We start from the raw sequence: 144179 nt of genomic DNA on the forward strand, positions 1-144179 counted from the left end.
GCAAACATCTAATCAGACATGTAATGCATGTTCAAATTTTTCTTTATAAAATCAAATCTTTCAACAGTTAAAGGCTTAGTAAATATATCAGCCCATTGATTTTCAGTATCAATGAATTGTATATCTAAAATTCCTTTTTGAACATAATCTCTGATAAAATGGTGTTTGATTTCAATGTGCTTCGCTCTTGAATGCAAAATTGGATTTTTAGACAAACAAATAGCAGCAGTATTATCACAATAAATGGGAATACTGTTAGCAGTTATCTGATAATCTTCCAACTGATGTTTCATCCAGAGTAGTTGTGTACAACAACTTGCAGCTGAAATGTATTCTGCTTCTGCTGTAGACATAGCAATAGTTGTTTGTCTTTTGCTAGCCCAGGATATAAGATTATCACCCAGAAATTGACAATTGCCACTGGTTGACTTTCTTTCAATCCTATCACCAGCATAATCAGCATCACAGAATCCAATTAGCTTATAATCTAAGGATTTCCTATAAAGGAGTCCAAGATTAGTTGTTCCTTTCAAATACCTGAAGATTCTCTTGACAGCAGTCATATGAGATTCTTTAGGATCTGATTGGAATCTTGCACACAAGCATACACTGAATAAAATATCTGGCCTAGATGCAGTGAGGTATAACAAAGAACCAATCATACCTCTATACAGCTTCTGATCTACTTTAGTTCCTTCATCTTCTTTGCTCAGGTTGCACGTAGGATGCATTGGAGTGTTCATCACTTTACAATCTTCAAGTTTGAACTTCTTCAGAAGCTCCTTTGTGTACTTTGATTGATGAACATAGACTCCATCTTTGCATTGATTGATTTGAATGCCAAGGAAGAACTTCAGCTCTCCCATCATGCTCATTTCAAATTCATCCTGCATTAACTCAGAAAATTCCTTGCAAAGAGATGCATTAGTAGAACCAAATATTATATCATCAACATATATTTGCACAACAAGAATATCTTTCCCAAGGGTCCTTCTGAAGAGTGTAGTGTCAACCTGTCCTCTCTTAAAATCATTTTTGATTAAGAAATTACTTAGTCTATCATACCAAGCTCTGGGAGCTTGTTTCAAGCCATATAGTGATTTCTTCAATTTAAAAACATGGTCAGGATATTTAATATCCTCAAATCCAGGAGGTTGCTTAACATACACTTCTTCTTCTATGACACCATTGAGAAATGCACTCTTGACATCCATCTGATATAATATTATGCCATGATTAACTGCATAGGAAAGAAGTAACCTGATTGCTTCCAATCTTGCAACTGGAGCAAACGTTTCAGTGTAATCAATGCCTTCTTGTTGACTATACCCTTGTGCAACAAGTCTGGCTTTGTTTCTTGTTACTTCACCTTGCTCATTCAGCTTGTTTCTGAATACCCATTTTGTTCCAATAATGTTCTTGTGCTGAGGTTTGGGTACCAGATCCCACACATCATTTCTTTGAAATTGATTCAACTCTTCTTGCATAGCTAGGATCCATCCATCATCTGAAAGTGCTTCATCAACTGTTGTAGGTTCAATCATTGAGATTAGTCCAATCATTGACTCTTCTTGTCTGAAATGTGATCTTGTTCTTCTTGGACTATCTTTGTTTCCAATGATTAGCTCTTCAGGATGTGAAGACTTGTGTTTGAATGTGTTTCTGGGAGGATCTTCTTGATGTGAGTCATCTTGTGCTTCATCAGAAGCAGCTTCATCTTGTGCTTCTGATGTGGGTTCAGCTTCTGGACTATCTTCAGACTCAGCTATCTGATCAGGTTCTGGAGTAGCTTCAGGAACCTGTATCTCTGCAAAACTTTCACCTTGCTTTGAAGTTTTATCTTCAAGCTCTTTGTCATCAAATTTAACGTGCATAGATTCTTCAACACAGAGTGTTTCTGAATTATACACCCTGTATGCCTTTGACCTTTCAGAGTAACCTAAAAAGATTCCTCTTTGGGCCTTGGCATCAAATTTCTTTAGGTAGAGCTTGTTGTTCAGAATGTAACATGTACATCCAAATTGATGAAAGTAAGAGATATTGGGTTTTCTTCCTTTAAAGAGTTCATATGCTGTTTTCTCCAAAATAGGTCTAATATAGATCCTGTTTTGAACATAGCATGCTGTATTCACTGCTTCTGCCCAAAAATGTTTTGGTAAATTGTTTTCATGAATCATGGTTCTGGCCATTTCTTGTAAAGTTCTATTCTTTCTCTCTACAACCCCATTTTGTTGTGGTGTTCTAGGAGAAGAGAATTCATGGAAAATTCCATGTTTTTCACAAAAAGCTTCAAATGGCTCATTTTCAAATTCTCCACCATGATCACTTCTGACTTTCAAAATTTTTGATTCTTTTTCAGATTGAATTTGAGTGCAGAAGCTACTGAATACATCACACGCAACATCTTTACTCTTTATGAATTTCACCCAAGTCCATCTGCTGTAATCATCAACAATGACTAATCCATATCTACTTCCATATAAGGATGCAGTACTTACTGGTCCAAATAAATCAATATGGAGTAATTCTAAAGGTCTTGAGGTTGAAACAATATCTTTTGTTTTAAAAGATGATTTCACAATTTTCCCTCTCTGACATGCACCACAGAGTGCATCTGAATAATAGTCAATGTCTGGTAGCCCTTTCACAAGTTGTAACTTACTAAGCTTAGAGATTAACCTCCAGTTAGCATGTCCCAACCTTCTGTGCCACATCCATTTCTTATCATTCACTGATAGTAGGCACATCACCTTCTGATCAGCCAGTTCAGAAAAATTGATTTTATAGACATTGTCAACTCTCTTTCCTTTGAACACAATGGATTTGTCTTCCTTGTTGATTACTGTACAGTTGGGTTTTTCAAAAAGCACATCATAACCATTATCACAAAATTGACTAATGCTCAAAAGGTTATGTTCAAGACCATCTACCAACCATACATTATTAATTGAGGTAGAGGAGTTACCAATAGTTCCTGTACCTATGATCTTGCCTGACTGGTTGCCTCCAAATTTCACATTTCCTCCCTCTTTCATTGTTAGGCTGAGGAACATGGACTTGTCTCCTGTCATGTGTCTTGAGCAACCACTGTCTAGGTACCATGATCTTTGCTTTGGCACTGCTCTTAGACATACCTGCATCATTGACATTTTTAGATTTAGGTACCCATTGTTCTATGGGTCCTGGAAGGTTAGTACTTAAGGCTTTACTCTTCACTTCTTGTACCTTGTGCTGTGAGTTGGGTTGCTTCTGATTAACCATCACCTTAGGTTTTGGTACTTCAGAAGCAGTAACTGTCTTCTTCTGAAACTTAGACTTCAGAACCCCAGATTTTGGTTTCACCAGACTCTGAGGAATAGGTTCTGATCTTTTCAGGATCCTAACCTTTGAAGTTTTGGAATCAGATTTGATCATAGCCTTTGACTTAGAGTTCTTTGGCTTTGAAGTAATCTTAGCCTTAGAACTAGAAGCTTCAGGTTCTGATTGAACAACAGTTTCCAACTCAGCCCCTTCTGGTACAAAGAATGTTTTCAGACCTTCCTTGATGCATTCACAACAAGACTTTAGATTGGTTTTCTCCAGTTTCACTTCTGGAAAACCAATTCCTCTGCCATTGTTCTTGTAAATGCTATAAATCATAGAAGCCACTCTGCTTCTGTCAATGCCAGATATAATAAAATCTTCAAGAGCAATTTCATGGTTACTTAAAGGTTTTTCATTACACTTTTCTTGTAGCTTCTGACATAAGAACCTGAGCTGATCTTCATATGTTTTACACATGAAGTCAAAGCCCCTAAGTCCTTGTTCAGAAGCTTTCAGATCCAATAAAGTTGATTTTTGCTGTTGTACCAAATCAGCATATTTTTCTTTTAAATCCTTCAACTCATTGGTTCTTACTTCAAAATGTGTAAGAAGTTCTTTAAGTGACTCAACAAGTTCATCTCTGGGAATTTTGGAATATCCCTCGTTTTCATCTTCTGAGTCTGAATCTGACCCAGCTTCTGAAGTTGCTGTTGCTACCAACCCAACAGCTACCTTTGCATCTTCATCAGCTTCCTCTTTATCAGATCCAGATTCACTACCCAAATCATCCCAGGTTGCCATTAAACTCTGCTTAATCTGCTTCTTGAATTTGCTTGGTTTGAATGTAGACCTCTTTGACTTGTCCTTTGACTTTTCTCTTTGAAGATCAGGGCATTCAGCAATGAAGTGACCTGGCTTCTTACAGTTGAAGCATCCCTTCTGATCTTCTTTCCTTGAGCTTCTGGAGTTACCCCTTCTGGAGAGAAACTTTCTGTTCTTCTTGGCCAGATATTGAAGTCTGTTTGAGAGCATGGCCATTTCTGCAGCATCTGGTTCAGAGTCTGAACTTGACTGTTCTTCCTCTTCAGATTCAACCACTTTGAGAGCTTTTGATGACTTGCCTTTGGATGGAAGAGCTATTAATTTACTCTTCTTAGTAGACTCATGTTCATTAAGACTTAACTCATGAACTTTGAGAGAACTAACAAGATCTTCGACACTTAAAGTGTTTAAATCTTTAGCTTCCTCAATGGCAATCACTTTTGGTCTCCATCTGGCAGGTAAGCTTCTGAGTATCTTGCTTACATGATCAGAAGCAACATAGCTCTTCTTTAGAATCTGTAGACCAGAAACTAAGGTTTGAAACCTTGAGTACATCTCCTCAATAGTTTCATCATCCTTCATCTTGAATAGCTCATACTGATGTACAAGCAGGAGAGCCTTTGCTTCTTTGACCTTCTTGCTCCCTTCATAATTTGAACAGAGAGAAGCAAACATAGCTTTAGCAGTGGATTTGTCACTCATCTTCATGTATTCTGCTTTGGGTATGGCAGTGACAAGAGCTCCTCTGATAATATGATGCTTCTTGTAGAGTTTCCTCAGTTCTGGAGTATGTTTCTTTCTATCCACAGCAGCTCCTTCTTCATCAAGGACTAAATCACCAACACCATCTTCCAGAATATCCCATAATTCTTCATCCAGGCTCATGATGTAACTGTAAAAGTTGGTCTTCCACTAAGAGAACTCTTCAGCATCTCCATTGAACTTTGGAACTTTTCCAACACTGGTTTTCTTACTATCACTATAATCATGTGAGACATGTTTATAGCTAGTATCACTAGAACCAGTAGGAGGAGGAGTAGACATGTTTTTCTCAGATCTTTGACTGTTGCACGGTTAAGTGTTACACAACAGACCAAGGCTCTAGATACCAATTGAAGGTGAGAAAAACACAAGAAGGGGGGGTTGAATTGTGTTTTAGAAAAATTCTTCGTTTCTCCTAAAAACTGAACACACTGATCAGAAGCTAAGCGAGACAGCTTCTGAAGTGATAATCAGAATCTAAATGCAGCGGAATAAAACAGAGAGAGAGAGAAGAAGAACGACACAAAGCAATTATACTGGTTCCTTCCACAATCCGGAAGTAGTCCAGTCCCCCTTGCACTTCCAAGGAGATTTCACTATGAGTAATATCTGATTACAAATGCTCAAGCACACAAGCAAGAGACTTCCAATGCTCAAGCACACAAGCAAGAGACTTCCTTTGCTCAAGAACACAATCAAGAGACTTCCTGCTCAAGCACAACTGCAAGAGACTTCCTAACTAAACAAAATTACACAGAAAATTGTTTAAGGTTGAACACTTGATATACAATCAGAGGTGCTCACAATACAAATCAGATACAGACTCAATGGACTTAAGAATTTCTAAGATATGACTTTGAGACACAGAAATTCTAAGTGAATGCAGAACAATTTCAGCAGAGGTTTGGTACTTGTGAAAATCTTGTGAGTCTTTCGTTTAGCGTTCTTGCATTACCAATTCTCTAGGTCTTCACTCCTTTATATAGAGGTGTGAGAGAGACGTTGTGAAATTGCCAGCACACCAAAGAGTCGTTGTTGAAGCTTGATCTTTCACCAATAATCTTTTGCCTGATTTGGCTGTTGTCCTATGAAGAACAAATTTGAAATCCATTCCTTATCCAAAGGAACATCTATGCAGGCGAAACCGTATTCTGGAGCTGTTTTCTTGTCCTGTAGCGCGGACACAAAACAGAGTAGTGGAGAACGTGGTTGTACAATTCGTACAAAGTACAATGTCAACGCTTTCGTCCAAATTGCAAACACACGCCTTCAAACACCTTTGAAATGACCGTTGCAAACTCCACTAATCCTTTGTTTGTGTTTTCGAATCCAATAGACAGCTTTTGCATTGATAATTATTCAATTCTTGATTCTTTGCAAATCCAGTTGATATTCAGCTTCTGGTGAAAAGGCTTCTGATGAGGCAGCTTCTGATGATGCAGCTTCTGATGATATGACTTCTGCAGCTTCTGATGACGCAGCTTCTGATGATGTGGCTTCTGGACCTCTTGTCTTCAGAAGCACTATTCTTCAGGAGCAGCTTACTTCAGGAGCGCTATTTCTTCAGGAGCAGCTTGACTTCAGGAGCGCTTTTTCTCTTCAGTAGCAAGTTGCCTTCAGGAGCGTCCAAGCTTCAAATTTTTTGTTGTTTCCATAGCTCTTTATTTGCTCATTCAGAACCAATGATGATGTAACTTTATAATTATGGTCCTGTACACTTGAACAAATATTAGCTAGTCCAATTTACAATTTTTAATACCTTGTTATCATCAAAACCCTTTAAGGTTCATTGTTAAACACATTTTGTTCCAACAATGTGTTTTTTTGTTTGAATGTGCTTATATACTACTGTTTATCTTACACGCGCGCCTCCTTACTGTCTACCATGTTCCTTCATTTTATGGCCATCAGATCTGGACTGTTCCAAGATCTGTTGGCTCCTGTACGTTTATTTTTTAATATTATGCTTACTGTTTATTGTATGGCCATGTGACCTCAAGACTAGTCCGTTGGATCCTAGATCCAACGCCCGAGGATGCTCTTGGGAGGATTCGCTCTTTGATCTTGATCAAATTTGATCAAGTGGCTGCTGTGTTTTCAGTTTTTTTCTTTTTTCTTTTTCTCTGTTTTATTTTTAACCTTTAGATTGATCTAGTGGCTGTGATGAGCCCTTTAGTGATTAAATTTGGACCCCTTGATGCATCATGTGGTCCAGATTTAATCATGCTGAGCCAATTTTAATTTTATTATTTTCTTCTCCATTTTTATTACTTTCTACACCACTTTTGGTATTTAAATGCCTCTTTTTATTCCTAAAAATATATCTTCATCCTTTTAAACTTTCTAACCTTAAAATTTGTTTTAATTGCTTGTTTTCATTACTTTCTCCTAATGTTTGCTTGTTTATTTTTAATTGTGGTGCTCAATTTAATTCGTGCTTACTTATGTTTTAATTGTGTTTAGAATTTTTGCATGCATATTTTATTTTCGTCATTCATTTTATTTTTGCTTTTGGTTTGTTTTATTATTGTTATTGATTTAGTGTGTATTTTAGGTATCGATGTAATTTATTTTTTCGCATTTTATTTCTTGCCTTAGAATGCATCTAGGAGGGTATGTAATAATGTAGTAATTGCACACACTGACACAAGCACCGACACTATACCACTTTATTTATCGCTTTACGCTCGCTTTATTCTTCGCCTCGTTACACTAGTTTACCGTTAGTTTAGAAAAATCTTTTTATCTCAAAAATCAAATAAGTAAAAGTCAAATATTTCCTTAATAAACCTTGGATCCAAATCCAAGTTATTTTTTTTTCCTTTTATTTTCTTAATCAAATTTCTAATGAATCTTAATCGCACTTAGACTAAATTTCTTAATTAAAATTGACCAACTTCACACCATTTTATTATTCTATACCTTGAGGTCTCGCAACCCTTCTTAAAACCATTTTCAAAAGTAATCTAAAATCAACCTAACCCACCAAAAATATTTTTTTAAGAATGAACTACATTGGGTTTTGATCCCTTTTCTTTAAGGGTATGTAGGCAAAGGGTTTATTTCCTTCCAAATCAAATAAGAACAACAAAATCATACTTCTTCTCCCTCCATTCTTTCACTTAGATTTTAAGCAATAAGTTTTCAAATAAGTAAAAAATGATTTAGCATAAAGATAAAGTTAGGAAAGAGGTTCCCACGGAGTACCGTGGTCTTTAGAGGTGCTTAACACCTTCCTCTATCGAAACCAACCCTCGGATCCAAAGTCTTTGAAAAAGGGTTTTAATTCATCTTTTCCCTTCCCGCGAATAAAGATCGAAAAGTCCAACGATTGAAGGTTCAAAACCAATTAATGGATTGACACCCAAAAATCATGGTCTACAATAACATTTACCATAAAACTTCCACATAAAACCTGAACTTCGTCTGCTACGAAGGACCTAACTTGTTTCTCTGTCGACTCAATCAACATCCAACGTTAGAACCTTGTCCACTTTGGACATCCAAATCCTTGGCTTCCTTCACATGCTATCGAAACATTTCATCTTACACTTAACATCGTCTTATATTCCCGGAGGAATTAAACTTCATCTGCTTAGCTCACCGGCCACATTCTGGCACGTTTAACTTCTTATCATTACTTATTCCGCGTTTACACTTCTCAGTTCATCTTCATCACATACTTCGTTCCTCCTGGGTCCTATTCAGCTCCCAGGCATCCGTTCTAATCATCGAATGCTAAATTGAGTTGATCAGGCTCAATTAACAACAACAATTAAAACATTTACCCGGAACCCAATGGTCCCACTACCTTAGTTGTAATTTAATGACCCATGTTACGATCTGAATCGACCTGCTCTGATACCAAATGTAACACCCATACTAAACGTACCTAGGAAGTTTAGTATGCACGTTATCTTTAGTACTAGATACATTAAAAATTTACAACATAAAATACATACGAATGAATATTTATACAACAATTTGCGTTCGTTCAATCAAAAATACAATACATCTCGTCCATACATAAAGAATACATCCTTGATATCCATGACATCCTGCGATGATACGAATGCGCACTTATTGAGATATCCATCCAGCTTCGATCTTGCATACCATCCTGCTTATCTGAAGCAAATAACGATTGAGATGAGACATAATGTCTCAGTGAGTTCTACCTAATCCTAGGCTATAGGTAACATCAGGGGAAAACCTACGGTCACCACGTGTCTACAATACAACCTGGCGGTTGATTATACGTGTGTGGGGACTTGCATACTTAGACGGTCGTGCATACTAGGGCCGTCATAGTCTCATCTTACTTGTCATAGGCCTTAGTGTCATCATACGTGTCATTATACGATATACACATCAAGACTTGACATAACATATTCATGACACGGTCCTAAACCGGACGATTAGGGAAACCTAAGATCGTCATCGGTATACATTCATAACTCATTCTATTCATATCTTGTTCTTGGCTAACAACATAACATAATCATAATCGTATCATACATCATCATATCGTACATAGTCATATCATTCATTCATTCATTATGTTAGCGTTGAACAAACAATCATTATCTTGATTCATTTTACGGAGAGCTCCGGGTGGAGTAACCCCGAGTGCAATCCCATACATACCGATGAAAACCTAGCTAGGGCTCATCGGACTCCCTCAGTGAAGTGCAGGCCCCCCTTGCGGAGCTTATCCCATTCTCACAACACCTACAACTCAATGACATGCGGGCCCCCTTTTTGGAGCTTATCTCGTTCTCATACCACCTACAACATCATTAAGTCATAGTCTTAAACATTCATGAAAGGTTTCTAACATATACATGCTTACTCATTTACCTCGGATCCGGGGTCGATCCGATTAACGGTAAACTACCTTCATATTCATTCATGTTCATGCTTATTCATAGTGGAGAGATTAACTTATCAATCCACGTCTTATCTTACATGCTTAATCCTTCTTAATCATATGCGAAGGAAATATACTTCGCATCTTATCCTACTTAGGATTCTTGCTTACATACTAGTTCTCGACAAGCTATGTCAAGGCTCTACATTCATACCCTTTCTTAGTTCATCATCTACCCGAGTAAATCATCTTAAACACTTTTGTGCCATCATTGCCATACATGCTAAGATTGCCATGATTTTGATTTCAAGAATCATTTGATGTTATGTGCATTGCCCAGATGTTGTTTTGGGGTTATAAAGTTGTAAAACATCGAATGAAAGGCTTCGGAATGCACCACTGACCCTAGAATGGGCCAACAGGCCAAAAGCATATTGGCCCATCCAGAGACTTTCGCTAATGGCGTGATTTTCTGGGCAGCTGTCTGAAGAATTTTGCTATTAGTGAAATATTTCGCTAATAGCGACTTTCTTCGGGTCTGTGGTGTAAAATTTGCAATTTTGACCCAAAACTCGTCCAAATCGATCCTGCAATGCACTATGAACATCCAGCAACTTACATATCATTATAAAACATCTTTCATGGCAATTTTAACATGAATAAAGCAAGATCAAAGGCAAGGGTATAAAATCATATTTTCTTAAACTTAACATAATTCGTGTTTTTCTTGCAAAATTAGCACATATACCCAAGGGAGGGTTCTATCTAAGAACTCACCTAGTATGCTTCTTGTGTTTGCTTCAAGTTCCAGCTTCCCAAGTTCAAACCCTAACTCCAAATTCCTCAAAGCATGCTAAAACCTCTTCCTCTTGATGTTTTCTTGTCCAAGAAGCTTATACAATCCATATTTGATCACCAATTTCATGTTTTGTGAAGCTTTGATGCCTTAAAGAAGGAAGGATGGGGGCGGCCTTAGAGAGAAGGAGGAGAGAAATTCTCTTCTCAAAAACCTAGAGAGAGAAAGAGAAGTGAAAATGAAGGTTTTTGGCCCCAATATCACTTATATACCCCTTTGCGTGAAAGTACCAGAATGTCCTTCGTCTTAAACGTGTTTAACCTAACACTGATACTTAAAACCTTGCTTGAACGATATTTCATAATAATATCTCCCTTCGTACTTAACATTCTTCATCATTCTCGCTTTCCATGAACATTTGTCCTCTGATACATTTGACTGATAAAATTTCCATTAACTGACGAGCGGGATGTTACATGAAAGCTCTCATATTTCTCCACATTCATCCATGCAAACACTGGAAAATCAGAAAACCCTACCTAAACTATAGCCCGAAACAAGATCTGTCAAAAAAATTAACCAAAATAGGAACATGGTAATAGAAACACAACAACAACAACAACAACAACAACAACAACAACAACAACAAAACAATAATAACGTAAATGTAAACATAAAACAAAAACGAAACAACGGAAGAAAAAAAACAGAGAGAAACAAAGAGAAATAGAAACTTCAATGTAGATGAAGCTCAATTTGATGTTAAAACGACAATATTGAGTGAACATATATGATTCTATATATTATTTATTTATTCAACAATAAACCCATCAATTTAGATGCACTAAAGCAAACAATTCATATTTTTTCTTCATAAATCAATATTTGATATTACATGTGGAACAGATATCACAAATTGATATTTTCATCAATGATTGAAACATGATAGTTAACTCTCTAAAGTGGAGTCCACTTCATAGAAGATAAATCCGAAATGGTGAAATCCATTGTTGAGAATGATAGTAAAAAAAGTGTTATTATTCAGCGCTCAACTTATAAAATAACACATCATGTTGAAAGTGTACTTTTTATACTGTTTACATGTATAAATTATTGTTTTTTTTAGAAGTGTACTTCTGAACGACACAATTATTGTTTTTTTAATGTTTACATATACAAATTCCTATTGAGTGGTGGAAAAAGTCTTTCCCATTAAAATATAGTATATAGGAAGCACAAATATGGTTTACCATAAAAAAATTAAGAGCTATTATTTCAACAAACTTATGGTTTTTATCTGCTGTTTATTTTTCAATCAGAGTTTGAAATACTCACTCTCTAAAGTGAGGTCACTTTAGAGGAGCCAAATGCGATTCAACCACCATGAACATACACCACTCACACAAAATCGTATACCATGTTAAAAACAAATAACCATAAAAAGTGAAAATATCTTTGAAAAATGGTAAAAAAAAATACTTTAAATAAAAGATAAAAGAAGTAAGTTTTCCACAAAGTAAAAGCTCTCATATTTCTCCACATTTCTTCATGCAAACATTGGAAAATCAAAAAACCCTACCTAAACCATAGCCTTAAACAATATTTGTCAAAAAAATAACCAAAATAGTAATATGGTAGTAGAAATACAGCAACAACAACAACAATAAGCAAACAATAATAACATAAATGCATACATAAAACAAAAATGAAACAACGAAAAAAAAGAAGAGAGAGAAACAAGGAGAACTATAAATTTTAATGTAGATGAAGCTCAATTTGATGTTAAAAAGACAATATTCAGTGAACATAAATGATTCTATACATAATTTGTTTATTCAAACATAAATCCATCAATTTAGATGCACTCAAGCAAACAATCATTTTTTTTTTCATAAATCAATATTTGATATTACATGTGGAACAAATATCACAAATTGATATTTTCATGAATGATTGAAACATGATAGTTAACTCTTGAAAGTGAGAGTCCACTTCATAGAAGAAAAATCCGAAATAGTGAAATCCGTTGTTGAGAATGATACCAAAAAGGGTGTTATTTTTCACCGCTCAACATATAAAATAACACATTTTTGAAAGTGTACTTTTTATACTGTTTACATATACATTTTTTTTAGAAGTGTACTTTTGAACGACATAATTATTGTTTTTTTTAATGTTTACATATACAAATTCCTACTGAGTGGTAGACAAAGTCTTTCCCATTCAAATATAGTATATAGGAAGCACAAATATGGTTTGCCATAAAAATTTAAAAGTTATTATTTCAACAAACTTATTGTTTTTATCTGCTGTTTATTTTCCAATCAGTGTTTGAAATACTCACTTTACTCGCTAAAGAGACTTCCTCACTTTAGAGTAGCCAGATTCGAATCAACCACCATGAACACACACCACTCACACAAAATCGTATACCATGTTAAAAACAGATAACCATAAAAAGTGAAAATATCTTTAAAAAATGATAAAAAAAAATTCTTCAAAAATTATATAAAAGAAGTAAGTTTTCCACAAAGTGAAAGCTCTCATATTTCTCCACATTCATTCATGCAAACATTGGAAAATCAGAAAACCTTACCTAAACTATAGCCCTAAACAAGATCTGTCAAAAAAATAACCAAAATTGGAACATGGTAATAGAAACACAACAACAACAACAACAACAACAACAATAATAATAAGAAAACAATGATAATGTAAATGTAAACATAAAACGAAAACAAAACAACGAAGAAAAAAAACAGAGAGAGAAACAAAGAGAAATAGAAATTTTAATGTAGACAAAGCTCAATTTGATGTTAAAAAGACAATATTGAGTGAACATATATGATTCTATATATTATTTGTTTATTCAACAATAAATCAATCAATTTAGATGCACTAAAGCAAACAATTCTTTTTTTTCTTCATAAATCAATATTTGATATTACATGTGGAACAAATATCACAAATTGATATTTTCATCAATGATTGAAACATGATAGTTAACTCTCTAAAGTGAGAGTCCACTTCATAGAAAATAAATCCGAAATGGTGAAATCCATTGTTGAGAATGGTAGACAAATACAAAAAGGGTGTTATTTTTCACCGCTCAACTTATAAAATAACACATCCTGTTGTTTTTTTAATGTTTACAAATACAAATTTCTACTGAGTGGTAGACAAAGTCTTTGTAATATCCCGCTTATTAATGATACGATGTTTTACCTGATAACGTTAAAATACTCGCGTTTAAGGCTAAGGGGTAATTTTGTAATTGTACGTCAAGGGGGTATTTAAGGACTTTAAGTCCAAAAATCTTCATTTTTTCCCATTCCTTCTCTCTCTAGGGTTTGGAACAAAGATTGTCTCCTCCTTCTCTCTAGAAAAATCGGTTCTCTACCTCCCTCTCCACACTCAATCTTCACTTAATCCTTCTTCTAGCTAGAATCAAGCAAGAGATGAGTAGAACTAAGAGTGTTTGGCTAGGAAATTCTTGAAGCAAGCTTCTCCAACTTGGTTCCTCTCATCTAGAGTTTTTCTTTCTAGGGTTTTGCTGTTAAGTCTTAGAGGTCTTGAGCTTCACCTCAGCTTAATCAAGGTGAGTTCTTAGATAGAATCCACCCTTGGGAATATGTGATTATGTTTCAAAGAAATACATGACTTTTTAGGGTTTATGCATAGAGATTAATTACCCCATCTCATGCCATGCTTGCTAAACTTGTGAATACTTGTCATGTGAATGTTTTTCAGGTTTTCCATGAACAAGAGAGTCATAATATACGTGGGGATACTTGGTTTTGAGGTTTTTGAGCTAAAAATATCATTTTTACAGGTTCTGGGCTGTCACGACTCGCCGGGGCGAGCTAGTACTCGCCATGGCGAGTAAAAACCACAAAACCTAGGTTTTACTCGCCTCCAACTCGCCTAGGCAAGTAAAGAGTGTAAAAACTCACTGTTTGCTCGTTTAAGGCAGTTTTGGCATTTTTCGAGTCGGTTTTTTCTGTATTGTCTTTTTACGAAAGTAAACCCCTCAAATCAAGGCCCTATTGGATAATCTTTTAAATGTATTTCTTGAAGGTGCAGCAAGTATTTAACTTATTTAGTAATGTATGGGATGCGAGAGAAATGGTAGGTTTTTGATAGGGTAGCGAAATATACTTTAAGTAAGGGAATGAAACTAAAGCCTCGATTTAGTTTATCGAGAACTAGAACGTTAATCATGAATTCTAAGTATTGTTAAGACGTGAGACGATAGTTTAATCTTTTCACTAAGAATGAATATGTAAGATGTAGGTGTCGTGTCTCTTGCAATCCACGCTAGGTTGGGATCTCAAGGGGTTTCCCGTCAGGGGAAACGGGACAAGCTTTGCAAGAGGGGCCAGCACGTTGCTGAGGGAGTCTGATGTTCCTTAGATAGGTTTTCATCAATTATGTATGGGATTGTTCTCGGGATTACTCCACCCGGGGCTCTCCGTAAAATGAACTTAGATAATAATGTTGTTCAACGCTAACTCCTAATGTAATAAATGTATATTATTATGTAAGACATGATATGATACGTAGTTAGACATGAATAGATTATGCATATAGCAAGGTATGGAATTATACCGGAGACGATCATAGGTTCCCTTAATCGTCTGGTTTAGGATCGTGTCATGAATATGTTATGTTTAGGCCTCGATGTGCTTAGCATATCTCGGCAAAACGGATTTAGCTTTCCCTCTTCCGCCATGACATGTAAGATGTAAACGAAACCTATGACAAGTTGAGACGAACCGACGACGGCTTTAGTATGCACTTCCGTCTAGGTAAGCATGACCACACGTATAATCAACCGTCAGGTTGTATTGTAGACATGTGGTGACCGTAGATTTCCCCGAGGTTACCAATAGCCTAGGGTTAGGTAGAACTCACTGAGACATTATGTCTCATCCCTTTTCTTCTTTGTTCAGGTTCACAGGTTTCCTATGGCAAAGGTAAGGAGAAAGCTACGGATTGACCATGCTATTTTGGATTCCAGCACTTACGTCTCATAGATCTATGTTGTATTATGTTATAAACTTGAGTGTAATGAACCTTTGTTGTACGAGTTTCAGTAGACGGTTTATGTATAAATAATGTAACATAGTCTCAAGTTAGCTTCTGTAACCGAATTCTCGACTCATGTCGTTTCTGTATTGTATAATTAATGGATCCAATATCAGATTTAACGCTCTTGTTGAAAATTAGACACTTTTAATTTGGGCGTTACAATCTTTCCCATTCAAATCTAGTATATAGGAAGCACAAATATGGTTTACCATAAAAAAAATTAAGAGTTATTATTTCAACAAGCATATGGTTTTTATCTGCTGTTTATTTTTCAATCAGTGTTTGAAATACTCACTTTACTCTCTAAAGTGACTTCCTCACTTTAGAGCAGCCAAATTTGATTCAACCATCACTCACACACACCACTAACACAAAATCTTATACCATGTTAAAAACACATAACCATAAAAAGTGAAAATATCTTTAAAAAACGGTAAAAAATATTTAAAAAATTAGATAAAAGAAGTAAGTTTTCCACAAAGTGAAAGCTCTCATATTTCTACACATTCGTTCATGCAAACATTGGAAAATCATAAAACCATACTTAAACCATAGCCTTAAACAAGATCTCTCAAAAAAATAACCAAAATAGTAACATGGTAACAACAACAATAAGAAAACAATAATAACGTATATGCATACATAAAACAAAAACGAAACAACAAAAAAAAAAAGAAGAGAGAGAAACAAGGAGAGATAGAAATTTTAATGTAGACGAAGCTCAATTTGATTTTAAAAATACAATACTGAGTGAACATATATGATTCTATATATTATTTGTTTATTCAACAATAAATCCATCAATTTAGATGCACTAAAGCAAACAATTCTTTTTTTTTCCTTCATAAATCAATATTTGATATTACATGTGGAACAAATATCACAAATTGATATTTTCATCAATGATTGAAACATGATAGTTAACTCTCTAAAGTGAGAGTCCACTTCATTGAAAATAAATCCAAAATGGTGAAATCCATTGTTGAGAATGGTAGACAAATACAAAAAGGGTGTTATTTTTCACCGCTCAACTTATAAAATAACACATCCTGTTGTTTTTTTAATGTTTACAAATACAAATTTCTACTGAGTGGTAGACAAAGTCTTTGTAATATTCTGCTTATTAATGATACGATGTTTTACCTGATAACGTTAAAATGCGCGCGTTTAAGGCTAAGGGGTAATTTTGTAATTGTACGTCAAGGGGGTATTTAAGGACTTTAAGTCCAAAAATCTTCATTTTTTCCCATTCCTTCTCTCTCTAGGGTTTGGAACAAAGATTTCCTCCATCTCTCTAGAAAAATCGGTTCTCTACCTCCCTCTCCACACTCAATCTTCACTTAATCCTTCTTCTAGCTAGAATCAAGCAAGAGATGAGTAGAACTAAGAGTGTTTGGCTAGGAAATTCTTGAAGCAAGCTTCTCCAACTTGGTTCCTCTCATCTAGAGTTTTTCTTTCTAGGGTTTTGCTGTTAAGTCTTAGAGGTCTTGAGCTTCACCTCAGCTTAATCAAGGTGAGTTCTTAGATAGAATCCACCCTTGGGAATATGTGATTATGTTTCAAAGAAATACATGACTTTTTAGGGTTTATGCATAGAGATTAATTACCCCATCTCATGCCATGCTTGCTAAACTTGTGAATACTTGTCATGTGAATGTTTTTCAGGTTTTCCATGAACAAGAGAGTCATAATATACGTGGGGATACTTGGTTTTGAGGTTTTTGAGCTAAAAATATCATTTTTACAGGTTCTGGGCTGTCACGACTCGCCGGGGCGAGCTAGTACTCGCCATGGCGAGTAAAAACCACAGAACCTAGGTTTTACTCGCCTCCAACTCGCCTAGGCGAGTAAATAGTGTAAAAACTCACTGTTTTCTCATTTAAGGCAGTTTTGGCATTTTTCGAGTCGGTTTTTTTTGTATTGTCTTTTTACGAAAGTAAACCCCTCAAATCAAGGCCCTATTGGATAATCTTTTAAATGTATTTCTTGAAGGTGCAGCAAGTATTTAACTTATTTAGTAATGTATGGGATGCGAGAGAAATGGTAGGTTTTTGATCGGGTAGCGAAATATACTTTAAGTAAGGGAATGAAACTAAAGCCTCGATTTAGTTTATCGAGAACTAGAACGTTAATCATGAATTCTAAGTATTGTTAAGACGTGAGACGATAGTTTAATCTTTTCACTAAGAATGAATATGTAAGACGTAGGTGTCGTGTCTCTTGCGATCCACGCTAGGTTGGGATCTCAAGGGGTTTCCCGTCAGGGGAAACGGGACAAGCTTTGCAAGAGGGGCCCGCACGTTGCTGAGGGAGTCTGATGTTCCTTAGATAGGTTTTCATCAATTATGTATGGGATTGTTCTCGGGATTACTCCACCCGGGGCTCTCCGTAAAATGAACTTAGATAATAATGTTGTTCAACGCTAACTCCTAATGTAATAAATGTATATTATTATGTAAGACATGATATGATACGTAGTTAGACATGAATAGATTATGCATATAGCCAGGTATGGAATTATACCGGAGACAATCATAGGTTCCCTTAATCGTCTGGTTTAGGATCGTGTCATGAATATGTTATGTTTAGGCCTCGATGTGCTTAGCATATCTCGGCAAAACGGATTTAGCTTTCCCTCTTCCGCCATGACATGTAAGATGTAAACGAAACCTATGACAAGTTGAGACGAACCGACGACGGCTTTAGTATGCACTTCCGTCTAGGTAAGCATGACCACACGTATAATCAACCGTCAGGTTGTATTGTAGACATGTGGTGACCGTAGATTTCCCCGAGGTTACCAATAGCCTAGGGTTAGGTAGAACTCACTGAGACATTATGTCTCATCCCTTTTCTTCTTTGTTCAGGTTCACAGGTTTCCCGTGGCAAAGGTAAGGAGAAAGCTACGGATTGACCATGCTATTTTGGATTCCAGCACTTACGTCTCATAGATCTATGTTGTATTATGTTATAAACTTGAGTGTAATGAACCTTTGTTGTACGAGTTTCAGTAGACGGTTTATGTATAAATAATGTAACATAGTCTCAAGTTAGCTTCTGTAACCGAATTCTCGACTCATGTCGTTTCTGTATTGTATAATTAATGGATCCAATATCAGATTTAACGCTCTTGTTGAAAATTAGACACTTTTAATTTGGGCGTTACAATCTTTCCCATTCAAATCTAGTATATAGGAAGCACAAATATGGTTTACCATAAAAAAAATTAAGAGTTATTATTTCAACAAGCATATGGTTTTTATCTGCTGTTTATTTTTCAATCAGTGTTTGAAATACTCACTTTACTCTCTAAAGTGACTTCCTCACTTTAGAGCAGCCAAATTTGATTCAACCATCACTCACACACACCACTAACACAAAATCTTATACCATGTTAAAAACACATAACCATAAAAAGTGAAAATATCTTTAAAAAACGGTAAAAAATATTTAAAAAATTAGATAAAAGAAGTAAGTTTTCCACAAAGTGAAAGCTCTCATATTTCTACACATTCGTTCATGCAAACATTGGAAAATCATAAAACCATACTTAAACCATAGCCTTAAACAAGATCTCTCAAAAAAATAACCAAAATAGTAACATGGTAACAACAACAATAAGAAAACAATAATAATGTATATGCATACATAAAACAAAAACGAAACAACGAAAAAAAAGAAGAGAGAGAAACAAGGAGAGATAGAAATTTTAACGTAGACAAAGCTCAATTTGATTTTAAAAGTACAATACTGAGTGAACATATATGATTCTATATATTATTTGTTTATTCAACAATAAATCCATCAATTTAGATGCACTAAAGCAAACAATTCTTTTTTTTCTTCATAAATCAATATTTGATATTACATGTGGAACAAATATCACAAATTGATATTTTCATCAATGATTGAAACATGATAGTTAACTCTCTAAAGTGAGAGTCCACTTCATTGAAAATAAATCCAAAATGGTGAAATCCATTGTTGAGAATGGTAGACAAATACAAAAAGGGTGTTATTTTTCACCGCTCAACTTATAAAATAACACATCCTGTTGTTTTTTTAATGTTTACAAATACAAATTTCTACTGAGTGGTAGACAAAGTCTTTGTAATATTCTGCTTATTAATGATACGATGTTTTACCTGATAACGTTAAAATGCGCGCGTTTAAGGCTAAGGGGTAATTCTGTAATTGTACGTCAAGGGGGTATTTAAGGACTTTAAGTCCAAAAATCTTCATTTTTCCCATTCCTTCTCTCTCTAGGGTTTGGAACAAAGATTTCCTCCTTCTCTCTAGAAAAATCAGTTCTCTACCTCCCTCTCCACACTCAATCTTCACTTAATCCTTCTTCTAGCTAGAATCAAGCAAGAGATGAGTAGAACTAAGAGTGTTTGGCTAGGAAATTCTTGAAGCAAGCTTCTCCAACTTGGTTCCTCTCATCTAGAGTTTTTCTTTCTAGGGTTTTGCTGTTAAGTCTTAGAGGTCTTGAGCTTCACCTCAGCTTAATCAAGGTGAGTTCTTAGATAGAATCCACCCTTGGGAATATGTGATTATGTTTCAAAGAAATACATGACTTTTTAGGGTTTATGCATAGAGATTAATTACCCCATCTCATGCCATGCTTGCTAAACTTGTGAATACTTGTCATGTGAATGTTTTTCAGGTTTTCCATGAACAAGAGAGTCATAATATACGTGGGGATACTTGGTTTTGAGGTTTTTGAGCTAAAAATATCATTTTTACAGGTTCTGGGCTGTCACGACTCGCCGGGGCGAGCTAGTACTCGCCATGGCGAGTAAAAACCACAGAACCTAGGTTTTACTCGCCTCCAACTCGCCTAGGCGAGTAAATAGTGTAAAAACTCACTGTTTTCTCATTTAAGGCAGTTTTGGCATTTTTCGAGTCGGTTTTTTTTGTATTGTCTTTTTACGAAAGTAAACCCCTCAAATCAAGGCCCTATTGGATAATCTTTTAAATGTATTTCTTGAAGGTGCAGCAAGTATTTAACTTATTTAGTAATGTATGGGATGCGAGAGAAATGGTAGGTTTTTGATCGGGTAGCGAAATATACTTTAAGTAAGGGAATGAAACTAAAGCCTCGATTTAGTTTATCGAGAACTAGAACGTTAATCATGAATTCTAAGTATTGTTAAGACGTGAGACGATAGTTTAATCTTTTCACTAAGAATGAATATGTAAGACGTAGGTGTCGTGTCTCTTGCGATCCACGCTAGGTTGGGATCTCAAGGGGTTTCCCGTCAGGGGAAACGGGACAAGCTTTGCAAGAGGGGCCCGCACGTTGCTGAGGGAGTCTGATGTTCCTTAGATAGGTTTTCATCAATTATGTATGGGATTGTTCTCGGGATTACTCCACCCGGGGCTCTCCGTAAAATGAACTTAGATAATAATGTTGTTCAACGCTAACTCCTAATGTAATAAATGTATATTATTATGTAAGACATGATATGATACGTAGTTAGACATGAATAGATTATGCATATAGCCAGGTATGGAATTATACCGGAGACAATCATAGGTTCCCTTAATCGTCTGGTTTAGGATCGTGTCATGAATATGTTATGTTTAGGCCTCGATGTGCTTAGCATATCTCGGCAAAACGGATTTAGCTTTCCCTCTTCCGCCATGACATGTAAGATGTAAACGAAACCTATGACAAGTTGAGACGAACCGACGACGGCTTTAGTATGCACTTCCGTCTAGGTAAGCATGACCACACGTATAATCAACCGTCAGGTTGTATTGTAGACATGTGGTGACCGTAGATTTCCCCGAGGTTACCAATAGCCTAGGGTTAGGTAGAACTCACTGAGACATTATGTCTCATCCCTTTTCTTCTTTGTTCAGGTTCACAGGTTTCCCGTGGCAAAGGTAAGGAGAAAGCTACGGATTGACCATGCTATTTTGGATTCCAGCTCTTACGTCTCATAGATCTATGTTGTATTATATTATAAACTTGAGTGTAATGAACCTTTGTTGTACGAGTTTCAGTAGACGATTTATGTATAAATAATGTAACATAGTCTCAAGTTAGCTTCTGTAACCGAATTCTCGAGTCATGTCGTTTCTGTATTGTATAATTAATGGATCCAATATCAGATTTAACGCTCTTGTTGAAAATTAGACACTTTTAATTTGGGCGTTACAGTCTTTCCCATTCAAATCTAGTATATAGGAAGCACAAAAATGGTTTACCATAAAAAAAATTAAGAGTTGTTATTTCAACAAACATATGGTTTTCATCTGCTGTTTATTTTTCAATCAGTGTTTGAAATACTCACTTTACTCTCTAAAGTGACTTCCTCACTTTAGAGAAGCCAAATTTGATTCAACCATCACTCACACACGACACTAACACAAAATCTTATACCATGTTAAAAACACATAACCATAAAAAGTGAAAATATCTTTAAAAAACGGTAAAAAATATTTAAAAAATTAGATAAAAGAAGTAAGTTTTCCACAAAGTGAAAGCTCTCATATTTCTACACATTCGTTCATGCAAACATTGGAAAATCATAAAACCATACTTAAACCATAGCCTTAAACAAGATCTCTCAAAAAAATAACCAAAATAGTAACATGGTAACAACAACAATAAGAAAACAATAATAATGTATATGCATACATAAAACAAAAACGAAACAACGAAAAAAAAGAAGAGAGAGAAACAAGGAGAGATAGAAATTTTAACGTAGACAAAGCTCAATTTGATTTTAAAAATACAATACTGAGTGAACATATATGATTCTATATATTATTTGTTTATTCAACAATAAATCCATCAATTTAGATGCACTAAAGCAAACAATTCTTTTTTTTCTTCATAAATCAATATTTGATATTACATGTGGAACAAATATCACAAATTGATATTTTCATCAATGATTGAAACATGATAGTTAACTCTCTAAAGTGAGAGTCCACTTCATTGAAAATAAATCCAAAATGGTGAAATCCATTGTTCAGAATGGTAGACAAATACAAAAAGGGTGTTATTTTTCACCGCTCAACTTATAAAATAACACATCCTGTTGTTTTTTTAATGTTTACAAATACAAATTTCTACTGAGTGGTAGACAAAGTCTTTGTAATATTCTGCTTATTAATGATACGATGTTTTACCTGATAACGTTAAAATGCGCGCGTTTAAGGCTAAGGGGTAATTTTGTAATTGTACGTCAAGGGGGTATTTAAGGACTTTAAGTCCAAAAATCTTCATTTTTTCCCATTCCTTCTCTCTCTAGGGTTTGGAACAAAGATTTCCTCCTTCTCTCTAGAAAAATCGGTTCTCTACCTCCCTCTCCACACTCAATCTTCACTTAATCCTTCTTCTAGCTAGAATCAAGCAAGAGATGAGTAGAACTAAGAGTGTTTGGCTAGGAAATTCTTGAAGCAAGCTTCTCCAACTTGGTTCCTCTCATCTAGAGTTTTTCTTTCTAGGGTTTTGCTGTTAAGTCTTAGAGGTCTTGAGCTTCACCTCAGCTTAATCAAGGTGAGTTCTTAGATAGAATCCACCCTTGGGAATATGTGATTATGTTTCAAAGAAATACATGACTTTTTAGGGTTTATGCATAGAGATTAATTACCCCATCTCATGCCATGCTTGCTAAACTTGTGAATACTTGTCATGTGAATGTTTTTCAGGTTTTCCATGAACAAGAGAGCCATAATATACGTGGCGATACTTGGTTTTGAGGTTTTTGAGCTAAAAATATCATTTTTACAGGTTCTGGGCTGTCACGACTCGCCGGGGCGAGCTAGTACTCGCCATGGCGAGTAAATACCACAGAACCTAGGTTTTACTCGCCTCCAACTCGCCTAGGTGAGTAAATAGTGTAAAAACTCACTGTTTTCTCATTTAAGGCAGTTTTGGCATTTTTCGAGTCGGTTTTTTTTGTATTGTCTTTTTACGAAAGTAAACCCCTCAAATCAAGGCCCTATTGGATAATCTTTTAAATGTATTTCTTGAAGGTGCAGCAAGTATTTAACTTATTTAGTAATGTATGGGATGCGAGAGAAATGGTAGGTTTTTGATCGGGTAGCGAAATATACTTTAAGTAAGGGAATGAAACTAAAGCCTCGATTTAGTTTATCGAGAACTAGAACGTTAATCATGAATTCTAAGTATTGTTAAGACGTGAGACAATAGTTTAATCTTTTCACTAAGAATGAATATGTAAGACGTAGGTGTCGTGTCTCTTGCGATCCACGCTAGGTTGGGATCTCAAGGGGTTTCCCGTCAGGGGAAACGGGACAAGCTTTGCAAGAGGGGCCCGCACGTTGCTGAGGGAGTCTGATGTTCCTTAGATAGGTTTTCATCAATTATGTATGGGATTGTTCTCGGGATTACTCCACCCGGGGCTCTCCGTAAAATGAACTTAGATAATAATGTTGTTCAACGCTAACTCCTAATGTAATAAATGTATATTATTATGTAAGACATGATATGATACGTAGTTAGACATGAATAGATTATGCATATAGCCAGGTATGGAATTATACCGGAGACAATCATAGGTTCCCTTAATCGTCTGGTTTAGGATCGTGTCACGAATATGTTATGTTTAGGCCTCGATGTGCTTAGCATATCTCGGCAAAACGGATTTAGCTTTCCCTCTTCCGCCATGACATGTAAGATGTAAACGAAACCTATGACAAGTTGAGACGAACCGACGACGGCTTTAGTATGCACTTCCGTCTAGGTAAGCATGACCACACGTATAATCAACCGTCAGGTTGTATTGTAGACATGTGGTGACCGTAGATTTCCCCGAGGTTACCAATAGCCTAGGGTTAGGTAGAACTCACTGAGACATTATGTCTCATCCCTTTTCTTCTTTGTTCAGGTTCACAGGTTTCCCGTGGCAAAGGTAAGGAGAAAGCTACGGATTGACCATGCTATTTTGGATTCCAGCACTTACGTCTCATAGATCTATGTTGTATTATGTTATAAACTTGAGTGTAATGAACCTTTGTTGTACGAGTTTCAGTAGACGGTTTATGTATAAATAATGTAACATAGTCTCAAGTTAGCTTCTGTAACCGAATTCTCGACTCATGTCGTTTCTGTATTGTATAATTAATGGATCCAATATCAGATTTAACGCTCTTGTTGAAAATTAGACACTTTTAATTTGGGCGTTACAATCTTTCCCATTCAAATCTAGTATATAGGAAGCACAAATATGGTTTACCATAAAAAAAATTAAGAGTTATTATTTCAACAAACATATGGTTTTTATCTGCTGTTTATTTTTCAATCAGTGTTTGAAATACTCACTTTACTCTCTAAAGTGACTTCCTCACTTTAGAGCAGCCAAATTTGATTCAACCATCACTCACACACACCACTAACACAAAATCTTATACCATGTTAAAAACACATAACCATAAAAAGTGAAAATATCTTTAAAAAACGGTAAAAAATATTTAAAAAATTAGATAAAAGAAGTAAGTTTTCCACAAAGTGAAAGCTCTCATATTTCTACACATTCGTTCATGCAAACATTGGAAAATCATAAAACCATACTTAAACCATAGCCTTAAACAAGATCACTCAAAAAAATAACCAAAATAGTAACATGGTAACAACAACAATTAGAAAACAATAATAACGTATATGCATACATAAAACAAAAACGAAACAACGAAAAAAAAAGAAGAGAGAGAAACAAGGAGAGATAGAAATTTTAACGTAGACGAAGCTCAATTTGATTTTAAAAATACAATACTGAGTGAACATATATGATTCTATATATTATTTATTTATTCAACAATAAACCCATCAATTTAGATGCACTAAAGCAAACAATTCATATTTTTTCTTCATAAATCAATATTTGATATTACATGTGGAACAAATATCACAAATTGATATTTTCATCAATGATTGAAACATGATAGTTAACTCTCTAAAAAGAGAGTCCACTTCATTGAAAATAAATCCAAAATGGTGAAATCCATTGTTGAGAATGGTAGACAAATACAAAAAGGGTGTTATTTTTCACCGCTCAACTTATAAAATAACACATCCTGTTGTTTTTTTAATGTTTACAAATACAAATTTCTACTGAGTGGTAGACAAAGTCTTTGTAATATCCCGCTTATTAATGATACGATGTTTTACCTGATAACGTTAAAATACGCGCGTTTAAGGCTAAGGGGTAATTTTGTAATTGTACGTCAAGGGGGTATTTAAGGACTTTAAGTCCAAAAATCTTCATTTTTTCCCATTCCTTCTCTCTCTAGGGTTTGGAACAAAGATTTCCTCCTTCTCTCTAGAAAAATCGGTTCTCTACCTCCCTCTCCACACTCAATCTTCACTTAATCCTTCTTCTAGCTAGAATCAAGCAAGAGATGAGTAGAACTAAGAGTGTTTGGCTAGGAAATTCTTGAAGCAAGCTTCTCCAACTTGGTTCCTCTCATCTAGAGTTTTTCTTTCTAGGGTTTTGCTGTTAAGTCTTAGAGGTCTTGAGCTTCACCTCAGCTTAATCAAGGTGAGTTCTTAGATAGAATCCACCCTTGGGAATATGTGATTATGTTTCAAAGAAATACATGACTTTTTAGGGTTTATGCATAGAGATTAATTACCCCATCTCATGCCATGCTTGCTAAACTTGTGAATACTTGTCATGTGAATGTTTTTCAGGTTTTCCATGAACAAGAGAGTCATAATATACGTGGGGATACTTGGTTTTGAGGTTTTTGAGCTAAAAATATCATTTTACAGGTTCTGGGCTGTCACGACTCGCCGGGGCGAGCTAGTACTTGCCATGACGAGTAAAAACCACTGAACCTAGGTTTTACTCGCCTCCAACTCGCCTAGGCGATTAAACAGTGTAAAAACTCACTGTTTGCTCGTTTAAGGCAATTTTGGCATTTTTCGAGTCGATTTTTTCTGTTTTGTCTTTTTACGAAAGTAAACCCATCAAATAAAGGCCCTATTGGATAATATTTTAAATGTATTTCTTGAAGGTGAAGCAAGTATTTAACTTATTTAGTAATGTATGGGATGCGAGAGAAATGGCAGGTTTTTGATCGGGTAGCGAACTATACTTTAAGTAAGGGAATGAAACTAGAGCCTCGATTTAGTTTATCGAGAACTAGAACGTTAATCTTGAATTCTAAGTATTGTTAAGACTGAGACGATAGTTTAAAATTTTCACTAAGAATGAATATGTAAGACGTAGGTGTCTTGTCTCTTGCGATCCACGCTAGGTTGGGATCTCAAGGGGTTTCCCGTCAGGGGAAACGGGACAAGCTTTGCAAGAGGGGCCCGCACGTTGCTGAGGGAGTCTGATGTTCCTTAGATAGGTTATCATTAATTATGTATGGGATTGTTCTCGGGATTACTCCACCCGGGGCTCTCCATAAAATGAACTTAGATAATAATGTTGTTCAACGCTAACTCCTAACGTAATAAATGTATATTATTATGTAAGACATGATATGATACGTAGTTAGACATGAATAGATTATGCATAGAGCAAGGTATGGATTTATACCGGATATGATCATAGGTTCCCTTAATCGTCTGGTTTAGGATCGTGTCATGAATATGTTATGTTTAGGCCTCGATGTGCTTAGCATATCTCGGCAAAACGGATTTAGCTTTCCCTCTTCCGCCATGACATGTAAGATGTAAACGAAACCTATGACAAGTTGAGACGAACCGACGAAGGCTTTAGTATGCACTTCCGTCTAGGTAAGCTTGACCACACGTATAATCAACCGTCAGGTTGTATTATAGACACGTGGTGACCGTAGTTTTCCCCGTGGTTACAAATAGCCTAGGGTTAGGTAGAACTCACTGAGACATTATGTCTCATCCCTTTTCTTCTTTGTTCAGGTTCACAGGTTTCCCGTGGCAAAGGTAAGGAGAAAGCTACGGGTTGACCATGCTATTTTGGATTCCAGCACTTATGTCTCATAGATCTATGTTGTATTATATTATAAACTTGAGTGTAATGAACCTTTGTTGTACGAGTTTCAGTAGACGGTTTATGTATAAATAATGTAACATAGTCTCAAGTTAGCTTCTGTAACCGAATTCTCGACTCATGTCGTTTCTGTATTGTATAATTAATGGATCCAATATCAGATTTAACGTTCTTGTTGAAAATTAGACACTTTTAATTTGGGCGTTACAGTCTTTCCCATTCAAATCTAGTATATAGGAAGCACAAATATGGTTTACCATAAAAAAAATTAAGAGTTATTATTTCAACAAATATATGGTTTTTATCTGCTGTTTATTTTTCAATCAGTGTTTGAAATACTCACTTTACTCTCTAAAGTGACTTCCTCACTTTAGAGCAGCCAAATTTGATTCAACCATCACTCACACACACCACTAACAAAAAATCTTATACCATGTTAAAAACACATAACCATAAAAAGTGAAAATATCTTTAAAAAACGGTAAAAAATATTTAAAAAATTAGATAAAAGAAGTAAGTTTTCCACAAAGTGAAAGCTCTCATATTTCTACAGATTCGTTCATGCAAACATTGGAAAATCATAAAACCATACTTAAACCATAGCCTTAAACAAGATCTCTCAAAAAAATAACCAAAATAGTAACATGGTAACAACAACAATAAGAAAACAATAATAACGTATATGCATACATAAAACAAAAACGAAACAACAAAAAAAAAAGAAGAGAGAGAAACAAGGAGAGATAGAAATTTTTATGTAGACGAAGCTCAATTTGATTTTAAAAATACAATACTGAGTGAACATATATGATTCTATATATTATTTGTTTATTCAACAATAAATCCATCAATTTAGATGCACTAAAGCAAACAATTCTTTTTTTTTCCTTCATAAATCAATATTTGATATTACATGTGGAACAAATATCACAAATTGATATTTTCATCAATGATTGAAACATGATAGTTAACTCTCTAAAGTGAGAGTCCACTTCATTGAAAATAAATCCAAAATGGTGAAATCCATTGTTGAGAATGGTAGACAAATACAAAAAGGGTGTTATTTTTCACCGCTCAACTTATAAAATAACACATCCTGTTGTTTTTTTAATGTTTACAAATACAAATTTCTACTGAGTGGTAGACAAAGTCTTTGTAATATCCCGCTTATTAATGATACGATGTTTTACCTGATAACGTTAAAATACGCGCGTTTAAGGCTAAGGGGTAATTTTGTAATTGTACGTCAAGGGGGTATTTAAGGACTTTAAGTCCAAAAATCTACATTTTTTCCCATTCCTTCTCTCTCTAGGGTTTGGAACAAAGATTGTCTCCTCCTTCTCTCTAGAAAAATCGGTTCTCTACCTCCCTCTCCACACTCAATCTTCACTTAATCCTTCTTCTAGCTAGAATCAAGCAAGAGATGAGTAGAACTAAGAGTGTTTGGCTAGGAAATTCTTGAAGCAAGCTTCTCCAACTTGGTTCCTCTCATCTAGAGTTTTTCTTTCTAGGGTTTTGCTGTTAAGTCTTAGAGGTCTTGAGCTTCACCTCAGCTTAATCAAGGTGAGTTCTTAGATAGAATCCACCCTTGGGAATATGTGATTATGTTTCAAAGAAATACATGACTTTTTAGGGTTTATGCATAGAGATTAATTACCCCATCTCATGCCATGCTTGCTAAACTTGTGAATACTTGTCATGTGAATGTTTTTCAGGTTTTCCATGAACAAGAGAGTCATAATATACGTGGGGATACTTGGTTTTGAGGTTTTTGAGCTAAAAATATCATTTTACAGGTTCTGGGCTGTCACGACCCGCCGGGGCGAGCTAGTACTTGCCATGACGAGTAAAAACCACTGAACCTAGGTTTTACTCGCCTCCAACTCGCCTAGGCGATTAAACAGTGTAAAAACTCACAGTTTGCTCGTTTAAGGCAATTTTGGCATTTTTCGAGTTTATTTTTTCTGTTTTGTCTTTTTACGAAAGTAAACCCATCAAATAAAGGCCCTATTGGATAATATTTTAAATGTATTTCTTGAAGGTGAAGCAAGTATTTAACTTATTTAGTAATGGATGGGATGCGAGAGAAATAGCAGGTTTTTGATCGGGTAGCGAACTATACTTTAAGTAAGGGAATGAAACTAGAGCCTCGATTTAGTTTATCGAGAACTAGAACGTTAATCTTGAATTCTAAGTATTGTTAAGACTGAGACGATAATTTAATCTTTTCACTAAGAATGAATATGTAAGACGTAGGTGTCTTGTCTCTTGCGATCCACGCTAGGTTGGGATCCCAAGGGGTTTCCCGTCAGGGGAAACGGGACAAGCTTTGCAAGAGGGGCCCGCATGTTGCTGAGGGAGTCTGATGTTCCTTAGATAGGTTTTCATCAATTATGTATGCGATTGTTCTCGGGATTACTCCACCCGGGGCTCTCCATAAAATGAACTTAGATAATAATGTTGTTCAACGCTAACTCCTAACGTAATAAATGTATATTATTATGTAAGACATGATATGATACGTAGTTAGACATGAATAGATTATGCATAGAGCAAGGTATGGAATTATACCGGATATGATCATAGGTTCCCTTAATCGTCTGGTTTAGGATCGTGTCATGAATATGTTATGTTTAGGCCTCGATGTGCTTAGCATATCTCGGCAAAACGGATTTAGCTTTCCCTCTTCCGCCATGACATGTCAGATGTAAACGAAACCTATGACAAGTTGAGACGAACCTACGACGGCTTTAGTATGCACTTCCGTCTAGGTAAGCATGACCACACGTATAATCAACCGTCAGGTTGTATTATAGACACGTGGTGACCGTAGATTTCCCCGAGGTTACCAATAGCCTTGGGTTAGGTAGAACTCACAGAGACATTATGTCTCATCCCTTTTCTTCTTTGTTCAGGTTCACAGGTTTCCCGTGGCAAAGGTAAGGAGAAAGCTACGGATTGACCATGCTATTTTGGATTCCAGCTCTTACGTCTCATAGATCTATGTTGTATTATATTATAAACTTGAGTGTAATGAACCTTTGTTGTACGAGTTTCAGTAGACGATTTATGTATAAATAATGTAACATAGTCTCAAGTTAGCTTCTGTAACCGAATTCTCGAGTCATGTCGTTTCTGTATAGTATAATTAATGGATCCAATATCAGATTTAACGCTCTTGTTGAAAATTAGACACTTTTAATTTGGGCGTTACAGTCTTTCCCATTCAAATCTAGTATATAGGAAGCACAAAAATGGTTTACCATAAAAAAAATTAAGAGTTGTTATTTCAACAAACATATGGTTTTCATCTGCTGTTTATTTTTCAATCAGTGTTTGAAATACTCACTTTACTCTCTAAAGTGACTTCCTCACTTTAGAGAAGCCAAATTTGATTCAACCATCACTCACACACGACACTAACACAAAATCTTATACCATGTTAAAAACACATAACCATAAAAAGTGAAAATATCTTTAAAAAACGGTAAAAAAATACTTAAAAAATTAGATAAAAGAAGTAAGTTTTCCACAATGTGAAAGCTCTCATATTTCTATACATTCGTTCATGCAAACATTGGAAAATCATAAAACCTACTTAAACCATAGCTTTAAACAAGATCTCTCAAGAAAATAACCAAAATAGTAACATGGTAACAACAACAATAAGAAAACAATAATAACGTATATGCATATATGATTGGGATCCACGCTAGGTTGGGATCTCAAGGGGTTTCCCGTCAGGGGAAACGGGACAAGCTTTGCAAGAGGGGCCCGCACGTTGCTGAGGGAGTCTGATGTTCCTTAGATAGGTTTTCATCAATTATGTATGGGATTGTTCTCGGGATTACTCCACCCGGGGCTCTCCATAAAATGAACTTAGATAATAATGTTGTTCAACGCTAACTCCTAACGTAATAAATGTATATTATTATGTAAGACATGATATGATACGTAGTTAGACATGAATAGATTATGCATAGAGCAAGGTATGGAATTATACCGGAGACGATCATAGGTTCCCTTAATCGTCTGGTTTAGGATCATGTCATGAATATGTTATGTTTAGGCCTCGATGTGCTTAGCATATCTCTGCAAAACGGATTTAGCTTTCCCTCTTCCGCCATGACATGTAAGATGTAAACGAAACCTATGACAAGTTGAGACGAACCTACGACGGCTTTAGTATGCACTTCCGTCTAGGTAAGCATGACCACACGTATAATCAACCGTCAGGTTGTATTGTAGACACGTGGTGACCATAGATTTCCCCGAGGTTACCAATAGCCTAGGGTTAGGTAGAACTCACTGAGACATTATGTCTCATCCCTTTTCTTCTTTGTTCAGGTTCACAGGTTTCCCGTGGAAAAGGTAAGGAGAAAGCTACGGATTGACCATGCTATTTTGGATTCCAGCTCTTACGTCTCATAGATCTATGTTGTATTATATTATAAACTTGAGTGTAATGAACCTTTGTTGTACGAGTTTCAGTAGACGGTTTATGTATAAATAATGTAACATAGTCTCAAGTTAGCTTCTGTAACCGAAATCTCGACTCATGTCGTTTCTGTATTGTATAATTAATGGATCCAATATCAGATTTAACGCTCTTGTTGAAAATTAGACACTTTTCATTTGGGCGTTACAGTCTTTCCCATTCAAATCTAGTATATAGGAAGCACAAATATGGTTTACCATAAAAAAAATTAAGAGTTGTTATTTCAACAAACATATGGTTTTTATCTGCTGTTTATTTTTCAATCAGTGTTTGAAATACTCACTTTACTCTCTAAAGTGACTTCCTCACTTTAGAGCAGCCAAATTTGATTCAACCATCACTCACACACACCACTAACACAAAATCTTATACCATGTTAAAAACACATAACCATAAAAAGTGAAAATATCTTTAAAAAAAGGTAAAAAAATACTTAAAAAATTAGATAAAAGAAGTAAGTTTTCCACAAAGTGAAAGCTCTCATATTTCTACACATTCATTCATGCAAACATTGGAAAATCATAAAACCATACTTAAACCATAGCCTTAAACAAGATCTCTCAAAAAAAATAACCAAAATAGTAACATGGTAACAACAACAATAAGAAAACAATAATAACGTAAATGCATACATAAAACAAAAACGAAACAACGAAAAAAAAAAAGAAGAGAGGGAAACAAGGAGAGATAGAAATTTTAATGTAGACGAAGCTCAATTTGATTTTAAAAATACAATACTGAGTGAACATATATGATTCTATATATTATTTGTTTATTCAACAATAAATCCATCAATTTAGATGCACTAAAGCAAACAATTCTTTTTTTTTCTTCATAAATCAATATTTGATATTACATGTGGAACAAATATCACAAATTGATATTTTCATCAATGCTTGAAACATGATAGTTAACTCTCTAAAGTGAGAGTCCACTTCATAGAAAATAAATCCGAAATGGTGAAATCCATTGTTGAGAATGGTAGACAAATACAAAAAGGGTGTTATTTTTCACCGCTCAACTTATAAAATAACACATCCTGTTGTTTTTTTAATGTTTACAAATACAAATTTCTACTGAGTGGTAGACAAAGTCTTTGTAATATCCCGCTTATTAATGATACGATATTTTACCTGATAACGTTAAAATGCACGCGTTTAAGGCTAAGGGGTAATTTTGTAATTGTACATCAAGGGGGTATTTAAGGACTTTAAGTCCAAAAATCTTCATTTTTTCCCATTCCTTCTCTCTCTAGGGTTTGGAACAAAGATTGTCTCCTCCTTCTCTCTAGAAAAATCGGTTCTCTACCTCCCTCTCCACACTCAATCTTCACTTAATCCTTCTTCTATCTAGAATCAAGCAAGAGATGAGTAGAACTAAGAGTGTTTTGCTAGGAAATTCTTGAAGCAAGCTTCTCCAACATGGTTCCTCTCATCTAGAGTTTTTCTTTCTAGGGTTTTGTTGTTAAGTCTTAGAGGTCTTGAGCTTCACCTCAGCTTAATCAAGGTGAGTTCTTAGATAGAATCCACCCTTGGGAATATGTGATTATGTTTCAAAGAAATACATGACTTTTTAGGGTTTATGCATAGAGATTAATTACCCCATCTCATGCCATGCTTGCTAAACTTGTGAATACTTGTCATGTGAACGTTTTTCAGGTTTTCCATGAACAAGAGTGTCATAATATACGTGGGGATACTTGGTTTTGAGGTTTTTGAGCTAAAAATATCATTTTTACAGGTTCTGGGCTGTCACGACTCGCCGGGGCGAGCTAGTACTCGCCATGGCGAATAAAAACCACAGAACCTAGGCGGGTAAACAGTGTAAGTATGGATAATATTTATTACGCAGTAAACAGTGTAAAAACTCTCTGTTTGCTCGTTTAAGGCAGTTTTGGCATTTTTCGAGTCGGTTTTCTCTGTGCTGTCTTTTTACGAAAGTAAACCTGTAATGTCCCGCCTGTCAGTATCAGAATATTACCAGTCGATCGTGCCAGAGGATTAAATTTAAGGAAAGTAAGTATGGATAATATTTATTACGCTATGTCGGCAAAATACGGATAAAGTATCAGTGTTGCTTAAAACACGTTTATGGCGAGGGCAATTTGGTAATTGTGCGTCTATTGGATATTTAATTGTGTTTGGACCCAAAATATCTCATTCTTCAATTCTCTTTCTCTCTCTAAGCTTGGCAAAAAGCTTTTCTCCTTCTTCTCTCTTCTTCCTCACGCCCCCATCTTTCTTTCTCACCACCAAATCTTCCAAATCTTCTTCCTTCCATGGCAAGTGAATTCATCTTGCTTCCTCTTGATTCTTAAACTTCTAAAAGCTTGGATTTTTGTTAGATTCCTTTATTTCTCTTCTCATGGATGGATCCAACAAGTTAGGGTTTATGGTTGGTGAAGTGGAAGCTTGAGTCTTGCTATGTTATGGTCTCAACATGATCAAAGAAGCAATATGAAGTTTGGGTTAAAGTGTTTTCACTACCTTTCCTCCTTGAAAGAAATTTATGAAGAATTAGGGTTATGTGGAAAGAAGCTTTTCTTTGGATTAGAGATGAGCTAGCAAGGAAGATGATGTTTTGGATTGCAAGGAAACATCAAGAGTGTGTTCGTTTGAACAAGAAAGCAAAAAGGGGCAAGAAGCTAGGGTTTGGCTATGTAAAGTGAAGGTGATGCTTGAAGCTTGTGAATCATGATAGGTGAGTTCCTTAGTTAGTTCCCCACCCTTGGGTTTATGTGATTTATGCTTGCAAGAAAACAAATAGTTATTTAAAGTTATACATAGAAAATATTACCCCAATTGTATGCCATGCTTGTTTGACTTGTGAACACTTGCTGAATTCATGTTCTAAAGGTTTCTAATGATTCTAAGGGTCATATAACATTTATAGATGCTTGGGTTGAGGTTTTTGGGTCAAAAATGCCATTTTTAGGGGTGCTGGACTGTCCTAACTCGCCACGGCAAGTAAATAGCTCGTTAGGCGAGCTAGAAGGCCGAACAGGGGGTTCTGCTCGCCTCCTACTCGCCATGGCAAGTAGTAGCTCGCCTCCCCAGTAAATTCACTCGCCTAGGCGAGTAAGTAGTGCCATCTGGTGCTGCTTGCTCGTTTTAGGCAGATTCGGTGATTTTCGTTCCGGATCTTTTGTGCAGTCTTTTAATAAGATAAACCCCTCAATCCAAGATCCTAAATGTTAATCTTTGAAAGAAAACTCCCTTATAAATGAAGCAAGTGTTTGACAAGTGTATTCAAGCATGGCACACGAGAGATGATACGATAAGAATCGGGTAGCAAGATATTCCTTAAGCAAGGGAAAAACTAGAGCTTCGACATAGTAGTTGAGAACTAGCATGTTAGCAAGAATCACTAGGGTGATTAGGAGCGAAGTATGTTAACTTCGCACATGACCAAGATAGATGTAGCAAGCTTTAAGTAGTGGATAGGATAGATATTCCTCCACCATGTTTATGAATGAACAAGTATGAACACTTACCGTAAATCGGATCGATCAAGGTTCCGAGGTAAGCTTTAAGCATGATTAGGTATAACCCAAATAAATGACAAGTATAAGTAGGTGGCATGTCTCTTGCTATCCACATCAGGGGGATGCAAGGGGTTCTCTTTATGAGAACGATTCAAGCTATAAGGGACCTGCATGTCACCGAAACCGCAAGACTATGTAATAACCGCATGGCGGTGTTCGTGTCTCTTGTTATCCACGCCAGGGGGATACGGGAGGTTCTCGACCTAAGGGGAACGGTTCAAGCCGCAAGGGACCCGCACGACACCGAGGGAGTCCGATGTACGTACATCGGTCATGATGGGATTGTACTCGGGGTTACTCCACCCGGGACTTTCCGTAAAATGAATCAAGATAATAATGTTTGTTCAATGCTAACATAATAAATGAACTTATGTACGACATGTATGTTATGAGTAGGTTTCTATGCACGATCATGTTTATGCTCATGAAGAGCCCATGTATAATTATGTTTAAGAACAAGAACAAGAGCATGAGATGCTATTAGGCAAGAGTAAATATGTATAGAGCAAGTAGAGAAAGCTATGTCCGTGACGACCTTAGGTTTCCCCTAATCGTCCGGTTTAGAATCATGTCATGAATATGCTGTGTCATTTTATGTTTAGGCCTTGATACTTAAAGCGTATACTTGGCAATGCGGTCCTAGATTCCCCCTTGGCCGCCATGACATGTGTAGATGTGAAGCCCATAACAAGTAAGATAAAACTATGACGGTCTTAGTATGCACCACCGTCTAAGCATGCAAGTCCCCACACACGTATAATCAACCGTCAGGTTGTAAAATAGACATGTGGTGACCGTAGGTTTTTCCCCATGGTTGCCTATAGCCTAGGATTAGGTGGAACTCACTGAGACATTATGTCTCATCCCAATCCTATTTTTGTTTCAGATAAACAGGTTGGGCGTCAAGCTAGTTGCCGAATGGATGATTCAGCAAGTGTTCGTTCGTACCGGCGAAAGATGAGATGGACGTTCAAGGATGTACTTTTTATGTTTTGGACAAGTTGAGTTGTATTTTTTTTTATGTACGAACGAATTTAGTTGTATAATGTATTCATTCGAAGTATTAATGTTGTAAATTGTAATGTATCCAGTACTAAATTAATGCACTTGCTAGACTTTCTAGATACGTCTAGTAAGGGTGTTACATTTGGTATCAGAGCAAGGCGATTCAGACCGTGCCTTGGGTCATTAAATTACAACTAAGGTAGTGGGACCATTGGGTTCCAGGTAGATGTTCTATTTGTTGTTGTTAGTTGAGCCTGATCAACTCAATTTAGCATTCAACGATTAGAATGGATGCCTGAGAGTTGAATAGGATCCAGGAGGAATGAAGTATGTGATGAAGATGGACTGGAAAGTGGGAACTCAGGAGTAAGAACTCGGAATGAGTATTAGCAAGAGGTTGATCGTGCCAGTAAGTGGCCGGTGAACTAAGCAAGTAGAAGTATGAATCCTCCGGGAGTGTAAAGTGATGTTAAGACAGGATGTTCCGACAACGTTGGGTAAGATGCTAGTAATATTTCGTATGCCCGTAAGTACAGAGTTTGGAATATCTAGCTACGACCGGAAGCTTTGGTAAGAGTCGTTGTTGGAACGGGATTATTGTATGCAAAGGAAATATATTTCAAAACGTAAGTACAAAACTAAAAGTTAAGGAAAAGTCGACATATGTTGACGGAGTTAATAAGCTCTCAGGGATTGAGTTATGAGAATGAAGTTAAAGATCTACATGTTCAATGTGAATAAGGTTCTAACAATAAATGAGTCGGCAGAGAAATAAGTTAAGTGTTCTTATCGGACGAAGTTAAGGTTTTATGTGGAAGTTTTATGTTAAGTGACATGATGAACAAGATATTAGTTTCTGATGTGCCGTGGAATATTGATTGGAGTTAATGCTTGCCATGCAACAGTTGTGAAATTGTTTTTAAGATGATTTGAAGGAATGATATGTATTGGATTACTTGAGAAATAAGATTTTTATGCAAAGTATGATTTTTGGAAAACAGAGTTGAAGAAAATACACCAATAGCGAAAATTTTGCTAATAGCGAAATTACTCCAGAGGATTTCGCTAATAGCGAGCCTGGAGCGAAATTTTCAATTTTTAGAACACTGTCATTTCGTTTCTAGGGCCTTAGTAGCTATTGGGGAATTGTTTTCACAATCTTTTATGTAACAAACCCTCTCTATAACATCAAGTATCGAATCCACATCACACCCTATGATTTCTAAGGAAGAAAATGCATGGACAACTATTAACAGAATCAATCCGATTTAAGGTAACATTAGAAGTTAAGATGGCAAGAGCTTGAGTTAAGAGTTTTAAGGTTTTGGCTTATGGAACGGACAAATTGGATGCAAAGTCATGAGATGGAAAGTAAATTGATAAGGAGTTACGTGAAGTCATAAGATTTCCAGGTTTAATGAAGTTATAAGTATTTCCCCGGACCTATGTTTCGCTTAATTGAATTGCTAAGGCTCGTTATGATGATGAATTCTAAAGTTTGCCAAAAAGTTTGAAAATGAATACATGCATATGGGTGATTGGAGATGGCATTTATAGATTTAAAAGAAATTTTGCAGGTACCGGTTGTTACGACTCACGTAGAGTTGGCTAAACTCACCGGAACTAAGGTTGGATGACACAGTTGTGTTGTCAACTTATTCCGTGATTTTAGAGTAACGACTGGGGCCAAACTTATTACGTTTTTATATAAAAAGAAATCGTCAACACCAATAACCCGTGTGCAAATTTGTGAAGTTTAATTGAGAAAGAAATTAACGAGCGAGCATCAGTTTGATTACGCAAAACATAGTACGCGAGAATACAAGAATACAATGAAGTATGATCAAGCAAAGTATGTATGAATTTATGATGAGTCTACTATGGGAATTCGAGATTGCTCGGAGACAAGTTTAAGTACGATAAGTATATGTCATAGGGTAAACTCAACCAGTGAGAATATAAGATCTATCCCCAAGTAAAGTATTATGGTAATGTGACAAGTCTACCGTGAGATTTAATCTTACAAAAAAAAGGGGTGCAAGATTTTGGCATTGGTTACCACATGAAAGGTCTTGACAAGAGTTCAAGAAGATGATGCTCATATGTAAAGTTTCAGTTGTCCTAATGGAATAGAGTAATGGTTGAAGCCAACCGGTGTGAATCAGAGTGGCGCAACGAAAGTTAATGGATGAAGTTTTCGACGGTAAGCATGGAGCTTGATAGTGAGAGTCTTCTTAAGAAGCATTATGGAACAAGCAAGGAGTTCTCGAAATATGGAATAAGTAATGAGACCGATACGGTCAGTGATGGATATGATTTCATCTAAGTATGATAAGAAAGGCTAGAGACACAACAAATGAAAAATAATACAGAAGTTACTTTTGAAGTTCAAGAATTTCATTATAGATGGAGATATAAATCATGAGTTATGCACGAGGAAGTGCATACTCTCCTATGTCAAACTTGTTAAATGATCACAATATTTGATATGAAGATTTCGAATTTTGATCTATAACTTTAAAAGTAAAAATATGATTATTTTAAAACTATGATTTCGTAATGTTTTCTTTTGAGTTATACAATTATTCGTTCCAAGGACCCAAATACCAAAGTTTAGAAAATTTCTTTAATCAAGATGTTGGAACAAGTATCGTTATTTTCTAACAAGATGCGACACTTGAGAGTATGTAGGGCACCATGTAAGGTAAGATTTGATGAAGTAAACAACAGTTTTTCGAAAGGTCTTATGAGACGCACAAGTATATGATAAGAGTATTCAAATGCAAGAGGTCCAAGTCGGAAGTTTTAAGAGCATGTAAGTTACAAGATGGGTTCATGAATTATATGTTTACCCAATAAGATTATGTATGCATGAAATGATGTTTAAAAGTTAGAAGTAAGCACTGCAGGGCAAACCTGGTTCCTGGTAGGATTTCAGTTAAAAGGCAAATCCTGAGTGTTCATGTTTATGACAAGATACCTTTATGAATGGTTATGTTAAATGGGTAAGTTCCAAGTCATGATATATTAAGAAAACTCTAAGTTTGAGTGATATTAAGATCAAGAATGCTATGTTCAGTTACATGCGAGTTAAGAAACAAGATGAGGACATGATGTGATGCACCCTTTGGATATGTATGAATGGAAAAATGTTTGACCCAGACCATAGAGGATAAGTTTTTGTCATGATGATTGGTAGGCGATCTTTAAATTTCGAGGACGAATTTTTTTTTAAGGGGGTAGAATGTAATATCCCGCCTGTCAGTATCAGAATATTACCAGTCGATCGTGCCAGAGGATTAAATTTAAGGAAAGTAAGTATGGATAATATTTATTACGCTATGTCGGTAAAATACGGATCTTCTGTCGTGCGACCCAGCGGCTTATGTGCGACCTGTGGCCCACGCCTCCTATTTGTTCGGGGCGGGCAGCGTGAACTCTGACTCGATCCGGGTATTCAATCCCGCCGCTGAGATGCTCAGTTGACTCCTTAACCTTGATAGGAAGATGGCTTATTCAATAATTCGTGCATAAGGGTAAGGAACTTTGGATGAACTAATGTGAATGCAAAATACGGATAAAGTATCAGTGTTGCTTAAAACACGTTTATGGCGAGGGCAATTTGGTAATTGCGCATCTATTGGATATTTAATTGTGTTTGGACCCAAAATATCTCATTCTTCAATTCTCTTTCTCTCTCTAAGCTTGGCAAAAAGCTTTTCTCCTTCTTCTCTCTTCTTCCTCACGCCCCCATCTTTCTTTCTCACCACCAAATCTTCCAAATCTTCTTCCTTCCATGGCAAGTGAATTCATCTTGCTTCCTCTTGATTCTTAAACTTCTAAAAGCTTGGATTTTTGTTAGATTCCTTTATTTCTCTTCTCATGGATGGATCCAACAAGTTAGGGTTTATGGTTGGTGAAGTGGAAGCTTGAGTCTTGCTATGTTATGGTCTCAACATGATCAAAGAAGCAATATGAAGTTTGGGTTAAAGTGTTTTCACTACCTTTCCTCCTTGAAAGAAATTTATGAAGAATTAGGGTTATGTGGAAAGAAGCTTTTCTTTGGATTAGAGATGAGCTAGCAAGGAAGATGATGTTTTGGATTGCAAGGAAACATCAAGAGTGAGTTGGTTTGAACAAGAAAGCAAAATGGGGCAAGAAGCTAGGGTTTGGCTATCTAAAGTGAAGATGATGCTTGAAGCTTATGAATCATGATAGGTGAGTTCCTTAGTTAGTTCCCCACCCTTGGGTTTATGTGATTTATGCTTGCAAGAAAACATATAGTTATTTAAAGTTATACATAGAAAATATTACCCCAATTGTATGCCATGCTTGTTTGACTTATGAACACTTGCTGAATTCATGTTCTAAAGGTTTCTAATGATTCCAAGGGTCATATAACATTTATAGATGCTTGGGTTGAGGTTTTTGGGTCAAAAATGCCATTTTTAGGGGTGTTAGACTGTCCTAACTCGCCACGGCGAGTAAATAGCTCGCTAGGCGAGCTAGAAGGCCGAACAGGGGGTTCTGCTCGCCTCCTACTCGCCTTGGTGAGCAGTAGCTCGCCTCCCCAGTAAATTCATTCGCCTAGGCGAGTAAGTAGTGCCATCTGGTGCTGCTTGCTTGTTTTAGGCAGATTCGGTGATTTTCGTTCCGGATCTTTTGTGCAGTCTTTTAATAAGATAAACCCCTCAATCCAAGATCCTAAATATTAATCTTTGAAAGAAAACTCCCTTATAAATGAAGCAAGTGTTTGACAAGTGTATTCAAGCATGGCACACGAGAGATGATACGATAAGAATCGGGTAGCAAGATATTCCTTAAGCAAGGGAAAAACTAGAGCCTCGACATAGTAGTTGAGAACTAGCATGTTAGCATGAATCACTATTAGGAGCGAAGTATGTTAACTTAGGAGCGAAGTATGTTAACTTCGCACATGACCAAGATAGATGTAGCAAGCTTTAAGTAGTGGATAGGATAGATATTCCTCCACCATGTTTATGAATGAACAAGTATGAACACTTACCGTAAATCGGATCGATCAAGGTTCCGAGGTAAGCTTTAAGCATGATTAGGTATAACCCAAATAAATGACAAGTATAAGTAGGTGGCATGTCTCTAGCTATCCACATCAGGGGGATGCAAGGGGTTCTCTTTATGAGAACGATTCAAGCCGTAAGGGACCCGCATGTCACCGAAACCGCAAGACTATGTAATAACCGCATGGCGGGGTTCGTGTCTCTTGTTATCCATGCCAGGGGGATACGGGATGTTCTCGACCTAAGGGGAACGGTTCAAGCCGCAAGGGACCCGCACGACACCGAGGGAGTCCGATGTACGTACATCAGTCATGATGGGATTGTACTCGGGGTTACTCCACCCGGGACTTTCCGTAAAATGAATCAAGATAATAATGTTTGTTCAATGCTAACATAATAAATGAACTTATGTACGAGATGTATGTTATGAGTAGGTTTCTATGCACGATCATGTTTATGCTCATGAAGAGCCCATGTATAATTATGTTTAAGAACAAGAACAAGAGCATGAGATGCTATTAGGCAAGAGTAAATATGCATAGAGCAAGTAGAGAAAGCTATGTTCGTGACGACTTTAGGTTTCCCCTAATCGTCCGGTTTAGAATCATGTCATGAATATGCTATGTCATTTTATGTTTAGGCCTTGATACTTAAAGCGTCTACTTGGCAATGCGGTCCTAGATTCCCCCTTGGCCGCCATGACATGTGTAGATGAGAAGCCCATAACAAGTAAGATAAGACTATGACGGTCTTAGTATGCACCACCGTCTAAGCATGTAAGTCCCCACACACGTATAATCAACCGTCAGGTTGTAAAATAGACACGTGGTGACCGTAGGTTTTTCCCCGTGGTTGCCTATAGCCTAGGATTAGGTGGAACTCATTGAGACATTATGTCTCATCCCAATCCTATTTTTGTTTCAGATAAACAGGTTGGACTTCAAGCTAGTTGTCGAATGGATGATTCAGCAAGTGTTCGTTCGTACCGGCGAAAGATGAGATGGACGTCCAAGGATGTACTTTTTATGTTTTGGACAAGTTGAGTTGTATTTTTTTTTATGTACGAACGAATTTAGTTGTATAATGTATTCATTCGAAGTATTAATGTTGTAAATTGTAATGTATCCAGTACTAAATTAATGCACTTGCTAGACTTTCTAGACACGTCTAGTAAGGGTGTTACAAAACCCCTCAAACCAAGGCCCTATTGGATAATCTTTTAAATGTATTTCTTGAAGGTGAAGCAAGTATTTAACTTATTTAGTAATGTATGGGATTCGAGAGAAATGGTAGGTTTTTGATCGGGTAGCGAACTATACTTTAAGTAAGGGAATGAAACTAGAGCCTCGATTTAGTTTATCGAGAACTAGAACGTTAATCATGAATTCTAAGTATTGTTAAGACGTGAGACGATAGTTTAATCTTTTCACTAAGAATGAATATGTAAGACGTAGGTGTCGTGTCTCTTGCGATCCACGCTAGGTTGGGATCTCAAGGGGTTTCCCGTCAGGGGAAACGGGACAAGCTTTGCAAGAGGGGCCCGCACGTTGCTGAGGGAGTCTGATGTTCCTTAGATAGGTTTTCATCAATTATGTATGGGATTGTTCTCGGGATTACTCCACCCGGGGCTCTCCATAAAATGAACTTAGATAATAATGTTGTTCAACGCTAACTCCTAACGTAATAAATGTATATGATTAAGTAAGACATGATATGATACGTAGTTAGACATGAATAGATTATGCATAGAGCAAGGTATGGAATTATACCAGAGACGATCATAGGTTCCCTTAATCGTCTGGTTTAGGATCGTGTCATGAATATGTTATGTTTAGGCCTCGATGTGCTTAGCATATCTCGGCAAAACGGATTTAGCTTTCCCTCTTCCGCCATGACATGTAAGATGTAAACGAAACCTATGACAAGTTGAGACGAACCTACGACGGCTTTAGTATGCACTTCCATCTAGGTAAGCATGACCACACGTATAATCAGCCGTCAGGTTGTATTGTAGACACGTGGTGACCGTAGATTTCCCCGAGGTTACCAATAGCCTAGGGTTAGGTAGAACTCACTGAGACATTATGTCTCATCCCTTTTCTTTTTTGTTCAGGTCACAGGTTTCCCGTGGCAAAGGTAAGGAGAAAGCTACGGATTGACCATGCTATTTTGGATTCCAGCTCTTACGTCTCATAGATCTATGTTGTATTATATTATAAACTTGAGTGTAATGAACCTTTGTTGTACGAGTTTCAGTAGACGGTTTATGTATAAATAATGTAACATAGTCTCAAGTTAGCTTCTGTAACCGAATTCTCGACTCATGTCGTTTATGTATTGTATAATTAATGAATCCAATATCAGATTTAACGCTCTTGTTGAAAATTAGACACTTTTAATTTGGGCGTTACAGTCTTTCCCATTCAAATCTAGTATATAGGAAGCACAAATATGGTTTACCATAAAAAAAATTAAGAGTTATTATTTCAACAAACATATGGTTTTTATCTGCTGTTTATTTTTCAATCAGTGTTTGAAATACTCACTTTACTCTCTAAAGTGACTTCCTCACTTTAGAGCAGCCAAATTTGATTCAACCATCACTCACACACACCACTAACACAAAATCTTATACCATGTTAAAAACACATAACCATAAAAAGTGAAAATATCTTTAAAAAATGGTAAAAAATACTTAAAAAATTAGATAAAAGAAGTAAGTTTTCCACAAAGTGAAAGCTCTCATATTTCTACACATTCGTTCATGCAAACATTGGAAAATCATAAAACCATACTTAAACCATAGCCTTAAACAAGATCTCTCAAAAAAATAACCAAAATAGTAACATGGTAACAACAACAATAAGAAAACAATAATAACGTAAATGCATACATAAAACAAAAAACGAAACAACGAAAAAAAAAGAGAGAGAAACAAGGAGAGATAGAAATTTTAATGTAGACGAAGCTCAATTTGATTTTAAAAATACAATATTGAGTGAACATATATGATTCTATATATTATTTGTTTATTCAACCATAAATCCATCAATTTAGATGCACTAAAGCAAACAATTTTTTTTTTCTTTTTCATAAATCAATATTTGATATTACATGCAGAACAAATATCACAAATTGATATTTTCATCAATGATTGAAACATGATAGTTAACTCTCTAAAGTTAAGAGTCCACTTCATAGAAGATAAATCCGAAATGGTGAAATCCATTGTTGAGAATGATACTAAAAAGAGTGTTATATTTCACCGCTCAACTTATAAAATAACACATCTTGTTGAAAGTGTACTTTTTATACTGTTTACATATACAAATTTTTTTTTTAGAAATGTATTTTTGAACGACACAATTTTTTTTTTTTTTAATGTTTACATATACAAATTCCTACAAAGTGGTGGACAAAGTCTTTCCCATTCAATCCCATTCAAATATAGTATATTGGTAGCACAAATATGGTTTACCGTAAAAAAATTAAGAGTTATTATTTCAACAAACTTATGGTTTTTATCTGCTATTTATTTTTCAATCATTGTTTGAAATACTTACTTTACTCTCTAAACTAAGGTCACTTTAGAGGAGCCAAATGCGATTCAACCACCATGAATATACACCACTCACACAAAATCGTATACCATGTTAAAAACAAACAACCATAAAAAGTGAAAATAACTTTAAAAAATGGTAAAAAAATACTTAAAAAATTAGATAAAAGAAGTAAGTTTTCCACAAAGTGAAAGCTCTCATATTTCTCCACATTCGTTCATGCAAACATTGGAAATTCAGAAAATCCTACCTAAACCATAGCCTTAAACAAGATCTGTCAAAAAAATAACTAAAATAGTAACATGGTAGTAGAAAAACAGCAACAACAACAACAATAAGCAAACAATAATAACGTAAATGCATACATAAAACAAAAACGAAACAACGAAAAAAAGAAGAAGAGAGAGAAACAAGGAGAAGTAGAAATTTTAATGTAGATGAAGATCAATTTGATGTTTTAAAAAGACAATATTGAGTGAACATAAATGATTCTATATATTATTTGTTTATTCAACCATAAATCCATCAATTTAGATGCACTAAAGCAAACAATTCATTTTTTCCATAAATCAATATTTGATATTACTTGTGGAACAAATATCACAAATTGATATTTTCATCAATGATTGAAACATGATAGTTAACTCTTTAAAGTGAGAGTCCACTTCATAGAAGATAAATCCGAAATAGTGAAATCCATTGTTGAGAATGAACTAAAAAGGGTGTTATTTTTCACCGCTCAACTTATAAAATAACACATCTTGTTGAAAGTGTACTTTTTATACAGCTTACATATACAATTTTTTTTAAGAAGTGAACTTTTGAATGACACAATTATTGTTTTTTTTAAAGTTTACATATACAAATTCCTACTGAGTGGTGGACAAAGTCTTTCCCATTCAAATATAGTATATAGGAATCACAAATATAGTTTACTATAAAAAAAATTAAGAGTTATTATTTCGACAAACTAATGGTTTTTATCTGATGTTTATTTTTCAATTAGTGTTTGAAATACTCACTTTACTCTCTAAAGTGACTTTTTCACTTTAGAGGATCCCAATTCGATTCAACTACCATGAACACCAACCACTCACACAAAATTAAATACCATGGTAAAAACACATAATCTTAAAAAGTGAAAATATCTTAAAAAAATTGTAAAATTACTTTAAAAATTAGATAAAAGAAGTAAGTTTTCCACAAACCGAAATCTCTCATATTTCTTCACATTCGTTCATGCAAACAATGGAAAATCTGAAAACCCTACCTAAACCATAATCTTAAATAACATTTGTTAATAATAAAAAAACCAAAATAGGAACATGGTAATAGAAACAGAATAACAACAACAACAACAACAACAATAATAAAACAATAATAACGTAAATGCAAACAGAAAAAAAGAACGAAACAACAAAAAAAAAAAAAGAGAAACAAAGAGTAGGTTTTATATACCAACGCAAGAACACAGTGTAACATCCTATTTCTATTAAGCGGTAAAACGCGCGAATACATCAGAAATATTCTAGAAATAGATGCTACGTCTCCAATAAACCACAAATCATACATGCATAAAGATCATGTTACACAACATAGCAGCGGAACAACATATAATTCATAACCATATCTGGATCTCCAAACTAAATACAAATGTATCCTCCAAATCTCAAATAACAGAATATCTCCACAACTCCAAAATACAAAGTCAAATAAACAACATGCAAAGACTATCCTAGATCAGAGCCCTAATCTAGACACTTGCATGAAAAAGAGGAACTCCACTCCTCGGCATCAACAAGCAACAACTAAGCATCCTGCACTCCATCTACCCGTCCATACAGAAAGGTAGGTGGTAAACCACTGAGGGTTAGCATTACATCATCATAATCCACGAAAAACATTTATTATGAATATTGGAAATGAAAGGATATATTCAAGAATAACAATTCATACATATTATTCATAAGTAATCTCAACATATACATACTATCATTCCAAGTTCATCTCCACAAGTGTATCATACACATATATCCGACTCACATTGTCAATCAACAATTAACAATCAATAATCCAATCCACAATTACAGTTAGCAAAACAATCATCACACACATTGCAAATGCAATTCAATCCACCAACAATTTATGCAATGATTCTAGACTCATCTAGATGCACGTGGTACCAAATCACCTCAAGGTCGTCACCTTCGATGCAACAAAAACATCGTACTCACCTCAATTGGATATAAAATCCGCCACCATCAGTCTTGGATATAAAATCCACCACCATCAGTCTTGGATATAAAATCCACCACCATCAGTCATGAATGCATGAACATATGACTCAACTACAAATGCATATGTTCACACAAACAATAATCACCTCACCATCACCAATACATGTATATATGCAATCATCAACAATTCTTCACCAATTAACACATACACAATCACCAACAACATCAAATACCACACAACATAAAGTTGTCACATAATTGCACCACCAATCATCTTCACATAACATATAACAATTCCCCATAAAGGATTCACAATCAATTGATTCTCAAAAGTCCTCTTTAGTCAAGTTCGTCTCTCCAAGTCATAACTTAAAATTAATTGAACAATTAATTCAAAACCAAGTAAACAAGCTCAATAGCCTATGCCTTGTATTCTCACAGTCCACATGTGTGTGCAGTAGAGGTTACGTAAGCATTTCATCGGCCAAATACGACGAATTCATAAAAATCACAAAGTTCGTCTCCATTATCATTTTTCAAAGAATTTCCCAATTTCTAACTAAAAATAAGTAGGTTCACTATATCACAGCCTAACCACCTCTGTTGCACTCTTAAAAATCAAGTTTTCAAGGATTAAAAACATTCCACAAGGATTGGGTCGACTTGGAACTAGTTATGCAGGATTTTTCAATAAAACGTTTCAAGAGTAATTTCCCCATAACTTGCAAACCAAAAATCATATTTAAGTCAAACCAACGCCCTTGGAAAGATAAAAAATATTCTCTACAATTTTCATGTTTGCACCAAAAACCATTTCAAAACAAAAACGAGTGAAAAGACACGAAAACGCAAAAACAGGGAACACTGTCCTGTGACAACTCGCCACTGCGAGTTATGACAGTTCAGTTCTCGGGAAAAAGAGCCATTTTCACCCCAAAACCCCAATTTTGACTTCCCAATGCCCAAATTTGATCCCAAAGTTTGTCTAAACATTTCTAAACATGAAAAGACACTCAATTCCATATAAAATTTGCCCCAAAACATTCTCTTAACAAAAATCATCATTTGACCCATTTTTCATCAAATATTCAAAAACAACACAAGTTCATATCAAACTTTCCAATTATGATTACCCAATGTTTTAATCATCAACAACAACATCTATCAACAACAACAGCAGCTAAACATCATGAATTCACCAACAATTCATCACAACAACATCTCATATCTCCATTTTTGGACAAAAATGCAAAGTATATATATAACCACCACTTAAGCATGTAATTTCATCTCTAACAACTCAATTAACATTCAAATTACATACTCAAACATTGCATCAAAACATGAACACGAATTTGAAAGCAATTAGGTTCAATTCAACAATTTCACAAAAAAGGGTAAAGAGAAAAAGATGTGAATTATGGTTGAAATCTAACCCTCTTACCTCTAACACCAAGATTCTCTAACCCAAGCTTCAATTTTGCTCCTAGATGTTGAATCCCCTCTTTGCCTTCTAACCCTTGTTGTTGTTGTCTCTAGTCTCTATCTCTTCTCTTCTCAAATGAAATGAAATGAAATGAAATGAATAATGTTTGTAAAACCTAGTGTTACCAACAACTAAAGTTTATATACTAGCTCTACTCAATTGGGCTTATCTCTTAAACCTTAATGGGCCTAACTCATTTCTATTCTAACGCCCAAAATGTCACTACTCACTTAATGATAATTTATAACACTAACGGTCACTTAATGGTAATTAAAATAATTACTACCCCCTCTCTAGTAACTTGGTAAAATAATACTCTTACTAAGCACTAAAATAATCCTCATCCAAAATTACAAAATTACCCCTGCTCTCAAAATGACCAAAATGCCCCTAAGTCCAAAATGACTAAAATACCCTTCTACACCGAATTCTACGATTCCCAACCAAAAATACACACAGAGGCACATAATCACATAAGAGCACATATATCACACATAAATAAATAATAAAATAAAAACTAGCGAAAATCGGGCTGTTACACACAACATTGTTGTTCTTGAAAGGTTTAGGTCTTCGGCCCATGATTCATGTGACAATATGTCACAGTTAAAATAAATAAACTTTTGTTATATCCTGTCAGTTATTTGAATTTTCATTATTAGAATTAATAGCTGGAAAATTGGGAATTAATTTCATTTGTCCTTATCCAAGTAGCAGTAGTAGGTGGCAATTGCATATGGTAGTAATCAAATAAACATCATCAATTATCACTATCTTTTTTCTTTAAATTTCTCTTTTTATCAATTTGATTCCTATTATCCATCTAGTGGTATTCAAGGCCTAGGACAGAACAAACTGGAAGGTTCGGGTGAATTCGATCTCAAACACCCAATCCATCCTAACCCACGTGTGCTACATAGAAATCCAATCTCGATCGTTCATATTAAGGTTTTCTCGAGTTGCAGGTTTTCGGGTTCACTGGGTTTTAATTTTCGGATATTTCGGTTTATGATCAAATTCAAGCACAGAAGAAAATTAAGAGAAATAATTTTTTTAATGTAGATGAAGCACAATTTGATGTTAAAAAGAAAATACTAGTGAACATATATGATTCTATATATAATTTGTTTATTCAACCATAAATCCATCAATTTAGATGCACTAAAGCAAACAATTCTTTTTTTTTTCTTCTCATAAATCAATATTTGATAGAAATAGTAAATCCGGCCCTTGTCGCTTGTCGACGAACCCAACCAAGTAGATCTCACCATCTTTCATTTGTTGTAAAAAATGACTCGATGTTTACTTCAATAGCACGGACACCGGTAGGTACCAGTTTAGGCTTTTCTTCAAAGTTACCGGTAGGTACCGATTTAGGTTTTACTTGGTTGTGACCAATGTGAGCTTGAAAGGGAATTTTCACTTTAAACTTCACATCTTTTGTTGGTTTGACATCGCCGGATGCTATGCCGGAACCTACGCTTACGTCGGAAGCTTCCATTTTGGCCGGTTTTAGTTCAACGCCATCATCCGCCACATTCTCAACCATATCACTCTGTGTCTATTGAATAAAAAAATAACAAGAAAAAAATAAATAAATAACTTGTGCAGCAAGCAAATTCTGGGCATCATAGTAGCGTGACTTAAGTCACGCAGCCCATACAACTAGCGTGAGTTAACTCACGCTAAGCCGTACCATCTACTGCAAAAAATGACGAACCTTGCAGAAAAACATGCAAAAACGAATGAGTTTTCACGATAAATTACCTGTTCTTTGATGCTTGATGAGCGTAGAAACTTGCTTCTTGACGATTTGCAATGATTTGTAATGAATATTTTGACCCAAAAATTCGCAATTTTTGGGTTTTTGGAGGTGGATGGAAAGAAAAATGGAGCTGTGTGGTTGCCTGCTAGATTTTTTTCGAAAATAGTATTCAATGTGAGTTAACTCAGGCAGCATGACTTAACCCATGTAGCATTAGTTAACTCACGCAGGGGTAAAATGGACATTTCAGTTGGGAATGAGCAATTTCTATTGGGAAAGAGCAGAATTCCCTTTCAATAGGGTTTTACATTTTGTATTCTTTCGACTGTGTCGACGAACTGTGAGACACAACGAAGGAGTTGAGTTGCTACCTTTCCAAATGGCCACCTTCAAGGTAATCCAATCAATGTCTCTTCCACCATAATCTCATCTTTTATTTTCATTCACTAATCAACACCATTTTTTCCTTCATAATTTGTTAGTTCAATTGGTGATTTTTTTTTTCTGAAAAATTATATTTTTCTGATTGGTTGGAGAGTTTGTAATGATGGGTATTTCGTTTTTTCGATTGTTGTTTTGGTGATGAATCAGTATCACCAGTACCAGGTTGTGGAAGAGCTCTTCCTACTGAGAAGGATGAACATCCTAAGATCTATAGGATGAAGTTGTGGGCCACCAATGAAGTGCGTGCCAAATCCAAGTTCTGGTAAGTCAATGATGTTTTGTGCTTTTTTTTTTTTTTTTTTTTTTTTTTATAGTTTTTGCATTGTTCTTGTTTAATGGCATAGAAATGTTTGTTCTGTGGATCTGGATCCTCTGCTGCCTTATTGTCTCCTGCCATCTCTCCTGCACAAATCCAACGGCTGAGAGAAAAGGAAAATAAAAACAGTGACGTCACATGAAAGAGAAACAGATGGGTAAATCAATTTTTTTATTTTTCAATTTTGTTTTTAATTTCTTCATCCTCTTGTTGTTGTTGCAGTGGGATTTCTTCATCATCTCATAATCTCTTTGTCAAAATCATTGTTAGAAATCATAATCTATCACAATTTCACCTATCGTGGAGGAATTAACAATGGGTTTTAGCAGAATTGATTTTTTCTTTTAAAATATTAATTTTAAATAGAAAAGCATAACATCCAAAATAACAATTCACCATTTTTGCATGTGAAAAGCAATTGAAAGAGGGGGATCATGATTTCACCTATGTCCAGCTTGTTTCTCATCTCTTGTTCTTTTCCTTTACTATTTTTGCTGACAGAAAAAATGGCTGAGATGTTATTTTGAGGTTTTGTTTGAAAATGGTAAAGATTGATTCAATTAATTTGTATTTTGGGTTACTGAAATCAACAACACTCTTACTGTAAAAAAATCCCAAGAGAACAACTACATCAGGGAAGAAGAAAACCAGGAAAATGAAGAAACTTGAAATGTGATATTTTTCTGTCTCCTCTAATTATGACATTTTTTATCTTTTAATCACAAAATCGTTGGATTAATCCTACGGCTCAAGATTGTGCAGGAGGGACTGCAGGATGTAAAAGGCAGGAGAGGATCCATTTCCTTGTTCTGTTGATTAGTTCTGGTATACAACAATCTTAATTCTCTCAAAAAAAAAAAAAAAATCTTAATGTTCTGTTTCTCTTTAAATCTAAGCCAATGATGTTTTGTGTTTTTGCATTGCTCTTTTTGGATGGGATAAACATGTTGGTTCTGTCAATTAATTAATTATCTGCAATTTGTTTTGTTCATGAAAAGAGTTACCGGTGATCGCATTTTGTTTTTTGTTTTGAAATTTTGTAGGTATTTTTTGAGAAAGCTGAAGAAGGTTAAGAAGAGCAATGGGCAGGTGCTTGCCATCAATGAGGTATGTATTTCGATTGTTAGTTGTACTATTTTCTAGATGAGAATAAGTTTGATTCGCACTTAGACCATGAAGCCTTTGTTTTATTTTTGTATTTCTTTTGCAAATGTTGCTCGTAATGGTAAGATAGGATTATGAATGAATGCATTGAGATAACATCTGCGATGAATAAGATGGCAAAATTTTAACTGGTGGTTGTTAAATAGCTGCTACAACGCTATTGCATAGAGGATTTGAAAAAAAAATAGTGGTGTTTTTAAATAATAATATAAAATATTGTAAAATTGCAGCACAATAGGATTGCTATGTAGTGGAATTTGGACAAACCGCTATTTTCTGCAATTGAAACATGAATTTTAACTAAGGTGGTTTGGATATGTGGAGAAGACTTGTAGAAGGGCAGAAGGCCTAGTAAGAAGAGTAAATTATAGCTAAGGTAGTCTAATTGTTAGATGTAGTGAAGACTCTATTAAAACATTTAGAAGGGTTTAGAGTTGTTAAATGATGCCTTTAAACCAATGTAGTCAGGAATGAGTTCCTACGTAGGTTCGATTGGCCGGTGTAGGAACGTAAACACGAGGGACGTAACACGGTTCGTAACGGTTCGTAAGAACCCACTTAAGGGTAAAATTGTAATTTCACATACACACACAATCATATAAATATATATAATACAACAAAATAACTTATAAATCATAAGCACAAAATAAGTCATAATTAATAAGTCATATTCATCAAAGTACTTAAAATAAGTCATAAGTCATAAGTACTCAAAATACAAGTTCATAATAAGTTTCCCAAAAGACAATCCATAGAAACAACATGCCATTACAAAGGTAAAAGTTTATGTTAAAAAGTAGTATTGATGGGTATGAAGAGAACGAAACAGAGTAATGGGTATGGAGAAAACGAAACAGAGTTATGGGTATGGAGAGAAAACGAAAACAAAGTATTTGGTTGAAAACAGGCCGGAAAAAGGAAGTGAGCTAAAGGAAAATGATTGAAAACACGTTTAGGTGAGGGTAGAGAGAGAACGACGGCGAGAAATTCGCCGGAAAAGATTCATGGCCACCGTTCGTGTGCTAGGTTTAGGTGAGGAAGAATGAGAAAAATGAAATTTTCTGGGTTATATTATTTATAGAAAACCGGGTTATCTTTTGACCCTACCCGGTTCGGGTAGCCCAAACCAATTTTGACAGGCCCAACTTGTTTTTTTTAACGTTCGTGCATCAGGAACTCGTTCCTGCCAACAAACATGGAAAAAACGATTCAGAACAAGGTCGAGGCACGATTGGGTGTGGGAAGCACGTAGGAACGGACGATCCTATGTGCTGGGACTCGTGCCTGACTACCTTGCTTTAAACACAAACTTACAATAGGGCATTATGGTGTTTGATTCACGTAACATGCCGTACTTAGTTAAATGACTGATTCTCTGTTGTTAAACATTGGAAATAACAATGCCATGCATTTTTCTCAATTCTTGTCAGGAATTCGACTCAGGGAAAGTTATTTACGATTAATCATGTTAAACTATACACATTTTACGGTTTGTTTTTCTCTTGCATATTCAAGAATATGGAACATGATAGAGTACTTGGCCTTCTGTATTCTTTGGTACTGAGGTATCAGGCACTTTCAATATTTCATCATTTTTCCCCTTAATACCAGCATGTTAGGACTAGACGGCTGGTAAAATTGAGTAAGAGTTAAAGAAACTGTAGAACTTGTTAGGGAGGAAGATTTAAGCACAAAGGTTATAAAATATTTTGGTAGTAAAACAAACACTAAATCAATTTTTTATATGTCCTCTGGATCGCAGATGTTTAAGCTATACATATATTGTTAGGGGTCATTGAGGTAAATTATATCGAAGTTTGGACATAGGGTGGTTCTCATACTTTCTGTGTTACTAATCTCATGAATCATGCATCAAAAATTTAGGAGTAAGTCACTGTTGGGAAGATTATTTGAGAACGACTAGTGCCTCAAATCAAAGAAAATATCAGTTTGTTTAAATCTGTTATGCTAAAGTGTAACAGTGCTGATGTTGCCGTTAAATAGAGTACTGCATAACAAAAGTAATTTGTTGAAATTCCACTACCGCTATACCCACTATTAGACAAACTAGAACGATTTTTTTCGATGTTCTCAGCCTCAAAGTTTTAGGTTTTAATTGCATAGAATGAGACAGACTTCTTTTTGCTCATTGCAGATTTTTGAGAAAAATCCAACCAAGATTAAGAACTACGGAATTTGGCTTCGATACCAGAGCCGAACCGGATATCACAACATGTACAAGGAATACCGCGACACTACACTAAATGGTGCTGTTGAATATATGTACAATGAAATGGCTTCACGTCATAGAGTCAGGCATCCATGCATCCAGATCATCAAGACTGCCACAATCCCAGCTAATCTTTGCAAAAGGGAAAGCACCAAGCAGTTCCATAACTCTAAAATCAAGTTCCCATTGGTGTTTAAGAAGATTAGGCCCCCAACCAGGAAGCTCAAGACAACATACAAGGCAACAAAACCCAACATGTTTATGTAATTCTCAGTTAATTACGTATTCTGCTTGTTGCATTGAAGCTGCTTGATTCGTTATAAGCATAGGAAGAACTTAGAGAAGGTGAATCACATTGTAACAAACGGCTTTATCTGCTTACTCCATTTTTGTTTTGATTGTTATTTTAATTTGCTCATCTTGGATTCGTTCGGAGTTGGTTTTGAACCAATAAATTTTCTTTATATTATGATTGCTGTTTTGAACCAAGAGTTTTTATTTTTATTTTTTTATTATGATTTATGTTTTTCATTTTGTTTTATATTTGATTTTTGTGTTTGGTGACTTGAGTACATGAATATGACAAGTGAAAAATTCAAAGTCAAATGATGACTTAAACCTCCACTAGAATTGAATTAGTGTTTACAAGTTTGAATGATAACTGAGGTCATAGTCTCATACCTTATTGTTGAAAATCTCTGTGTTTTAGGATTAGGACTGTAATTTATGTGTAACCAACCATTGATTCTCTTTTATATAGTAGTTTGGGTAACACTAATATCATTCTTTTATTGTGTTTTCTCTCTACATTTTTGCTTATGAAATTCCATTTACTTTTCTGAGCTTAATCTGTTTTTTGTTTGACAGATAAATTGCTTTCTCTTTTCAATTTTAAGAAACTTTTTAGAAACAGAACTAAGTCCTTTATGTCATTTTTTTAAATCTTTTTAATGGAATAAACTACTAATAGTCTTATACTCTTTTTTTGAGAAGCAATATAGTCCTAAACTATCTTTCTCTATTCAATTTAGTCCATCAACTATACAATTAGTCCATCAACTATGTAAATGCAATCACCAAAAAAAACTATTGATATTTACTATTAAATCGTTCAATTTAATTTCTAAAATAACTGAAAATCTGTTATTTTAGTCTATGACATTTTAATAGTAAAGGTTAAATTGACAAATTTCATATAATTTACAACAGGTAACCAAAAAAAAAATTGACAAATTTCATATAATTTAAGGACTGTTTATTAAACTTACATAGTTTATCGATTAAGTTAGAGTCATTAAACTGATTATTTATTATTCAATGGGTTGCTTAGATGTCTCTTTCCTCTTATTTTCCACATGTGAGGAGATACGTCTAATTCACCACATTTGCTATAGTTACACATATGGATTGATAAATCGAAACCAAACCCATTTGGAGCACTCTTGATTTGAGCATGTAGTCTCTCAAAGCTCAAAGTCTGTGTTAGGAATATTTCTCCATCAAGTGAAATGACTTGCTTGAAGTATTGTAAAATTCAAAACTCGACAAGTGAGTTTCATCCATCTTTGCTAAATCGACTATGACACTAAGCATGCACATAAGTAAATTATCGCAATGGACTTTTAAACAATCACACAAATGCAATTGAAGACCCTATTGTTTAGTCAAAATCTCAAATCATTAGTATTCTCAATATTATTTTCCCATCAAATATACTCCTTTCCGTTTTATTTATAAGAGAAATTTCAGTCAACAAAAGTTGATGAAATTTAGTCCAGATGTATCAATTTTTTTATAGACCAATCTTTCTCTTATAAATATGACCAAAGTGAGTAATCGTTTTAGTCACAATTCACAACATACCAACACACCTTCCCCTAAAAGCATTAAGTTTATAGTTAGGGATATTGTTAGCTCCCACAACACAACACAATAAGGGGTAGGTGATTTATTATTTAAGATGTGGTAGGTGGGAATAGTGTTTCTTTTTTGGTTACATGTGGGAATAGTGTTTCGTGCAAAGGTAGGTGACATTCCCATTTTTGTCATAAAAGTATAATTATTATAATTTTTTGGAAAATGTTAACGAGTGCCTCCGGGACATTGGTTAAGGAAGCTAAAAGAATAAAATGAAAGTAAAAAAAGACACTTTTTAATCTTTTAATGCATTGATTACACATCTTTCAAAGTAAATATTATTATATTTGCTTCCTTAACCAGTGCCCCGGAGCACTGGTTAACAAGACCCCAATTTTTTATTTTTCAAAGAACTTAATCACTTGTATAGAACTTAATAAATGCACAACAAAAAATTTATAAACATCTAAATATTTTTCATACCATTGAGATTTTTGTACAAATATTTTAAAAATTAATATTATAAGACAATATTACAATAAAATACCATTAAAGATTGTAAAATTTTATATTATGTTATTTAAAGAAAAAAATAGAAATGTGTTATTTATATGTTTTGTAAAATTTCAGTCAAGTTTTTTGTTGTTGTTATAATACGATTTTTTTTCCTAATGTCAGTAAATGTTTCCTATAGTTTTTTTTTGCTATGGTAAATGGATTTTCAAAAAAAAAAAAAAACTAATTGGACATATACTAATAAACTTTTTTTATTAAACAAACCAATTAATTTTGATAGGCGAAACTTGAACTCTAATCTTTAATTCATTAACTTTTCAACGTTTAACTAATATTGATACTATAACAAAGCAACAAAATAAATAAAAAAAACCTCAATTAAACACATATCTAGAGGAAAATATGGTGATTCAAGTTCGAATTTAAAGGGAAAAATTTGGTTACTCTGTTTGAATCCAAAATTACAAATAAAATATCCTCAAAATCAAACTACTAGCTCTACCAATAAACTTTTTTTTTTTTTTTTTTTTTTTTATGTTTTTGTATTTAGAGAAAACTGTTTTTAATTAAAGTTTGTATTTATTTTTTAAATGGAATAATATGTTGCAAAAAAATGTTGTAGTATTGTTCAACGCTCGTTGACTATATGTCTTCATCTACCATATTGTGTGGACTTTCAAAGGAAACACCTACCATTTTCTGGTTACTTAAAAATCCACTTACTTTCATCCTATTTCCTCCACCACATTGCTCCATTCTCTTCACACTCTTTAAGGTTAAACTCAACTTACTTATTTTAATTTTAATTTTTAATACTAATCTCTGTGTTTATCATCATAATTCAGATGCTAATTTATAGTTTATTGTTTTGATTGCATAGCAGTTTTACATCAAATGGCATCTGCTGCTTCCATTCCAAATGAACAGGCAAGTGATCATTTTCTGTATGATATAGCATTTTCCCTTATTGTCTTTGTAATTGCAATCATTGATAGATGAATTTCATATATTATTATTGTATTTTGTAATTGCAATCATTGATAGATGAATTTCTTAGTGCATGTTTGGAGTGTCATTTGATGAAGCAAAATCACATCTGTACACTATTCGATGTAAATCTTTCGTGATTTTAAGAAGCTGAGAATTGGAGCTTATGCGTTAAAGTGGTTTTTTTGCCGCGATTTCAAGCAAAACGTGATTTGCAACCGCCCATCCAAACAGACACATATTATTATTCAAACTATATTAGCTTGGTAAATTAATAATGGCCATTTTGAATTTTGATTTTGTAGGAAGTTCTTGGAGAAGAGATAGACCATGTAAGGGTGATCACTTTGAACAGACCAAAGCAGTTGAATGCTATCTCACCTGACCTGGTAAAGTCCAACCTACTCAACCTTGAAAATATTTTTTTTATCCTAAGTGATTAGTGTGTCTTAATCTACAATTAATATTTTATTTATTTATCAATTTTTTTAATCTTTGAATCCAATCAGGTATATCTGCTAGCAGAATATTTGGAAAAATGGGAGAAAGATGACAAAGCAGATCTAATTATCTTGAAGGTTGTACTTTACTTTATTACCCTTTGAAATTGTTGAAAATTGAAATGACCCTATTAGTTATTATATATTTTACTGTTATTTTTTTGTTCATAGAAACTTATGTTATTATAACTAATACTAATTGATAGTTGTACAATTGTTATTTTTAGGGAGCTGGTAGGGCTTTCTGTGCTGGAGGGGATTTGAGAGTATTCTATGGTGGCAAGACAACAAGTAAAGCAATCATTCTCTATAGGATTTTTAGGAATCATCAGTGCAAACAAGTTCATAAAATTTATTATTTTTTTAATTAGCCTATAAGATAATGTTGGAAATAGACTCCCGGCAAAGCTTATGAAGCACGACACAGACACAAACACCACATCGGACATGATTCTGACACCGATGTGTAGACACCAGTAGTATTATAAGAAAAAAGAAGTTATTGATCAATGCCTGTGTTGGTGTTGTGTTAGTGTTAGACACTAATACGTGTAGGACACCGGACGCACTTTTAATCTAAAGAATCGCTGCTACATTGTCATTGAGGTTTCTAGCAGTCACGATTTCGACCGAGGATGAAGATAGATGACTTGAATTTCAAGTTGTATTTTAAATCTAATTTGATGAAGTTAAAATACAAGTCATTCGATCTTCATCCAATGGCCGACATCCACCACTACAGTGACAATACTGTTTGCGACTGTAGGGAGGCCAGTTCCAATAAACCTAATGAGAGAAATAAAGTATAGGATCTCTTTTTTGATGTTCAACCTCTTTTGAATAGTAATATATTTCTTCTTGACAGGGGATTCATGCCTTGAAGTGGTGTACAGATTTTACTGGCTTTGCCATCACATTAGTACCTATAAGAAAACTCAGGTTCTGTTTATTTAACTTAATTAATTCCACTGTCATTGAACATTTAGAACAATATTTTCTGCATGTGAAAATTTCGTAAAGTCTCATGTTTTCTAAATGGGGTGCTGTTATGTTACATCAGGTTGCTCTTGTCCATGGAATTTCAATGGGTGGAGGTGCAGCATTGATGATCCCATTGAAATTCTCAGTTGTAACAGAAAAAACAGTGAGCATTTCTATTTACTAGAGATTATTCATCTAAATCCTTTTTGGTTTTGCGGTGTATTTAACAATTAAGAATGTATTAGCATCCTAAATTTCAAAAAATGCTTTGACAGGTCTTTTCTACTCCTGAAGCAAGTTTTGGATTTCATACTGATTGTGGATTTTCATACTATCATTCTCGTTTGCCAGGGTATTTAGGTAACCATAGTCTCACAAAGAATTCTTTTTAAGATTCCATGACAGCATAGTGTAAATGAAATATTTCATAAATTAGGATAAAATATTTTGAAAATGAAGAGAAAGAAACTCGTTACTCCCTCAGTTCTAAAACAATAGATTGATCGATGACATTTTATCTCCGTGATCGTTTGTATTCTGGAAATAAAGGTGTTTTAGTCCATGTGTATTAATTAAATATTTCTTAATCAGTGTGCGCTAATCTTACTCATCAATAGCTATGGAACTTTAAGGTGTACTGTTCTACATAGAAAACTTGAGAGATCATGTCATTCATGTAGGTGAATACTTGGCGCTTACTGGAGCGCGGTTGAATGGAAAGGAATTAGTTGCAGCTGGACTGGCAACTCATTTTGTTACTTCTGAGGTTTGGTTATGTTCTACTCTATCTGGTTTCCCTCACTTTTGGCTCACAATGTTCGTTAGATTCATAATGGATTGTTGACAGGGTAAATTCAAGTATTTCGATCAATTTTTTCCTTTATGAAACTCCATTTCGTTGAACGGTGTCCACACAGGCTAACTCAGGAAAAATACGATATATCTTTGAGGAATTTGGAATATTTTTTATTCACATACTCTTTCCCAAACTTAATCTTGTAATTGGGCTCCCTAACTGTGTTTAAACCATACGATAAACAATTACAAACACTTCAAACACTTTAGACTTATTTTTCTTGAGAAATATTGATGTGACTCGAGTAGCAACAAAAACAGTACAAACAAGTTTGCAGAGCCTTATGTCTGATATTGCCCTATCCATTCTAATGCTACAAATAGTATATAACCCATCCTGCTCCATAGAATATAGTAGTGAAATCCTTATATCTGATACTACCCTGTTCTTGCTCATTCTGCAAATAGCACAACTCTATACTTCTCCCTAAACTGATCTATATCTGCAGCATCCTTCTTCTTAGCCCATCCAATCGTCATCCTCGAAGCAAAATCCTAAAAAACACAGTGGGAGTAAGCACATTTTAATTTGTGGGTTAGTCTACAAATAGACACGAGATTATTGGAAAACATGGGAACAAGGAGAACATCTTTTAAGAGAATAGATGGTTAGAGTTGAATGCTTCCACATCCGATAAGAAGGGTATGAGATACATTAGATACAATGATATGGTGTAACTTCTAAATATGAAAGTTAAGTGTCATATGATCATCATCACCCGAGTGTATACTCCAATGTATCTTAAGGGCCTGTTCGAATTGACTTATTTGAGCTTATCTATTGTTCGGGGGAATTTACGAACACAACTTATCACATGTTCATAAGCTGTTCGCATCTTATTTTCATTTGCATTCCAAGATTGCTTACGGAAATGGTTTAGAGTTTATATGAAAACAGTTTAACTTTATTTTATCTTTTGTTATAGAAATAGCTTATGCTATAAACTGCAAATTAACCGGCCTAAACACTAGAAGCATTCAAAGGATAGGATTTATGAAGCATGGACACTCCTCGGATAAAGCGTGTCCCGGTGTCAGACACGCGTTGATGTCCGACACCGACACATATAATTACATTGAAATATGTAAAAAAAAAGGGCAACCCGGTGCACTGAAGCTCCCGCATACGCAGGGTCCGGGAAGGGGTCCCACCATTTGGTGTATTGTACGCAGCCTTACCTTGTTTTTACACAAGGGGCTGTTTCCAGGACTTCAACCCGTGACCTTACAGTCACATGACAACAACTTTACCAGTTGCGCCAAGGTTACCCCTCAATTACATTGAAATATGTGATTTTCTAAAATTATTATCGGTGTCGGCGTGTCAGTGGCGTGTCAGTGTCTGTGTCCGGTGTCCGTGTCCGTGCTTCATAACCAGAATTCTTACAGGAATTAGGATAGAAAACAGCCTGTAGACGTTCCAACTCTTCTTTACTAAGTGGTTTCGAAAATTCCCCTTCACCTTGTGGCAAAACCATGCCATCTTTCACAACCTCCGAGTCCTTTACCATTCGATCGGTACGCCTCTTTGATGATACACCTTTGAATCCTCCATTGTGCCGCCCAAGTACCTTCTCTTTTCCATGAACTTTAAAGCAAGAATCAATATTGTGATTCGACTTCCTACATTGACCACACCAACGATCTTCACGGCTAGGCTTTGCAGTGCTCAATACACGACTTTCTTCACAGCTAGACTTTGCAGAGCCCAAGACACGAGCTAGACTTTCTTCACCACGAACAATGTTAAAAGCCTCCAAAAGAGAAGGTAGTTTATCCTTTGATAAAATCTCAACTCGAATTCGATCAAATTCAAAATTCAAACCCGAAAGAAACTTAAAAATCCTTGATCTCTCTACAAACTTTGACAATGTAGCAGAATCCTCATTACATCCAATCTTAAAATTCTGATAATCATAATATTGATCCAACTCAGCCCACAAGCCTTTCAAACTGATATAATAAGCAGTATCGGATAGTGCCCCTTGCTTTGTATTCAATATTCTATTCTCCAACTCATAAGAGGTTAGAATATTCTGTTCTATAAAATAGTTTTGTTGCAAATACTCCCAAATCTCTTTAGCAGTGGAAAAGTAAAAACAATTGTGACCACTCTCCGGAGTCATGGAATTCCACAGCCATGTAATGATAATAGAGTCTTCAATATCCCAAACTTTGAAATAAGGATCATCTTTTTTTGGTGGGCTTTCTTCAATGCGGTTGAGTCTATCACATCCTTTGAGAATGATTCTAATAAACTGGGCCCAATGTAGATAGTTAGTTCCATTGAAGTGTTTTGAAGGATCCAACTCTAGTAGGTCATTGTGATTCGGTGTTTGAACATAGACTGGTTTGTTGTCTGACATTATATGGAGGCAGCGGGGGACGGGAGAGAGTTGTGTGGTGCAAGTGCTGTTGGATAGGTCTGATCAGTGGAGGGAGATTCAAATTTAAATGGGTTGGTGGGAAAATATTACTGCCGAGAAATACGGCAGGATAGCCTGCAAACAGGAACTAAAAGATGGTGATGGGCTTTGTTGGCAAGGCTGTTTATAATCGCGGCAGTGAAGGTGGCTAAGGTTTTCTGATGCAGAAGAAGAGGCTAATATATTAATATATTAAATAAAAACTGTTAAATTTTATTTTGAATAAATATTATTAATTAACAAATTAAATAAATTAAATCTAACATAATTAAAGGAGTTTGGATGATAATAAAATCTGAACAAATCGTATCTAATCAAATCTGTGCTAATTATAGACTAGTCAAAAATCTTAATTATTGTGATCCCATATCAAAAATTAAAAAAATAAAATAATAATTAGTGGCCTTTTTGTTTCAATAATAATTAACACAGATTTGATAAGATATGGAGTCACAAGCTTTTTGATATGGGATCACTATAATTGGTTCTGGTTTCTCTGGTTTAAGAGCATCTAAACAAGGGTTTTATCTTCGAGTTGCAACAGTTCCTTAATTTTTGTTTCCATTGGAGTACATCTACGTGACAATCCAAGTTTCATAAAAAATCGCAGAGTAGGTTATTTAAGCTACCTTTCCATGCGAATATAGAATTAATTATCCTTGCAATCAATCAGCAAAAGAATTAATTAAGTTGTTGCAATCAATCGCATAAAAGTATTGTGGGTTGTATGATTTTGCGCAACGAAGGCCACTAAATGAGAGATAAGTTAATCAAAGTGAGTTAATTAGATTATGGCCATTGGAAATGCTCTAAGGGTGTTGAAGATTATTAAATTTCCTGAAAAGAAAATTAAAAAACATAAGAAGTAAAATTTATTTTGTAGGACATTTTAATATGGATTAATTGTTTGGTAGCAAGAAATAAAATTTAAAGAGGATGTTGCCACATGTTTGCTAGAGATAGTGTATTTGAATTGATTTCATCAAATTTTATGTGTACCAGAAAATTGTTGAGGTAGAGAAGCGCTTGATTAGCTTAAATTCTGGTGACGAGAATGTTGTGAGATCAGTTATTGAAGAATTTTCATCAGAAGTTAAACTTGATGAAGAGAGTATCCTAAACAAGTAATTACAATGATCTCTAGTTTATTATTTAGTTTTATTCTTGCAATGAGCATCAAATTGCACTGTACTATGACAGTAACCTTTGGAGATTTTCAGGAAGTCAATAATTGATGAGTGTTTCTCAAAGGATTCTGTTGAAGAAATTATAAAATCATTGGTAAGTTTCTTACTATTTTCATATGAATGTTATTATTTAATTGCAAAGTTGTGTTCTTTATGGGCGATTATATGATACTATTCGCTTCTCATGTGAAGGAAGCTGAATCATGCAAAGAAGGAAATGGATGGTTAGGTCCAGCTTTAAAGGGACTGAAAAGATCATCACCTACTGCATTGAAAATAGCATTAAGATCGGTAAGGATTTCATAACATGTATTTTGCATGATCCTAGAACTGTATTGAGTTCATTAAATCATGCTTGGAAGATGAATCTCAAGTTTGAAGACTTGCAAGCAACTAACGATATATGAAATCATATGTTTATCACAATTTGATTATTTTCCTGAAGTTTGAAATGATAATCCTCTTCTAAAACTACTTTCTTTAATATCCTAAAAGAGACCAAATCAACGCAAACTGTGGCTCATTTGGTTAAGTAGCATTGAACTTGTGGGGATGGACTGCAGTTTGATAGCTGCCGAATACACTGTTTGGGAGGGGGGCAAAAGATGTAAATTGCAAGCTAAGCACCCGAGCAGTGATTAGTCTCATAGCCGATCTAAAGAACCGAAACATGTGGTCATGTGGATATACTCTATGGAGTTACTGAAATACCAAAGACCAATTACAGTGATTTTCTACTAAAATAAATAAATAAAATAAACTAAATCAGGACAAAGAACATAAATGGTTATGCATAACTTGTGTACTTTTGATCTGTCTGGGTAAATGGCATGCTATTTTAGAATTTCATTTTTCTGTATACTCTTGGATACCACCGAGGTCTAGCGCAAGTGGTTGATGCGCAGTGTGTGTGTGTGAGTGTTGTAAATCCGATAGTACCGAATTCGGTTCCTACCGATAAGTAAAAATACTGTCTTGGATATGTGCAGATTCGTGAAGGAAGGAATCAATCACTATCTGAATGTCTAAAGAAGGAATTCAGATTAACAATGAATATACTCCGAACTACGATATCTGAAGATATGTACGAGGTAAATGTCAGGATGTCATTGCTATAATAAATTTTGACAGAAGGAACTTCAATGTTGTTAAAAATGTTTCAATTGTGTTCCCTACTAAAATCTGAAGCAAACTTTCATTGTCATTTTATTTTAAGGGTATTAGAGCTCTCACCATTGACAAGGACAATGCTCCAAAGGTAGTCTCTTGCTCATTTTATGTGAATCTCTCCTCTTTTTTTGGTTACACGAATCTCTCCTCTTTTGAATATGCATGCCTATGATGCGTGTGCGTGTGTGTTAGGCAAAAATTGTTAGGCGAAAATCACATGTTTTGTTTTATATTTTCTAACAAATTATTCTTGTTGTTTATATTATATAGTTTATAATAATACTAAATAATTTACTTGTTCAGTGGGATCCTCCATCACTTGACAAAGTAGATGATGAGAAGTTGGACTTAATTTTTAAGCCTTTTGACAAAGAATTAGAGCTTCAGATTCCAGAAAGTGTGGAATGCAGGTTGGTTGTTGTTTAAGTTTTGAATGAATAACCATTTTTTTTTCAACTTATTATGTTATTATTACCAAAATTCATTTTAATTTCAAACAGGTGGGATGGTAAATACGAGAATTCAGCTTATGCTGTTCCAAATAGAGAAACACAAATATCAGCTTAGACGTTACTTCTTTGAAATTCCTCCAAATATCTTTCATGGATTTCTCTACTTGTCAGTGTCCATTTATATATGAGGTTCCTGAACAATTTTAATTTATATTATTAAAAGAGGTTAGCTGGAAGAAAAAAATTTATGCAACTTCAGCTAGTATTATGATGAAGAAATAAAATGTTTCCTCTAGTTTCCAAAGGGGAAACATCACTCAAGAGCAGCATTAAAGGCCTCTTTGGATTAGTTTATTTGAGTTTATCTATATATAAGTATATGTGAGACTATTTGAAAGGGATTATAAAAACAGTTTATCTATATGAGTTTATCTATATATGTTTTTAGATTATAAAAACATCATTTTGGATTTCAAGCCTCCATACCTTGTGTTTTGAGCTTAGGGTCACTGATCCGTGCGTTATGAGCTAGTGAAGTAAGATCCAACTTTAGGCGGTTTAAGCGCAACAAGTTTCAAGGCAAATCGGGACTTGTTTAGGAAGTTGTACGTTGACGATTCACATGTATGTAGACAACTAACTTGCGGGGGCGGTCTTTCTTTAGATGCTATGTCTCTTTAAAAGAACGACCCTTCTTTTGTAAACCGCGTGGCTGCGACACTTATTTTGAAGGTTAGAGTCGATTGATGGTGACATTTGGGTTGTGCCCGTTGCATCCGGATGCGACATTCCACATATCCGGATGCAAGTAAGATTATGATAGCCTCTAATCTTGCAACTAGTAATATTTATCTTTACGATCACAATTCCCCTTTTTCATTTTTACACCATTTGGTGGTATAAATATATTTACGAATTAATCTTGACAACTTATTCTATTATTTTTTCTTTCTTTTTCAATTTGTTTCTTTTCTTTTTCTATTCATTTTTATTTTTGTTGTTAAGATAGTATTTTAGAAATCACCATGTTACTAGACTCTGAAGTAAACCTTCCTTTTTCTCCCAAACTTTTAACAAAACCACATGACTCAATTGAATGCTCACTTATCCTAACAAGGGACATTATTTAAGTAAAAAAAATTAAGGTTCAAGGTTTTATCCTTTAAGAAAAATCAGAATTTTCTTATGGATTAATTTTGAAGTGAATTTGGAAAAACAGGGCACGTTCGCTAGGCGAGTTAGGCTTGCCTAGTGAATCTGGCAGTTCAGCTCAGATGGGTTGTCAAATACTCGCTAACTCACAATGTAGGCTATATTTGGTCAAGTAGTTGTACTCAATTTCAAAAAATTTGCATTGATCCTCTATATGCTTTCATACATTTCAAATAAGTCGCTTGATTAAACATAAAACGATCGAGTTAAACAAGTAATTGCCGGTCTCAAGTGCATGTAGTAAAAGTGGAAATCTTCTTTACGTTTAGGCTAGTTCTAAGTGATTCAAATTCAAATATGCTTTTGTAGAACAATGCATGAATTGGTTTTGTACAAAGTACAAATTTCAAATTTATGCTAACATTCAAGAAAAGTAGTAAACACCTTCGCTTTGCAAATTCATGCAGAGTTGTTATTATCATCATGATTTCATTGATGATTCACTTAAAGCCTCAGACTTTGAAGCTTTCGCTTTAACTCATTCAACCATAAGATTAAGATATAATATATAGCACATTACATAATTAAACATAAGGTTACCAAGTTATCCAAGTCATCACTTTTAAACTTAAAACAACACCAAAGACAGTAAGTTCTCAAACACCATAAAATAAGAACATAAGCAGCACAAGTTTTGATAATACAAGCAAGTTATTAGAAAAAACATGATTATTAAAGATATTAAAGATTAAAATTGAAGGAGAGTAAAGTACTGAAAGTTTTTAAAATGTCACTCACTTATGGTGAACTTCCAGTTCAATTCAATCCATCAAATATTCTAAATCAGAGCTTTTAGGGCTGTCATGCACCGGCACATTTCTTAGTTGCTAGTCTGATTGTAACCTTACTTCATCCGCTTCATCTCCAATTCCGTTACTGTGCTCATTGCCTTCTTCAGCTGCTGTATCAACATTCATTCCCTCTGGATAAAAAGGCCTCTCCACAAGCCACTGAATATGTCCCCGACATGCTTCCGCGTTCATGATTGGATAGTCCCTGGAGGCAGGATTCTTCAACTGCATCTATAACCTGTACATGACATCGTTAAAACAAGAATAAGCATGTTGTTACGCGTCTGATACGTTCCAGCTATGGCTAAAGGAGGCTCTGAGACGTGGACCCCGGTTTGCAAAATTAGTACTAGCAGTGGTGGTGGATGATTCTCCTGGTCCAGATGGAGGAGCTCGTGATTGTTGAATTTTTATGTAGGGTTTATCGGTGAAATGTTTGCTGACATGCTTATCATCAATTACTCCCGTTATTGACTCACTTAGCTGAGCCGGTAAAATCATCCTAGTAGCTTAATCTTGAGTCTTGACAGTGTCTGAGAATAAAAGGCTTAATCTTGAAGAAAGGTCAATCCGCTAAGCGAATTTTGGCTTGCTTAGCAAACTTTCACTTTCTAGACTTTATAAAAAGGGGCAAATATCTCATTTTTCGGGGCTATAACACACCAAACACCTAATATTTGGTGGAAAGGAAAGAAAGTGAGAAACATAAAAAGAAATAGTGAACTAGAGGAGAAGGCTACGACGAAGGAGATCGAGGAATTGGCTTTGATGTCAAATCTCTTTTCTTATTGTTTTACATTGTAAGGCCATGTTTAACTAATCCTTTCTAGTGTTGGGATTAAGTGTAGTTGCTATGAATCTTATGTAAATAATTGATTTGGGTGGTTATATTTAAATTCTATTTCATTTCATTATGTTAAAGTTTCAATTCCCACTCTTTTTTTACGACGTGCAATTTAAAAAATTATATTTTGACTTGGGATGTCCTACATATATTCTTTCTATGTAAGAGATATGGATAGAAGAATTTGTGGATGTTAGTTGTTAGACATCAGACTATGTTTACAATTGCACACTCTGTTTGGTCTAATGCCATAGTATATTAACTTAGCTAGACATAAGAAGTTAATAAGAATAATGGTTCTCGTGTCGTTTATTAGGCATGGAAAAGAACGATGAGGGACAAGTGAATGTATAATTGAAATACAAGGAGTATATAATCTTGACAATATTATCTCTTTGTTTTTGTTTCATTATTTAAATGCCAAGACCAATACATGTAATCTAATTTTTTGTACTCAAAACAATAGTAGTTGTTGAAAGACTTGTTTGGTATCATACGAGTCCCCGTGGATAAAATAACTCTGAATACTTGATTATGGATATGATTGTTTGAACTTGGCTGATTGTGGATAATATAAGACATTGCAAGGCCAAACAATCTATTGGTTATAATTATTTGAGACCTATAACATCAACTAGGAAATGAAAGTTGATTTGATGTCAATATAAGAATTGGGTAATCATGAAAGTATGGTTTATAATCTTAGGCATCAATCTTTGTTGAAAGACAAATGTAGATATTGGATCTATAAGATTGGACAAAGGTCTTGACACATGAGAGTAGTGTAAAGAAACCATGAGATAATATGAGTTAATGAGTCTTGGCAAAATAGAAATCATGAGAATAGGCTGCTATGTTGGTAAGGCATGCCTTTGTACCTTTAAAGAGGACATATATTACTTTAGAGTTACTTTACCCTTAAGCTTGACTTGTATTTGAATTGTTCATTGTTGTGATGAATTCCAATAATTTGAAGACATGTTTTTATAAATTGCATATTTCCAAAACAATCAATCAACAATCTTCTCAAAGTAGCTAAATAGTTAGGAAAAGTACCATTGATATTCACAAGTCTTGTGAATTGATATTTTTAGTACGACGATAAAATCATATGCACTTGCGGGCTTATCACTTGTGTGAGTTTATAATGGCTTTACCATTTACTCTATCTACCAAAAAAAACACACACGTACAAAATTATTCGATTTAATTACCATTTGTAATTATCATCATTTGTAATTATCATCATTTTCATTTTCTACTCATTTTCTATTATTTTCTCTTTATTTTCTTTCTTCTATCTTATCTTCATCAACCAAACAAAAGATAAAAAACATATGTACTAAATTATTCGATTTAATTTTATTAGAGGTTAAATTGAGTTTTACGGCTTGACAAAAAAAAAATTAAACGAATTTTACAGTTTTTTCCAATGATTAAAAATGAAAATGAATATTTTCCCCTTTATTCGTTCCCGGTAAAATTAATAGGAAAATTTTAAATTTACTTTATGAATATTCATTGCAAAAGATATTGTATTCAAATTTATTATTGCTCTTGTAAAACATTGAAGATGGATCCCATAAGCATAACTCTATTGGTAGGACGTTGCAACATGAAGAAGTTGGGTATGGACCCTCAAATTTCCCTCATTTTTAGCACTTTAAAAAAAAACATTAAAAGAACATTGAAAATGGTCAATTACTAATAAATCTTATTTCTTTTACTCATTCATTTTATTCTTAAAACAGGAAAGGAAAGTTTTCAATTTATTTTAGGGATAATTTCACCGACCTCCCCTGAGGTCTCTTTAAATAACACAAACACCCCCTCTAATTTTATAGTAGACAAAAACCTCCCTTAAGTTCTTTTAAAATAGATAGACACCTCCCTTAAGGACTTAACAACAACTTAACACTGTTAGTTTTGAATTTTTACTCATGATACTGATGATTTTATAAGAGTAATGATATTTTGACATTCATTTGATGACAACTTTGTTGACAACCTTGTTTTTCTCACTTCTTATTGGTCAAAAACAATGGAGAGAGAAAAAGGAAGAGAGAGGATATCAACATCATGTGAGTATGAGAGAGAAAGTTGTACAAAAGTTGTCAAAAAGTGGTTGTCAAAATATCATTTCTCATTTTATAAACACAACCAAATCGCCTATACCAACAATAAAAAAAATAAGTGTTGTAAACACAGCCCTATCGACGAACCCAAATACTCGAACCTTCGGCAAATGGATTCTGTAAAACATAATTGTTGTCATGAAATTCTTTGTATAAAGAAATTAGGTGTAAATTCATATGAAAATACACGCTATCATAAAAGTGGGTGCCTTAGCACCCAAAGAAATTGTGTTCTTAGATTTTACCCAAATCCTATGATTTTGGTGATGTTGATTATGTGGACAGCACCATTCTCTTTCACAAACGAAGCACACAGAGAATAGAACAAATTCAGTTGATGAAATCTTTATGGCGGAAGATAGTGCAAAACATGTATAAAAGTTTGAGTTTTTCTTTTTATTTTCTAACGTCAGTTTAACACTGTTACAGCAAAGGGAGGTTAGTGTTATTTGTGAAAATAGAGGGGATGTAAGTGACATATTAACATACCTCGAGGGAGGTTAATGTAATTTGCCCTTTATTTTATGAAGATAATATTGTGAAGGATATCGTACTTTGCGTTTCTTACGCTTGTAAAAGCATTAAAAATGGTAAATTAGTAGTAACTTTATATGAAAGAGAATCCCTAGAATGATTCAACACATAATTACAATAAAAGGTTCCTTTTCTAGGAATTTTGAATATAGTTGTATGAAAAGATTTCGTTCTTTTCTTTTTCTTTTTATTTTTCTTTTTTGGTACAAAAGAGGTCAATAGGTTTGACCATGTATACTAAACATTGATACATATTTCTCTAGGTGTAAAAAGAAAAATAAAATCAAACGTTATTGATGAGGTTACCACATAAAATGCTAACAGTCCTGCCTATAAATTAAGGATGCTTTTGGTGCATAACCATCTCCAAACAAATATCAAACCTAAGAATCACAATATGTCAGGAAAAATGTCAAAATATGTTTTTGTGCCTGTAATGGTTTTATGCATGCTAATGGCAACATTACATGCAATCCAAATCGATGATATCTCATGCTCTGAAGCTATTTCATCATTGTTGCCATGTGTACCATTTTTGGAGGGTTCTCTCCCAGCAACACCATCTAGTGATTGTTGTGCCGGTGCAACGAATTTGTTCAATAAGGCCAACACCACCCCGGCTCGGAAGAGCGTCTGTCAATGTCTCCAAAATGCTTCGCCAAAATTGTGGATTCATTCAGAGAGAGCTAAACAACTTCCAAAACTTTGTCACATTAATTTGTTCTTTCCTATTGATAAGTGCAACTCGTAAGTTTGTTTTGCTCTTTTTATTTACTAACTCCACATATGTACACAAATATTTCCTATTTTTTTATTTAATAAAAAAATATATTCTAACTTTATTTTATTATGTACTATATGATTCCATGATTCTACAGATAGGGTCTGATCGTGAAGAAAGCTTGAAGAACTACATGGAAGAAATTTTGTTTTTGATGGTACCACATTTAAGATTGTAACAGTAAAGAAGGCGAACGATTGTCGCAACTTTTTAAAGTTGATTTATGTATTTTGATATTCATTAATGGAAAATAGAATCATATATCTTCCTTACCCATTCCAAGTGTTTCAAAATTTATACTAGTGTTTTTTGTCAAAAAAAAATTTATACTAGTGTTTATTCAAAAAATAAATAAATATTATATTAGTGTTTATCAAAAAAAATATATATTATACTGGTGTTTAATACTATGAAACACGATACTCTTCAAATTAGACGTGTCTTGATGTGACACGTGTCGTTTTCAATATATATCAACACGACACGACACTAACACATATAATTATACTAAATTAAATGATTTTTTCAAATTAATAATTGTGTCAGTTTGTTAATGTTCGTGTCGTATCTAGTGTCTATGTCCGTTTCCGTGCTTCATAGGTTTAATATTATTTTGCTAACTAGAAAATAGTGTGTTTATTGAAGGAGAAGAAAATAGTGTTATTTCCTGAAAAAATAATAATAAAAAGAACTAATAAATAAAATGTGATGGCATCATATGTAAATTGGGGAAAAAAGTTAATTATATTGCTGGTGGTGAAAACCACACATTGCGGAAAAGTGAAGAATTGTAAGTTCAACTTCAATAAACTAAGTATAAAAAAAAATTCTAATAAATTGAATGGTTCGTCATATAACATCTGTCAAATTAAATAAAAATCAAGCATGTGGCATGTGGAATCTCTACTGATTTCCAGCTTGATTTTCTTTATGTACCAATTTATTTCTTTTCCTTTTTATATAAATATATAAAGATTTTTATGCCAATTTCAGGTGTGATTATCTAGTTTCATATCCATGATTTTAAGTTGAACAACCAACGATTGATATGGATCAACCCTTGCTATATTGTGCAAAAATCTAAAGCATGAGTGTTTCTAATGGAAGTCTAGAATGGTCATTGATATGGTGTATACCGGATAATAATGAATTCGGTCGTTGCTACTATATAAGAGAATCACTGGTGTGGCGGTGCTATGCTAGCTCACAACGGAGGTAGTTCTTTGGTGAGAATACAACGATATTATAAAAGAGAACCTAGAGAGAACTCTTTAGAAGTGTCGGTGAAAGTGGTGAAAAAAGAGTTTTCTCTATAAGGGTTCTTCGGTGTCGTCCTTTGGAATGGTACACAATATGCTTCAACGGAAGACACACGAGATCCAACTCAAAATCAATATTACCAAAGTTAACGGGACACTTAGCACACACCAAGGAAGTAGTCACTGAGCCATTGGTCGGGGTATCGATGACCATTCCTCGTGACAACGGAGTTACAACCAAATTCAAACGTTCAACACAACTAACCGAGACGAAAGAATGAGTAGCACCATTATCAATAATTGCAATCAAAGGAATATTATTGATAAAACACATACCTCAGATAAGATTATCCGGCTGCTCCACTTCCTCCGCATTCAAAGCGAACACCTTACCCGCCGCCTTCTTTGGCTTGGTACACATAGTACTGATATGGCCTGCCTCTCCAGTTGAAACAAGTAATATCCTTCCTGCACTCAAATGCCTTTCCGCCATCATCAAACATGCGACACTTATGCACCAAAGTATCGAAATCTCTGATCTCCTAAACACACATATACTAGTAAATCTCTGGCTTCAGGCCACTCTCAAACTTTACATACTTCTAAACCATAGCATCCTCGACATTGATGTAAGGGCAAAATCTCGAAAGTTCCTCGAACTTAGCTGAAACCACAACCATAACCAACTGAGCTTCTCCATTCCAAAGATACCTCTACTTGACCTGTTCTACAACACCTGGAGTATGCAGCTTCTCCCCCACTTAGCTCAGACCCTCCTAAAAGAACGGAACACCGGAACAAGTACCGACAGTGCTTCCGTACATGTCGCATACAACAGGAAAAACAACCAACATGTAAGAACAACAACAACAGAACAAGTATCGAAGGTAACTCAATACCATTCACATATAAACAAGAAGTTCACCCGGTTCTGGTCCAGACAAGACCGACATGGCTCTGATACCAACTTGTAACGCCCTACTTCTATTAAAATTCAAGAAATAGACGTCACGTCTTCAATAGTTCTCAAAGCATGCATACTGAAATTTCTCAAAACACGCCGCAGCAGATAAATGGCATACAACCTCAAATTGCCATGTCATAAGCATCATATATACATCATCATAAAAAATCTCAACAACAGAGTTGACATCAAAGGAAGAAAAAAAAAAAAAAGACACCCTAAACCAGAGCCCTAAACTAAAACTCCAAAACAGATAAACGAGGTAGCATCCAAAGCTAGCCTCCAGCAACTCACCAAGCAAAGATAAGTTAATCCTTCATGCCGTGTACACCATACTTAAATATGGTGAGACGATCAACCAATCTGGGGGGTTAGTCCACATTTCATAAGCTAATTCACAAAATTTCTACACACTTAACAGATAAAAATAACGAATAGTTACCGGCCCTTAATTAATTACCCCATCTTACTATTAACTTAGTAAAAAGATAATTTCTGCCACTAAAACTTTACAAATAATCCTAACAGTGAAATCACTAATTTACCCTTTCTCACAAAATGACCAAAATACCCCTAAGTCCAAAATGACTAAAATACCCTTCTAACACCAAATTCCACTAATCCCAACCAAAATACACACAGAGGCAAATAATCACATACAAGTACATATAAACACATATAAAAATTAATTAAAATAAATCTAACGAAAATTGGGCTGTTACATTGAGATGGGAGATTTATCTGGCGATGTAGTTTTTATGCTTATGACATGGCTATTTGGAGATGTATGCTAATTATCCACTGCGACGTATTTGAGAAAATTTTAGTATGCATGTTTTTGAGAACTATTGAAGACGTGACGTCTATTTCTTGAATATTTGTATTATTCACGTGTTTTATCGGTTTAATAGAAGTAGGGTGTTACAGTGATACTTTAATAAAAAATTAAATATTTAAATGCACAATATATAAATTTAAGTAATATTGATAATAACGAAAATGACAATTAGTCAATTACATATTTTCGAAAAGAAGAACATTGTTACTTAATCAATTACATATATCTGAGAACATCATTACAATTACACTATATCCACAAAAGAACATCTTTATCTGATGTATATATTATAATGTTTTATTATTTTTCCTATTTTTTTTAATGAAATTAGGAAAATCATGTCTTTTTTTAAGGAATAACAAAAAAAACAAAACAATAGATACATGTATCAGACAATTTAAATCATGTTTAAAAAATCATTTTTTTTTCTACCTCCGTATTCATCGTGTAGAATGATAAATCATGTTTAAAAAATCATGTTTTTTTTTTTCCTACCTCCGTATTCCTCGTGTAGAATGAAACATCTAAATGTATCAGACAATTTAAAAAATAAAATAAAATTTAATCATATGATACACTCCCAGCAAATATCGAGTGTTACAGACAGGGCCGTTCCTATGAAATAGGAGGCTCGATTCTATTTTAAAATAGGTCCCAGTAAAATCAAAACGCAATTCTTTTTGTGTAACTAAACTTCATTAAAAAATCAGAATCAGAAGAACTTTTAAACACGAAACAAAACAAAATAAAATTAAATGAAAGAGATGTGAAATTTACCTAACGGTGTCATTTGGAATGTCACTCCTACGTCGTTGGAAAGGGGAAAACGAATGGTTTATGAAATAATTGTTGTGATTCTTTCAATAGGGGTGGATACACTACTAAAAAAACAAAAATTAGTGAGGGAAATTTAGTGAGGGAAAACATGAAATCCCTCTCAAGTTCCGTCACTAAATTTTGCGACCAAGAAATTTATGAGGGATTTTATTTTTTCCGTCACTAATTTCCCTCTCTAATTTTGCTTTTTCTAGTAGTGGTATTAGAATTTTTTTTGAAGCCCATAGTTTTTAGAGGCTCGGTGCAGTAGCGCTTCTTGCACTCCCCAAGGTTCGGCCCTGGTTACGGCCACGTATATGTGAAGGATACATGTGTGTCAGATACCAATACTTCATCAATTTTGAAGTATATGAAGCTTCAAATATTTTCAACTAAGGATAACCAAGTTGATGATATTTGAAAAGTAAGAAGGACGAACAAATCAGAGTCATTAAAGACATTATTAAGGAGGTGTGAATGAACAATTGACAAAATTTTCTAAGTAACTAGCCGCATGCGATTAATAAGGAACATAAAAGTTGAGTCAACAACCACGCAACGACTTGTATACTTCCTCGGCTGCCGAGAAATTTCTTCAATTGACAAAATTCCAAAATCTCTATCTATATACACAAATTTCTTCAATTGACGAAATTACAATATCACTATCTATATATACATAAATTTATTCAATTAATTATATCTCCTAAATCAACACAAAATGACCCTTCTTCCTACCATACTTGTTATTACAAAGTTACTGTTATTGTTCTCAAAAATTTCCACTGCAACCGATACCATTACACAATCACAATCACTTTTTGATGGCAACACCTTGGTTTCTAAGGATGGAACCTTTGAGTTAGGTTTCTTCAATCCTGGTAACTCCAACAACCGCTATGTTGGAATTTGGTACAAAAATATCCCTGTTAGAAGAGTTGTTTGGGTTGCCAATCGCGACAACCCAATCAAAGACACTTCTAGCAAGTTGATCATAAGTCAAGATGGAAACCTTGTACTTCTCAATCGAAATCAATCTCTTCTATGGTCAACAAACAATAAAACAGCAACAACGGTTTCTTTTTCGAGTCCAATTGTGCAACTCTTGGACAATGGAAATTTAGTACTTAAAAGCAACGGTGAAGAAAATTTTCTGTGGCAAAGCTTTGATTATCCTTGTGATACAATATTACCGGGAATGAAGACTGGATGGAACAAAAAAACGGGGCTTGAGAGGCGTTTCACTGCGTGGAAAAATTGGGATGATCCATCTTTAGGTGAGCTTACTTCAGCTATGGTACTAACTCCAAACCCTGAAAGCTTGATTTGGAAAGGCTCAACAAAACTTTACAGAACAGGACCATGGACCGGTCCTCTATCTAGTGGAGTAATTGGATTCAAAGAAAATCCACTTTTTAATTTTGAATTTGTCAACAATGAAGATGAGGTATATTATATGTTCACACTCAAGAATAGTTCTGTGGTTTCAATAACTGTTTTTAACGAAACAGTTTCTCTTCGTCAACGCCTCATTTGGATTCCAGAATCCAAAACATGGAATATTTACCAAAACTTACCACAAGATAGTTGTGATGTATACAATGTCTGTGGGGGAAATGGACAGTGTGTGCTTGATGCATCACCTATGTGTCAATGTTTAGACGGGTTTAAGGCGAAATCGCCACAACAGTGGAATGCAATGGACTGGACAGAAGGATGTGTGCGTAATGGTAATTGGAGTTGCGGGGATAAAAACAAAGATGGGTTTAAAAGAATTGTTGGGATGAAAATGCCAGATACTACACATTCTTGGGTTGATGAGAAAATGACACTTGAAGATTGCAAGGCTAGATGTTTGCAAAATTGTTCATGCACTGCTTACTCAAGTTTAGACTCAACTGGAACAGATAATGGTTGCTCTATCTGGTTTGGTGATCTTCTTGATCTGAGAGTTTCACCAAGTGGAAAAGATTTATATGTTCGAATGGACACTTCATACACCGGTAAAGGATTTAATATTTATTTTTTTAACAATGATATGTGTACACGTGATTGTAGATAACATTCACATAATAACACTCGTTTTTCAACACTTTTTTCAATACTTACTATCTTATTATATGAAATTCATGTCAGTATTACCACTTTATACGAGACTCATTTTAAATGTGTAAGTCATACGAGAATTTCATCTTTTTTTTTTTTTGGTAGTGTATACAAGAATTTCATCTAATAAAAGAGTGAGTGTTAGAGTATCTAAAGGAGAGTATTGTCATTATTTCTAAGTGTTTTGAAAAAACACTTCTCTAAGTTGTATACACTTCATGCGATGTACACCAAACATTTTTTTTTTCTTTTGTTAATGCTAATACATTAGTCATGCAGAGGATCATTGATTTTGTTTGGAAATCACATCACATATGTTTCGTTTCTCTCTTGACCCGTATTTGCAGGTGATAAAAATGAGCATACCAAAACAGTAGTATTGGCGGTTTCAATTACAATTTCAGTAGTCCTTATGATGTCGGCAATCACCTACATTTATGTAACAAAGGCAAAGTATAAAGGTGAGTTTCTTAGCCATTCGACCTTTTTATGTTTCTCACGATTATGAAATTAATGAATTAGACACATCCAATATATATCTGACAAGGTATATAATTGAAAAGAGTGCGAAAACACACGAGTATTCTTTTATCGAGTGAATCAATGACACGCTCTCATGAATTTATGTAAAATCTATTTTTAAGTGTAGTCTTGATATTAATTTCACACATTAAGACAGGTTTAAAATAGTGTGTTTATAGCACTCAATATTAAATATTCCATACAATTTTATTATCTTTGTTGGAGATTAGTCACCGCTTAAACAACATGTAATCTTCATGTGATAACTTTTCAATCAAGTTACATTTTGTTTTAAATGATATTGATTAATTGAGAAAATAGAGAAGACCAGAAGGTCAGAAGAGAATGATGAAGAAACGCATGAAGATTTTGAACTTCCCATCTTTGATCAAGCTACAATACGCAAGGCAACAAATAACTTCTCTTATGACAACAAGCTTGGAGAAGGAGGTTTTGGAGAAGTATACAAGGTAAATTTATGTCATATTATCATTATGTGAATACCTTACGAAATTTCCAGTAACATGGATAAAATGGAAATAGTGATACTCATTATTTATCAAAAAAATTCAACTATAAATAACATATAGGGCACATTGCTTGATGGACAAGAAATTGCTGTCAAAAGGCTTTCAAGGAGTTCTGGACAAGGATTAAAAGAGTTTAAAAATGAAGTTATATTATGTGCTAAACTTCAACACCGAAATCTTGTTAAAGTTGTTGGTTGTTGTATTGAAGGAGATGAGAAAATGTTGATCTACGAATACATGCTCAATAAAAGTCTCGATTCATTTCTTTTTGGTGAGTAATTGTTTTGTGAAGTGTAATATTTTCTCTAACATAAACTTAGTAAACTTTTTTTTTTTTTGCAAAGAAACAGTTATGAACTTATTGAACACTTTTTTTCAGGTACATTTTCAAGTAAATTGTTAGATTGGTCTGCGCGCTTTAACATTCTATTTGGAATTGCTCGAGGCCTTCTTTATCTTCATCAAGATTCAAGATTAAGGATCATACACAGAGATCTAAAAGTCAGTAATATTCTATTAGATAGTGATATGAACCCAAAAATTTCGGATTTTGGCTTAGCTAGAATGTGTGGAGGGGATCAAATCGAGGGAAGAACAAACAGAATAGTTGGCACATAGTAAGAATCTTTAATGATAACAAATTATTTGTATGATTAATTGAACATCAAAAAATTTATTGGTTATTTCCTTGCAGCGGTTATATGGCACCAGAATATGCCAGTGATGGATTATTCTCTATAAAATCAGATGTATTTAGTTTTGGCGTATTATTGTTAGAAATTATCAGTGGAAAGAAAAACAGGGCACGTAGCTATCACGAGAACGATCATAATCTTATTGGATATGTAAGTACCACTAAATTCAATTATTTTCTTACATCATGGTAATATATGATAGATATTAATCTTTTGCAGGCATGGAGATTGTGGAAAGAGGGAATTCCACTCGAATTGATCGACGATTACTTAAGGGACTCGTGCATTGAATCTGAAGCATTGCGTTGCATTCAAATTGGTCTATTATGTCTACAACAACATCCTGACGATAGACCAAACATGACATCTGTAATTGTGATGTTAAGTAGTGAAGACCCTTTACCTAAACCAAAAGAACCTGGTTTCTTAATCAAAAATTTCTCCGGTGGAGAGCCTTCTATTGAAAGACAAACATCTTCTACAAATGAAATAACTATATCACTAATAGGCCCTAGATAAAGAAATATTTCCGTTTATAATATTATATGTGTTATGAAATTAATCAAAAGTATTATCATAAGTTGCATTGTATAATTATATGTGTTATGAAATTAATCAAAAGTATTATCATAAGTTGCATTGTATAGAAAAGTAGAGAGAAATAGATAAAGAGAGTATATTGCATTACTTCACAAGTGTCCTATTTATAGGGTACAAATAGTAAGTGAATGATCAAATGTAATTAAACATCACTAACAATTCATTCACTAATGGGAGTTATAAGAATGTGGAAGATCAATGATATGGACATCCACTAATATTCATAACACTCTCCTTTGGATATGCCTCATTAAAACCTTACTAGAGAAAAACCCGATGAAAAAAAATTCTAGTGAAGGAAAAAGAGTACAACATCCTTTTGTGTTATAATCTGCCTCGTTAAAAACCTTACCAGGAAAACCCAACGGGATAAAACCATGGTTAAGGGAAAAATAGTGTAAAACACATTTGAGTCTCCCCCTCATAAACACAATTATATGTGAGATGAAGAAGGTCAAATAATCTTTTACGCTGGTTACCAAAATCTTTACTTGACGGTGACTATATAGAAAGATATGATATATCTCCGTGCGCTTCTCCAAATTAGCAGTTCTTGAGCTATTGTCTTCATATGGAGTTGTAGAAAGAGTATCCTTATAAAATTAGAAAATCACAAGTTTCTTGTACGTGTGAAATCATAATCCTTAACAAATAGCATTCTTCACTTGCTAACATTTTCAAATGATCGGATGATACTAGCGTTTCTTTAAGATACAAATTGTATGCTTGACTTTACTGCAATATCTGTATTTACTAACATTGACAAAAATAAAATACCAAGATATATATAATAAGCAAAATATATTAGTGTCCTTACCTGACCAATTCAAATTGCTCATAATTTTCTTGAGGACGGGATCTTTACTCACATCAAGTGACATCACTATTATTCTATTACATAATCAACTAGATTTGTGTATATCGACCTTTATATAACAAATTTTAGAACCTGATAAGGAGTTCTAATAATATTTATACGATTGTAATAAAATTGATTATAAGAAATTCATTTCCATATCCTTAAAATGGACAAATGATGTCATCTTTTCAATAACTTTGATAGTATGTCTTACGCAAATGAAATCTTTCAAGGAGTTTAATGTAATCATCACTATCAAGTGAGCCAAATAAATTGTAACACACCTTTCATATAATTTGAGTCTTTCATGTGCTACCAAAATTAATCAAGTATGAAAAAGTTCTTGAATTCACTTCAGGTGAGTATTTCTTTAAACAATATATGTCTCTTAAAAATAAATGGTAGATATTTACCAATTCACTTCAGGTGAACATATCAAACTCTCTCTCTCTATATATATATATATATATATATATATATATATATATATATATATATATATATATATATATATATCCATTTAACTTCACACTTTCAAGTGTGCGGACTACAAGTCCAAACAAAGTCTGCTTTATGAAGCGAGTTTGATTGCACTAGAATTGTCTCTTATCATTTGAAAATATTTTCATTATCTATAACTTTAATAGACTTTAAACTATGATCCTCATTATTACTTACCACATATAGCGCTATATTATATGCAAAAATATGTCAACGTTGGCTTCATTTCGGTTCCATCTCATTCCATTGAGATCTTTCATTCATGACATAATTTATTAATATTTCATAAGTTTTAGGTACTTGATTAGTTCTTCTAGAACTGAAAAATCAATTATGTCAGAAAACTCTTTTAGAGTTTCTATATCCTCGTTTGGTTTATCATTCCTTTAAGCTCCTTTTCTTATTCGAGGCTTTTTATATTTGGAACCAATTGATCTACAATGCTTGCAGTATTAGATTATCCGACACAAACATCTATTTTGTTTGGAGCATTAGCAGCTGATATTTGATTTGTTTACCTTTACAAATGAGTTATATCTTGAGGATCAAGACGAGACAATAATATTTCCTTTCAAATAATTTATTTGAACTTTAAGTTCACATTGTCAGCTGCTCATTATCTCATCCTAATATTGGGAAAACTAATCCATCAATTGGTAATCAACCTACTGGGCTGTAAAAAATGTGGCTCAGTTAAATTAATGATAGATGTAGATTCATATCAAGTATATTTTCCCATTATTTTTTCATGATTTATCTTAGTGCATTATATTGGAGCAATTGTGATATACACAATGTAACACCCCAATTTTCTATTTTTAATTAATTCAATGATGTTTAATAGGTGGAGTTTTGATTAATATTATTGTTGATGCTGCTTGTGCTTGAGTATTATTTTATTGTTGAGAAAATAGAAATAATGACGTGGAGTGGTAGGTGGTATGAGAAAATTAAAAGGAACGAGGAGGAGTGTCCTAACAAAATAAATAAAGAGTCGTGGGTGTAGAAAGCAAGATTATAATAAGTGGGGGAGGGGAGAAGTAAAAAGTAGTGCGCATGAAATAAGACAATTATAGCGAATAGTGAGCCCAAATATAAATAGGAATATTAGGGATTAGAAATCAGTTTTGCTGATCAGAGAAAAGGGAGAAGAAAAACAAAGGGAGAGAAACGGAAACCTAGTGCAGCAACATCGAGCTAAACCGAAGGTTTCTACGGATTCGAGGTAAGGGGGAGAATCTCTTTATCTCTAGGGTTTATTATTTTATTGTGGGGATGTAATGATGTCGGAGTATGAGTGTTGTTGTGACGGCAATGAGATTGTTGAGAGATGATAATTTGAGAGAAATAACCTAGGGTAAAGTGAACCATAGAATTGAACGGTGAAAAGAGTGGTTAATCAGGTAGGTTAGTGAGGGATTAATGTTCTAATGATAGGGTAATCATAGGGTGATGATTATGGACGATTTTGGTAAGTTTAGGGTCGAAAAACAGAGCCAAGGAGGCTCCTATGGTGGAAAATCGCACAAAAATTTGTCATTTCTGCATAGTCTGATGTTGTCAAAATCATGAGGCGATTTTAAAAATCATGAGGCGATTTTCCAAATCATGAAGCGATTTTCCAAATCATGAAGCGATTTTGATAGCAAGTGTCAAAAACGATGTTGTGAGATCATTTCCTTTCTACTTTGCTATTTTTTTTAATACCCCTTGGCCATCTAAAATTATTGTAGGACCAATATAAACAATCTAATTAAGTTATGTAAGTACAGTAAATAAGCAAGAGAAGTATAATTAAGTGTTGTTTAAAAATGATACCTTTGGAGAAATGGTGAGTCTAAGATAGTTCATGGTAGTTAACAATGACAAAGGTGGGTCTAAGATAATTGTGAGTTAGAAGGATATAAAGTTAAAATAAACGAAGAATAAGGTGCAATCGTTTAAGGTAATCAATGATGCAAATGGAAGACGCTACGAGAGATATTAATAGGGAGGTAACCACTTAAATTAGAATGGAGAATAGGGTATACTATTAGAAGGAAAGAAGTAGTAATGGAGAGAACGAATGACGAGAGTAGATTACAAATTTAGTAATGAATAATAAAGGAATGTGATGTATACATATGCTCATGTAAGATGTTGTTTAATGATGAGGGGTTACTGCCGTATGATGAAGATTTATGTTGAGATGATAGTTGTTGAATGGTGATGATGAATGTTGTAATAAATGATGTTTGTGAATGACGAGTAATGCCGATGACGTGTCTTGTTTAGGGTGACGAGTAAAGGAGGAAGTGGGTTATGTTGTGAGTAGGAGTTAAAACATTGGGTAAGGTCGGTGGTGAAAATAACAGCGAGAAAAGATATTTAGTTAACTATGGTTATAAGACGAGACTTCAATAGAGCAAATAATGTGGGTATGTGGCGAGTCTAAAAACACACGATTTAGTAAAAGGGGATATGAAGTAGGTGCTTTTCCGAGTAATTGATGAGCTTATACATAATCTCCTTAAACCAATAATGAGTTTAGGAATACCTTTAAGAGAAAGCGTAAGAGAGTCAAGGTAGTTAAAGAACTTAAGATGAATGTTAGATAGTAACGTATAAGGTGTACTAATGAATATAGAATACAGAAGTCTAATTTAGGTGATTGTAAATGATGAGAGGGTCATTAAAACGAATTGTAAGGAAAGATAAGGAGTTGTATATTAAGTAATGAAAGATAATAGGAATGATGATAAAGATGAATTAGTCGAGGATAAATTAGAAGAGAGCAAGATGAATAGGAAAGAGGACAAGAGGTAATAGTTCTAATGGTTGACAATAGTAATAACGACTAGTATCGAGAGAATGAAACCTTAAATTATAATGTAGTCTTAGTGAGGAAATTTGCTGAAGTCGAAATTAATGATAAGGTGAGATAATAACTTTAAATTAGAATGAAGTTAAGAGTAGGGGAATGGACAATGCATAGATCACTATGAACATAAGAACAAAGTAATAAGATATAAAGTCGTTTTATTGAGAAGAATAAGTATGAAGGAGTTAATGACGATGGTGAGGTAGGACCTAGTTGTAAAGAGAGGAGACGTTATATGTAATGGTAATGAACAAGTAAATATCTTAAGACTAAGAATGATGAGTCCTATAACTGTAACAAAGAGTGATGACGATTAATATTATATATATGTAAAGAAAATTACTACGATGGGAAATGATGATGTTATATTATAATAATGATGAGAACGATGATGTCTATGTTGTTATGATGATGATAATACTAATGGTTAATATATAACGATGATGAGAATGATGATGTTTATCTATAATGATGATGAGAGTGATATATGATGATGATGAGTATTTCGATGATTTGTGTGCTTGCATTAGAGTCGTGCATTTTAGTGAGAGTCTTGTATTAATATGTGAATCATTTGAATATGTGTATACTTGTGTTACTTGTCGAATTTATTTTTATGCATTCATATAAAGTCTAAGACTGATGGCGTGCATGACTGATGGAGAATTCCAGTAACATATCTCTGGCAAACTATGTTGAGAAAAGTCCAGTAACATACCTCTGGCAAAATGACGAGTAGGCGTGGTACCACATTCATATAGGTCGATAGGAGAGTCCATATGCATATATATGATGATGTTTTGTGCTTGGTGGTTGTAAGTGTGAAAATGATGTGTGTACTGAATTGTGAAAAGAAGAGATTATACATAATAACTGTTGAGAGTAAAGATATGGTGGAGATTATATTATTCTGATATTTATTTGATATGTGTTTTCCCTATTATTATGTTATGGCAGGATTTCTCACCCCTTATTTTGTTGTGTTGTTTTGTGTATGGTGACTCTACCTTGAGTACATATACTCAGGTTGACAATGAGTAGCTATGGGACATTTTAGAAGGTGGAGATGAGGGGATGCCCTCTGTTTAGTTCTGTTATTTAATAGATGAATAAGCATGTAGTCGCTATGAGCTCTGATATTGTAACACTAGGGTTGTGGATGACGATTTAATTTTTAATTACATTTCGAGTTGAATCTTGGAAACCTTGTTATGTTCCTATTTATGATTATTGAACGACAAGTATGAATTTATTAATGTGATCAGTGAATAATTTTCTATTTCTCCAGTGGATTTATTTTAAAAGAAAACAATTTATTGTTATTTTGTGATATAATGTCGAGTTTTGTAACATCCTCACAATTAAATATATTCTATTTATTTAATAATTATCGTTGGGAAATAGGGTGTTACACACAACACATCCAAAATCCACTTAGACGAGAAATATCTTCCAGTCCATTTTTATGAGTTTATGCTACCAGTTTTTTAATATCAATTGACAAATGATACTTATCAAATGCTTTCTGAAAATTTAATAAAATAATCTCTTAGTCAAATTTGTTGACATAATAATCTCACAAACTTCTGGTTGTGAATATACATGTGATCATTTACTTAATGCATCAATTCAAATCATATAATTTTCAAGTGATTCACATGATCAGTGTATTAATTTAAATATCACCTTATATAAGTGAGAGACTTGTTCTGTTAAATTGTCAACTTTTTCTGGGAACTGAAGGTGAGAAAAACACAAGAAGGAGAGGTTTAATTGTGTTGGCTTTTTCTTCGTTTTCTCCTAAGTTGAAAACACTGACCAAAAGCAAAGTGAGTTTTGCTTCTAAAGTGATGTTCAGGACTAACTTCCAACGGATAAAAACACACACAGAGAGAGAGAGAGAGAGAGAGAGAGAGAGAGAGAGAGAGAGAGAGAGAGAGAGGGGGGGAAGAAAGACACAAAACAATTATACAGGTTCCTTCCACAAACTAGAAGTTGTAACACCCTATTTCTAATAAGCGGTAAAACGCGCGAATATACAAACATATTCTAGAAATAGATGCTACGTCTTCGAATCAAACCACAAAAATACATGCATAAAGATCATGTTACACAACATAGCAGCGGAACATATATATAATTCATAAAACATCTCCAGATCTCAACAAAATACAATTGTATTCTCCAATTCTCAAATAACAAATAACATCTCAACTCCAAAATACATAGTCCAAAAATAAAAACCAACATGCAAGAACTACCCTAGATCAGAGCCCTAATCTAGACACTTGCATAAAAAGAGAAACTCCACTCCTCGGCATCATCAAGCAAACAAACTAAGCATCCTGCACTCCATCTACCCGTCCATACAGAAAGGTAGGTGGTAAACCACTGAGGGTTAGCATTACATCATCATAATCCATATAAGATTTAAATAAGAACATTGGAGATGAAAGAATATATTCAAGAATAACAATTCAAACATGTATTCACAAGCATTCACAACCTTCATATAATTCATTACCATCATTCCAAGCTCAACTCAACAAGTGTATCATACACATATCACAATGTCACCTTGTCAATCAACAATTAACAATTCAATCCGCAATTACAATTAGCAAAAATCAACCATCAAACGCATCTTAATGCAATTCAATCCACCAACTGTTTATGCAATGGCTCTAGACTCATCTAGATGCAAGTGGTACAAAAACACCTCAAGGTCGTCACCTTCGATGCAACAAAAACATCGTAATCACCTCAATTGGATATAAAATCCACCACCATCAGTCATGTATGCATGAACATATGACTCAACTACAATGCATATGTTCACACAAACAATTCACCTCAACATCACCAATATTTGTATATATGCAAACAACAACAACAATTCACCACCTCTTAACATATATACAATCACCAACAACATTCATAATTCAAGCAACATATAGTTGTCACATATATACATACACCACCAATCATCTTCGCATAAGATATACCAACAATAAAGATTCACAAGACAATTAGCTCATAAGGTCATATTCAACAAAGTTCGTCTCTCAAAGTCACAACATAAGATAATTAGAGGTTATGAACCAAAACCAATTCTACAAGCTCAATTGCCTATGCCATGTACCCTCACAAGTTACTTATACATGCAGTAGAGGTTACATAACATTTCATCGGCCACGTATGGAGAATTACCAAAAATTCCTAAGTTCGTCTCACTTGACCATTTTTCACAAAAATTCCCATTTTCAAAGAAAAACAAGTAGGTTCACTACATCACAGTTTAACCGCCTTAGTTGAACTCATAAAAATCAAGTTTCAAAGATTAAAAACATTCCACAAGGATTGGGTCGACTTAGAATTAGTTATGAGGGATTTTTCGACAAAACTTTTCAAGAGTATTTTCCCCATAACTTGAAAACTAAATATCATATTCAAGTCAAACCAACGCCTTTAGAAAGCTAAAAATATTATCTACAACTTTCATGCTTGTACCAAAAAATATTATCTACAACTTTCAACGCCTTTAGAAAGCTAAAAAGATGCGAGAATGCAAAACAGAAATTCTGTTCTGTACAACTCGCCACTGCGAGTAGGTTTATTCGCCATTGCGAGTTACCAGTTACTCGCCGTTGCGAGTAAGCTTGCTCGCAACTGCGAGTTATGACAGTCCAGTCTCGGGAAAAAGAGCCATTTTCACCCCAAAACCCCAATTTTGACTCCCCAATGCCCAAATTTGATTCCAAGGTTTATCCAAACATTTCTAAACATGAAAAGACACACAAATCCATATCAAATTTGTCCCAAAACATTCTCTTAACAAAAATCATCATTTGACCCATTTTTCATCAAACTTCAAAAACAACACAAGTTCATAGAAAACTTCACCATTATGATTACCCAAGGTCTCAATCATCAACAACATCATCTTACAACAACAATAGCAATTAACCATCATGAATTCATCAACAATTCATCACAACAACACCTCATATCATCATTTTTGGACAAAAATGTGAAGCATACATATAACCACAATTTAAGCATGTAATTTCCTCACCAACAACTCAATTAACATTCAAATTACATACTCAAACATTGAATCAAAACATGAACACGAATTTGCAATCAATTAAGTTCAATTCATCAATTTCATAAAATGGGTAAAAAGAAAAAGTTAGGAATTATGGTTGAAACCTAACCCTCTTACCTCTAGCACCAAGATTCTCTAACCCAAGCTTCAATTTAGCTCCTAGATGATGAATCCCTCATGCCTCTAACCATTGTTCTTGTTCTTCCCTCTAGCCTCTATCTCTTCTCTTCTCAAATGAAAAATGAAATGAAAATGTTTGTAACCCTATCTCTTCACTAACATTAGTTTATATAGGCTCACTTAATTGGGCTTATCTCACAAACTGTAATGGGCCTAACCCATTTCTATTTCAACCTCAAAAATGTTACTACTCACTTACCGGTAAAATATAACACTAACGGTCACTTAACGGTAAATAAAATAATTTAGTAACTTGGTAAAATAATAACTCTCACTAAACACTAAAAATAACTTTCTGCCAAATTACAAAATTACCCCTACTCTCAAAATGACCAAAATGCCCCTAAGTCCAAAATGACTAAAATACCCTTCTAACACCGAATTCTGCGATTCCCAACCAAAAATACACACAGAGACAATAATCACATAAGAGCACATATAGCACACATAAATAATAAATAAAATAAATCTAGCGAAAAATCGGGCTGTTACAACTCTCCCCCACTAAAAAGAATTTTCGCCCTCGAAAATTACCTGAAGGAAACAACTCCGGGTACGCACCCCTCATCCTACTCTCCGATTCCCAAGTGACACTCTCACTAGTCGGTCCAACCCAAATCACTTTAACCAAAACGACCTCCTTGCCACGCACACGTTTCACTTCACGATCCTCAATCCTAACTGGCCAAGTCTCAACGGTCAAATTATCTCTTACTTCCAAATCATCCACTTGAATCACATGAGACGCATCATACACATATTTCCGCAGTTGAGACATATGAAACACATCATGAAGATTCGACATAGATGGTGGTAACTGATAGAAGTTTGGCAAGTGCACCAAATACTATCGAAGTACTAAAAATATCGATCCCACGAGGACTGTTTTTAACTTCAATAACTCAATTTCGGTATATAATTAGGATGTGTAAAGTTTATTTTGTTTTGCCACTAGGCAGAAGATTTGGTTTGATTTTATGAAATCAAATAAAAGAAATTAGATTTGATTAAGAAAATATGAGAGAAAGATGAGATCAGATCCATCGAATCCTCTAAGTTCCCCTAATTGGTCTACTGCACCTATTTGTTATGAATCCTCTTCTAATTTACGATGGTTAACAAAATAGCCCTAATCAATCCCTTGAGTTAGGACCCTCTTCTTAAACTACAGCCCCTAATTCCTTAGGTGGTCTAATAATTCTTGAAGGTTTTACCGAACGTTAACCTATTATCACTAACAAACGATTATCTATTCCTAGACTAACCCTGTTTATTAGAACAATTCAATTAGGTCTAAGTTGAAAGCCATGGTCAGTGGTCATTCATTCTCACGAAATCAAGTTATATGTGATCAAGATATAAAAAGCATTAAGAACAATTGAATTGAATAAACTAGAATTGAATTCATAAACAAAATAGAGTTTCACAGCAACATGCGTCAATTAGGGTTACAAAGATTCATCTCGGATCTAATCTCTAAGAGATTTAGCTACTCATAATCGAGTTTACAAATAGCATAATCAATGAAATAATTAAAACATACATGAATTGGTAAAAGGTTGAAGAAATCGCCCTTCTAGCCGTCTCTGATGTCTCAAAATCGCACTTTGCTCTCCAAAATCGTAACTCCTTTTCTTCTGGCTGAGTGCAGTATTTATAGAGATTTATGGGTCTGACCTAGCAAAATCGCGCCGCGCCATGTATATAGGCGTGCCGCGATTTCCTCTTTACAGGAAGTGTGTATTTTTTGTTCCAAAATCGCGGCAAGGCTCCATTTTGGCGTGGCGTTATTTGGTCTGGCAGAACTTCAGTTTTTCATCTTTTTGTACCCCGGAATAGTGAAAATTGCATGAGAACTCTAACAAAATGTCACAATAAGTCCTAAAAATTACGTAATGACAGCATGTCATCACAACCCCAAACTTAAACCATTCCTTGTCCTCAAGGAATTTGCTTGCAACAGTGACAAACGACAGTAAAATAACAGTTACCTGACAAAATGACAGTACCCAGAAGTTCATTCTCCTTCTAGCTAAAGATGAGCTAGTTTGACTTGTTCGTATCCACCAGTTCACAACTCCACGCATCAATATGAAATAGGGTTCTACCAGTCGACATGTAGGTCTACATATTACTATACGCTTGAAAAGTTTCTAAACATCAATCAAAGTCAATATCATTACACACTTTTGAGGTCTTTAGGGTTATAACGGGGCGGCTTAGGTGAAGGTGGGATATATTTGGATAAGTAGGCTACACAAAATTTGAGTTAGGCATTCCTACGGAAGTTAAAGCACAAAATTCAATCCTTCATTCATTCACCTTGTGGAAATACAATCAATGCAAAGGTACTAGAGAACATTTTTAACATTTAGGGACAATCGAGTTTGAAGTTACTCGGATTTTCAATGTTTTGTCCCTTTTTCATCATTCAATTTCTTTTTTTTTTGATACACCATTTTTGTGTGTATTTTGCATGACAATTTCATATTTCTTTCATTTTTGTTCTCTTATTCTCTAGTACCCCCACCCCAAACTTAGTTGGTTGCAAATTCCAATAGCAACCCCAAACTTAATCTTTAGCAACATTCTACAATGCCTTAACTCAGAAAATACATTAAGGGACAAGTCCTAAAAGTCTCTAGGCTTGTAATGTAGTTTGTCACCGAACAAAAAGTTCTAATCCTACCGGCTCACAGTTGGTTAAGAAAGGATAAATTCAACAAATTAAAACAGGGTAGGCTTCAAAAAGGCTCACAGGACCAAGCACTTTTGCCTCAGTGTGTAATTGACAAAGACCAATCAATAATAGAGAAACAATGCAAGTTCTAGAAATGTAGTTGCATGGAAAACTAATCTAAATATAAGTAAATTGAAAAACAAATTTGGCAATGAACCTTATGGCTGAGATTTCTGGGAGTATGTGACTACCTAGCAACGCCGTACACTTCGCCTTTGAATCAAGTCACCCCTCCTTTAGAACTTTTGGAATACCGTTTCATCAAACAACTGTTACTAAACTGGAATAGGTCACATGAAACAAAACAAATTCATTAATAATAAACAAGTGCAGGAGCAATTACAATAAGGAAATAAGTTCAATGGACTTCGACATTAAAAAGAAAAATGAATTGAAAACAAAGTAAATCTAGTGGGTTGCCTCCCACTCAGCGCTTCTTTACCGTCACTAGCTTGACTGATGACTATCCCTAAGGATCAGTTGATGTCTCTCCCTCTTCATTGTTTGGGAGTCCTCCTTTACGGTACCGTTTCAGCTTTTGTTCCTTACCCTTGAAAGTTCCTTGTGCACCAGACTTCCTTAGATCCACAGTTTCTTCAAAAGGCTTGTTCCTTACCACCCCTTTGTCATAGTACCTCCTAACTCTTTCTATTGTATCAGAGAAGATAGAAAGCATACACCATTGAAAAGTAGCCGGCCCATTACGCATTCCAAATGGGATCTTCTTATAAGCAAATACACCACATGGATTAGTGAAAGTAGTCTTAGGCATGTTGTTCCAGGTTTCCAATCCCCCATACTTATTGTCAATGATGTCTTCTGATAATTGTTGTTGCATTTGATCTGTGCTTACTTCAAGTTGCTTGACACACTCTGTCACCCCAACATCTTCAACCACTTCCTTACTTTCAATAGGCTTAACAATTTCTCCTTCCATAGGTTGAATAGGTTGAGATTCAAGGGAGTTCTCTTCGACTGTTTCTTCAACAACGTCAATCCGGTAACACTTGTGGTTCTCATCTTGGTGCTTCATTGCCTCAAAGATATTGAAAACTACCTGCTCCTTATGGAACCTCAACATTAACTCTCCACGTTCAACATCAATCAAAGCACGACCAGTTGCAAGGAAAGGTCTTCCAAGAATGAGTGGCATTGCTTCATCTTCAGCCATATCTAAGACCACAAAATCTGCTGGGAACACCAAGTCATTAACCTTGACTAGCACATCTTCAAGCACACCGAAAGGATAAGAGATTGACCGATCAGCTAAAGTAATGGTCATTCTTGTTGGTTTTGGTTCCCCACACTTAAGCTTCTTCATCATTGAAAGAGGCATCAGGTTGATACTTGCTCCCAAGTCACATAAAGCTCTACCAATGTCTACCGGTCCAATTGAACAAGGGATAGTAAATGCACCAGGATCCTTCAGCTTAGGTGGCAGCTTCTTTTGAAGAATAGCACTACAATTTTCAGAAAGTGCAATGTTCTCATCATCCTTAGGCTTCCTTCGTTTAGTCAACAAGTCTTTCATGAACTTAGCATATAACGGCATTTGATCAAGAGCTTCGCCGAAAGGAATATTCACCTGAAGTTGTAAGAAAAGTTGCATGAACTTCTTGAATTGACCTTCATCCTTTTCTTTCTTCTTTGAAAGGTGAGGGTATGGAAGCTTCACATATGATGGAATGACCTGTGGTTTGTCTCCATCCTTCAATATTTGACTCTTCGTCTTCCTCAAGATTGAATCTTCATCAATTAACTTCTCACTTTTTTCTCCCTCTATTTTTTTCTTCCTTTCGTTTTCAACTACTCCATGATCATTTTCTTTTTCAACTACACCCTCATCATTTTTTTCAACTACATCATTCTCCTCCACCTCAACTACATCACCAACCTTCTTTGGGGCTTTTGGAACTAAAGGTGTCAAAACCTTTTTGCTCCTCAATTCAATAGCATTACAAGACTCATTCTTAGGGTTGTCTTTAGTGTTACCTGAGAATCCGCCTTTACTTTGTTCAGCCAATTGCTTAGCTAATTGCCCCAGTTGAGTTTCAAGCATCTTCCTAGAAGCTTCATTGTTCTTTCTTTCAGCTTCTTGACTCTTCTTCATCTCTTCAAAGTTGCCTTGAGTCATCTTCATGAAGTTCATCATAGTTTCCTCAAGAGCTGATGGCTTCCTTTGTTGTTGTTGATGTGGAGTGAGCATCTGAGAGTTCAAAGCATTGTTATTTGAGTAGCTTAGATTTGGATGCTTATTGATGCCTGAATTGTAGTATTGATTCTGCCTTTGATAACCTCCCATGAAGTTAGCTTCTTCACTTGATCCTTCTGGAACACATTCACCGTTGGGATGTTCTTCACCACATAAGTCACACTTGATTGCAGCCACTTGTTGTTGCTTATGAGCCAAAGTGAAGCCTTGAAACTCCTTAGTTAGAGCTTCGATTTGTTTGTTCATAGCTGCTTGGTTAGCAAGGATAGCAGTTTGTTCACTCACCCCAAACACTCCTCTTTCTTTCTTCTTAGCTTCAGCCCGATACTCATTTCCAGCCATGTTCTCAATTAAAGCTTGGACTTCATGATCAGTTTTGCTCTTGAGACTACCTCCCGCGGAAGCATCTAAGAACATTCTAGTGTTTGGTGTTACCCCCTCAGTGAAGATTTGGAGGTATTGTTTCTCGGTGAACTCATGATTAGGGCACCTCTTAAGAAGCAAATTGAATCGCTCCCAAGCATCATACAATGATTCACCTTCTCCTTGCTTGAAGTTAGAGATCTCCATCTTCTTGTCCCAATACTTAGACATAGGGAAATATTTCTCCAAGAACTTCAGCTCTAACTCTTCCCATGTTTGGACAGTCCCGTTTGGTATTGTTAGCAACCAATCTTTTGCCCTTCCCGTCAAGGTGAAAGGAAATAGCCTTAGTTTCTTTTGTGCTTCCGTCACGGTGGCTGGTTGCACACAAAAATCGCAGGTTTCAGCAAAGCGGCTCAAGTGTTCATGAGGACTCATAGCTTCAGTCCCATCGAATTGCTTGTCCCTCAAACCGTTGAGGACAGTTGTCTTGATGTCGAAAGCTACGGGGTTAGCTGGTTGAAAAGTATGGGTCAGTTGACCGCGATGAGTGGCTAACCCGTAGTCTCCTAGCTTAGGTCTCGGTGGTACAACTCCTTCTCCCTCCATAGTTGCATATTTAGGAGAAGAGATCGTTTCAGATTCAGTTGAGAGTGGCTCCGGTATTTGTTCTCGAACACCCGGTGGAACGGACTGAGCTAACCTTTGCGACCGGACAGCTTTCCGAAGTGCTCTAGCAGTTCTTTCAATTTCCGGATCGTACTCTAAGTCGTCTGAGCTCTGTTTACCTCGCATAAACAGCAAAATACCTTAGTAGCACTGCACAACGCAAAGTAATCAAGTGAATATGAAAACAGAAAAATAAAAATTAAAAACAGAAAATTAAATTGCAAAAACCCTAAATTATAACGTAATTGCCTTGTTGAAATAATTCAACAGTCCCCGGCAACGGCGCCAAAAACTTGATAGAAGTTTGGCAAGTGCACCAAATACTATTGAAGTAGTAAAAATATCGATCCCACGAGGACTGTTTTTAACTTCAATAACTCAATTTTGTTATATAATTAGGATGTGTAAAGTTTATTTTGTTTTGCCACTAGGCAGAAGATTTGGTTTGATTTTATGAAATCAAATAAAAGAAATTAGATTTGATTAAGAAAATATGAGAGAAAGATGAGATCAGATCCATCGAATCCTCTAAGTTCCCCTAATTGGTCTACTGCACCTATTTGTTATGAATCCTCTTCTAATTTACGATGGTTAACAAAATAGCCCTAATCAATCCCTTGAGTTAGGACCCTCTTCTTAAACTACAGCCCCTAATTCCTTAGGTGGTCTAATAATTCTTGAAGGTTTTACCGAACGTTAACCTATTATCACTAACAAACGATTATCTATTCCTAGACTAACCCTGTTTATTAGAACAATTCAATTAGGTCTAAGTTGAAAGCCATGGTCAGTGGTCATTCATTCTCACGAAATCAAGTTATATGTGATCAAGATATAAAAAGCATTAAGAACAATTGAATTGAATAAACTATAATTGAATTCATAAACAAAATAGAGTTTCACAACAACATGTGTCAATTAGGGTTACAAAGATTCATCTCGGATCTAATCTCTAAGAGATTTAGCTACTCATAATCGAGTTTACAAATAGCATAATCAATGAAATAATTAAAACATACATGAATTGGTAAAAGGTTGAAGAAATCGCCCTTCTAGCCGTCTCTGATGTCTCAAAATCGCACTTTGCTCTCCAAAATCGTAACTCCTTTTCTTCTGGCTGAGTGCAGTATTTATAGAGATTTATGGGCCTGACCTTGCAAAATCGCGCCGCGCCATGTATATAGGCGTGCCGCGATTTCCTCTTTACAGGAAGTGTGTATTTTTTGTTCCAAAATCGCGGCAAGGCTCCATTTTGGCGTGGCGCGATTTGGTCTGGCAGAACTTCAGTTTTTCATCTTTTTGTACCCCGGAATAGTGAAAATTGCATGAGAACTCTAACAAAATGTCACAATAAGTCCTAAAAATTACGTAATGACAGCATGTCATCAGTAACGCAATCCGATACGCTATAACTCCAACCTTCTCAACAATCTCAAAAGGTCCAACAAAACGAGGAGTCAACTTCCGACACTTCAAAGCACGACCAACACCGGTTACAAGATTCACTCTCAAAAACACATGATCACCAACTTGAAACTCAATGTCCCTCCTCATCTTATCATGATAACTATTCTGCCTACTCTGAGACGCTCTCATCTTCTCTTGGATCATCTTAACCTTTTTCGTAGTCTCTTGCACAACATCCGGTCCTAACAAAGCACTTTCTCCATCAACGGTAAACATTCAATCCAACTGACACCTTGCTCCAACACACAAGCTCTCAACAAATCTTCCAAACTCTGAATAGTCCTCTCCGTCTGACCATCAGTCTGGGAATGATAAGCGGAACTCAACCTCAACTTAGTCCCCAAAGCAGCTTGCAAACTCTCCCAAATCTTAGAAGTATACCTCGGATCCCGATCTGACACAATGCTAGAAGGAACACCATGCAATCTAACAATCTGCTCAATGTAGATTTCAGCCAACTTCGCCACAGACATACCGGTCTTAATAGGAACAAAATGTGCCGACTTCGTCAACCGATCAACAATCACCCAAATAGAATCAAAACCCTTAACAGTCTTCGGCAACGCTCCAACAAAATCCATAGAGATACTATCCCACTTCCACTCTGGCACAAACAACGGTTGCATTAAACCTGACGGCTTTTGATGTTCAATCTTAGACTTCTGACAAACCAAACAAGCATACACAAATCCCGCAATCTCTTTCTTCATTCCAGGCCACCAGAACAACCTCTTCAAATCCTGATACATCTTAGTTGCTCCCGGATGAATACTCAAACTACTCCTATGACCTTCCTCCAAAATCCTTCTCTTAAGCTCAAGAATATCTGGTACACAAACACGATCGCGAAACATCAAAACACCGTTCTCACCCAACATGAAGTCTCCACCCTTACCTTGGTTAACCAACACCACTCGATCTACAAGTTCCAAATCTTCCTTCTGACCATTCTTGATCTCTTCCAAAATATTACTCGTCAGCTTCAACATTCCAAGTCTCACACCCTCCGGTGTCAACTCACTAACCAAACTCAAATCTCGGAACTGCTCTATCAACTCTAACTCTTTAACCATCAAAGCAGACATATGCAACGACTTTCTACTCAAAGCATTGGCAACGACATTCGCCTTACCAGGATGGTAACTCAACTGAAAATCAAAATCGTTGAGATACTCTAACCATCTCCTCTGCCTCATATTCAACTCCTTCTGGTCAAACAGATACTTCAAACTCTTATGATCACTGAACACTTCAAACTTAGAACCATACAGATAATGCCTCCAAATCTTCAACACATACACAACGGCCGCTAATTCCAAGTCATGAGTCGGATAATTCTTCTCATGCACTTTCAACTGCCTCAAAGCATAAGCCACAACCTGACGATTCTGCATAAGCACACCACCAAGACCCATCTTAGAAGCATCACAATACAGAACAAACGATTCCTTCGGATTCGGCAAAATCAACACTGGAGCTGACGTCAACCTCTTCTTCAACTCTTGGAAACTCTTCTCGCACTTAGCATCCCAAACATAAGCTTGCCCTTTCCGAGTCAACTGTGTTAATGGCAACGCCAACTTAGAGAATCCCTCAATGAACCTCCGATAATACCCTGCTAATCCAAGAAAGTTTCTAACTTCAAAAACAGACTTAGGTGATTCCCACTGCAACACTGCATCAACCTTAGACGGATCCACGACAATACCACATTTAGAAATCACATGACCAAGGAAACTCACTTCCTGCAACCAAAACTCACATTTCGACAACTTAGCAAACAACCTTTTCTCCTTCAACACTCCCAACACAATCCTCAAATGCTCGGCATGCTCTTCCTCCGACTTCGAATACACCAAAATATCATCTATAAACACCACCACAAAACGATCCAGAAAAGGATGAAATATTCTATTCATATATTCCATGAAAACACCTGGCGCATTGGATACTCCAAATGGCATCACAGAATATTCATAGTGTCCATACCTCGTTCTGAATGTAGTTTTGGATATATCTTCTGCCTTTACTCTAATCTGATGATATCCTGATCTCAAATTAATCTTTCTAAACACTTCCGCACCAACCAACTGATCCATCAAATCATCAATCCTCGGAAGCGGATACCGATTCTTAATCGTCACTTTATTCAACTGCCGATAATCCACACACAACCTCATACTTCCATATTTCTTCTTAACCAACAACACAAGAGCACCCCACGGAGAAACACTTGGCCTAATAAACTGCTTCTCGAGCAACTCTTCCAACTGCTTCTTCAACTCACCCAACTCTGATGCAGACATCCGATAAGGCGCAATCGAAATAGGAATCGTTCCTGGTACCAAATCAATTGTAAACTCAACTTCCCTCTTCAGCGGTAACTCGATAATGTCGTCCGGAAAAACTTCTGGAAACTCTTGCACTACCGGCAAATCACCAACACCCTTCTCAATACTTTCCTTCAAGGAAGCAAACATCATGAATACACTAGCTTCTCCATCTAAAGACTTCTTCACTTGCTCCGCGGTCAAGAACTTCCCACCTTCCTCAGCTACTGGCTTAGAAAACGTTACACTCTTGGTCAAACAATTAATGTTAACACCAAAAGTCAACATCCAATCCATACCAAAAATCATGTCCATATGCTTCAACGGAAGACACACAAGATCCAACTCAAAATCAACATTGCCAAAACTAACAGGACACTTAGCACACACTAAAGAAGTAGTCACCGAACCACTAGCTGGGGTATCGATAACCATCCCACGAGACAAGAGTCACAACCAAACCCAAACGCTCAACATAACTAACCGCGATAAAAGAATGAGTAGCACCAGTATCAATAATTGCAATCAAAGGAGTACTATTGATAAAACACATACCTCGGATGAGATTATCCAGATGCTCCACCTCTTCCGCATTCAATGCAAACACCTTTCCCGCCGCCTTCTTCGGCTTGGTACACTTAGTACTGATATGCCCCATCTCACCACAATTGTAGCAAGTGATCTCATTCTTGCACTCAAACGCCTTATGACCTGCTTCCCCACACTTGTAGCATTTCTCACCACCCTTGCAATCATTAGCAAAATGACCCATCGTGCCACACTTGTAGCACCTCAGCTCAGCAACATTCAACTTGGAGCCTCCACCAGATTCCTTCTTCTTTCCTTTGTCCTTGTTGTACGGCTTCCCAAATCCATAACTCTTTCCCTTCTTCTCATTCATCGCCTTGTAATGATTCACCTTGACCTTCCCAGCTTCATCAAACATACGACACTTATGCACCAAAGTATCAAAATAACGGATCTCCTGAATACACATATACTGGTAGATGTCGGGCCTCAAACCGCTTTCAAACTTAACACACTTGGAAACCATAGCATCCTCAGCATTGATGTACGGACAAAACCTCGAAAGCTCCTCAAACTTTGTCGCATACTCTGCCACTGAACGGTTCTCTTGCTTCAAGTTCAAGAACTCCACTTCCTTCTTAGTCCTCAAATCCTCAGGAAAGTACTTCCTCATAAACTCAGTCTTGAACCTAGCCCAAGTCACAGCTCCACCAGCCTCAAGCCTCCCCTTAGCATTGGTCCACCAATACTCAGCCTCCTCAGCAAGCATATGAGTAGCCAACCTGACCTTGTGGTCCTCACTAGTCACCATAGCACGAAAGATCCTCTCCATAGCCTGCACCCAACTCTGAGCTCCGTCCGGATCATACCTACCCTTGAACGTCGGCGGACTGTTTCGCAAGAAACGATCCAACCTCCGCTCCTCAGCCTCACCAGGATCACGATGACCAACTGCCGCCTGCTCATTCGCCTGAGCCAACACCTGAGCCATCGAAGCTAAAGCCTGAGCAATCGCCGCATCATCTCTACCACCAGCCATCCCACTTCTACATGAAACCAACCAACATATAAGAACAACAGCACAACAACACAAGAACAAGTACCGAAGGTAACTCATTACCATTCACATACTAACAGGGAGTATCCACAAACACTAGTCTACTAGTCTGGACAAGACTGACCACGGCTCTGATACCAACTTGTAACACCCTATTTCTAATAAGCGGTAAAACACGCGAATATACAAACATATTCTAGAAATAGATGCTACGTCTTCGAATCAAACCACAAAAATACATGCATAAAGATCATGTTACACAACATAGCAGTGGAACATATATATAATTCATAAAACATCTCCAGATCTCAACAAAATACAATTGTATTCTCCAATTCTCAAATAACAAATAACATCTCAACTCCAAAATACATAGTCCAAAAATAAAAACCAACATGCAAGAACTACCCTAGATCAGAGCCCTAATCTAGACACTTGCATAAAAAGAGGAACTACACTCCTCGGCATCATCAAGCAAACAAACTAAGCATCCTGCACTCCATCTACCCGTCCATACAGGAAGGTAGGTGGTAAACCACTGAGGGTTAGCATTACATCATCATAATCCATATAAGATTTAAATAAGAACATTGGAGATGAAAGAATATATTCAAGAATAACAATTCAAACATGTATTCACAAGCATTCACAACCTTCATATAATTCATTACCATCATTCCAAGCTCAACTCAACAAGTGTATCATACACATATCACAACGTCACCTTGTCAATCAACAATTAACAATTCAATCCACAATTAAAATTAGCAAAAATCAACCATCAAACACATCTTAATGCAATTCAATCCACCAACAGTTTATGCAATGGCTCTAGACTCATCTAGATGCATGTGGTGCCAAAACACCTCAAGGTCGTCACCTTCGAAGCAACAAAAACATCGTAATCACCTCAATTGGATATAAAATCCACCACCATCAGTCATGTATGCATGAACATATGACTCAACTACAATGCATATGTTCACACAAACAATTCACCTCAACATCACCAATATTTGTATATATGCAAACAACAACAATTCACCACCTCTTAACATATATACAATCACCAACAACATTCATAATTCAAGCAACATATAGTTGTCACATATATACATACACAACCAATCATCTTCGCATAAGATATACCAATAATAAAGATTCACAAGAAAATTAGCTGATAAGGTCATATTCAACAAAGTTCGTCTCTCAAAGTCACAACATAAGATAATTAGAGGTTATGAACAAAAACCAATTCTACAAGCTCAATTGCCTATGCCATGTACCCTCACAAGTTACTTATACATGCAGTAGAGGTTACATAACATTTCATCGGCCACGTATGGAGAATTACCGAAAATTCCTAAGTTCGTCTCACTTGACCATTTTTCACAAAAATTCCCATTTTCAAAGAAAAACAAGTAGGTTCACTACATCACAGTTTAACCGCCTTAGTTGAACTCATAAAAATCAAGTTTTAAAGATTAAAAACATTCCACAAGGATTGGGTCGATTTAGAACTAGTTATGAGGGATTTTTCGACAAAACTTTTCAAGAGTATTTTCCCCATAACTTGAAAACTAAATATCATATTCAATTCAAACCAACGCCTTTAGAAAGCTAAAAATATTATCTACAACTTTCATGTTTGTACCAAAAACCAGTTCACGACTGAAACGAGGGAAAAAGATGCGAGAATGTAAAACAGAAATTCTGTTATGTACAACTCGCCACTGCGAGTAGGTTTACTCGCCATTGTGAGTTACCAGTTACTCGCTGTTGCGAGTAAGCTTGCTCGCAACTGCGAGTTATGACAGTCCAATCTCAGGAAAAAGAGCCATTTTCACCTCAAAACCCCAATTTTGACTCCCCAATGCCCAAATTTGATTCCAAGGTTTATCCAAACATTTCTAAACATGAAAAGACACACAAATCCATATCAAATTTGTCCCAAAACATTCTCTTAACAAAAATCATCATTTGACCCATTTTTCATCAAACTTCAAAAACAAGACAAGTTCATAGCAAACTTCACCATTATGATTACCCAAGGTCTCAATCATCAACAGCATCATCTTTGAACAACAACAACAATTAACCATCATGAATTCATCAACAATTCATCACAAAAACACCTGATATCATCATTTTTGGACAAACATGCAAAGCATACATATAACCACAATTTAAGCATGTATTTTCCTCACCAACAACTCAATTAACATTCAAATTACATACTCAAACATTGCATCAAAACATGAACACGAATTTGCAATCAATTAAGTTCAATTCATCAATTTCATAAAATGGGTAAAAAGAAAAAGTTAGGAATTACGGTTGAAACCTAACCCTCTTACCTCTAGCACCAAGATTCTCTAACCCAAGCTTCAATTTAGCTCCTAGATGATGAATCCCTCATGCCTCTAACCATTGTTCTTGTTCTTCCCTCTAGCCTCTATCTCTTCTCTTCTCAAATGAAAAATGAAATGAAAATGTTTGTAACCCTATCTCTTCACTAACATTAGTTTATATAGGCTCACTTAATTGGGCTTATCTCACAAACCTTAATGGGCCTAAACCATTTCTATTTCAACCTCAAAAATGTTACTACTCACTTACCGGTAAAATATAACACTAACGGTCACTTAACGGTAAATAAAATAATTTAGTAACTTGGTAAAATAATAACTCTCACTAAACACTAAAAATAACTTTTTGCCAAATTACAAAATTACCCCTACTCTCAAAATGACCAAAATGCCCCTAAGTCCAAAATGACTAAAACACCCTTCTAACACCGAATTCTACGATTCCCAACCAAAAATACACACAGAGGCAATAATCATATAAGAGCACATATAGCACACATAAATAATAAATAAAATAAATCTAGCGAAAAATCGGGCTGTTACAGAAGTAGTCCTGTTTCCCTTGCACTTCCAAGGAGAGTTCACTAAAATGTAATATATGATTACAACAGCTCACTGCTAAACTTAGCAAGAGACTTCAAACTGCTCAAGCACAACTGCAAGAGACTTCATATGCTTCTGAACACAATCAAGAGACTTCTAATGCTCAAGCACAACTGCAAGAGACTTATAATCAAACAAAATTACAAAGAAAAATGTTTGAGGTTGAACACTTGATATACAATCAGTGGTGTTCACAATACAAATCAGATACAGACTCTTAAGACTCTAGAATTTCTAAGATATGAACTTTGAAACAAAAATTCTAAGTGAACTTTTGAATGCAGAACAATTTCAACAGAGTTTTGGCATTTGTAAATTGTTGTTGAGTCCTTGCCAATCTCTAAGTCTTCACTCCTTTATATAGAGGTGTGAAAGCGTTATGAATTGGCAGCACATCAAAAAGAGTCGTTTGAAGCTTTGATCAATCACCAATGATCTTTTGCCTGATATGGTTATTGTCCTATGAAGGATCAATTTCAAATCCATTCCCAATGTGAAGGAACATCGTTGCAGGCAGAGTTGTTTTTCTTGTCTTGTAGCAGAGACAAAACAAAGTAGTGGAGGTAGTGGTTGTACACTTCGTACAATTGTACTTTGTCAACTCTCTTTAAAGAACAAGCATCCAATGCCTTCAAATCCTTTCAAAATGGTCGTTGTTTCACTCTTCCAGTCTTCTACAATGCTTAGACGAGTTTAAATCCATTGAACATCCCTTAAAGCTTTAAGTCTTGCATCTCCTGATGAACTTCAACTTCTTGTGATGAACTTGCTTCTGATGAGATGCTTCTGATGAACTTGCTTTTGATGACGTCATCACTTCAGGAGCACTTTGTCTTCAGAAGCACTTTAACTTCAGAAGCACTTCTCTTCAGATGCTTTAAGCTTCCTTTTTGTTGATTCCTTAGCTCTCTTTTGTTCTTCCAGAACCTATTTAAGATGTCAACTTTTTGTCTATGGTCCTGTACACTTGAACAAATATTAGCTTATCCAATTGAAATTTTTTAATACCTTGTTATCATCAAAACTCTCAAAGGTTTATTGTTAAACACATTTTGTTCCAACAATCTCCCCCTTTTTGATGATGACAAACATTAGTATTTAAAAATGTGCAATTGTTGTTAACCTAATTAACAAGTTGACGATAAGGGTTTGAGGTTTGTAAGGTCCCGCTGAGTCTAATAGTACTTTAAGGTGAGTTTTGTAAGCTCCCCCCCTGAGTTCTATCCATGTTAATTAAATTCATCATTTAAAAGCACAATAACACTCAGAATATTCTCACATCAATAGACTAAGAGATAAGAAGAAGGTCCTATTAATTTAACTTGATTAAACTTAAATTAATGGGGCTCAGAGCCTATAAACACTATACATCTACTCCCCCTTTTTTCATCGACAAAAAGTTTAAAAACTAAAGACAAAAAGAGAGAAATAGGAAAAAGATAGTGAAATTTTTTTTTTACAAACATAAAAATATGTCAGAGCAAAAAAAAAATATAAGGAGTATATCAGAGCAAGACAAATTGAGTTCAGAAAATATAATGTGATATGCTTGTAAGTCTAATGACGAATTTTCTAGCGGACAATCTCAACAAATAGTTAGGAGGGTCCTCAAGATCAAAGACCAAGCTATCCCCTTGACGCAATTTACTATCCTTCAGAAATTTGTTCCAATCTTCCCCAAAATATTTTTCATTCGGACCTCTATTTCAAGTGATAAGTTTGCACTCATATTTTTTGGCGGTATTCGAATCCTATTCCAATCCTGCAATGTAATGCTTTCTTGTGTGTCCGGAATGACATTGATCGAGATCAAACTGGGGCAGTGCTAGAAAAAAAAAATTAACATGCTTTAGTAACCAACTAAATATTGTCAGAAAAATTAGACTGGAACTTAGACTGGAGAATGAGAGAAAAATTAGCCAACAACATCGAAAAATGTCTAATGATGGTTTAAAATATCCATAGCATGCTCAAACAAAGCAGCAAAATCCAAATACCTTCTGAGGGGTATAGTCCCTCCCATCTGCATGGTAGGCATCAATCATTACAGGATCATCCGTAATCCGGACAACTTCAAAGACATCATCAGAAATAGAGGTCATTCCGTGAAGCTTCTTAACAATGAATAGGAAATTCTTCCCTTTAAGTTGTTCCATTCCCAGAGAACTGGCTGCAGTATTATGACCCTGATGTAGAAGGAACAACAAAATACCAATAAGAATAAAATTCTGCCAAATACTTCTATTATAAAAAAATACTATAAAGTTATCATCCAGGTGTTTTCAGTGCTGATTCCCTAGATAATTCAAAATCCTTACCAAAATATTGCAAGTCTTAGAACTGATGCCATGAAGTAGATCATCAAAGAACACAAACACAACTGAGCCAGTTCCAACAACCATAGATAACTTGACCATGCATCTGTGAAATGAGAAAAATAAAAAAAAAACTTACAAATCCAACCAATGAATAAACAAACAATGGCTGACTTAAGAAAGGTTTTTAATTTTTATTTTGATACAACTTTGAAAATCCCCTGATAACAATCATTGCAGTAATATGATTCATTCAAGGGAGTTCATATTCTTTGACATACACAAAGAGGGTACCACCATGTATCAGATTGAAGGAATTCAGCAACCTTTCGATAAACAACAAACACACCATCCTCGACAGAACGGACCAATTCATGAACTGCCGTAACAGGATACATATGTCTAAACTGTGAACTATCAGGAATAATGGGACTGAGACTGACTTTATTTTTAATCAAAGGACATCGTGCATCAGCTCGGAAAAGCTTGCATGCAGTAAAAATACATAAAAGGATCAAGGTCTACAACTAATACTCAGCAATAACTATAGCAATACATTATTCAACACATATCCATTCCTAAACTGAACAACTTCCCCTATTTGAGGGTTCAAGAACAACCTGGTTATATCCTTAACAGTCTCAACCAATACATTACCTATGATATTTAATTTTGACAAAAACATGATCAGTATAAGAAAAAAAGCACATGAAAATACATACGAAATATGAGTTAAATCAGCTGACTAAAAAAAAAACCTTAATTTTCTGAAAATTGTAAGATAGCTGGTGGGAGGGGGAAGATAGGTATAGAATAACTTAGTACCTTAGCAAAGAGATCCCCAATTGCTTCGTTTTTGGGCTAACTTTACTATTTAAAATCTAGCATTGAAAATGGCAAACTTTAGTGTAAACCAAAGTTACACTGCGAATGTGATCTCAGACAAAAGCCCACAACACCATTATCTCCATTATGAAAATATTAAATAAAAGTTCCTATTAGGCCTAGCTTGCGTAGGCAAAGAGGGTCTAAAAGAATGAAAGATGTTAAATAAAGCGAAACAGAATGACTAACGTGATCTTTGATGAAATGACTAATCTTTGATCATATCTAGTAACTTTTCTATAACCTTGATACCTTGATAAGATATCTACTTGAAGTTTCACTTTAAGCTTTCGTTTTAACATATATGTTTTGTATATTCAGTGGCTTTTGTCTTTTTGTTTTATATTTTCGAAAGAAATGGCAGATTCTTCTTTAACTGTACAATTACAATCTATCTCACTCAATGCGCGCGCACGCCCACGCCCGTGCCCGCGCACGCACCCACACACCCACACCCACACCCCCACCCTCACCCACCCACACACACACACACAGAGAGAGAGAGAGACAGAGAGACACACACAGAGACATACATACATACATACATACATACATACATACATACATACATACATACATACATATATCAATTTCCAAAACCAATGCTTCCACCACATAAATGTCATCTCTTCAATAGGAATACCATACATAAAGAAATTGCAAGGTAGATACAAACCACAGAAGAAAAAAAAACTAAAAATAACTATCCAAAGATCCAACTTATAAATAACAAAACGGGGGCATGCTCACAAGGGCTTCATTCCTATTTAATTTTAAGAGCTCTAAGGGGAATTTTCACTTCCAAATCAAACATTTCATTAAAAGCCTAAGATATGTTTATCAAACAAATGAAAGAGTTTTCCAGTCTATTAGACAATAGAGTCATCCATCAAATGTCATGTGTACATATGAAGTGGGGAAATGAATTCCAAACTTACATTTTCACTGCCATTACCAGAGGTATGAGGCTGCAAGTCCAAAAACATAGAGAAACTAACATGATTGTCAATTTAGTTTAGTTAAATGCTGCAGTTGAAGGTGCTTTATCAGGCACATGCTGTTTTTTCCACAGATACTTCTTGATTGTAGCTCCTATGTGTAAGCATCTCATCAATCTTTAAAATTGTTTCCAATTTGACCTCATCTTCTGCATTAGTTTTTTCTTCAGCGTTTAGTATTCCCTTTTCACAATTAAGTTTATAACTGTTAAAGTTAGAAATGATCCTTTAAATGATCAATTCATAAAGTGTGAAAGTAAAGAAAAGTTAAAGCAAGAGAAAATCAAATAGTACTCGTTAGGAATATACATCAAAAGATAAGGTAAAATAAAGAAAGTTAGTCTTGACTAACTTATGTCCAATGATCTTGAAAGACATATCAATTTAAAATGAATAAAATTCGATAAAGATTGTTTTATTCATTTTTGATTTATTTTTAGTTTGTCATTACTAACTTATTTTTTGTATTTAAAAGACAATTTGGTGAATCATTATTTGAATTAATTTTTTGTTTTAATTTCTTTCTGAATAAATCAAGATATTATTTTTTGTTTTAATTTCTTTCTGAATAAATCAAAATATTTTGAGTTTTATTTTCAAATGATGATTCAATGTGTCTTTTAAGTTCAATTATTAGAGTCAATTCAGTTATGACTTGTGACATTCTATATTGTTTAAGGGTTTGAAAACTATAATTGTTTCGTCCCACAAATTAAGGAAATTTAGAGACATAAATTGTTAAGTTTCCTTGAAGATATTGAGTTTGGGGGAGAGATATGGTAATATAAAAAAATTGATTGAGGAAGAATTAGTTCCAAACTAATTCATATAATTACTATTATTATAGTATATTTGGATAATCGTGAGGTCATTATTGTTCTTCCTCTCAATCAAATTAAGAAATTAATTCATATAGATTAAGTTCAATACCCTAAAAAACTAGGACATTTGGTGTCATAAGGAATTGACTAATAAGAGAAATTCTATTTGGTATATTTGAAAGACTCTATTAAAAAAGTTGTGATACTAGTTTGCTTGTTATAATTTTGGAGCTACGTAAAATGGATGTCTATATAGTGTTTCTTAATGGCGATATTAATGATACAATATGGTGCGACCGAAGAAAACTTATGTGTGAATAGATACAAAGTAGATGATTTGCAAAGTCATGAATTCACGTATGAGTTAAGAAATTTGTCTCTTTATTGTTGCTAAAAGTTCTCATAAAGCAATTGTCTCATTTGATTTTGAGATGATATTATGGAGAGTTGTGATAGTAAGCTTAGTTGAAGTAAAATTATATTTCAAAATTAATGTGTCGATTATATTTTATTTAGTCAACAAATATATATATATATATATATATATATATATATATTAATTATGTGGAAAAAAAATCTCTAACGAAAGTTTAGCGATGCAAGATCTTGGGGACACTTCTTTTGTATCAAGTTTTAAATACTTAGAAATTACTATCACGGTATCCTTCAAATGTCACAAATGGTTTATATAAATAAAGTTGTAAATAAATTGTAATAATAAGTGATGGGTGACCTTTATCACCGTGAGAGACTTTTAAGTCTCAAATATTACCCAATTGAAAATTTATAAATTCAGAAATTTATGACAATTTGAAGATCATTAGAGTTTTAGACTCTGACTTTTGGATACATGTATATAATACAAATCGTCATAACTCAGGAAATGACAGCAAGTATTTATATCCCTCGGTTGCATATCATTAAAGGTATTTAAAGATCACTCAAGTTATATAGTGACATAATTCAGTCATGAGTTTAATTGGGGTGCTCTGACAGTGTAAAAGAACTTTACACAGTCAACCAATAACATTTTGCCATATCATCTTCTTTTTTTAAAACAGGTCAAGTGATTTAATAATAGGTAAATTCTGAAGGGTCCCTCTCCACGTTCTTGTATTTGTTGTGTCGTGACTCTCCTTATTCTTCTCTCAGCTTCTGTTCTTGGTAAGGTTTATTGTGGTTCATCAATTCAATAAAATAACTGGCTACTATGGAAACAAGGACTACGAATAAAATAAAAGGGATGAAAACAAAACCAAGACAAAAACCTCATCATATATTCATATCAATTTTTCAGTTTTAACGACTGGAGCATAAAAGGGTTTTTAGATCTCCCAGCCAAGAGGTATTGTAAGATGAAATTTGAAGGATGTGGTGCTTGCACTGCGTTAACAGGTGAACAAAGTGGGAAGAGAAGGCAATGATCGATAGAAATTTAGGTCATTATTATTTTTTACTCCCTCTGGTCCTATTTATAAGAAACAATTAAATTTTTAGATACATTAAATAATTTATGTATTTGGTTTAGATTCTTGACTACATACATACTTTATTCATTGTATCTAAAAAGTCAACTTTCTCTTGTAAATAGGACCGGAGGGAGTAAATCAAAACTTTTTCTTTAGAAAAAAAAGGATGATGTGGCAAAATTGTATTGGTTGACTGTGTAAAGTTCTTTTACACAGTCAGTGCATCCCAATTAAACTCTTCAGTCATATAATTCAAGTTATATAGTGACATAATTCAGTGATATAATTATTTAGCAACAAAGTTTATAAGGTTCATTACCTTATAAATTATTGTTGTTATATAATAGAACATATAGAGACAAACTTTATGCTAGCTGACTCACTAATCAAAGATTTGACACCTAAGGTCTTTCATATTGTTGTTGTCATTAAGGATGTCTTGGATTAGTGGGAGTCTCTTTTCTTTTATGTTCTATACTTTTGTTTTGATATCGATACATACTTTATATTATGATTTTCTGCAGAAATAAAGTTTATGAGGTTATTTTTGTTATAACCATTTCTGTATCATTTTGTGCAAATATTGAATTTGCAAACTTAGGTTTGATCTCACTAAAGTATTCAGTTGGACTAGTAGGAAATATGCATGATTTAGAGATCACATTCCATGAAATTTTCATGTCACTCATCAATATCGATATATGTCATCAAGTGCATTGGTATGGTGGTCGTCGAGGTTCCGTCACGTTATAAGTTAGTGACGACAGCCGCGGTAGTCCCATTATCAATGTGTGAAGTGGACCAGATTGTAAAGTTCAAATCTAAAGATAAATAGTATTCAGACTTGCACCTAAAGAATTCTGGTATAATTATTAAGATATGTAGCCCAAGTGGAATATTGTTGGAATATTTTATTATTTAATTATATTCAGATATCAGGCAAATATCGTAATAATAATAATAATTATATTAGTTATTTATCAATTGTGAGCCTTAATTGATTAGTGATTAAATTAAATAATAAGGCTATTATATTTTTTTTTGGGTAGACAGACGAAATGGCAAAGCCATTATAAACTCACACACACACAAGTGGAGGTACCGGGGTTCGAACCTGGTCATGGCATCCAACCTAACAATTTCGGCATTTTTTGCAGTTGAGCTAGGACTTCTGGATAAGGCTATTAGATTTCTAATTGAATAATTAATTAAATATTAGATAGTTGATATGAACTCAATATAAGTGAATATCTGGATGATCTATTAACGGAATAATGAGAAATCCTAATGGCCATCCAATATAAAAAAGACTATGGTCCCCAATACACCGGACATGACAAACTCTCTCTTCTCCCTATCTGAAGAGAACTTGAGGCATAAAGATGTCGGTTGAGGAAGAACCAAATCAGCCAACGCTAACCCTTTCTTGTGTTTTCATACCAGATCACCTCCTCTCTGTTTCTGACCGTTGTTGTTGAGAGGGTGCCATGAAAGCTTCAATTCCTAATACCTTAATCCTTAATATTGATAAGTCAAACATGTTGTAGATGAAGGTGAGAAAAACACAAGAAGGGGAGTTGAATTGTGTTTTGGAAAATTTTTCGTTTCTCCTAAAAACTGAACACACTTGTCAGAAGCTAAGTGAAACAGCTTCTGAAGTGGTAAACAGAATCTAAATGCAGCGGAATAAAACAGAGAGAGAAGAAGAACGACACAAAGCAATTATACTGGTTCCTTCCACAATCCGGAAGTAGTCCAGTCCCCCTTGCACTTCCAAGGAGATTTCACTAGGAGTAATATCTGATTACAATTGCTCAAGCACACCTGCAAGAGACTTCCTTTGCTCAAGCACGCTTTGCAAGAGTCTTCCTATGCTCAAGAACACAATCAAGAGACTTCTCTGCTTAAGCACAACTGCAAGAGACTTCTAATTAAACAAAATTACACAGAAAATTGTTTAAGGTTGAACGCTTGATATACAATCAGAGGTGCTCACAATATAAATCAGATACAGACTCAATAACTTAGGAATTTCTAAGATGAAACTTTGAGACACATAAATTCTAAGTGAATGCAGAACAATTTCAGCAGAGGTTTGGCACTTGTAAGAATGTTGTGAGTCTTTCGTTCAGCATTACCAAATCTCTAAGTCTTCACTCCTTTATATAGAGGTGTGAAAGAGACGTTGTGAAATTGCCAGCACATCAAAGAGTCGTTGTTGAAGCTTGATCTTTCACCAATGATCTTTTGCCTGATTTGGTTGTTGTCCTATGAAGAACCAATTTGAAATCCATTCCCATTGTGAAGGAACATCTTTGCAGGCAAGCTGTTATTCTGGAGCTGTTTTCTTGTCCTGTAGCGTGGATACAAAACAAAGTAGTGGAGAAGGTGGTTGTACAGTTCGTACAAAGTACAATGTCAACGCTTTTTGAAGATAAGGTTCTAATGCCTTCAAATCTTCACCAAAATGATCGTTGCAACCATCCATTTGTCTTCTGTAGTGTTTTCGAATCCAATAGACAGCTTTTGAAGTGTTGATCTTTGAATCTTCAGCTTGTGGTGATAATCAGCTTCTGATGAGCTTCAGCTTCTGATGAAGTCGCTTCTGAACTATCTGCTTCTGATGACTATTCGCTTCTGTAGGCTATCCGCTTCTGTTGACCTTCAACTTCTGATGACCTTCAGCTTCTGATGACTTTCAGCTTCTGATGATCTTCAGCTTCTGATGACGTCATCATTCTTCAGTAGCACTTATGACTTCAGATGCACTTCATTTCAGATGCTTTCAAGCTTCCTTTTAGTCCATAGCTCTCTATTTGTTCTTCAGAACCTTTATATGATGTAAATTTTTAACTATGGTCCTGTACACTTGAACAAATATTAGCTAGTCCAATTTACAATTTTTAATACCTTGTTATCATCAAAACTCTTTAAGGTTCATTGTTAAACACATTTTGTTCCAACAATCTCCCCCTTTTTGATGATGACAAACAATAGTATTTAAAATTGATCAATTGTTGTTAATCTAATTAACAAGTTGACTTTGGGGTTCTGAGGTTTGTAAGCTCAAACTCCCCCTGAGTCTGATAGTCTTTAAGGTGTGGTTTGTAAGCTCCCCTTAAGTTCTATCCAGGTTAATTAAATTCATTTAGCGCACAATAATAATATCAGAGCTTAAAATTGAAAGAATTAACCTATAGATAAGAAGAATGGTTCAATTAATTTTTATTTGAAATTTGATACTCCCCCTTTTCGATACACCCCTTTTTAGGTAAAACGAAAGGATAGAAGTTTTTCAAAATTTTCAAATATTATTAATGGGGCTCAGAGCCTTTAAATACTATCACATATACTCCCCCTTTTGTCATTAGGAAAAAAAAAATCAAATAAGCAATCAAGACAAAAAGATTTGAGAAAAACTCAAACATGAGGAGAGTATAACTATAATCAGAACCTATAATCTTATCAAAATGTAATCATAGTATAAATAAGCAAATCAGAGCAATGAATATGTATATGAACAAAATATGAAGGCATAAAGAATCAAATCCAACTAAGCAAGTTAGTATTGTTCATAGGCAGTAAGAAATGTAAAACAAGAGATGTTCAGAAGCAAGAAATGAAACAGCTAAAACAAACAACAAACAAAAATAAACACTAGGGTGTGCAACTAAGGTTTGGTTTGCTGTTGTTTCATCATCTTCTCCATTTCTTCTGCTTGCTTCCTCAACAGTTCTTCAAGAACCTGTTGCCTCTGGAGAAGAGCCAATTCCCTTGCTTTAGCTTCTTGCTGTTGCTGTGCCATCTGCTGCCTCAGAAGCTTGAGCATTCTAGCTTCTCTTGTCATGTAGTCAGCTTCTGAGTAGAAAGGCTTGTTTGACAGAAGCAGCCTTGAACTTCTCTTGGCTAACTGCATATCTTTCAAAAACTTCCTTACAGTAGCAGCTTTGATTCTGATACATTTCCTACGAACAGATGCTATCAGATCAATAGCTTTCTTCTGCAAGGATGCCCAGTGTTCCTCATAAGCTGATGATAAATCAATTGCCTATCTTTGCTGAACAAGATCTTGCATCTCTGAGAGGATCTTGAGTAACTCAACGTCAATGTATTCAGATTCCAGTATGTTCAAGGGTGGTTGTTCAAGAATTTCTAGGTCAGAGGATTGGTCAGAAGCACTAGGGGAAAGGTCTTGAACAGGAATGGATTCTGGAATGATGAGTTGTTCAGATGGAGTTGAGGATGATGGTTGGTCAGAACCAATGTGTGAGGTTGAGGTTGAGGTTTGGAGATTGACTTGATGACTGTCAATATCCATGGGAGTGGGTTTGGGTAAAGTTTGTTCTACTTGTGGTTCAGTATGCTCTGGTTGTGGGTTAGATTGAGGTGGTTGTTGTGGTGAAGTTTTTTGAGTTTGAATGTTGGGTTGGGGTCAATGTCAACTAATGGTGATTGTGGTTGTGGGGGTGATGTGGGTTTGTGTGGTTCAGGTGTTTGTTGATGGGGGTTTTCTGAAACAATTTTCTCAGAAGCAACTGCTTCTGAGGTTGTCTCAGAGGCTTTCTCTGAGTTAAGATTGAACTCTGGTAGTTCACCTGAACAATGACTAACCAGATTGTTTAAGACAGAATCGTCTTGGGCTGATTCAGGAGCAGGTGGTAGTGATGAAGAGGGTGAGATAGGGTTAGAAGTGTTTGGAATTTGAAGTACCTGAACTGCAGAGCCAGCTTCAGAAGTGATCTCTTCAGCAATGGGCTGTGGACTAGCAGCTTGAGGAGCTGCTTCTGAAGTTCCATCTTCTGGAGCATCCTTCATAATGATCATCATTTCTTTTTCCTCGTCATCTTCAGCAGCCTTACCAGCAATTTCCCTGACTTCAGCCAATTTCTCTTTGTAGAACTTATCACAGTCTTCCATACCCAAAGCCATAAGCTTGTCATCTCTTTGTTGAATGTATTGTGCTTTTAGCTCCTTTTTGCCTGATATAATGTCAGAAGCACGTTCATTTGCCATCCTTTTCATTCTTGAAGTCACTTCAACCATAGGACTCACAATTTGAAGAGGAGCCTTCTTCTTCTTGGGCTTATGCTCTTCTTTATCTATTGCTTCAAAAACTTCATCCAGTTGCTCTTTGGTGATTATCAGGTCTGCCTTACCTTTTCTTCTTTTCTGGGAAATAGAAGCAACACCAATTTTCTTTTTCTTTCCTTTATCCTTGGCAGCATCAGATTCAGCACTAGTTCTGGCTCTCTTCCCTTTAGATGCATCAGAAGCAGCAGCAACAGCTACATTGTTGGCTCCTGATTCTCTGGCATGAGCAGCTACCAGACTGGCCAGAACTTCAACATTGTTTTCTTGAAGGATGGAGGGAAAATCCTTCAAAGGTTCTGACTCAGCTGTGGTCAGTTCAATCCATTTTTCATCAACAGGATTTTCACTGATGACCTTCATAGCATACAAGGATTTGCTGTTCCAGATGCGACCTACAGTGGTAGCTGAAAACAGCTATCAGAAGCTTGTTTGAAGTTCCTTAGAATCTCCAACAGCTTGCCTTGGTGAAAGATTTCTGACAGAAGCCTTCCACAAGGTACTTGTTTCCTTTTCCTGCTAGTAGCTTCTTTGATGGCCCAACACATATGATGCAAGAGGTAATTTGGAACATCAATCCTTGGAAAGGTAGCCCAGGAGTGTAAGGCTAGTTGATGATCCTTGTTTGGTTGATCAGCTCCTCCTCCTCTTTGAAAGAAGCAATGTGCACTGAACTTTAGCAATAATCTGTGACACACTTCCATTTCTGCAGTTTTTAACTTAGAATCTCCTTTGCAGAACAGATTTACGTAGCTCTGTAATAGAATATCATCCTTAACTTCCCACTTAAAAAATCCTTTTGAAGATACCCTGCATGCTTTTGAAATAGCTCTTTTGGTGATGGTTACTGGGATACCCATCACTGCAGATCTAATCTCCAATCCTTCAAAAGGATTCAGACCCATTTCTTCTCTGGTTTTTCCTTTTAAACTTGAATTCTTTTCTACGGCCCTTTTCTCTTCAAGTTCAGCAGCTTCCTCGTCGTAGACCTCAACCCTTAACCAAAAGTCCTTTACCAGATTCTCATATGTTGGTCCATTCAACATATGAAAATAACCATGTAGCTTTTGTTTCTTGACGTAAGCTTCCATGTTCACATCATATTTCTTTAGAGAAGTGAAGTCAAAAGGTGTCGCCTTTTGAACAATCAGTTTTTCTTCAGGAATAGACATGGTCTTGGGTTTGATGACCAGCCCAGATTCTGATGCGCCTTGCATTCTTGAAGTAGATTCTGAAACTTCTCGTTGCGAGCTTGATGATGCCATTTGATGATTAAAGAAGATGATGATTTTAGGGTTCTAGGGTTGAGAGAATTGCGCTTACTTCGCAAGAGGTTTGAAAGCAAAGTGTTTGTTTGTGAAGTGAGTAGTGTGTGAATTGACAAAGTGTTAAGAGTAAAAACGATTGCAATTCAAAAGAGACAAACAAACATATCATTAATGACAAATTGAGGGCGCGTGAAAGTACTTTTCAAAGCTATTAAATCATCATTGCCCTTTTTAGTTATACACCAATACAGACAGGCCACGTCAGACACATTAAGAGTAACTACCAAGTTAGTGGGCCAGAAGTTACCATAAAAAGTAACTCCCAACGTTTCCACTAACTCTACTATTCAGAAGCATAAAATCCAGCTTCTGGACTTCAGATGCTGACGTCATCATCAGAAGCGAGTTTTCCTCAGAACCTCAATAAAAAGCTTCTGATGGACTACTGCTTCTGAACTAACTTCAGAACCTAAAATCCTATTCAGGAGCAAGCAAACATTTAATCAGACACAAAGTGCATGTTCAAATTTTTCTTTATAAAATCAAACCTTTCAACAGTTAAAGACTTAGTAAATATATCAGCCCATTGATTTTCAGTATCAATGAATTGTATATCTAAAATTCCTTTTTGAACATAGTCTCTGATAAAATGGTGTTTGATTTCAATGTGCTTAGCTCTTGAATACAAAATTGGATTTTTAGACAAACAAATAGCAGCAATATTATCACAATAAATGGGAATACTGTTAGCAATTATCTGATAGTCTTCCAACTGATGTTTCATCCAAAGTAGTTGTGTACAACAACTTGCAGCTGAAATGTATTCTGCTTCTGCTGTAGACATAGCAATAGTTGTTTGTCTTTTGCTAGCCCAGGATATGAGATTATCACCCAGAAATTGACAATTGCCACAGGTTGACTTTCTTTCAATCCTATCACCAGCATAATCAGCATCACAGAATCCAATTAGCTTATAATCTAAGGATTTCCTATAAAGGAGTTCAAGATTAGTTGTTCCTTTCAAATACCTGAAGATTCTCTTGACTGCAGTCATATGAGATTCTCTAGGATCTGATTGGAATCTTGCACACAAGCATACACTGAATAAAATATCTGGCCTAGATGCAGTGAGGTATAACAAAGAACCAATCATACCTCTGTACAGCTTCTGATCTACTTTAGCTCCTTCATCTTCTTTGCTTATGGTGCACGTAGGGTGCATTGGAGTGTTCATCACTTTACAATCTTCAAGCTTGATCTTCTTCAGAAGCTCCTTTGTATACTTTGATTTATGAACATAGACTCCATCTTTCCATTGATTAATTTGAATCCCCAGGAAGAACTTCAGCTCTCCCATCATGCTCATTTCAAATTCATCCTGCATTAACATAGAAAATTCCTTGCAAAGAGATGCATTAGTAGAACCAAATATTATATCATCAACATATATTTGCACAACAAGAATATCTTTCCCAAGGGTCCTTCTGAAGAGTGTTGTATCAACCTGTCCTCTTTTAAAATCATTTTTGATTAAGAAATTACTTAGTCTATCATACTAAGCTCTGGGAGCTTGTTTCAAGCCATATAGTGATTTCTTCAGCTTAAAAACATGGTCAGGATATTTAATATCCTCAAATCCATGAGGTTGCTTGACATACATTTCTTCTTCTATGACACCATTAAGAAATGCACTCTTGACATCCATCTGATATAATATTATGCCATGATTAACTGCATAAGACAGAAGTAACCTGATCGCTTCCAATCTTGCAACTGGAGTAAATGTTTCAGTGTAATCAATGCCTTCTTGTTGACTATACCCTTGTGCAACAAGTCTTGCTTTGTTTCTTGTTACTTCTCCTTGTTCATTCAACTTGTTTCTGAATACCCATTTTGTTCCAATAATGTTCTTGTGCTAAGGTTTGGGTACCAGATCCCACACATCATTTCTTTGCAATTGATTCAACTCTTCTTGCATAGCTAAGATCCATCCATCATCTGAAAGTGCTTCATCAACTATTGTAGGTTCAATCATTGAGATCAGTCCAATCATTGATTCTTCTTGTCTGAAGTATGATCTTGTTCTTCTTGGACTATCTTTGTTTCCAATGATTAATTCCTCAGGATGTGAAGACTTGTGCTTGAATGTGTTTCTGGGAGGATCTGCTTGATGTGAGCCATCTTGTGCTTCATCAGAAGCAATTTCATCTTGCGCTTCTGATGTGGGTTCAGCTTCTGGACTTTCTTCATATTCAGCTATCTGATCAGGTTCTGGAGTAGCTTCAGGAACCTGTATCTCTGCAAAACTTTCACCTTGCTTTGAAGTTTTATCTTCAAGCTCTTTGTCATCAAATTTCACATGCATAGATTCTTCAACACAAAGTGTTTCTGAATTATACAATATGTATGCCTTTGACCTTTCAGAGTAACCTAAGAAGATTCCTCTTTGGGCTTTGGCATCAAATTTCTTTAGGTAGAGCTTGTTATTCAGAATGTAACATGTACATCCAAATTGATGAAAGTAAGAGATATTGGGTTTCCTTCCTTTAAAGAGTTCATATGCTGTTTTCTCCAAAATAGGTCTAATATAGATCCTGTTCTGGACATAACATGCTGTATTCACTGCTTGTGCCCAAAAATGTTTTGGTAAATTGTTTTCATGGATCATGGTTCTGGCCATTTCTTGTAAAGTTCTATTCTTTCTCTCTACAACCCCATTTTGTTGTGGAGTTCTAGAAGAAGAGAATTCATGGACAATTCCATGTTTTTCACAAAAAGCTTCAAATGACTCATTTTCAAACTCTCCACCATGATCACTTCTGACTTTCAAAATCTTTGATTCTTTTTCAGATTGAATTTGAGTTCAAAAACTACTGAATACATCACAAGCAACATCTTTACTCTTTATGAATTTCACCCAAGTCCATCTGCTATAATCATCAACAATGACTAATCCATATTTACTTCCATATAAGGATGCAGTACTTACTGGTCCAAATAAATCAATATGGAGTAGTTCTAAGGGTCTGGAGGTTGAAACAATGTCTTTGGTTTTAAAAGATGATTTCACAATTTTCCCTCTCTGACATGCACCACAGAGTGCATCTGAATGATAGTCAATGTCTGGTAGCCCTTTGACAAGTTGTAACTTACTAAGCTTAGAGATTAATCTCCAGTTAGCATGTCCCAACCTTCTGTGCCACATCCATTTCTTATCATTCACTGATAGAAGCCAAATTACCTTTTGATCAGCCAGTTCAGAAAAATTGATTTTGTAGACATTATCAACTCTCTTTCCCTTGAACACAATGGATTTGTCTTCCTTGTTGATTACAGTACAGTTGGTTTTCTCAAAAAGCACATCATAACCATTATCACAAAATTGACTAATGCTCAAAAGGTTATGTTCAAGATCATCTACCAGTAACTGTCTTCTTCTGAAACTTAGACTTCAGAACCTCAGATTTTGGTTTCACCAGACTCTGAGGAACATGTTCTGATCTTTTCAAGATCCTGATCTTTGAAGTCTTGGATTCAGATTTGATCATAGCCTTTGGCTTAGAGTTCTTTGGCTTTGAAGTAATCTTAGACTTAGAGCCAGAAGCTTCAGGTTCTGATTGAATAACAGTTTCCAACTCAGCACCTTCAGGTACAAAGAAGGTTTTCAGACCTTCCTTGATGCATTCACCACAAGATTTAAGATTGGTTTTCTCAAGTTTAACTTCTGGAAAACCAATTCCTCTGCCATTGTTCTTGTAAATGCTATAAATCATAGAAGCCACTCTGCTTCTGTCAATGCCAGATATGATAAAATCTTCAAGAGCAATTTCATGGTTGCTTAAAGGTTTTTCATTACACTTTTCTTGTAGCTTCTGACATAAGAACCTGAGCTGATCTTCATAAGTTTAACACATGAAGTCAAAGCTCCTAAGTCCTTGTTCAGAAGCTTTCAGATCCAATAGAGTTGATTTTTGATATTTTACCAAATCAACATATTTTTCTTTTAAATCCTTCAACTCATTGGTTCTTACTTCAAAATGTGTAAGAAGTTCTTTAAGTGACTCAACAAGTTCATCTCTGGGAATCTTAGAATATACCTCATTTTCATCTTCAGAATCTGATTCTGATCCAGCTTCTGAAGTTGCTGTGGCAACTAACCCAACTGCTACCTTTGCATCTTCATCAGCTTCCTCTTTATCAGATCCAGATTCACTTCCCAAATCATCCCAGGTTGCCATTAAACTCTGCTTGATCTGCTTCTTGAATTTACTTGGTTTGACGTTGAATTCTTTGACTTGTCCTTTGACTTCTCCTTCTAAAGATCAGGGCATTCAACAATAAAGTGTCCAGGCTTCTTACAATTGAAGCAACCCTTCTGATCTTCTTTCCTTGAGCTTCTAGAGTTACTCCTTCTGGCTAGAAACTTTCTGTTCTTCTTGGCCAGATACTGAAGTCTGTTGGAGAGCATGGCCATTTCAGCAGCATCTGGTTCAGAATCTGAACTTGATTTTTCATCCTCTTCAGATTCAACCACTTTGAGAGCTCTTGATGACTTGCCTTTGGATGGAAGAGCTATTTATTTACTCTTCTTAGTAGACTCATGTTCATTAAGACTTAACTCATGAACTTTGAGAGAACTAACAAGATCTTCGACACTTAAAGTGTTTAAATCTTTAGCTTCCTCAATGGCAGTCACCTTTGGTCTCCATCTTGCAGGCAAGCTTCTGAGTATCTTGCTCACATGGTCAGAAGCAACATAGCTCTTCTTTAGAATTTGTAGCCCAGAGACTAAGGTTTGAAACCTTGAGTACATCTCCTCAATAGTTTCATAATCTTTCATCTTGAATAACTCGTACTGATGTACAAGCATGAGAGCTTTAGCTTCTTTGACCTTCTTGCTGCCTTCGTAGTTAGAACAAAGAGAAGTAAACATAGCTTTAGCAGTGGATTTGTCACTCATCTTCATGTACTCTACTTTGGGTATGGCAGTGACAAGAGCTCCTCTGATAATGTGATGCTTCTTGTAGAGTTTCTTCAACTCAGGAGTATGTTTCTTTCTATCCACAGCAGCTCCTTCTTCATCAAGGTCTAAGCCACTAACACCAACTTCTAGAATATCCCATAGTTCTTCATCTAAGCTCATGATATAACTATAGAAGTTGGTTTTCCACCAAGAAAATTCTTTAGCATCTCCGTTGAACTTTGGAATCTTTCCAACACTGGATTTCTTGTCAACATTGTAATCATATGCAACACTTTTGTTGTTGTTGCCAGATCCAATTCCAGAAACAGATTCGTCAGACATGTTTTTCTCTGATCTTGGACTGTTACACTGTTAGGTCTTATCAATAGAACCAAAGCTCTAGATACCAATTGAAGGTGAGAAAAACACAAGAAGGGGGGTTGAATTGTTTTTGGAAAATTCTTCGTTTCTCCTAAAAACTGAACACACTTGTCAGAAGCTAAGTGAAACAGCTTCTGAAGTGGTAAACAGAATCTAAATGCAGCGGAATAAAACAGAGAGAGAGAAGAAGAACGACACAAAGCAATTATACTGGTTCCTTCCACAATACGGAAGTAGTCCAGTCCCCCTTGCACTTCCAAGGAGATTTCACCAAGAGTAATATCTGATTACAATTGCTCAAGCACACCTGCAAGAGACTTCATTTGCTCAAGCACACTTTGCAAGAGTCTTCCTATGCTCAAGAACACAATCAAGAGACTTCCCTGCTCAAGCACAACTGCAAGAGACTTCTAATTAAACAAAATTACACAGAAAATTGTTTAAGGTTGAACACTTGATATACAATTAGAGGTGCTCACAATACAAATCAGATACAGACTCAATAACTAAGGAATTTCTAAGATGAAACTTTGAGACACAGAAATTCTAAGTGAATGCAGAACAATTTCAGCAGAGGTTTGGCACTTGTAAGAATGTTGTGAGTCTTTCGTTCAGCATTACCAAATCTCTAAGTCTTCACTCCTTTATATAGAGGTGTGAAAGAGACGTTGTGAAATTGCCAGCACATCAAAGAGTCGTTGTTGAAGCTTGATCTTTCACCAATGATCTTTTGCCTGATTTGGTTGTTGTCCTATGAAGAACCAATTTGAAATCCATTCCTATTGTGAAGGAACATCTTTGCAGGCAAGCTGTTATTCTGGAGCTGTTTTCTTGTCCTGTAGCGTGGACACAAAATAGAGTAGTGGAGAAGGTGGTTGTACAGTTCGTACAAAGTACAAAGTCAACGCTTTTTGAAGATAAGGTTCTAATGCCTTCAAATCTTCACCAAAATGACCGTTGCAACCATCCACTAGTCTTCTGTAGTGTTTTCGAATCCAATAGACAACTTTTAAAGTGTTGATCTTTGAATCTTCAGCTTGTGGTGATAATCAGCTTCTGATGAGCTTCAGCTTCTGAAGAAGTCGCTTCTGAACTATCTGCTTCTGATGACTATTCGCTTCTGAAGGCTATCCGCTTCTGTTGACCTTCAACTTCTGATGACCTTCAGCTTTTGATGACTTTCAGCTTCTGATGATCTTCAGCTTCTGATGACGTCATCATTCTTCAGTAGCACTTATGACTTCAGATGCACTTCATTTCAGATGCTTTCAAGCTTCCTTTTAGTCCATAACTCTCTATTTGTTCTTCAGAACCTTTATATGATGTAAATTTTTAACTATGGTCTTGTACACTTGAACAAATATTAGTTAGTCCAATTTACAATTTTTAATACCTTGTTATCATCAAAACTCTTTAAGGTTCATTGTTAAACACATTTTGTTCCAACAGTAGACCTGATCATAATCATGTTCAATGTTTTGTTTGCTTTTTTTTTTTTTGGTGGTGGTCAGGGTTCGAACCCCAGACCTTGCATATATTATGCATTATCCATATCAACTGAGCTAAGCTCACGAGGACAATGTTTTGTTTGCTTTAACAATTGATTCATAATTATTGAACATACTTTATGAAATCTGCTATATTTAAGACCTAATTTTCATCATTAAAAACACAAACAGTTTTTGAAAATAAATCAAACAAGCCCTTGAAATCTTTTATGAGTAATAATTTACCTTCTTTTTTTAATCAATAGTTTTGACCGTGTATATCAAAGGTAAGAATATTTTTTTTTAAGAAATATCAAAAGTAAGAATTATAATGATTTCTCTAGGCTTAAAAAGAGAAATAAAATATCTACGCAATAGAAAAATAAAAATGAAATAAAAGTCATTGATGAGGTTACCATAAATTGCTAAAGCCCTGCCCATAAATTAAGAATGTTTTTGGTGGCTAACCAACCATTTACAAAACTCCACAGAAATATCAAACCTAAGAATCACAAGATGTTAGGAAAGATGTCAAAATATCTTTTTGTGCCTGTAATGGTTTTATGCATGCTAATGGCAACATTACATGCAAGCCAAATCGATGATATCTCATGCTCTTCTGAATCTATTCCAGGAGTGTTTATGGCATTGTTTCCATGTCTGCCATTTTTGAACGGTTCTCTCCCAACAACACCATCTAGTGATTGTTGTGTCGGAGCAACTAATTTGTTCCAAAAGGCCAACACCACCTATCTTCGGAGATATCTCTGTCAATGTATCAAAAATATTTTTTCGACAGGACTTCCATTGGTTTCAGAGAGAGCTAAACAATTTCCTCAACTTTGTCACATTAGTGTGCAAGTTCCAATTGATCCTAAAATTGATTGTAACTCGTAAGTTTGTCTAAGCTCTTTTTCTTACTAACATATTTTGTTTTTCTCTATTATATATTCTAATTATTTTGTTTTATTATGTATATATAGGATCCCATGATTTATGCAATAGGGTCAGATCATGAAGAAAGCTTAAATAACTACATCGAAGAAATTTTGTTTTTGATTGTACTGCAATGAAGATGAAGAATATATCAATAAAGAATGTAAAAGATTGTCCCAACTTTTAAAGTTGATTTACGTTTTATGATATTCATTAATGGAAAATATCGTCATATATCTTTATTATCAGTTTTACCGTTAAAATAATATTTATTATCAACTTTAGGTGTTTCCAATTTCTAGTGTTTAATGTATTTTGGTGAGTAGGAAATAGTGTTATTTCCATAAACAAATTATACAAAAAAAGTCCTCAATAAAATGATTGCAACCTTTGTTAATTCGGAAAAAAAAAAATTTAATTGTTAGTGAAAAGAGTAATGCTAACAACACACATTTTTCAATACATTCTCTTTAATTCGTTAAAATTGAGATATTTCAATGTGATTTGGTAGAACTCATGTAAATTTTAACAAATCAAAGATTGTGTTGAAAAGTGTGTTGATAGCATTGTGGTGAAGTGAAGAATGGCGAGTTCAACCACAATGGTAATTTTTTAGTACCAAAAAAAAAAAAAAAAACACAACGGTATTTTTTTTATTTTTTTTAAAGGAACCACAATGGGATTCTTAAATAGCATAGATGGATGGATCCTTAAATATTTCAGAGGGAAAGACATTAATATTTTTTTTTTTTGAAATAAAGACGTTTATAGCATTTCATTAATAATAACGTTTTCAATACAACGAGTAATATGATAATAAATGATGGGACTAGCTAATAATGTGGCTGCCCCTGCTAGAATGTGAGCCACCTCATTTGCTTGTCGCCTGCTGAACTCAACCTTGGAGTTTGTAAAATAAGATGTGAACAACCGTCGGCAATCCGATAAAATATGACCACTCTCCGTAACATCTACCCGATTCTGATTAAAAGCATCAGTTATGGTTTTAGAGTCAGAGCAATTCCACAGAATCAAAGGACATGTCGCTTAACCATTCTAAAGCTTTATACAACGCCAGAGCTTCCCCCACCGCAACTGGACACTTCGGGGAGATAGGTATTGTTTGCGCCAAAATAAAAGTGCCATCCTCATCTTGGAGAAAAATACCAATACCCGTCTTATTGAATTGATCAGAGAATGCTGCATCGACAGTTACACTTAACTCTACCTCGCGTCGGTGGCTGCCAACGATACATTCCTGTGCTAGAACTGTTCGCACCTGCTACTGTAGTGCTGATAGTAACAGAATTTCTGCCTTGCTTCGTGTTTCCTGTCAAAACTGAGCTGCTGTTAACAAAATTTCTTCCCTGCGGGTTTCGTAAAGCTGAGGGGAAAATGTTAGCCAACTGCCAGTCTTCCAACATCCGAACAGCACGTACCACAACCTGAGAGCCACCGTTTCTGAAATGTCTTGCCACAACTTAAGGTTACGGTGCTTCCAAATATCCAAATGGTAACCGCAAATCGCTGTGCATCAGCAGTAGATAAATCTTGTAACAGCTGGAAGACAGTTTCGCTCATTGAATTCGTATGAAGCATGGCCCTGTTGATACAGTTCCACATACCGCTATGCTGCCAGACCTGCACAGCAAAGGAGCAGTCGAAGAACACATGATTTGAATCTTCGTATAACCCGTCACACGAAACACAATTCATCGGACAGTTCACCCCTTTATCTTGGAGTCTGACACGTGTAGGAAGAAAATCTCGACAAATACGCCAACATAAGTGCTTAACCTTCGGGGGACACTTCAGACGCCAAATACCATTCCAATAACCTGTCCGTTGAAGATGTGACGTATCCACTAAGTCTGCAACACACAACCGGTAAGCACTCTTGACCGAGTACAAACTATTCTTTTCTGCCTTCCATATTAACTTATCCTCCTGCACTTGATCTATAAGAGGTGTACCCAATATCAATGAAGCAATGTCAGGACTAAAGACCTGCCCAACAACATCAATTTTCCAAAACTTCGGATGCTGATTAAGAAGGCTACTAACTGCAAAATTCTGCACCAAATGAGCCCCCAAGATATTGTTTTCGATCTTGTTCCCTTCAGCTAGCCACGGTTCATTAAGAATAGAAATAGACTCTCCGGATCCTATGCACCAACGAGCTCCCCCGCGCACAATAAACCGAGCTTTCAAAATGCTTCGCCAAACGTAACTTGGGTTATGTCCCAAACTAGCATTCAAGTAGTTATGATTGGGAAAGTAACGAGCTTTGAATATACGGGCCACAAGAGAATTCGGATCAGTCATAAACTTCCAGCCTTGCTTGCCTAACATAGCCAAGTTGAAAGCTGTTAAGTCTTTAAATCCCATACCACCGTGTACCTTGTGCATAGAGAGTTTCTCCCAAGACAGCCGATGAATGCCTCTGTTAGAACCTCCTCCAGCTCCCCACCAAAAGGAATTCATCATTTTCTCGATGGTAAATATGAGAGTGGTAGGTAAAAGAAATGAGTAAATAGGCAAAAACCCCCCCGAAATTGTAACTTTCGTCAAAAACCCCCCTGATTTTTATGAAACTTCAAAAACACCCCTGAAATTGTCAAACGTTAGTCAATTACCCCCCTCCGTCTGTTTTGGCTGTTAACCTCTATGACGTGGCAGTTAATGGTTCAAATTATCATTTGGCAGAAGAATTGAAGTGTGTTTTTGTGTTGATGAGCTTGTTGGTTTGGATTGTGTTGAGAAGTATATGCCATATAGGGTAGGAATGCAGTTTGGAATTGATCAAGGTGTTCCTCCTAGTGAGTTCACTGTTCTGAATCCAAGTGACATGGGAAATTTTAGCTTTTATGTTCCTACAAGATGTTACAAGCCTTGTGTGTCATTGGAATATCACAATTGGTGGAAGAAATTAAAGGCGGATGATTCTGATTTGTTGATTGATAAAAATTGTATGTTAGATGTAGTTATGATTGCAAAGCAATATTGTGAAGAAGAAGAAGAATAAAATCATGCATCAACTGGTTCTATTGAAAGTAGTTTAAAAACAAAATCATCAATCAATGAAGAAAGCAACGAGAAAAGATTATGCATGCACCATTTTGGGGACTTCTTCTCATCATAAGACTATAAATATTGATTATTACCTGAAGTAGTTTCTTTTTTGTTGCTTTTTGGACAAAAGATTGGAACATGAATGGCCAAACAAGTTTATACTTTACAGTATTTAATTTAAGGACTTTATTTGTATGTAAACTTGTATATCCCCTATTCTGATAACTCAAAGGAGCTTAGCTGTTACAAATTCAACAATTTAGAGTGTAATTTGTACATTAAATTTAAGGGGGATATTTGCACATAAGTTTTAAATTTGAGGGGGGTATTTGCTACATAAGTTTTAAATTTGAGGGGGTATTTGCATATAAGTGTTAAATTTGAGGGGGGTATTTGCCTATTTTTATAATCACATACATTTTAGACAAAAAAAAAAGCAAAAAAAATATACAAAAAAAAGCAACAAAAAAAAAAAAGACAATTACCCCCCCCCCCCCCCTGTGACGTGGCAATGTTCAGTCCACATGGAAGTGCTACGTGTGTAGTTAACCGCCACGTCATAGGGTTAACAGCCAAAACAAACGGAGGGGGGGTAATTGACTAACTTTTAACAATTTCAGGGGGGTTTTTGAAGTTTCTTAAAAATCAGGGGGTTTTTTGATGAAAGTTACAATTTCAGTGGGGTTTTTGCCTATTTACTATAAAAGAAATATACTCATGACATACGACGGAATTGCTTGCAACACAGACTTAATCATCACCTCGCGTCCAGCTTTTGAAAGACTTTTACTACTAAATGAATTTATTTTATGCCAAACACGGTCTTTGATATAAGCGAAAACAACATTTCTATCTCTACCAACCATAGAAGGAAGCCCAAGGTATTTACCTGTACCTAACACTGCTTGAACACCCATAATATTAGTAATCGCAGTTTTTGAAGCAACCGGAACAATACGACTGTAATAAATTTCGGACTTGGGAAGGCTAATAGTTTGTCCTGAAGCCGGCTCATGTGTTGTAAGAATATCTTTCATCACACGGGCCTGGCGTTCCTCTGCTTTGAAAAATAAGAAACAGTCATCTGCGAAGAGCAAATGAGTAACAGGTGGAGCTCCTCGACAAATGGAGGTACCTCCGAGGTCTCCTCTCCCTACAACCCGTTCAATAATTCTAGAAAGACCTTCTGCACAAATAATAAAAAGGTAGAGGGAAAGGGGATCTCCTTGTCTCAGATCCCGACCAGGGATGATAGGGCCTACCGCTTCGTTGTTCACTAAAACTGAGTAATATACTGTTTCAATACACATGCTAATCCAATGTATCCACTTGTCACTGAAACCCAATTTTTGCATAACCCCTTTCAAATAGTCCCACTCCATTCTGTCATAAGCTTTACTTATGTCAAGCTTCAAAGCCACACAACCATTCTTGCGACTTGTATTTGTTTTCATATAATGAATAACTTCAATTGCTACCATAGCATTATCAAGAATTGACCGTCCGGGAACAAAAGCCGACTGACTGTCTGAGATACACTTAGGAAGCACAACTTTCAATCTATTAGCCAAAACTTTCGCAATCAACTTGTAGAGAACATTGCACAAAGCAATAGGTCTCCAGTCTTTCATGGTTGTTTGAACGGTACCCTTAGGAATCAGGGCTATATTAGTGGAATTCAGAGAAGCGGGGAACTGTCCTGACTCCAACCAAACACAACAATCTTTGACAATATCGTCACTGCACATATTCCAGAAATGTTCGTAAAAACCGGGGTTGAAACTGTCTGGCCCTGCACATTTGTCTGGGTGCATAGAGAAAATAGCTTCGCGAAATTCATCCTTCGTAAAAGGGGCTGTGAGCTGCGCATTCTCCTCATTAGTAATGGATTCTGGAATGACACTCAAAACCGGTTCTAAAACAGTGTTCTTTTTTTGGAAGAGATCCAAAAAATAGTTTTTTGCCACCGCACACATACCATCAATTTCTGTAAATTTAATCCCTTGATCATCCTCGAGAGAGAGAGAGAGAGAGAGAGAGAGAGAGAGAATACGATTCACATTTTTCCGTGCAGTGGCTGAAGCGTGAAAAAATTTGGTATTGCGATCTCCGTCTTTGTACCAAAAGGTTTTAGCCCGTTGTCGCCAATACGCATCATCTTGTGTAAGGAGCCTTTGCATTTTCTTTCTCAACTCCAGCAGCTGATCTTGGTTTTCACCTAGATGATTATTGCGAGCATGCTCCAGCTGTTTCTTGCATTCTCCTATATCCTTCCTGACCGTGTTACAATGAGTTCGACTCCAAGAAATTAAGTCCCCTGCGCATTTGTTCAGCCTCTCAGTCACTGAATATTCATTGTTTGATAACCAACTATCACGCATTAAATCATTCAAGCCTGCTTCGAGTTTCCATGCATTCTCAAAGCGAAACCCTCGCTGTGACCTTTGATGATGGACAACAGGTTGACAATTAAGCAAAATAGGATAATAGTCGGAAGCCGGAGCCACAAGATTTTTGAGGCTTGCACTGGGAAAGTTATGAAACCAAGCAGTATTCACTAAGGCTCTATCTAATCTTTCTTCAACCGCCCTTGGGGTGCCCAAGCTCTTAAACCAAGTGAAGGGATATCCTTCCATTGGAACATCAGATACTCCGCAGTCAATAACGGCCTGCCTAAATCCATTAATAAGCCAGCTTGAGCGCATCGTGCGACTGCGCTTTTCACTAGCATCCATAATGTCGTTAAAGTCTCCAAAAATGCACCAAGGTAAGGCATATTGATTGGATAATAACCGCAAAAAGTCCCAAGAGGCACGACGACGTCCCCCGTTGGGGTAACCGTAATAATCAGTAAGTCGCCAATGACCCTTTTCATTATCAACAATTTCGACTGTTATATGATTGTGAGAATAATCAATTAGTTGACAATTAATAGATGACTGGCAAAAGAGAGCAAGCCCACCACTACGACCGACACGATCAACAGAAACACAATTAGAAAAGCCAAGAACATTACGAAACTCCTCTATAATGTTTCTTTTGGCAAGTGTCTCATTTAAGAAGAGGATTACCAGCTTATAAAACCGAACAAGGTATTTTAAATTTGGAATTGCGCTCGGGCTGCCCAAACCACGACAATTCCAGGATGTCAAACTCATTTTCCGCGGCAGGCCTGACTGTCAGGACCCGCCGTTACAATTTGATTACGGGAGGAAGCACCCATACTGCAAGGTTGGGGACACAACAACAAACAAGAACGACAATAAAGAGATTATCTAGGCAAGGTTAAGAAGCTCAGAGGAAATAAAACACATATGTATGCAAAACTAGGTTTAGAGTTTTTTGTATGATAATCGGATTAACCATAAGGCTGACTATAAAAAGTCATCGCAAAAAGCATCTAGATCTTCTAGCAGAAGTCAGATGAATCACAGACACTCACAGGGGTTTTGGATTCCTGGTTTTGGAGAAGGAAGCGAAACCCTAGGAGAGAAAAACTGGGTCTTAACATAGTCTCCATGTTAGAGCTATGTAATTAAGTGTAATATTCAATAACAGACATTAATATTATTATCCTTTTTTTTATCGGAGTATTATTATCGTTGTATATTAACTTTTTGTCAAAAATAATGTATATATTTACATTATTATAATTGTCAAAAAAAATTTACATTATTATAAAAAAATGTTTTGTGGATATAATTATACATCATGAGGATATGATTAAATTTTTTACTTGTTTTTTCAACTATTGTATTTTTGTTTGAAATTCATAGAATAGGTCTGCTAAAAATACTTATGAACAAGGAAAATTTCCAAAGAATTTTGCTCTCCAGCCAGCACATTTTCCTCGCACCCTGCAGCCATGCCAAATTTACCCTTGCGCAAGTTAATTAACGCAAGTGTAATACTATGTGTTAGTTAAGTAACGTTGCGTGAATTAAGATGCGCAAGTGTAAAACTATGCGTTAGTTAACTAACGCATAGTCACGTATAGTATAAAACACTATGTGAGTTAACTCACGCAATGTATTACACTTGCGCGAGTTAACTCACGCACTACTGATATATCAGTACTGCATTAAATGCTGTACTGATGTGCATTGAATGCGGTTTGGGTCCAAACCTTAATATGCTCGTAATTGAACCTACTTACGCCAGTTTAACAATATTATGGGATAATATGACACAATCGATCAAAATTACACTAAAACATCGTTTTTTTAACAATCACATAATCACACATAACGATCCAAACGGTCCTAATTACACAAATTCGCCGGTAATGACCCGTAATCATTTAAACACACTTAATGACACGTAAATGATTGAAATTACACAAATTTGTCCATAAATTTATAAAATTACATAATCTCACATAAACGGTCAAACATTACACTATTAAACTTAAATAATGATTATACTTCAACGGATCGGACAAAAAGATACAAAGTGTTATTCTCAACCATTACCCTAAACATGAAATCAACGTCGCTATCATCTTTGAGAAGTTATGGATAATACACGGTCTTCCAGAAGTCCTCTTCCTTATCCTCCCCCAAGTCTAGGCCTGACACATTTACTATCACATCACGTGTTCTATGATTTGAACCAATATGGATAAAGAAGTCGTCAAGCTTTGCCTTCAACTCGTCCAACTTGTCGGTGGGGTTTACAGTGAACCAAGCCCTCTTTTTCACATCTACATAACGGACTTCATGTTTAACCGGATCTTGTGTATCTTCAGACATGTTTCACCTCACAAACTTCACAAAAATATAATGAAAAACAAATATGAGATAAATGAGATAAAATAAATAGTTGAATAATTAGAGACAAAGTAAGTAATGCAAGCAATAATTGGTGTGACATAACCGGCCACCAAAAAAATAATTCATTTCATTTAATATATATAATATTAGTTACATATTGGCCACAAATATCCAAATTACATAACCGGCCACCAAAAAATATGTCGGGGTGTAATACCACCAAAAAATAGGACGAACACCGACCGACCTATAACTGTCCTAACCTATAATAACCTATCTAAGAGGTCTAGTGACATTCCTAAATTGTCGTCCTCTTCCATGTCTTCCGTCCATTCAAATTCTTGTTCCTTTGTTTGCAGGATGGGAATATCATCACAAACAATTGGATTGTACTCATTTGTTGGTTTCTTTGGCGGCTTAGGCTCCTTAGACATGAGTTCATTGAAAGCGTTTTGTCTATCCAAAAACGCAAAATGCCAATTCTCCACCTCACCAATCTTGTTGTTCATCCACTCCTTACAACTCGGTGGTAACGGACAACCTTCCTTCAAACTCACATGAAGATAGTGGTCGGAAATTAAGCAAACACACATGATGTTGGAATTTGGATTAAGTGGAGGAGCACTTCGGATTGGGAAATATGTCTCACATACACCACCCGTTTCGGGCAAAGTCAATAGAACAACGGGTCTTTTGTAGCAAGAAGCAATAATGTGACCCATATCCGGAGTGGTCATCCACTTATCTGGAGGCGCAACACCAATTGTACGTTTAGGAGGGTATAAACCATTCAAGATTATGTTATACCGCTCCTCCGTGTCATATATCGGTATGTAGTCACTCTTATGATTTCTCAACTCTTGAATAAGTGCTTGACGAACCAATACATGATCTTCCTCATCCATCCCCAAGTGCCTAGCTATCACCTGGAATCCACAATGACCATCCCCTTTAACATTCACAATTTCTTCAACAAAAGGCATCATGATATTTGGAATTTTTTAAATGTATGGGATATTCCAAAACGGTTTTGAAGTAGAGGATGAAGCTTGTGAGTGGGAGTAAGTGCCAAGGCGTGCATCTTTCCTCTTTGGAAATGACCTCTTTGGTTGTGAAGGTTGACTATCCGGATTTTGAGAATCAATGGTCTCCCACCTAGAGGGGATTCGACCCGTTGATGACATTTTGAGTGTAGTTCTCTTTCTTTTAGGTGCTCCCTTGGTTACCACCTTTTTCAAAGGCGGAGACAAAAATGTGGTTTCCGGAAATGCAATTTGACGGATCATCTCTTTGATGTGGAGCTTCATATTGTAAGGGCTTTTCTTGAGAAGTTCTTGAATGCCATTCCACTCCTCCATCACGGAAAAATTATCATCTATCTTCTCTCCTTGTACACACAACCTTTTCCAATGAGGGTATATATCATCCAAGACAAGAGGCAATTTTTGCTTGCTCTTCATGGCAATAATACACGCACAAGGTAACCCGTAGGATGTCTTTTGAACACAACCACAATCTTCCTCACCAAATCTGACTGTTGATAGAGCCAAACCGCAAGTGCACGGCCTATCGAAGTAATAGTAGTAAGTAGAGTATCGTTCCGCTAGGGAGTTGTTCAACTTAATTAACTTTTAATGAATGATTAGAGGAGAGAAAGTTGATAAGGGAGAGTTTGATTGCTGAAGGTAAAAACAATAATAATAAAGGGCCTTAGGATCGTTGGTTCATCTTAATAACTAATCCTTCACTAGACAAAACCTAAACATCTAATTTCATGATTTACACACTAATTTCTAAAGACCGGTTTCCCTTAGCCCCTCACCTTTCCGATGAAAGTCCGGTGAGAGTTTACTTCTAGCAACCAAGCCTATTTCACTGACATGATTACTAGAAGATGCATAGAGGATTGAAACTACTCTTTGTCTCAATAATTGCAAAGACTATTTCACTGTTTTGCAATTATTGTCTAGATTCACTTGTTCCAACATCAAGACTCCGCTCTCGCTTTATGAATTGATGTTTGGGATGATGGATTAACGATTATCAAACCCTCCGCTTTCGCTTCCACAGTTTGATAATTGTTAATCCACGTTAAGACGGTGAATCTAGATTAGAAATTAGGGTTACATAGAAATTAGGGTTTAGACATGTTTTGTTTAGGATTGAGTCATTAGACTCCCCAATAATCCTAAGACTAAGAAGTCTACTCACTCATGTTCATCGTAGACATGGGGGAAGAAGAGAGAAATACGGTAAAATAAATTGCAAATAAATTGTTGGATGAGTTTCCTCGTCATGTCCGGGTAGCTGGTGACAGAGAAACGAGGGAGGTTCATGTACCATCGTAAGGCGGCCTCGGAAAAAGTACCCGCCAGTAATTTGCACTTGAGGGAGTCAGGGGCTCCGACTACGGACATACGAGTGTTGAAAGCTGTCACGTGCTCCATAGGGTCGCTCTTCCCGTCGAAGACGGAGAGATGGGGTGGTTTGAAGTTCTCTGGAACCGGCGCTCCCCAGATCTCGGCGGACAGAGGCTGCGGCTCTAGATCGTCCATCTCGCCGTGGTGGGATTCCTCTTTTTCCTCCAGTTGTTTCTGTTGTATGTTCTCCATCGAAGCCTGTAGGGCGTCGTTGCGATCTTGTAATTGAGCGAGTTGAGTTCGCATGGATTCTAACTCTTCGGCTGTCGCCATGATGAAAGGCTTTTCTCTAAATCGTACGTGAGGTGCGATTTAGGTTTGCAAAGGAAAGGGGTTTCCAAGTCGTAAGGTGGTCTTACGATTCAGAGGTCTGGTTTTAGGTTTTCCAAATCACGATTTGCGATTTAGAAACGTGGTCAAGGCTAGTTTTACCTTTTCCCACAGACGGCGCCAACTGTACTTGCAGAAAAGTACGGTAAGGAATACTAGGATTCTAGGGTTTGGACTGATGATTAGATACCTTGAGACTGCTCTCAAGAGTGTTATTTATAGCCTGTTTATGGGTTTGGGCTTTGGTTGCTTGGTTTCCAAGCAACCGGGGTATTAGCGTACTTTCGATGATTTTGGAGGGTTCTAGAGACTAAGTGAGGCGGCACCCTCAGGGAAGACGCGCCTGGGCCTGTGGCCCTTCTGGGGGGCGCCCAGGCCCTTACGGAGGGCGCCCAGGTCTTTATGAAGGGATTTTCCTTCTGGAGTGCGCCTAGGCCCTTACGGAGGGCGCCCAGGTCTTTGCGAAGGGATCTTTAGCCTTTAGGAATATTATGACGGTCCAATGGTGGAGAGCTACTCTATTTATAGCTTTACAATTGACTTAGAAACTAAGCAACTAAAAGGGTAAAACGGTAAAGCCGCAACAGGGTAACTTGGCCTTGAAGAAAAAGCAGCAAAAGTGGTTTCTGGGACGGGCACGGCCGTGCCACATGTTGGCACGGGCCGTGCCAAGCTTCTGAGTTGGGGGAATATATTTTTGCTCCGTATCTTCGTATTCTTGCGCTGTATTTTGCTCCAGTCCTCTTTCTTTTGCTCCAAGGCACCTTCCACCATATATTTATTCCTAAAATAAAATAAAAGACAATTTGAAGTAAAATATTCTAAACTAAAATAAAATGCAATAAAATAAAATCAAATCTAAAATAAAACTAAACTAAATAAGGCAATAAATAAGACTATCTATGACTCATCAAACTCCCCCACACTTGAATCTTTGCTTGTCCTCAAGCAAAAGGCAACAGACATAGCAGCAACAAAAGATTGATTTATGGCAATATTAAGAACATAAGTCTCAAAGAAAGGTTTTGTTACAAGTACACTAATTACAATTTCAAATATTCCTCATGAACCTATTCTACCCAACATTAAGTCTCAAGTGAGTGTGTGTGTGTGCAGTCCAACCCTTTTCTTGCTCCTGTATAAGACAGATATTATGAGGAACAGGTTCTATCCTTAGTGCTAAAGTAACCGAGAAAAGTCCTTTCTTCATTTCATATAAGAGTGATGGGAATTTAAGTTAAGATTGAATTAATTTAACAGTTAAGCACAAGGGGCTGCAGATGCTTAGGGGCTATCTATCCTCGTAGGAAGTCTTCTCGGATGTAATTGTCCTTTCCCCCTAGATTCAAAATCACCCTAAGCAGTGCTGCAAAATTATTATTTGTTTCATCTCCGCGTAGGAAGTCTTTTTGGATGTAATTGTCCTTTCCCCCTAGCATTGATGAATTTGTTTCATTTAAGTTCAAATTAAGGAGTCACCACCACAATTAGGAAGTTAGGATGTAATTGTCCTTTCCCCCACATGTTGGTGCCATTCTCCCGCCCCATTTAACATTAACAAATTAAGAAGAATATAACAATTAAGAACAATTTGATTAATTTTCCCACACAAACTTATACTACTTTTACTCTTAAGACTTTAAAGAGTCTAAGTTAACACTAAAGCTAGAACGTGTTCCTTAAAATACCTATTCATACATTTACTCAAGGATTGCAACCGGGTGCTTTTCTTATTGGAGAATTTTCACAATAAAACAAGACATGGGTATAGCAAGAACATAAGAAACACAAGAAACTACTTTCATGTACAAGAAGCAACCTAAAGAAGAGACAAAACAAAAATTTTCATGCCATATTTACATTAAAAACAAGCTACTAGTCATGCCTCTTGCTACAAAAACAAAACAAAAGAATAAAGTTCAAGGGAGTTTGGATACTACGACTCTAGACACTTTATTAGGCCCCCCCCCCCCCCCCCCCCACACTTAGGGGAAGCACTGTCCTCAATGATTCAAAAGAAAAATAAAAGAAGAAGAATAGAAGAAGAAGAAGAAGTAGAAGAAGAAGTAGAAGAAGAGGAGGAAGAAGAGAGAGTAAAGGAAGAGGAAAGCTCACAATTTTATAAAGTAGACCATGGAGGAGAAGGTGTTGTATCATGTTCCGTAGCATTTGATTATTTTCTTCATTTATTCGATTGCCCCTTGGGACATTGTTTCTTAGCCCGACCATTTCAACACCTTGTCTTTGTTTCTCGGTGCTTATTTTGTGAACCTTGGTTTGCATCCATGCCCACTGTTCTTCATTATAGCTTCCACCGGCTTCTTGCTCATGGTGCAAGTTTGCACCTACCTCCTTCTTGATTACCATCATCATCACCATCATTATGTACCTGTGGGTTAGTACCAACATAAAACAAATTTTCCACCACCTCCGGATTGGTTATGTCCGGATTAGGTAGAATAATAAGCTCTAATAATTCTCCATTCATATTGGTAATTGTGAGTAGGTTCATGGGTTCTAAGGACAAAGTAGTAATAGTATATAAGTCTAGCCAAAAGTTTCCCTCTATCCTCTTGATCCCTTGATTCACACTTACCCCAAACTAACTTCCTAGCAAGAAAAGTGATGATTCCACCTACCATTATATCACCCTTATCATCCGGTTTCTTTTTAACAATTGAAACAAGATAATCAAGCAAATAATAGCAAATGTTAATATGATGGTTATAAAGCATAGCCCACAACATAAACAGCTCTCATCATTCCCTACCTCTTTCCTACTCTATACGGTGCAAGCCATAAACCTTTCAAGGTACCTAAGCATAGGGTTGTGTTATTCAACAACCTAATCACATTATCCTCTATTCCTAGTCTATCCATAGCATTAACATCAAGGTACCTGCAAGTAGAGATAGTTCTAGAGATTAGAGATTTATACCTATTCCTTTGCTCGGGATTCTTGAATTTGATCCTATGATTACAGGTTGTTGATTGCTTCTTGCACCACTTCCGGAGTCTTCAATCTCCTTACCTTTCTTCATTGATGCCATTGACCTTAACTTGACTTGGTGTGGATTTTGGGTGAAGGTTAGGGTTAGGCAAGGTTTTGGTTGGGAAGAGTTGGTTTAGTGATGGGGCTGTGGTTTAAGTGAAGTTTAAGAGTTGAGTGATGGAGATTGGTGAAGAAGTTTTGGTTTTTGGGTTATGGTTTAATGGTATATGAATTTGGTTTAGAGGGTTATGGATAAAGGATGAAAGAGGTTATTTTGAATGAGGGAAAAAAAAAAAATTTTTTTTTTTTTTAAAAAAAGTTTTTTTTTTTTTTCTTGGGCACGGCCGTGCCACCTTAGGCACGGGCCGTGCCTAGCCTCTGGACCTTAGGCACAAATTTTTTTTTTTTTTTTTTTTTTCAAAATTTTTTTTTCAATTTTTTTTTTTTTGTTTCAGGTCAATGGCTTCAACTTTCTTTCACTTTTTTGTATCATATTTGGACAAATACCTACAAAATAAATTAAAATAACACAAAACAAACAAAAATAAAAGCAATAAAAATCATGGGTTGCCTCCCACGAAGCGCTTGTTTAGAGTCACTAGCTTGACGGTTAGAAGGTGGTTTATCTATCCTATACCCAATCTCTCAGAAAGGGATAATGGCAACAATCTAACATGCTCTCCCAAATCACACATGGCTTTCTCAAATGTTTTATATCCTATGACACAAGGTATGGAAAATCTCTCTGGATCCTTAAGTTTAGGTGGCAATTTGTTTGGAAGTATCTCAATAAAATTTCTAAACTGCTCATCTAACTTGGATTTAGCAAACTCTTGTGTTAAAGGAATTTTAGGCTCATGAGATGGTGAAACAAATGGCTTGTCATTCTCTCCTATAGCTTTCTCACTTTGAGGCTTATCACTTCCTATCTCTCGTTCATTGTTCTTAATTTTCACAACGGGGTCCTCTAATTGGTTACCATCCCTAAAAATAATAGCACGTATATGGTATTTGGGGTTGGTTTCGGTTTGGCTTAGAAGGACTTCGGAGGTTTGAGAGGGAGTAGCCAGCTGTTGGGGTACTTGAGAAGTCTGAGTCTCTATCATCTTACTGTGAGTAACTATGGAGTCTACGTTCAATGTATGTTTGGCAAGAGAGTCCTTCAAAAATTCAGTTTGGTTTTTAAACTCTTGGAGCTGCTCAGATTGATTTATAAGAAAATTTTCTAAAAAAAGTTCCAAGCTGGATTTTTGAGGGACTATTTGGTTGTTTGCATAACTGAGTGGTGTTGTTTCTTGTCCAAAAAGATTTTGAGGGGTTTGAAAAAAAATTTGGTTATTTTTAAACCCTTGATTATATTGAGCATAGTTTACTTGCTCAGGACTTCTAACAACACTACCTAGTTGGCAATCAATGCCAATATGGCCAAATACACCACAAACTTCACAAAGAGGTGATACAGGGGGAGGTGTGACAGCACTAGTATTTATTTTATCAAATTTTTGTGTGAGTGCGTCAACTTTAGCAGCTAGATGATCAAGGGAAGAATTTTCATACATACCTACCTCTTTCTGAGAGGGTGAAGGAGCAACATTAGTGGTGTCCCTTCCGTAGGTCCACTGATAGTGGTTTTGTGCCATGTCCTCGATCAAAGCATATGCTTCTGTGTATGTTTTGTTCATCAGAGCTCCACCTGCAGCTGCATCAACATAAATTTTTGTGGGATACAAAAGGCCATTATAAAAAGTGTGAATAATAAGCCAATTCTCTAAACCATGGTGGGGACAAAGTCTAAGCATTTCTTTGAAACGTTCCCACGCATCGTAAAGAGATTCTCCATCTTTTTGAGTGAATTGTATGATTTGATTTCTTAAGTGAACAATTTTAGAATGAGGAAAGAATTGGGCAAGAAAAGTTTGCCTCATTTATTGCCATGAAGTGATAGAACCAAGTTTTAATGAATTAAACCAAGCACTAGCTCTTCCCCCTAAGGAAAAAGGAAAGTAGTGCAGCCTTACGACCTCTTGGTTTGCATTCACGGTTCCACTGAGTCTTAAAAAAGTTGAAATATGAAAATTCGGATCCTCAGTGGTTGATCCGAAAAATTGATTTTGCTGAACTAACTCAATAAGTTCAGGTTCTATTTCAAAATTGTCATCAACCGTTGGGTACACAATAGCATCGTATGACTCATTTGAAGATGGGATTGCATACTCTATGAGAGTGCATTCCTTAGCCATATCGTTATTATCTTCCCAAGAAGTTAAAGGCAAAAGAAGAAATAGAAAAAGATTTTTTTTTTAATATAAAATAAAATAAAATAAAGAGAAAGATTTATTATTATTTTTTTTATATGAAGTAAACAAAATAAAATAGAATCAAATAAAGATTTTTTTTTTTTTTTAGAAAGAAATATAGAAACAATAAAATAAAATAAAATAAAATAAAACAACGAGAAAGATTTTTTTTTTTTTTTATAGTCTAATCACTATTAAAAAGTTAATCAAATTTCAACAACTCCCCGGCAACGGCGCCAAAAACTTGATAGAGCCAAACCGCAAGTGCACGGCCTATCGAAGTAATAGTAGTAAGTAGAGTATCGTTTCGCTAGGGAGTTGTTCAACTTAATTAACTTTTAATGAATGATTAGAGGAGAGAAAGTTGATAAGGGAGAGTTTGATTGCTGAAGGTAAAAACAATAATAATAAAGGGCCTTAGGATCGTTGGTTCATCTTAATAACTAATCCTTCACTAGACAAAACCTAAACATCTAATTTCATGATTTACACACTAATTTCTAAAGACCGGTTTCCCTTAGCCCCTCACCTTTCCGATGAAAGTCCGGTGAGAGTTTACTTCTAGCAACCAAGCCTATTTCACTGACATGATTACTAGAAGATGCATAGAGGATTGAAACTACTCTTTGTCTCAATAATTGCAAAGACTATTTCACTGTTTTGCAATTATTGTCTAGATTCACTTGTTCCAACATCAAGACTCCGCTCTCGCTTTATGAATTGATGTTTGGGATGATGGATTAACGATTATCAAACCCTCCGCTTTCGCTTCCACAGTTTGATAATTGTTAATCCACGTTAAGACGGTGAATCTAGATTAGAAATTAGGGTTACATAGAAATTAGGGTTTAGACATGTTTTGTTTAGGATTGAGTCATTAGACTCCCCAATAATCCTAAGACTAAGAAGTCTACTCACTCATGTTCATCGTAGACATGGGGGAAGAAGAGAGAAATACGGTAAAATAAATTGCAAAGAAAGTAAAAGGGAAAATAAAGACTTTTATTAAAATAGCAATTGAAATAAACAAAGTAAAGCATGATTGTTTATGGTGGAGAGCTACTCTATTTATAGCTTTACAATTGACTTAGAAACTAAGCAACTAAAAGGGTAAAACGGTAAAGCCGCAACAGGGTAACTTGGCCTTGAAGAAAAAGCAGCAAAAGTGGTTTCTGGGACGGGCACGGCCGTGCCACATGTTGGCACGGGCCGTGCCAAGCTTCTGAGTTGGGGGAATATATTTTTGCCCTGTATCTTCGTATTCTTGCGCTGTATTTTGCTCCAGTCCTCTTTCTTTTGCTCCAAGGCACCTTCCACCATATATTTATTCCTAAAATAAAATAAAAGACAAATTGAAGTAAAATATTCTAAACTAAAATAAAATGCAATAAAATAAAATCAAATCTAAAATAAAATTAAACTAAATAAGGCAATAAATAAGACTATCTATGACTCATCAACTGTCTTGGAGCGTTTCAATTCATCATAGATAAATCTCAATGCTTTTCTAGAAACATAACCCTCTAACTCTTTCATCATCTTGATCTTTTTGTATTTGTGCTCAAAGACCGTTTTGTTCCTCCCGAAACTACCTTGTATCTCACCAAATTGCACCGCCAACATCTTGTGAATTTCATCCCAACATGATGCCAAATCACCCACGCTACTCCTCAAATATTTTTACAAAACTCCATGAGCGGATTCAACAATGTTGGTGGTTCAACACCCTAAATGCAAGACTTTATACGTCCATGCCCTCACAAATTTCTCCTTAAGGTTCAAAACCGTTTCTTCGACATATTTAATGAATTCCAGAAATGGCATGCATACCTCTTTGAATTTCAATAAATTACTTGCATATGATTCCTCCGTAGGATATTCAACCAACTCTCTCCAAGCATTCACCACTTTCTCAACAACATCGCTATTCTTCATCTTGTTCTTCTTCAATTTTTTCTTGTCAAGTTTTGCACCCTTAGGAGGCTTTGGCACCACTTTACAATCCGTGATGCACTTAGACCTTACATTCTTCCCAATATAAAAATAATAAAGCATGGTGTATGTTTCAGGGAAAACTGTGCCAACAGCCTTCATCAAAGCACCATCCCTATCGGTGCAATCACCTTAGGCATGTTGTCTTTTGAGTACAAGAGACCTTTCAACATGGTAAGTGCCCAAGCAAAGTTATTCTCTAGTTCAAAGTGAAGAAATGCGAAACCAACGGAATACGTCATTTTTGTAGAGGTGCAACCAACTATCTCAAACAACTTCATTCGGTAGTTGTTGGTTTTGTATGTAGAGTCCATGACCAAAACGGTCGGAAAGGTGTTGAGCAATTTAATTGACTCCGGATGAGCAAAAAAGATGTCTTCAAGAGTGGTTTCCTCACTATTACATCTTGTGTAATAGACATACTTATGCTCTACCAACATCGAAATCAAGAATTGCAACTCCGTCATGTCACCTCTTTCCCCCTTGCGCCATCTTGTTCGCTCATTGTACACTTGCTTGATTGTTGTCACACTTTCGTCGTTGTTTTCCTTCAAATTGGTGAGAATATTCTGAGGCACCGTCAAGCTCTTTGTCATTTCGATAACTTTTTTCTTCTCCTCCACACGAAGTCTACCCGCAATTAGGTGTCCTTGTAACTTTCCCACCTCTAAGTCATGGTTGTGCATTCCACAAAGCATTGCAAGCCACCAATCATTTGTATCTTTATCAAAGAAACCTTTCAACCTAAACGGACAATTACATTTCCTTGAGTCAATGCCTTCAAGGTTCGGTTTCTTCCTTGTCTTAGGTGGCTTGTATACCCCACTCCTTTCACATTGCATCGTCAAGTACAGCCTTTTTATAACGGATTTATCTATACAAACACCAAATCCGGCCTTTACCCCTTGTCCGCGAACCCAAGTAAGTAACTCTTCTCGCTCTCTCCATCTTGCATTTGTTGTAAAAAATGAGGCGGTGTCACGAGCTTCACAAATAACACCGGTAGGTACCGGTTTAGGTTCTTCAATTTTATCAATTCGAGCTTGAATTGGAATTTGGACTTTAAATGGTTTCAAATTAAAGTTTAGTTTGACATCGTCGGAACCTACGCCGGAACCTTCTTTTTTGGCCGGTTTCGGTTCAACGTCATCATCCACGACTTTGTCAACCATCTCCATATATATATGTTGAATAAAAAAATTTACAAAGGAAGAATAAATAAATTACTTGCGGAACAAGCTAACCAAAAACAATAGTGGCGCTAAGAATTCAAAAAACATGACTGCACAGTGGCATGACTTAAGTCACGCATGGCTTTAACACTTACGACAGTTAAGTCGCGCAGCAAGTTAACTTGCGCAAGTTAACTTGCGTACCTATACCTAGTGTCATACCCTAATTTTGGACCTAAAAATACTTGTTCAAAATTTTTTCCCATCTTTGATATATGTCTATTACTCTTGAGAGATCGCCAATTTGATATTGTTTACTCTGATATTTCACCATACTTTATCTGCATATGTTACTATCTTTGTTTTGAAAATATTTTCAACTGTGATTTTTTCTGTGGTTTGTTACATTTCAAACCATCCAAAGGGTCTTTCTTGCATTCCAAGTTATTTGGAGTTGTCTCTGATCAATTGCATATTTCTCTGCATTTTATTTCAACTTTATTTGCAAAAATCATGGAAAAGGGCATTTTAGTCATTTCCTGCATTCAAACTCATTTTAATCCCTGAAAATTGTCTCTGATTCTTTTCAATTTGTTTGTATAAATCCTTGTTTCAATTCCATGTTAAAATCCATTTCAAAAATTGCATCTGAGTCATTTTGAGTCAGTTTAGTCCCTAGGGGCATTTTGGTCATTTCACATAAAATTTTGACAGAGAGAGGTTACTTTGAAGTACCTCATTTGTGTAGTTGGTTCATTTTAGTCCTTTTTGTGTTTTTTATTGGTTTCACTTTACGTTGTTTTCAATTTACATTTTTTACCCAATTTTATTTTAATTGCATTTTAGTCCTTAAAGTCTTATTATTTGCATTTTAGTCCTTTTTATTTCAGTCCACTGAGTCTCTAAAATTTTCATTTCTAGTCCTTTGACAGTTTTACGTTTTAGTCCTCAAATGTTTGTAATTTTGTTTTTAAGTCCTTTTTCTATTATTGCATTTTGGTCCTTGTATTTTCAGAAATTGCAGAATGGTCCAAGTCCCAAATTCAGTCCAAGGCCGAATTTCTCAAGTCCAAGTACACATGTCACAAGCTCATCAATGCACAATACCAATCACCACTCATTACGAGCCAAATCATCACAAACACATATTCATTTCCATTTCTCAGAAAAACAGATCAAAATCCTAACTGTTTTCAAGAACACCAAGAACATTCATCCCCAA

The 144179-nt window shown here is 35.6% G+C and overlaps 8 protein-coding genes, 1 long non-coding RNA gene and 2 other non-coding genes across 12 annotated transcripts; 8 read left to right on the plus strand and 3 right to left on the minus strand.

Moving 5' to 3' along the window:
* The first annotated feature begins 51021 nt into the window (after positions 1–51021).
* LOC146937721 (large ribosomal subunit protein eL20y) lies at positions 51022–55384 on the plus strand. Its single transcript, XM_085751893.1, has 4 exons — positions 51022–51135; positions 51333–51447; positions 52545–52608; positions 54821–55384. The coding sequence occupies exons 2-4, from the start codon at positions 51401–51403 to the stop codon at positions 55160–55162; spliced, it is 453 nt and encodes a 150-aa protein (XP_085608019.1). The 5' UTR covers positions 51022–51135; positions 51333–51400; the 3' UTR covers positions 55163–55384.
* On the plus strand, positions 51530–52308 carry LOC146937722 (uncharacterized). The gene is made up of 2 exons (XR_015031021.1): positions 51530–51658; positions 52264–52308. It is a non-coding gene; the product is annotated as an uncharacterized LOC146937722 (long non-coding RNA).
* Positions 55385–58312: 2928 nt separating the features above from the next.
* Positions 58313–66284, plus strand: LOC146937723 (ATP-dependent caseinolytic (Clp) protease/crotonase family protein). The gene is made up of 14 exons (XM_085751895.1): positions 58313–58644; positions 58765–58833; positions 58983–59046; positions 59621–59694; positions 59816–59899; positions 60012–60096; positions 60417–60502; positions 64020–64141; positions 64238–64298; positions 64397–64495; positions 65194–65295; positions 65421–65462; positions 65678–65784; positions 65875–66284. The coding sequence occupies exons 5-14, from the start codon at positions 59840–59842 to the stop codon at positions 65939–65941; spliced, it is 831 nt and encodes a 276-aa protein (XP_085608021.1). The 5' UTR covers positions 58313–58644; positions 58765–58833; positions 58983–59046; positions 59621–59694; positions 59816–59839; the 3' UTR covers positions 65942–66284.
* Positions 61760–63096, minus strand: LOC146937724 (uncharacterized). The gene has a single exon (XM_085751894.1). The coding sequence runs from the start codon at positions 62955–62957 to the stop codon at positions 61899–61901; it is 1059 nt and encodes a 352-aa protein (XP_085608020.1). The 5' UTR covers positions 62958–63096; the 3' UTR covers positions 61760–61898.
* A 5442-nt stretch (positions 66285–71726) lies between the features above and the next one.
* LOC146937725 (non-specific lipid-transfer protein A-like) lies at positions 71727–72395 on the plus strand. Its single transcript, XM_085757790.1, has 2 exons — positions 71727–72089; positions 72221–72395. The coding sequence occupies exons 1-2, from the start codon at positions 71740–71742 to the stop codon at positions 72222–72224; spliced, it is 354 nt and encodes a 117-aa protein (XP_085613916.1). The 5' UTR covers positions 71727–71739; the 3' UTR covers positions 72225–72395.
* A 4238-nt stretch (positions 72396–76633) lies between these two features.
* LOC146937726 (G-type lectin S-receptor-like serine/threonine-protein kinase At4g27290) lies at positions 76634–80504 on the plus strand. The gene is made up of 7 exons (XM_085751896.1): positions 76634–78003; positions 78454–78567; positions 78950–79098; positions 79219–79429; positions 79538–79775; positions 79853–80003; positions 80073–80504. The coding sequence occupies exons 1-7, from the start codon at positions 76722–76724 to the stop codon at positions 80370–80372; spliced, it is 2445 nt and encodes an 814-aa protein (XP_085608022.1). The 5' UTR covers positions 76634–76721; the 3' UTR covers positions 80373–80504.
* A 13881-nt stretch (positions 80505–94385) lies between these two features.
* On the plus strand, positions 94386–94492 carry LOC146937727 (small nucleolar RNA R71). Its single transcript, XR_015033797.1, has one exon. It is a non-coding gene; the product is annotated as a small nucleolar RNA R71 (small nucleolar RNA).
* A 10325-nt stretch (positions 94493–104817) lies between these two features.
* LOC146937728 (uncharacterized) lies at positions 104818–107665 on the minus strand. 2 transcript variants are annotated; one of them, XM_085751898.1, is made up of 5 exons: positions 107438–107665; positions 106440–106495; positions 105618–105720; positions 105297–105485; positions 104818–105124 (listed from the first exon to the last, which is right to left on the minus strand). In XM_085751898.1, the coding sequence occupies exons 1-5, from the start codon at positions 107483–107485 to the stop codon at positions 104954–104956; spliced, it is 567 nt and encodes a 188-aa protein (XP_085608024.1). In that variant the 5' UTR covers positions 107486–107665; the 3' UTR covers positions 104818–104953. The 2 variants fall into 2 exon arrangements, with proteins under 2 accessions (XP_085608024.1, XP_085608025.1); XM_085751899.1 differs by lacking the exon at positions 106440–106495 and having other exon boundaries at positions 107438–107661.
* A 15803-nt stretch (positions 107666–123468) lies between these two features.
* LOC146937729 (non-specific lipid-transfer protein 1-like) lies at positions 123469–123871 on the plus strand. The gene has a single exon (XM_085757791.1). It carries the CDS (start codon positions 123491–123493, stop codon positions 123869–123871), a length of 381 nt encoding a protein of 126 aa, XP_085613917.1. The 5' UTR covers positions 123469–123490.
* An 8146-nt stretch (positions 123872–132017) lies between these two features.
* Positions 132018–132737, minus strand: LOC146937730 (uncharacterized). Its single transcript, XM_085749509.1, has one exon. It carries the CDS (start codon positions 132735–132737, stop codon positions 132018–132020), a length of 720 nt encoding a protein of 239 aa, XP_085605635.1.
* A 6529-nt stretch (positions 132738–139266) lies between these two features.
* Positions 139267–139374, plus strand: LOC146937731 (small nucleolar RNA R71). Its single transcript, XR_015033726.1, has one exon. It is a non-coding gene; the product is annotated as a small nucleolar RNA R71 (small nucleolar RNA).
* The last annotated feature ends 4805 nt before the right edge of the window (positions 139375–144179 follow it).

The sequence above is a fragment of the Medicago sativa genome, chromosome 3, assembly GCF_051527215.1.
Source record: "Medicago sativa cultivar Bolivia chromosome 3, Bolivia_mono, whole genome shotgun sequence".
Lineage (NCBI taxonomy): Eukaryota > Viridiplantae > Streptophyta > Magnoliopsida > Fabales > Fabaceae > Medicago > Medicago sativa.

Coding starts and splice junctions, on each gene's coding strand:
- LOC146937721 (XM_085751893.1), top strand. CDS start 51,401: ATGAAGTTGTGGGCCACCAATGAAGTGCGTGCCAAATCCAAGTTCTG. Junction 51,448..52,544: donor CGTGCCAAATCCAAGTTCTG/GTAAGTCAATGA, acceptor GAAATTTTGTAG/GTATTTTTTGAGAAAGCTGA. Junction 52,609..54,820: donor AGGTGCTTGCCATCAATGAG/GTATGTATTTCG, acceptor TGCTCATTGCAG/ATTTTTGAGAAAAATCCAAC.
- LOC146937723 (XM_085751895.1), top strand. CDS start 59,840: ATGGGTGGAGGTGCAGCATTGATGATCCCATTGAAATTCTCAGTTGTA. Junction 64,142..64,237: donor GAAGAGAGTATCCTAAACAA/GTAATTACAATG, acceptor GGAGATTTTCAG/GAAGTCAATAATTGATGAGT. Junction 64,496..65,193: donor TGAAAATAGCATTAAGATCG/GTAAGGATTTCA, acceptor GGATATGTGCAG/ATTCGTGAAGGAAGGAATCA.
- LOC146937724 (XM_085751894.1), bottom strand. CDS start 62,957: ATGTCAGACAACAAACCAGTCTATGTTCAAACACCGAATCACAATGAC.
- LOC146937725 (XM_085757790.1), top strand. CDS start 71,740: ATGTCAGGAAAAATGTCAAAATATGTTTTTGTGCCTGTAATGGTTTTA.
- LOC146937726 (XM_085751896.1), top strand. CDS start 76,722: ATGACCCTTCTTCCTACCATACTTGTTATTACAAAGTTACTGTTATTG. Junction 78,004..78,453: donor AATGGACACTTCATACACCG/GTAAAGGATTTA, acceptor CCGTATTTGCAG/GTGATAAAAATGAGCATACC. Junction 78,568..78,949: donor AACAAAGGCAAAGTATAAAG/GTGAGTTTCTTA, acceptor TTGAGAAAATAG/AGAAGACCAGAAGGTCAGAA.
- LOC146937728 (XM_085751898.1), bottom strand. CDS start 107,485: ATGTTTTTGGACTTGCAGCCTCATACCTCTGGTAATGGCAGTGAAAAT. Junction 106,496..107,437: donor CTGGTAATGGCAGTGAAAAT/GTAAGTTTGGAA, acceptor TTTCAATGCTAG/ATTTTAAATAGTAAAGTTAG. Junction 105,486..105,617: donor CTAAGACTTGCAATATTTTG/GTAAGGATTTTG, acceptor CTTCTACATCAG/GGTCATAATACTGCAGCCAG.
- LOC146937729 (XM_085757791.1), top strand. CDS start 123,491: ATGTTAGGAAAGATGTCAAAATATCTTTTTGTGCCTGTAATGGTTTTA.
- LOC146937730 (XM_085749509.1), bottom strand. CDS start 132,737: ATGCCTTTTGTTGAAGAAATTGTGAATGTTAAAGGGGATGGTCATTGT.